A 144,179-nucleotide genomic window follows, 5' to 3' on the forward strand; every position below is an offset into this window, starting at 1 on the left:
ATATATATATAGCATAGAATTAAAATGGAAAGTTCTACGCTAAATAATTTTTAACTATTGAAGAATTATATTGTATAATATACTGTGTTCTATGGACATTTGAAACAGATCAGCTATGAACTATTAAATGAAAAGGGATTCAGGCAAAGTGAAATCCTGGTTTATGACTTAGTAATGAACAAGAACCACAATGCCAAATGGAAGATAGAGTTTTAAATATTTTTAGAAAACGAAATTATATTAGGAGGGCTGTGGCTCTGTTACTTATATTTCTAGATTTGATGCTTAAGTCATTGTTATCCCTCAGTGAAAAATAAACTTTACAAGAATCTCTGGATCTGAACTGAACTGAGGAAGAGTAATATAGTAGCTTTAATCTTAGTTATATTTTAAGCCATTTGCAACAAAAATTCTTTTTTATAATTCTTTAACTCCATGTGATGAGGTTATTAGCTGAGTTGCTGGCTAGTTGGAACGTTATATTGACCTCAGCACTTAATGTCCAAAAAGTAAAATAATTCATCCATTATACTAAAAGAAATTTTCTTCACAGTCAAGTTGTAAACAGGACTAGCATTAGTCCTGTTATTCTGAGGGAAATCAGAAACAGAGGTTATAGCAGCATTATACAGCATTGGTATATCACATATTTAAATATTCTTATGTAAAATTACCATGGCAGTTCGAGTTCAAAAGACCCATTTATACCACAATTAAGTGTGGGATATGTATTGGTCATCTGTCACTGCTGTTTTGATTACAAACACAGGCAAGAATAATGGGTCTCTTCAAAATTTTCCTCTGCACTGACTGGTAGTTTATTAACTGGCTGCACTGGGGAAATACTTGGAACAAAGTACCTATTCTTAATTAATTGGCCATCAGCAACTCAGCGGCTTTTGGCTTCTCCAAAGCCAGGATAAAGGTAACCAAAAACTGCTTGGGAAAGAGAATAGCACTGAAGCCTTTCTGCACCATAAATCAGTCATTTAAATTTTTCTACCTGTTGTGGTATAAATGGCCTTTAAAATATTTTTATATGGCCAAAAAAAGCAAAACTGCTTAATATTTTACTTTGGGTTATGAAGATCTGTATCATCCTTAAGAGTTTTTTAAAGAAGTTTTTGTATGTTTCATGCTGTACAAAACATGAATGTATCTTTCAGACATAATGACTTATAGACTTATATGTGATTGGTGTTATGACTGTTGGATTTTATGAATAATTATTTTCATACCATTTGATTAGGAAAAATGTTGGGTGGGTGTGGGAAAAGAGTATGTTTGTAACACTTCCATGATACAAATCCAGTTTAAGAAGAAAAAAATGTAGTTTTCTTTGTAAATAAGAGCAATATTATGACAATTTTGTGCCAATGTAAAATGTTAAGATTTTTGGTTTTACTTTTAGGTTCAGATTGAAAACTACCACTACCATCTCTTGTTTAAAATGGATTTGAAGGGGGTTTTTTTAGTAGAAAGACATGGGGCTCTAGTGGGAGGCTTTGAGTGTTTTTGGGAGCATTTTTTATTTTTGCTAAATATGAAATAAGATACAAGTATTGTTTAACAAACCACCTACAGATTGTCAACCAGTCCACTTTAAGAAATACTGCATTAGATATCCCAGATAACTGAGAGCTGAAAAATTAATTTATCATGAGTTTAGAAGTATTAGTATGAATTAGTATTTTCAATCACTTGTAAGTCTTAAACAGTATAATACTGTTTTTAAGCATTTTTTTTTAATCTATTCTCTCCCAGTTATGAAAAAGACAATGCTTGGGGTTTTTCTCACTAGGTTTAATGCTAGCTGACATTTCTTCTATGCTTCTCTGTTAAATCTCAGAAGCTTATATGCCATATAGATAAAGCAATAACACTTCTAGAATATCTGATTACAGTCTGGCACACCATGTACTAAAGAAAGGGTGAGAAAGCAGTTGGGACATTAAGAAACATGAGGAGTTTGTTATGGAACTTGTGTGGCTGGCAACTTTCCATGGAGACCTTCCAAAAAGCTTCATGGTACCCGTGGAAGGGCCAAAATGCAGGAGACGTGCTGCAGTTGCGCTACCCAGGGAAACAGGAAGAAGGGAAGGTCTGGCATAGAGATGCTGGGGCTCCAGGTATACTGTGGAGCTGAATTATGTGATATTTTTATGCTTATGCAGTGTGTGTGCAGGTGTGTGGGCGATGTTTGATGGCTCAGGGAATTAGCATGAGCATGAAAAGCTCTACAGATCCACCAATTTCTAAGCAAAAGAAGGTTGTTCAGTACATATGCTGTAGTTTTGACTGTAGAGCCACTATGCAGGCAGTCAACAAGCCTCTCAGCCCTGAGGATAGAAGGAGTGATTTGGTTATGGTCCACATGACAAATTTTGCATATCTGGACTTCCACCAAGCAGAGGAATAGTGTCATCTAATATCAGTTGCAGTCTTTTTGTAGCTCACATCTCAGGTCCCCAGTTGGCTGGGTTTGGGTATATTTGCCAATTTTAGTACCCATCTTTTGACCTGAGACTGAGAAAGGTCTTTCCCATTGCTTCATCTAGTGCTAGGATCCAGTATTAAGATCTGGTAAAAACATATTTGTTGACTGACTGTGGATCTTGCATGAATATGCAGGGATTTATAATTCATGGTGATTGGGAAGCTGTTAGAAGGAGGAAATGGTTGGTTTGTTTCAGTGTAACTGTTCCATTCAGCCTGTTATCCCACTGCACTTAGTCACTTGTTTGTTTCCAAGTCTGCAAAGAAGGCTAGTTCCCTATCACTGGATTTTACCTCTGTGCTTGTTACTCCCACATGTGTCTATCTTTTCATAGGGCTTCTCCTGCTACAAGTTTTGATCTGGTGCATAAGGTGTAAGTTCTGGCTATTGGCTTTGGCATGTTTTGCTCATTGAGATCTCAGTGGTGAAAAGGAGAGATAAACCACTTTCTTTAAAAAAATGCTGAACTACTCAATTTAAAAAATTTAGACATTTTGATTAATAGCCTCATTTTAAAAAGTTACTAAAATATCTGATTCTAGTCTGCTGTAGCAAGAACGGAGTTCATGGACTGGCTGGCAGCTCTTTGGTTGTGGTATTTCATATTTAGCAAGCTTACACATTTTAAAGGATAATTTTTTTCAAAGTGTTTTGATGTTTGAATAGTAGCACTTTATCTCATGCTTACTACTGACTGAACTATTGGACAAAATAAATTGGGTTTGGAGAGAGATGCTTAATGGGTTTCTGTACAGAGATGATTCAGATTACACCCTGGTTGAATGCTTTCTGTTGTTCCAACCATTTCTTGTTGATTGTTCATGTGTTTGAGGGATTTTCAGAAAATAGATATTAATAAGATAATTCTATCATCTCAATTTTCCTGTCTTAATATGAATATGAAGCCTGCATTTGGGAAAAAAATAAAAAAGGAAACAAAAAAAGGTGCAAATAGAAACTTACAGGGTACTTGTAAATTGATCTCTGTGATCTCTCTCAGCTAGCTGCAAATTAGCTGTTTACTGTAAATGTTTCTGCTAAGCATTATTTTTAACATTAGATTGATTACCTGGAAATCAGTATTCCTTTTTTTTTTTTTTTTTTTTTACTTAACTTATTTGAATTTTGATAACTAAAGATAATGCACAGCAACCTAGGCCAGGGGCCTGAGACATGAGTGAAAGGGTTAAAACAGTTTATGTTAAGTTGTTTTGTTCTTTAACTAGAATATATCCACAAGGACTAGGCTATAAATGATCCAGTGCAATTATCTCAGTACATTTGGGCACCACAGTAACAACCCATAATAATGTTACAGGAAAATTAAGGTGAGAGAGTGAAGGTTTTATCCAGTGTATCCAGATTTGTTTTCCATTTGGTTTGCTTCATTTACCAGTGATCCCATTTTAACCAGTCAGTTTGGCCAGGCTCTTTGTATAAGGCTTGGGGTTTTTCTGTAGCAGGTGCTATTCTATGTGTAAATACAAAGGGAGGAGTATTATTTAGATCATTATTAACAATCAGATGGTGGCAATATTTTTGCCAGTTATTTCTGGTAATTAGTTTGCATTTCCAGCTGTGGCTTTCAGTTGTCAAATTTCATCTCAGTTTCGTAATGCTGAATGATGGACTGCAAATGTGGAGTAAATCATCTCAGAGTTGAACAGCTCTTCATTTCTTTAGACTAACTCTTGTGTATCTTTATTAATATTGGGGGGATGCAAAGGCTCTTCCCATTCAGCAGACTTCTGCCTATAAATTTGTTTAAAAGCACATGAGGGGGAGGGAAAAAACAAACCAACAACCTAAATGCTCCATCTTGGCTGAGCAGCCAGGGCGGTTGATGAAAAATGATGGAAACTTGAAATTGGTCAACACTGGACAATGTGAAAATAAATTCAGTTTTTGTCACTGCAGCTACTGTATGCTTTAAAGGGCCTTATGTATTTGTCCTCATTTTGATAAAATGAAATTTCTTGCCATTAAAATTATACACTAACTTCTACCGAAAACCAGCAGTTCCCAGGATAAATATGCTAATTAACATTTAACAAGTCTTGTTTTAGTCTTAAGTAAAATTTCATTCTATTATGTGAAAAAATGCTGTTATGCATATTTTGTGGATATATTTAATTTCAGTTGACAAATAGTTGTCTAGGTACAGACTTGAAAATATATATATAGTTTACTTGTGGATCTTAATTGTTTAATTGCAAAATAAAGATGTGCTTTAGTAATTTAAAGTTAAATTTTTTGGCGATTTTCTTGCTACAGTACACACAGTTTTGCTATGCCACATTTATATGTGTCAGATGCCAGATAATGTTCACCTTGTATTTTCCTTCTTGACATTGTATGACATAAATATACCCCCATGGATTTTACATTAAAAGAGGATGCAAATTATCAGGAATTAAGTTGCTTAGTTAAAGCATCACCCCAAGTTTTTGCCTGAAAATATATGAATACTTCAGTATTTGCTCTAATGGAATAAGAACTTTTAAATTACTTTTTATACAGTGAGTGTATTGGAGATGGTGTTCAGTAGAGATGATAATCTGATCTAAAAGCTAAGGGTATGATGAACACTGATGTGAAGAAGAAAAATTCCAGATGGAAGCTTGTGATTAAATATTTGCTGCCAAAAAGTGAGGGGATGTTCAAAACAAAAGCAGGTAAAGATGATGAAAGGTCTTAGGAAGCAAGACAGAGGTCTCAGGAGGGATGGGTGTCCGAGACCCCTGTATGTTCTTAGTCCCACTGATAAATACAGGACTTTAAAGTGAGAACAGAATGTTTGGATTTGAAGTACAAAAACATAATCTAGTGGGAAAGCACTTTAAGGGGGAAAAACAGATGTAAGAAGAGGCATTCTTATGATGAGGAGATGTTTAAACTGGAATGGGAAGACTGCGTATAAGACCAGTGACAAATAACACAGTTGAATGTGTACTGTACATACTTGGACCGTATCTGAGTAGCAAACAGTGAGGAAGGAGTAGACTGTAATTACAGGAAGAGTAGCAAGAGGGTGGTGTGAAGTAAAAATTGCAAAAATGAAGAACTAAGTTTTTGTGTCACTGAAGCTACAGGAAGGAAATAATCTTGGTGCCAGCATGGGAGCTTGTCAATAACTGAGTGAAAATAAGCTAAATTTGAGGATAGTTTGAAGATGGTTAGAAAATTTAGGGACAAATCAGGGAATTCCCCAGAATTCTTTGCCATATAGGAGAATGTGTAGACTTAATAGCCAAGAGACTCCCATTTACCTGACAGATCTCCACTACAAACTAAGCATCTTGGATATGCAAACCATTGGTTAGTTGATCTGCGCTGAAAATTCATCAGATATCTGCAAATATTCGAGATAAATTATTTTTCCATGTTAAATATAGTAAGATATTGTATGGTTTCTTCGTGAACTTTATTGCTCCCATAGGTATTTCATGACAGGTTACTGAGAGCAAGCATAGTCCCTTCTTCTCTGATAAAAAGTAGTTATCTAAACTGCCCCGCCCCACAAAGGTGTGATTCACCTTTGTGAATAAACAGGCGCATGAACGGGAATCTCACCTTTCCTCGCCCTGCTCCTCCCAGCGGCAGGAGAGTGAGCTGTTGTCAACAGACATTTAGTAAAATCACCCTGTTGCTTCGTCAGCAAATGGTGGGCAATTAGCTGGCAGCTTTTTCAATTTCCCCCCCTATTTCAGTAAGTGACATCAAGGGAACTCGATGTATATTCAGGCTGAGGTATTAATGTGAGTTTCGTTATGCCAACTCCTCTGCGTGGCACGGACTGACCGAGTGTCTCAGCCCGCGCTTCAGAGCTGAGCATAAGAAAAAATGTAGTGTTATCTTTAGCCCAAATATCTGCTTCCCCAGTCTAGTAGGTATACTGGATTCCCTGTTATCCTGCGATTTTGAGGGTGGCTGGAGCTCCTTTGCTCCGAGCTTTGTTACTCTTAGCTGGCATTACGCACGGAGAGTTTATATTGCCTTTCCTGAGGTTTTCCACAAACAGTGGCTTGGACACAAATATTTATGTAATAATAATAATAATGAAAAAAAGACCAACACACACAGTAAAATGCAGCCCTTTGCACTTGCTGCTGAGGAGCGGGGCTTGTCCCCCGGGGCTGGAGCAACACGTAAGGAAAGCGATGGAAGCGCGGAGCACCGGCACAGCCTGTGCGTCTGGCTTTGAAGGACTTCAAACTGCAGTTTGTAGTCCCAGCCTTATTTCAGTGTATAAATACTAACAGTGTTCGTTTGTAGACGGCTCTGCTTTATTTGATACACTGCTACCGCTGCCCTTTCAGGCACTGTTTAAAGATACGATTTTCTTACACATTTTATGGTTTAAGCGCGCGTTTGTCTAAAGGTTCCAGCTCCCACTGGGCAGCCGAGGGCTGGTCACCGTCCTGGCCAAACCACTGAGGGGAAACCTCCACACCGCATTAGCAAAAACTCCAGAACTTTTGGGACACAATCTGAAACGCGTCCCGAAGGCTCAATCCCCAGGGGTGCCACATCCCCGGCAGTGCCCCATCGCCCCCGCTCCCCGCCGCGGCCCCTCGGGCCGCTCCAGGCACGGCAGTGCCGCCCCCCCCCCCGTTGCGGCCCCTCCGCCGGGCGAAACCACCTGGCACGGGAGGGGGGGCGCCCCTTCTCCACCGGGCCCCGCCCCGTTAAAGGGGCAATGGGCTCCCCGCGCGGCGGGAAGCAGAGCATTCCTTTTCCCGTCCGGCTGCCGCCCTCCCTTCCCGCCGCCCTCCATCTCCATCTCCGCGCCGCAACCGAGGAGGAGAGTGGGGCCAGGTGAGTGAGCGCGGGGGGGAGGAAACGGCCGGCGCGTCGCTGCCCGTTTAAGGGCCTCCCACGTCGCTCCGCCATGTCCGGCGGCCCGGCCCTTCCCGGGGCTCCCTCACCGCCCCCCGCCCGCCCCCGGGGCCTGGAGGAGCCGCCGCGGGGAGGCTCCCGCAGCCCCGCAGGTGAGGCCGGCAGGTGAGGCCGCCGCGGCCCCCGAGCGGGGCCGGGGCGTTATGTAAGGGCAGGGGCGCCGCGGGCGGGGGTCGGAGCGGGCGGGGAAGGCGGCGGGCGGGGCCGGGTCTCGTCTGGAGTCGACCCTCGGGCTCGGGGCTGAATCCCCGCGCAGCTCCGGGTGTGGGCCGGCAGCGCGACGGGAAGCGCCGTGCCCGAGGGGCGCTCGCCGGTCCTACCAGAGCCGTTCCTGCACGGAAAGCCGTGAGCGCGGCTCTGGGGCGGGAAGGGTCGCTTATCGCTTGTTTTCGATGGGAGAGGTGGAGTGTGCGAGCCAGGAAAGGAGCCGGTGGTATGTAGCGCTTAGTTGCTTCCCAGCTGTGGAAGATCTCTGTCTCGGAGAAGCGCGCGGTGGCGTTTGTGTTAGTGAAAGACTGCAGAGAAACAGTAGCTGATCTGCACGATCGTTGGTTTTTCCCTTAAGTGTACTTTCGTGTAGTCCCGAAAAGTCACCCAACCGTCGTCAAAGTTGTGAGCTGGTTTTTTTTTCAAAGATTTTCACATCCAAAGACTGTGAGTGTTTAAATCAAAGTGAAAATCTGTTTGACTCTTGGACGTTTCTTTTTCAAAGTCTAGGATTTTCTAAGAACTTTATTGCAGGCTTTTTTTTTTTTTTTTGCTTTTTTTCTTTTTTTTTTTTCTGGTTGTGTTTGAGATTTTTTGATTGGTTGGTTTGTTTTGTTTTTGGAGGTTTTCTTCTGTAAAAAACTTAACCCTGTTCATTTTCTCTGCTGGATTTTGTAGCAAAGATGCTGAGCTTTTTCCGCCGCACGCTGGGACGCCGGTCCATGCGTAAGCATGCAGAGAAGGAAAGGCTGAGAGAGGCCCAAAGGGCTGCAACCCACATCCCTGCAGCTGGGGACGCCAAATCCATCATTACCTGCCGAGTGGCGCTGCTGGACGGGACAGATGTCAGTGTGGATTTACCGGTATGAGTGATCCAAGTCTGTTTTTTAAATACACTTGGCTTGTGTTACCCTGATGTGGATTGCTGTTTGCAAGTTAGGTAAAGGCATTTCTCTTTGCTGTTGGCAGTTGACCCTGGGTTGTGACTTGATGTCCACTAAGTTACTGCCCTTAGAAGATTCTGAAAGAATAGTTAACTTTGGCGTTTACTGAAGTTTGAGAGTGTTTTGCTAGATGTCATCTGACTTACACACTGAAGGCTTTCTAATGTTGCAGTGTAATTATTGTGCCAAGGCTTAACATAGAGAGGATAGCCTGTAGGGTGAATTGGGTTTTCTTTTTGGTGAGCTATCTGTCTTGACAAAGAAGGTGAATCTCTTGGTGTTTAAGAGGAGGCATGAGCAGGAGTATTAGCAGGAATTTCTGTGTGGGTTTGGTTTGGTCTGGTTTTGTGTCAGAGATGGATGCAGTTTTCAACGCTAACTTGGGAGGGGAGGGGAATAGGAAAAATTGCTTCCTTCCCCTCCTCAGGGCAGGTTATGTAGTAGAGATTGTCTCATGGCATGGTGCTTTATTTGGAGAGAGGTGTTACCCACTGTTTTACATTTCTAAAGCTTCCTTAATATGCACGTGCCTGTTCTGCTTGCCTAATTATATACCTGTTTTTGGCCAACAGGATGAGCAGTAGCACCAGAAGTGATGTGCTCTGTTTTTCCATTTCCTTGTGTTGTAGTTGTTAGTGACTTGTTTTAAGCTTACAGAGCTGAGCATTAGGAAGTTAGGAAGGTGTTGATCTTCAAGACCTGGCTAGTTCCAGTGGACTTTTACTGCAATCACAGTTGTGCTGGTATTGGAACTGCTGTCTAGAAAGAAAAGCCATTTCAAGACTGGCTGCTCCACACAGCTCTTTCTTTCCTTTCTTTTTTAATCATGGAGTGTTTAGGTAGTGCAAGGAAGTCAGCTTAACTGAGCACTGCTGTTGGTGTAGTGGGCAGAAACTAGATATAATCTAGAGTTAGAGAAACCCCTTGGCATCTTTATTTGCAAAATGACTGTACAGACAGGCATTTATAGAGGGTAAAATTAATTTGTAAATTTCTGAAGCAATGCAATGAGTATATCCAGTGCTGCTTAGTGCCTAGGATGTTTGATTTGGGGCCAGGAATGCCCACAAACACTTTATAGCAAGAGTTAACACTTCAGAAGTACTCAAGTTTAAATTGGTGTCTCTGCATAACCAGAGCAGTAATCTTTGGAGGCAAATTCCTGGCGGCTGTAACAATATTTCCAAGGCTTTGAGGAGCATAAATTGAACCTGAAGAGGTGTCATGACCTGCCACCTGGTCTATAAATCTTAGACCAGGGTGCAGTAGTAACTATTAACTTCTACAATAAACTCTTTCTACTCCAAACTATTTTCTTTAAAAGCCAGTATAGATCCTTGTCTGTGGACATCTATGGGCACCTAAGTTGGGAGTAAGAGTGACCAAATATGCTAAATCAACATAGCCAGGTGTGGTAATTACAGTGCCTCATCAGTGGCTGACATGTACCAGTTTCTGCAGTGATTAAAATATAATAAATTAAAAGTAAATTCAGTGTTTCATTTCAAACTTCCTAGAGTGTTTATTCTTGTATCTCCACTTGTAACATTCATATTTTGGGGTTGACTCTTAAAAACTAAAGAAAAAAGGGTAGAGGATACAGGGGATGAAGAGGAGGGGTACAAAATCCTGGCAAAACAACACCACTTTCTAAAATGTAAAGCTTAAACTAAAATACACGTGTATTTTTTTCTTTTACAAAACCTTTCTTTGAGAATCGTTGTGCTCTTTGAGCGAAGATCTTTTCCAAGACTGGCCCTGTTACTTTGTTGGCAGTAAATTTGCTTTAAAATGAACCCTTTCTCTCAAAGAGGTGCCCCCATGTCTTCCAGTTCATTTGTGCACAATCACGTTGTCTACCTAAGCACTGTGAAATTGTTTTAATAAAAAAATAAATAACAAAGCTTTTTTTAAGAATGAATCATTTAGCAAACAGGTTAGTTCACAGCCAGAGAAAGGGTTGTCTTGGCAGCAATGAATGCCATACCTTTTTAAATCCATGGCTACAGAAATAATTTACAGTGGCATAAGTTGTTGCTGCCACAGGAAGAAAAGATGTTGCTTTCGTTATTGCGTTTGTCCTTGTTTTCTCATACCCCTTGGCAGAAGAAACAGTTTTTTAGCAGCCAGGCAATAAGCTAAGTCAAGAAAATGCTGTGGCTGAAAATAATCAGTATAATTTTGTTATGTAGTTTCCAGCTGGAGCGATTCTCCAATCTGGTTCCCCATGTGCCTCCCCAAATGTGGTGAAGAAGCATTTAGAGGTGATACCAGGCTTAAGTGTGCTTAAAATGCTGTTGGGCTGTATTCTTACAGTGAATTTTTACTGAGAAGAATATTCTTGATTTACAATCGTTAATATAATTAAACCTGAGATTGCTGAATTTCTCCTCAAAAAAAAAAAAAAAAAAAAGGAAAACCAGAAACAACAAGAAGCAACCACAAGGGACATTGCCGTGTAAGCCAAATAGATTTCAGAGTCATTAAGTAGCAAAGACTGATATGCTACGAATATTGACAGTGAGACAGAAGGGACAGGTTGTAAATGATGCAGTTGAGATTTGACTTATTAGACAGAGAATTTGAGCAGAAGCTCTGCTTTTTGTCCACTGATCTTATCTTTGGTGTCTGTCAATCCACTTAATCTTTCTTCTTTTCTGTGTCTTCTGTTGTTTTTAATTAGAAAAATGCCTGGCTTGAACTTTTCACCAAAGCTGCAGTCATACACAGTACATAGACTGGATTCTTTGCAAGAATCTACTGCTTTTGTAGCTATGTCAATGACTGAAGAATGTCAGTGTCATGTATACTATTTACTGACACCTTGGTATGTTCAAAATGGGAGGCATGAACTTAATGCAAGTTATCAGTGTTCTTTTGGGGCAGATCGAAAGGTGTCAAGGTTTTTTCCCCTCAGCTTCATCTCAGATTTCAAGATGTGTATTGACCTGGTAGTTTTCATTCTCTCTTGCCACTCTTTTGAAGCTTTATGTTTCTCCAAATGCATTGAGCCATTTTTACAGACTTATGTGCTTAGTGAAACACTAAGAAGCTTGTTACTTTGTTTATCTTTTAAAAGCTTTTATAAAATTGATGTTATCTGTAAATGCTGCTGTTGATGTTGCTGATTATACATTCTGCTTTTCTGTTAACTTGAGTTCAATCTGGACAAAAGTTGAGTTATGCTTTTTATTCAAGTTGTTTAAGAGCCGTGGGTGGAATGTTTGCTGAGTAGTATGAGTGGTGAGTTATGCTCTGTCTGTTATGCTGACATCCCTTTATCTTACTTTTCATCCTGTTCCCATGCAAAACTAAACTACATCTTCCCCCACTGCACCTCTGGAATTCCCAGAGCTCAAAAGCCATGAACAGCCCTGGTTTATTACCTGAAGATTCCATTAGCTCAGTCATACCAGTCCGGTCTGTCAAGGGAACCCCTAACAGCTGGAGGGAGTACTGGCTCTCCTGGTGCTCGTGCTTTGTGAGGAAAGAGGTTGGTTGGGGGGGAACTTGAAAACTGTTTTTATCTGGGGTCACCAAAAATGTTGGTCAAGAATTTGAAATAAAGTGCTGTTTTGAGTAACAGAGAGCTCCAGAGGATTTTAGAATATTTTAAAGTTGAGTACTCGTTTTGTAAGTCCTATGCTATCCATAGTACTAATTGGGAGAGGGAAAAGATGATGTAGATAGGGGGAGAAATGGTAACATAAGTAATGTAAATACACGCACTTGGAATATTGGTCAGCCTTACAAGAGAGACAGAGGAAGTATAGGGTCTTCTGGAAGCAGAACTGTACTTTGTGGAAGCCAGTGGTGTTTCAGGAAAAAAACTTGACCCTACCTAACCCACAATTTACATAATCTTCTCATGGATAATGGAGTGTTAATTGTATTCCAGTTTCTGTACGTGCGGAGTTTTAGGTAAAAGCTTCCTGGTGGTATAAGATGAAAGACAGAAATTATGAGAATGGATACTCTCTGAGTAGTTTATCTTGGAATATTCTTTACTTAATCATGCATGAAATTTGATATGGAGGTTGCAAAATGAGATGATTTTGTCCTTACTATAATGAAGTATCATTTAAATAAGGTCTTGTATAAACTAGTCCAAGGGCTGTGTGTAATAGTGGGATTGAACTAAGCTGTGTAGATTTTTATAGTGATTATTTTAAATAAAATTAAGAAATCTTTCTGGAATGTGAAAATCATTAAAGTGCCAATGACTTTTTGTTTGGAGAGAGGTGATTTGTGTTCATCCTACTACAAGATCAGAGATGCATTGTGATAGTTGAGTTTACTCAGTAATCCACTCTGGTTTATTAAAAAACCTGTACAATATTTATGGCCACTTGCTGAATATTTGTGGATGTAAATATGAAATACATAATGCTGTTCCTGGCATGGATGCTGATTAACAAGAAAATCTAATACTGCTAAAAATGTTGGAAAATCAGTCGTCAAATAAAATGAGTGCTCTGGGTGTTCAAGGCTGACCTCTAAAGTTTCAAAATAAAGCTCAGCTGACAGAAGTAGTAATAACAAACATTTGAGCATGCTCCTTTCTGTGTGTGTTAAGGCTATAAAGGTTTGGATTAAAACTCTTTTTCCCATGTGGTCTTTTGTCTGAAAGTATTGACATGCTTTTGAGTGTTTGCTTAAATTTCTGAAAGGCCTTTATGGGGGCTGAAACTGGACAAAATCAGTCTTGAGCTGTGCGTTCCAAAGCAGAGGTGCTGTGTGTGGTGTGAGGGGGCCTGGGCACAGTGCAGGGTGAGCCAGACTGAAATTCATGGGGAGATGGAACCTAAGCCAGGGGATGCTGAGTGGCTCTACCTGTGTGAGCAGCCCTGACTGCCTGTACTGGGTCCTGCTCAATGCCCAGACACTTCGGGGCCATGGCAGGGAGAGCATTTCAGTCTTGCCATGCTCCATGCCCTGGCACTGTTGGAAAGGAGGGAGGAAGGGAGCAGCTGGCAGCAATCTGTGCTGCTTGCAGAATAAATTGTTTGGCCTGCAGTGTGCTGCCAGAGTGTTTCTGGGGCTGGTGGTGCAGGCTGGTTTAGTTGCCTGAAAGTTTAGCATTCTTAACTCAAAGCAAATTTTATCTGAAGTCTCGCTTTCCTGCTGAACTGCCTCTGCAAAGAGCTCAAGGGCTTGGGACTCTCTGCTGCTCTTAATCAGAGTGCTTGTGAGAAACCTGCAGGTGGAACACCAAATAAAACGGAAATGTTTACAATATAGTGGGGTAGGCATTTAATCTGTAAACCTTAATGCTGAACAAGCAATTTGGATATATTCTGTATCAGAAAGAATTTAAAAATTGGTTAAATCAAATTGGTAGTTAGAAGATAAAAACTTCAGAAAGTCAAAACAGACTTCCATAAAACAAAGTGACAGGTGTGAATGTTATGAGTCTTTGTCTGCTTATGTTATATGGTCAATAAGCCTGAGCAGAGTACATTAAAATCCTTCTACATAGCACTCTAATGTATATACAGTTAGGCTGGGTATTGAAATGATTTCTGTGTTGTGAAGATTTTTGGGAAATGCCTTCTTTCTCCAGAGAATAAAAGAACAAAATATTTAATCCTAAATGCTTACCTTCCTATATTTATGAGGCACTGAGTAAATAGAATTGATAAGCTGTGCCTCTGGAGGTAGAAATTCTCCTTTATATTCACAGGTGTGTATGGCAGTGTTGTCAAAAACTGGGCATAAACCAGAGAGAGAAGCAGAACTAGTGTTTTGCTGCCAGTGACATCTTTAGATGAACAAGAAAATTGACTGGAGAGTTTGGAAAAGTTATTTGTATGAGTGATGCTTGGTGTTTGAGGAAAGGAGCAGCTCCATTTGTAGGTCAGTACTTAAAGCCATAAGAAGATCAGGGTGATACAAATAATGTGTACTTCTAACACTGCCTTTGTAAAGATAAGGGGTTTTAACCCTCCAATTCTCCAGCAAACTTTAATGGTGTTAACTATAGACACCGTTTGCATGATATTGAGATGAAATCTTCTTTCTTTAAAGCCCACTAGTGGAGCTTTCTCATGGCTTAGTGATTTGAAACCTGTGGTTTGGGGAGAAGAGGATTTACTTCATTAAAAGAATGGACAGGCTCATCTGCTGCTTCCCTGCTGCTGTGGTCTGCAAACATGCATAGGTGACACCCTAGCAACTGGGTAGCTGTAAATCTTGAATGGGGATCTATCCATACCTTGTGTGTGTGTGTGTAAATGGTATATTTCTAAGAACGCTCCTATGCATATGAGTGGTAACCCTCCTGATGAGTTGACAAAAACCAGGAAGTGAAGTTTTTGCTTGGTAGCTATTGAAGACGATAGTTAATAGTTATGTTAGTTAATAGTAATCTTAGTTATAAAAATGTTAACATGATCATTTGAAGAAATCTGAATAAAAGGTACAGCTGCAGAAACACAAAGTATAGTAAGTCCCATGAAGGTATTGCTTATTCATCTATTTTTTTTTTTCAAAGTTCATCTTGCATAGGGCCCTCCATTTCTTCAAAAATAAATTAACAGGAGATATTATTTTCTGGTATTTTAATTAGTAAATTTATTAGGTGGATATTTTGGTCTTGAGGGTTTTTTTCAAGTTTTGGAAAAAAATAACTACTCGGCTGTGATTAAAAACTTTAGGTGAGCCATTCAGCTGGTGCTCACCCAGCACAAGCTCTTCTCCAGATACTGTGAGCTTGTGTTTCTTCTCCAGCGCCAGTCTGTACTGCCTGCTCTAGTACTGAAGGTGCCTTTGACATCAGGAAGGTTTGGAGCACCTGGCTGACTTATCCTCATGGATGCGTGTCCATGAAATAGGCGATACTCTGAGACCATGAGAAGAGGGTATAAATGCTGCCTTTCAGGTTTTAGGCAGTGACTGAGATGCCTGAGCCAAGGAGAATGTCTCAGGATCACCTTACCCCGGCAGTGAAGGGACAAGCCAGCACACCGAGGTGAACACCCAGTCTTGTTGCTGAGCTACCGGGGCTAAGCCCAGCCTTCGTAACACCTACTCAGCCAGCAATTGCAGTTATTAAGAGCAGCAGGAGATGTCATTAGTTGGGAGCATCCCTTTCATTGGGGAAAGGGGGGGAGGGGGGCAGGGGCCATGTGATTCATGCCGAAGTGATCAGAAGATTCTTTTGTCCACTGTGGCAAAACCAGGAGAGGTCCTGCCCTATATATATGGTATATTTTATTCACGTTTTCCTGTTGTTGATTCTCCTGCTGTGAGATGTTTGCTGTTGTTTCCTGGAGAGAATAGAAAACTCTGTAAATCAAATAGTCAGGTTTTACTGAACTGCAAACCCATAAGAAGTTTAATCTGTGCCCTGAAGGGAAGACCAGCCACTGACTGGACTGCTTGTGAGTGGAGTTGTTAATAGTTCATCAGTAACCATTAAACAGTTTGAAAATATTTGTCTTTTGAGTGTAACCTGAGCTCTGCTGTAAGGGAAAGAAAGGAAAGGGGAGAAAAAAGCATGGGACAACATCAGGATAAAAATGTCGCTTTGACAGAACCCCAGAATATTCTGCATTGGAAGGAACCCACAAGGATTATTAAGAGTCTAACTCTTCATGTCCCATACAGGGATTGAACCCACAACCGTGACGTTATTAGCACCAATGTTGCCGTTAGAAAGTTAGGGCAGTTTTTCACAAGAAAATGTAACGAAAGTGTATCTTTGCTCTCTGAAAACTCTTGAGATCGCAGTTTTATTGAATGCAAAGAAATTAATTTTGATTCATTACAGTTGTCTGGTTACAAAGCGTTAATATTTTTGCTGTTTGTTTAAGGAGGAAGGACTTTAGTAAGTAAAGCATGTGTGACACTTCTGCTGACTTGCACCAAATACAGCTGCTGAGGATTTAAATCATATGCAAAGTAGTAGATAATTAATTCCATGTTGACAGCCCTGGTGATTTAAGTCAGAAAACAACCAGAAGTCCTGCAGATCTTTCAGCAGACATTCCACTGCTTCTTCAGGGACTTTAGCCCACATTAGTCATTCTGGGTCCAATTAATCTTCGAGTCCTCTGCTGAGATTTCCAAAATGGCAAACACACTGTGAAACTAATTTGACACTGCAGAAGTTGAAGTTTTTGCTAGTGGGTAGTCTGAGATAGTATGTGTAGTATGCCAGGCTGGAGTAAAAATGCTTCTGTCACCGGTAGGGAATTTGGCTGAGATAACTGGTTAATTGCACTTTTTAAAGATGATGCACAGAGGAATTGAGAAGGATCTCAAATGTTCTGCTCAATAAGGGGAGATTTTCCACTAGTTTTAGACAAGCTACCAAAAGCTTCATGCAACATAGGGTGATTTTCTGGTTTTGCTGTTGCAGGTGCTGAATTGATTTCACATGTATTATTGTATTAATGTTTAAGTAGAAGAAATCCTGTGTTGAGAAAAAATACCAGGAGTTCAATGCCCTTCATCATTTGAGACTGAGGCTACAGACTCAATTAATGAAAGTGTTTATATGTATGGATGGTTTGCCTTAAGTTTCTCTTTGAGCTAGTGTTTAATAAATCTGTTATTGTCTGGGAAATAATTTTTTCCTGAGACCAACAGAAAACACTTTGTCTGAATGAAGTTGATGAGGTTGATGTTTAGTATTTGCTTTATACAATGTTTTGTTGATGCTGTGTGTTTGTGAAGTTGCCTGCTGGTCCAGATGCCTTCCATTCCTGCTGTTCTCCCCAGTACCTGGAAAGAAATAACTCTGTGAGAATTTGCTTAGACAGGCTCAGTTTACAAACTTTTTTTGAGATTTTGCTTTGAGCTGTAATATGTTTTGTTGGATTTAACTGATACATCAAGTAAACCAGTGATGGTGGTTGAAAAGTAGAATATGAAATATTTGAAGATCAGGGTAGAGGAAGGTGGCAAAAACTATGGCATGCTACTTTACTTACTTAGATATTACTGATTAAACCAGATTATTTCTGAGAATAAAAAATTTGGCTGGCCCAGAATTTTGAGAGGTGTACTAAATCTGCTAATTACCAGCTTACTAAACATATACTTTGATAGATTCACAACATGAGAAATGGGAAAACTTTCTATGTCAGGGTAAAAGATTGTAAGATGGTGGCTTTACAGAAATAGAGAAACCCTTAAGCTGCTGGTAGAGTAAGCATAAGTAATGTCTGCATTTCTTTGCATTTAATTTTTTTTAACACTATGACCTTTAATCTAATAATTTATTAATGTATTTTATTACATTTAAGTATTTTAGGTATAATAACTCTTAAGCTATTATTTCCATTTATTGTTATAAGGGAGCTCATAGCATGAAAAATATATGTTGTCTAGAAACTGCTCAGTGCTATTTATGTGCCTTCTCTTAAAAAACAACTGTTTAATTTTTTAGAGCATAACTGTAAAAGGGATGTTTCCTTGGGGCCAGAGCTGTTTTTTTCATAAATTATGTATGAGCATATGAGCTGGCTTTTTGCACCTAGAAGTTAGTTTTATGAACTTAGTTTTGTAAATCTGGTATCTTAAGTGCTATTTATTCAAGTTGCTTGCCCCAGACTATTTCCTAGTAGTTGTTAAAAGCACTTGCTAATGGAATGCTATCTCCTAATTCAATAGGCTTTGCTACCTGCTTCTAAACTGGTGAAACGCCTAGATACCAAACAGTATTAAATTCATAAGCAGTTTGCTGTACTTGGCTCCTAAAGTTTTCCAGTACATTGATTATTGCAGTTGTACTGGCTGTGTTTTCAGTTCTATTGAATGTCACTGAGTGAGGAAAGCCTAAAAGGAAAAATGATAAAATGACATTTTAACACTCTGTTGGGCAAGTCAGTGTTGACATTTTCCAAAAAAGGAGATTATGCATATTCTTTATGGATATACTATGTGTTTCTTGTGGTGTGAACATTTACCTCTGAGAAAAACAGCCATCAAAAAATACAAGGGGGGGAAAAGGTGTCCACATTATATTTTCAGAATCTAAATTTGTGGAATTAGACTATAACGTGTGCAGAGAAAAAAATGGATGCTACAACAAATCTACTTGCTGTGTACTAAATCCTGTTATCTTTTCAGAAAAAAGCCAAAGGCCAGCTCCTGTTTGAACAAATCATGTATCATCTGGACCTTATAGAAAGTGACTACTTTGGATTAAGGTTCATGGATTCAGCACAAGTGGCAGTGAGTAGCTATGCTCCTTTTATGCAACAGTCTTAAAGTTAAATCCCAGTATTGACAAAAATGCTGTAATAAAACTTCCTTTTGTGAATTAAGTTTTGTGCAGAAGTTCTGTGGCGTGTGATTTTCCATGTCCCCAAGTTTAATTCCACCTCCAGCACTCTAACATATGACCATGCTGTTGTCTCTTCCTTTCTTGTTTTCATGTCACACCTCCTCTTGTCACTAGGCAGGCTGTTCCAGTCAGACCCCAGAGCCTGGTGTGTCATGTAGAAACTCTTGCTGCTGATGATACAGAGAGGAAGGAGCAAAACCAGACTGTGTGCTTGGCCCTTTTGTTGTATGCTATACAGAGAGGAGGTTTTCCTTTGCACATGCCCTCTGCTTTCTTGTCAGTAAAAGTCACCTTGTTAATGTCTGCTTGCAAGAAGGGTATACCTTTCATTTGTTCAAACCAGTTGTGACTCAGATGTGCAACTGTAAGTTTTTAGGAGGCTATGTGTGTGTTTGTATTAGTTAGAGTAAATGGTTCTTCCAAGTCCAAGTTTGTTGGTGTTTTTTTGTGTGTTTCTAAAAATGTAACAGGTTTTGAAATCAGAAACAGCACTGTCAGAAGCAACCACAGGTCTTTCACTTGTGGACTATGCACATATAGGCAAGTATTTAATCCTTTCACCAAGGGTAGCTGCAGGTTAAGTGAACCTTTAGGCAAGGAATGATTTTTTTCTTTGTCGTGCATCCCTGTAACTTAAAGTTGTATTTACTTAACCCAGCATCCCCAGGTAGAATGAGATCTCCATTTTCCTGCTGCATATGTCAGTCTCATTTGCTAGATGTATTAACCTAATTGCTTTTGTGTTTCAAGGCCACTTCAGAATTTTTTCATGCTTAGGATGGTACAGGGGAAGCACAGACAATTGAGCTAAATATCTGAATTGTTCAAAGTCAGCATACAAAAATGGAGGCAGTGACTTTATTTCTGTGAAGGTCTGTGTCCAGAACAGTTTGAAGGTGATCTCCTAATTGTTGAAGCTTTGTACAAAGGCAAAAAAAATTCCACAAACTTGCACCTTTGAAAGAAGCTGACAGCTTTGGACACAGTGCTCCACCCCAAAACACTTATAACTTGATGGCTTCTTTCCAAAATTATTGTGATTGAATTTTATGCTTATCATGTAATTGTAGAGAATTGTAGAGAACACTCCTCAGAGAAAATCATTGGTGCTCAGCATCTGAAGCAAACTTTATGGCCAGTGGGATTAGCTGCTGCTGCTCTGTAGGTCCCAGTAATGAAAGTGGTCTTTAAACCCCTTGCAGAGCAAAGACATTTAACACCAGGAGAAAAGGACGATTACACTAACAGATTGATAGCATTCAGAACCATGCATTTCAACAGAAATGAGAAAACAGCCTATTGCACACCATTTTATATTTCTCAAAATCATGTTAGCTGTGCTCAGCATGTGCAGTCCAGGATGCTGAGTACTGATAGTGAAGGATTCTATTGCATTTATCTTTTTGCTTCAGGAAAACAGTAGTCTGTATGGTTATGGTATCCTACCTCAGTTTGTGCCATGTGGCTTCTGATGTATTTCTGATGTATTGTCTCTAGAATCTCGTAACAGTTCACAGTGGATTAGTTTTTAACTAGTAGAATTATCTGTATGATATTTCTTTTTTCTCTTCCTGATCTGCTAGCAGATAAAGCCATTTCATCTTGAAATGTGTTAATAAGAGTTAATATTTCCTGCCACAGAAGTGGCTCATGCCTTGCTTTTGTCTAGCAAATTATTACTGCCCGTCCAGAGAGTACATGATTGAATATTTGATACTGCACAATATACCAGGTACAGGGAATTTCAAACTTCGTTTGCTTCCTTTTCTTAACTATGTGTGACTGAAAAGCAGCAGAGTAGAGATAACAATCTGTTTAAACTGGACCTTAATGATGAAATGCATATAATGAAACAGAAAAGATCTCATTTTGCCAGAAGAGCTGAATGCAGCAGCCAGAGATAATTAATTGCTTTAAGAAATGAAGAACTGTTGCGATAGCAGCCATTCCTGCTAAAGGAGTTGGCAAGTTCTAGCAGAAACCCAATCTGCAGCTGCAAACAAAGAACAGAGACTAATCAAGTGACTTGTCCAAGATTATTCAGGAGGCCTGTTAAATAAACAGTGTAAGAATCCAGTCCCTTGCTGTACACGGCATTGCCCACTGGCTCCGGAGGAGAGCATCTTTCTGCTACCCCATTTAAATCTAAGAATGTTGCCATACTTCCTAGTTACTTTTACTGATACAAACTAGCAACACAGTTTCGCAAAAAAGTTTTGGAAATCCCACACTTTTGATTTAAGTACAAGTAGGTTTTCAGTAGATTTATTATGAACAGCTGAAGGATTGGGGGTTTTTTTCATTGTTTTCTGCTGCTTAAGTGATCACTAGTTGGGTGTTAAAGATTTCCTGGGGAGTGGAGGAAACCCAGATAATGGAAACTTTTCTTGACATTTTGGATTTTTGTACTGAAGTAATAGCTTCTTTAAAGACGTTCTTAAAACAATTAGTGAAGTGAAAGAATTGTTGTTTTCATGGGATTTCTGTGTTGACTCTAGTCTGCTGTTCAGAAAGAGACCAGTTTGAGCCTCAACATCTTATTTAATTAACCTCATTTTCCCAAACTTCTTGAAATGTTGCCAGGTCAGGATTTCAGGGGTTTTTGTATGTGTTTTGTTTTTAATTTCTGCAGCAGCAAACTCTTTTAATAAGGTCTTCCAGTACTCTGCACAGTCTGTTGTTTGTATTGTCTTCTGTTTAGCAAACTTTATCTCTGATTTTCAGCAATAGACTGTGCTGTGCAAACCCTCATCAAAAGTAAACTTCTTTTCCAGGTCCACTTGAATTCCATTTTAATCACTTGGAATAAATCTCAAGTTTCTTGACGTCTGTGTCTGTCCATTCATGTGGTGGTTTTGGGGCTGGTTATTTTTTTTCATTTCCACCCCCACTTAAAAGCAGTTCTGTTTCCCTTCTCCCTTACACACGCTCACCACTGAGCAGGACTCCTGTCGGCAGCAGCAGTCAGAGCCCAGCAGAGTGAAACACTATCGGTGCCTGTCGTGGGTCTGCTTCTCTGTTGCCTTCCCATGGAATGTGGAGGAGATGAGAAAAAACAGGAGGAAGATGAAAAAGGGGGCACGGTCAGCCCTGGAGCCTAGAAAGGGCTCTCCCTGCCATTCCTGTATCTAAATCACCTGCAAGCCTCCAGCTGCATAGTTTCTATATTTTTTTTGGTAGAGGAAGGAGTAAGTAAAGGCTCTTTTATAGCAAGTGAATTTATGGAATAGGAAAAAAGATTATATGATTTCCCTGAAGAAAGAATAATTGCTCAACTCCCATTTCACTGGTAGGGTAAGCAAAATTTATGTAAATATTTGCTTCATTCCTCCTTAAGCTTCTTCTTTATTTAAAATATATATTAGATTTATTTCAGATAGCTCTCTGCAGCTTAGTTGGAATAGACAATGAGAGCATTCTCAGCTGTGTGAACAGCAGCAGCAGATGGTTTAAGCATTCTCATCTGCAGCTAATACAGCAATCAGTCACAGCCAGGCTGTGTTACAGGCTGATTTCAGCTCTCTGCAGAAGGCAGGGCTGTTGTGGAGGCAGGAATGTGTTTGCACTTGGCAGTGCAACCTGAAAATACTGGTTCTTTTTCATACCTTTGTTGCTTTTCTGTCATCCCTGGGGCTCACTGTGAAGTTCATGTCACACAGTTTGACAAAAGGAGTGTTGCTAAGTATATAATTCATCTGTATTAGTTGCAAGGTGACATTTGGGATTGATCTGATGAGGTGGTGTTCCCTGGGCATGGTGAACCATGCAGGACATGGTGTGTCAGGTAGTTGGCTCTGGCTGTTGAGTCAGTGCAATTACGTTGGTCAGGGTGCCATATTTCCTGTTTAGGTGAGTCACCTCCTTTGGAGGAGGGAGCTGTTGGCCATACATGGCACTGTGAAGGAGATCTGTCCCGCTAGATGTGTGTTGGATTTCCAGCTTTAACCTCTGCTATAAACTCTTCAGCAGTGTCATTATGTGCAGTTATTTTGGGAAGCATAGTGTACACGTGTAGGTGTTTCAATCTGCCAAGTACAGGTTTTTTCACATGCTGTTGTACACAGTGTAAGTCAAGCCATTGTTTTGGCTTCTTGTCCAGTATATAGCTTATAATTAGCATTAGTAGGTGAGGCAGTAACTTGTCCTGCCATGTGACAGTTGTTAAAATGTTACTTGTGAATAGATTTTTGAGAATTAGGTAGAGCTGTCTCTGATGTTGGGACACAAGCAGTTGTGCTGTTACTGCACTTGAGTCATCTAAAGAAAATGCCTGAAAGCCAACAATATTTATTTTGTCTCTCCTCATTCTGCCCCAAGTAAACATCATACACAGCTGAGTGCCAGAGTCTTCAGCTATGATTTATGCTTCTCTGGCGCATTGTCACTGGCTGACCTACTAATGTGTGAATTAAGTGTTTGTCTGGGCAGGATGAAAATCTAGTGAATGGTTTGTTAGTATGTTTATTTTTCCTTTCAAGTAGACATTGCTGTCTTGAAGATTTGGTTTAAATAAGGTACTACAGGGTGTTTCTGTTGTTCAAAACTGACTTTTTGCATTACAAACTTTGAGCAAAAGTATCTTCAACGAGCACAGAAAGCTATGAATTGTGAAAGACTTGAATTACATTGTTTTATCAATCTACTTGTTATTCCAAGATGGTCTTCACTAACACTTCCTCTTTTGTTCTTTCTGAGAGAGTTCTTTATTGATAATTCATTGAAATTAATTTATTTTTCAGCACTGGCTGGACAACACAAAAAGTATTAAAAAGCAAGTCAAAAGTAAGTGTACTTTCTGTTTTCTCTTGAGATATTGTATTTAACATACAGGAAGCACAGCCAGTTGAAATGAGTGGTGGGGGGCAGTGTCCTGTGAGAGTGTGAAGGTGGCAAGTGACAAAAGCTCTGTGTCGTGTTACTGACTGTTAAATAGCATCTTCCTTCTGTAGCTCATACTACTTTACTCTCATGTTCTTAATTAAACATGTTATGGGCTCATTAATTATAGTTGAAGTAGAGTCAAGGCAGCTGAAGATGTTCTAGTATTATAGAGCATTATCCTGGCTATAGGAAAACTCGTCTTGGAGCCTCATGCATGGTGCAGTCCTGCATGCTTGAATCTGTGTGCACTCCACCAAGTCCTCACCTGCTGCACAAGGGTTCAGTGTGGCCTGGTTGTTGCAGTGATGTGTGCTTGGATAAGATGTTTAGCAGCTTCCTTGCTCTGCACTGTGGGAAGTCTTCAGGGATTTGTGGTGTTGTTTTAATCCATGCGAGGTTTTGGAAGCAGTGAGAGGGAGAAAATTCCTCCTGTCAAATGCAAGAATCAGCAGAGCGATGCACATTTTTAAAGAACTGTTGATCCAGTCTTCGGCTGAATTAACACTTTGGTTTCCAGAAGAGATGATTCTTCCATAGAAGAGTCTCTTAAATACCCATAAAGTATGTCTAAACTTCTGTGGAATAGAAGGACTTGAGTTGTCAGCAGTATTTCCCAGAGCCCTGGGAAGGTGTTGCAGAGACCAGCAGCATGCCTGAAGATTTACTCAACTGTAGAGCCAAGATGCACAGCTTTCTTGGTGGTGGATAGAACCCTTAAATATAGAGATTAGCCTAGATTCATGTGCTCTTGGCAGGAGTTATTGTTAAGTTAATGTGATATGACCGTTGGGTTGACTTGTGACACGTAAAACTGTTTTGTGTGTATATTTAAATGTCCTTTCACCCCGATGTTTTTCACAGATTTCCCTGGCATAAGGGAATTCCTGCCTTAAGACCTTGTGCAGAACATAGCCAACCAATATCAGTCAAATTTTGTGATGTGATTCTGTGTAATAAATAACCTGTCTCATCCACTGTTATTGCTGTCTTGAATGAATTCTGTGTTGCAGTTGGCCCCCCATATTGTCTGCATTTTCGTGTAAAGTTTTACTCATCAGAGCCCAACAATCTACGTGAAGAGCTAACAAGGTAAGAGGGATTTTGTGTGTGATAGTGGGACCCAGATAAGACTAGGGAAATGTTTTCTGTGGTATCTATTTAAACAATTCTGTTATTTTGGAGAATTCTTTAGCAACTGCTTGCTGTTGCTTACTTGGCTTTTTGTAAATGTAGTTTTCTTTTTGTAAAGTAGCTCTTTTGTGTGTGGAAATAAATGTGACACAGATCTAAATATTTATATATTACTTAATGCACCATTTTTCGTTAGGCAATTTTAGCAACTGATCTGAGTAGCTTATACATGATGGACAGAGGTTTTCACTGAAGAGAACAGACTTCATTCCTCTGTCTTTATTTTTCTTAAAATATTAGTTTCAACTGCATACAATCATCCTATCTCCAGGCAGAAAAGCATTGAATTGCATGTTAGAAGTTCTCTTTGGAAAGAGGAGGTTCAGTTAGCATTCCATTGCATGTGTGGTCTCCAAAGAACTTATGGGAAGGGAAAATAGTATTTTACTACCATGGAGAGCTAAGTTGACACTGCTAGAGGTGTAGGTTCATAGTATCAGGTGAGCAGTGGTTCCTCTTGATTAAAGCATTTCACAAATCCATTCATAGAACTGCATTTCCGGTTGGGCTGATACTACTAGGGGTGCTTTGAAAAAGAACACAGCCTACCATCTGTCATGAGTATAAATCTGTTGTAAAAGGCAACGTTTCCTTGTGTTGTTACTGCTGCTGCTGATCCCTTTTGGAGAGTAAACTAAGTTACATTTTCATAATAGCTGTAGACATTTCATACCTCAGCCATTTGTAAGGGTGTGAAGTGCATTTGTTTGTTGTTCAGGTTTATGTCTGTGTGGATCTTCAATCTGCACTTTAGCCAAATCCCTTGGAATGCTACCAGGAAGATTATAGTAGCATTACCCCTTCCAGCCATATGTACCCTGTGCAGCTTCATATTTACATGTGGTAACATAACTGCTTTTTAATGCTTTCCTACTGATCTGGGAAGAATGTTTCATGTCCCTGTTCATGTTCCTGAAGAAATATTTAACTATCTTTAAAACCAGCAACTATAGGCAAAATTCAGACCTATAGCTGTATCAATTTACACTATGGAACATTTTCATCTGTTTTGGCTTGAGTTCTGCCAGTCAGACCTTGCTGGGCAGGTTTTAGCAGGGCAGATTTGAAACCTGAGGGCTTTTAAACACTGTCTGCCTGCTTAGTTAATCCCCCAACAGAAGACTAGCAAGTGGTCCTTCTGTCTTTAGACAGTGTGGCACCTTAAAGTCGCAGAAGTGGCAGGAAGCCTGCTTTGCTGCCAGTTGTAGGTGTCACTGGCAAGGACTTTCCCAAGGATTCCATCCTTAAACAGCAGGACACCCAACTGGAGCTACTTTTCAGCTCCCACAGGTGCAGCCTGCTCATATTGTCACCCAGTGTTCGTGTGACACAGCAGGGGAAGTACTTGAATTGCTCCGAAGTGTTACGTGGCTGATAAGCACAGACTGGTCATACACACTGTGCACTGGAGGCCTGTGTTCATTTTCATACCTGGATTTCAGTACCTACCAAATTTATTCTCCATGCAGAGCAGTAAAGGAGTGTTCAAAAGGTTTTGGATAATAAATGGTTGGGCAAAGTATTTGTGGACTTCTGTGGAACCTGTAGGAAAAACACCTGCACGTGTTTGTGTCTGTATGAAAGTTTGAGGAGATACAGGCACATGTTGAAGCAAAAGTTGTGTGTAAGGCTTCTAGGAATCTGTGCTAGAATTCAGACTGGATATCTTGGTGGTTGCTGGTGTTTTGTACTTGATGAGACCCCTTCTGTTAAAGGAAAGCAGTGTACCATAATGAAACAAGGGGACTGCTCTTCAGGGGTATTGATCAGAAGAATTGGTATTGCACACCAAAGGGATTTATATTTAATATTTGCCCCATTTTTAAGCAAAAAGAGTAGAGAATATGCAAGGCAGTGAAGGAAAGCTGGCTCTGAAGAGTAAACAAGTTGAAAAGGCTGCAGCCTGCTGTTTAGTTTTAGTCACTTAGCAGTCAGCGTTCCAGGTTAGATTTTAACTAAGCAATCCATAGTAGAAACTTTTTCTTATTTGCAGGACTTAAAAATAACCATTCTTTTATGAGATTGGTATGAGTATGAATAATGAAGGAAACGTGGAAAATGCAAGTTGTTCTTTGCTCAAGTAGAATCAGAAGAGAATAAAAAATATATTTAGTTGGGTATCCTGTTTATTTTTCCATGCAACACTGTAGTTCAGCTTTTGACAACTCTTACTTTTGGGTTTGCTTCATTTGAAATGCCTGCAAAACACACAAACCCAACTGATAAAACCTTGAAAGGTCACAGTGCTGTTTCTTTGGTCTTGAAAACCCACGTTAAGAGTAGAAAACATTTTTATTTGTCAGGCTGTGACTCCTGTTGACTGAATGACACATTAGCACTACTACTCAATGACTTATTTCTTATTTTATCCTACAGGTATTTATTTGTTCTGCAGCTGAAACTGGATATTCTTAGTGGAAAGTAAGCAGGCTTTTAAACTATTACAGTAGCATAGAGTTTATTAGATTTGTATTTGCATAATAATTAACTTTTGCTTAATAATGTAATGTTATTTTTTTTCTCTGAAATACTATTTTCTCTGCATGAATTTCAGGAGAGGAATGCTTAACTAAAGTAGGGTTTATCTCCTGGTAATCCTGTTAATTTTCAGCAAACCTACCAATATTTTTTCATTTTCTTATCCTAGACATTTACAGTTTCTTACTGTCAGTTACATAAGCTGTCTGCTAATGGTGTCAGTTCAGGTTTTAACAATGCATTTCTCTTTTGGCAGATTGGAATGTCCTTTTGACACCGCCGTCCAGTTGGCAGCTTATAACATGCAAGGTGAGTATGTGGAGGAAGGGAAGGGTGAAGCTGCACGAACAGTTTTGTGTAGATTCTTATTAACTGTTTAAAAAAGTGTCCTTTTTATGTCCATAAAATGGAGTCTGCCCAGACATTAGTGATCCCGTGTGAAATGCAGATATTTTTGATTGTACTTGTGCTGAAAGTATGTACAGAAAATTACTGAATTCCTCAGGAAACAGAACAAGGAGGTTCTGAACACAAACACCTTTGCCCTGAAGTTTTTTTCTCAGGTGCTTATGTGCAAATCTGTCCACTTTGACAGAAGATACAAGGTCTGTAGCCTTCCTGAATCACCTTGATGTAGTAACACAGCTCACATCTTTTCATAATTTTTCATCATTTCATCACTTATAGTTTCTGTCAAGTGTTGTCTTTGTTGTCCAGATCAGGTACAAAATTGGTTTTGTTTGCACTGTGTATAAAATACCAGCTTTTGACTTCATCTTATTTGTAGGAACATCTTAATGCCCCATGTCTCATGCTTGTACTTGGACATTCCTGGTTGAACTGCACTTGTAGGTATTTCAGATCCTTCTTCAGCCACAAGATGTGACATTCTCTTTTTTTCTCAGCTATACAGCACTGTGCTTGAATCATTTCAGATTTTATTACTCAGTTGTCTTTAGCTTTTTATTCCAGATGAGAATGTGTTGTTTGGATGAGGCTGTGATGTTAACAAATGCAAAGTTCCCTATGGTGTCAAGCAAAGGAGCTCACAAGAGGAGGGCCTTGAAGTTTTAAAACTGCTTGCTGGATTAGGCTTTTGGGGTCCTTATTGGGGGATATAGATATATGGATATATGGCATTATTCAACCCAGTTGATGTGCCATGTGTTTGAACCACACAAATTCTCCACACAACATTGATTGTAACAATCTTGTTACTCTTACTCTGTACTTACTCTTTGTGAGGTAGGACTAAGTCACTGAAATTTGTTCTCTTACAAGTATTTCTGAAAACACTTCCTTCTTTTCATGCAGGAAGTGCTAATGGCCCTAAATTGTGTGTAGGTGTAAAGATTGGGATTAAACTCTGAAGACACCTGCCTTTTTAACATGTTCTTTTCTGTGGAAGGAAAGCAGTTAGAATACATTCCACAGTTCAAAATATTAGCATTGTTAGAGCCTTAAGATACAGGTTCAGTAAATAAGATTTTGGAAGAACAAAGTGATCTAATTAGGCCATATATCCACTGCTTTTTGTGGTGGTCTTTTCTTTCCTCTCTCCACAATGAGGCCTGTAGCAGAGCTCTAATCTTTGTCTGACAGCTGTGTACTTTTATTTAAATCAGCTGGAACCTAAGCTGGCTTTGACAGCATTCCTTTCAACAGAGGCAGGCATTTTAGTGGGAGTAAATTATTATAGAACTACAGACTTCCTCAGTCAGCATTTAAAAAAAAAAGAAAAAGAGGGAGGGTGAAAAGATTGTTATTATGCTTGCAGCATTCAGAATCCAAGAAATGGAGTTTTATATCATGTGGCATTTCTATACCTGTGGAATACTGGCATTTATTTGACTTCTCCAGGTCTTCCCAGTGATGTCTCTATTTTTCTCTACATAAACATCTGTAGTTTCAGTTTTCAGATAGCAATTATTGGCCTGCATCAGACTTCCAAAATCCAAGTTAGAGAATTATTCATATTTTTTTGAGTGTGAGCTGAACATTAAGAAGCAACTTGAAATTAGTAGGAGGAGCCCATGCTTTGTGACTCTGAAAATCAGTACATTTTTGTAAAGGTTTCTAATTGTCAGCTTCAGAATATTAGATATTTATCTGTCTTTAAAACTGGACTTGTTAGCATCTGTGGGACATAGAGTTGTGTTTTTGGTGTGGCACATCCCTTGACTGGTATATTCCAGTATGTTTTCTACATAGCATCTCTTACTGCCCCTCTGAGCACGCAGCAGTGGACTCAATGAGCCACTTGACCTACCCAGGAAGGTATTTATTATGTCCTCAGATGAAAAGGAGAGCAACAAATAACAGCTGCATGATTGTGCCCTGACACGGAGTAATTTTAGCAGGACAGGGCCATATAGAATCATAAAATTGGAAACTGAGTTGCAGACTGGACAAATAGTTTCATGAAAAGTGTTAGAACTGGTTTTGCTTTTTATAAAAAATGTCAAGAGACATTGCTTTAATATTTTAAGGCAAAATTCCATTGTAACTTTAGTCATCTGTCATCTTGGTAGATACTTCTGTGATAAAAATGTTGAAAATTATCTGCAAGAAAGAAAAAAACATGAGTTTCAAGGATGGTGATAAATACCCTTTATAGGAAGCTTTTTAAGGAATATGTCAATAATACTGCATAAACAATAATGCAAAGCTTTTGTGCAGAGAACACAATTATTTGTTCAGTGTCCATAATTTCCCTGTCAAAAAAGGTGAAAGGAGAACTGGAGGACAAGGAACACAAAAAGAAATTTAGTATTATAGACTAAGTAGAAAAGTGTGCAGAAATTCCTCTGTATGCAAAAATATCCACTGTGTACTGAGAACATTGACTAACAGTGTTGTTCTTTGTAGCTGAGCTTGGAGACTATGATCCTGCTGAACATGTCCCTGAGCTGGTGTCTGAGTTCAGGTTTGTTCCCACTCAGACTGAAGAGATGGAACTAGCTGTTTTTGAGAAGTGGAAGGAATGCAGGTACTAGATCTTCCAGTGAATGCTGCTCAGCTGTTTGCACTGATTTTTCTGTGAAGAAAATCTATTAAAGAGATACTGCTGATGCTTCTTCTGTGACCTTATTCAGAAACAGAATTTTAATATGGTTCTGTCCTATTTTGTAGAAGAAAATAATGTGAAAAATAATGCTTTTCAAAGGCTTGAATAAAATGATGAGGTACAAAATCTTGAAACACAATAATTTTTTCAGCAGTGTTTTCAGATTAAAACTTTAAAAAGTGGCCTTGGTCTTCATTAAAGTAAATGGTTGTCAACAGTGTTTATGTTCTTCACAAACTTGCAGGAACATTTTTTCCGCTTTCCTTATATACCGGTTTTTCCTTTCTGTGTTTTTTGTTTCAGGGGGCAAACGCCAGCACAGGCTGAAACTAACTACTTAAACAAAGCTAAATGGCTGGAAATGTATGGTGTAGACATGCACATAGTCAAGGTATGTTTAACCACAACATGGTGTCCTTTGGAAATGATAATGTTAGTTTTGTGTTGCATTTCAACAAGAGTTCTGCTTTGAGGGGGGAAAGAAAAGGAATATTATTCTCATGCAATCTGTGTAATAAGTGATCTGGCTTTGTGTCAACATTTCACTCTTTGGTATATATTTCTAGAAGGTATAACTTGAGTCCAAGTGTATCTACTGTATGTTAAATGTGTGATTGATGTGGAAGTATGTACTACAGTTTGTATTTAGACTTAGGAGTTTTGTGAAAAATCATAGTTACTCAAATTTGCTGGGGTGTAGTCAGCTGCCAGCTGAAGAACTACAAATTAGTTCTTCTACAAATTGACAAAAAGAACTACAAATTGATCTCCTGCAGAGATGCAAGTGCAGCAAATGCATAAGGATAGCTGTATTACACAGACAAATCAAGAAACTTGAATTTTTGTCTTTAGTCAGCCTTATTGAAGGGATGCAAACAAGAAAAATCCATTGCATAAGATCATCAAAACACAATAATTTTGTTGTATAAGATAGCAGATATGTGTGTAATTATAATACCGGGCAAGCAAACTACATCAATCACTCTAATAAATTGGATAGAGGGTCAAACACCAAAATGAATATAATTTTTATTTTGTGGCAATTAGGCAAGAGATGGCAATGATTACAGCCTGGGACTAACACCTACAGGAGTTCTTGTCTTTGAAGGAGACACAAAGATTGGTTTGTTTTTCTGGTAAGCTCTCTGTATACTGAAATTTGGTTTTGATCTTGGTTCTTTTGTTTCCTTTATGATAGCAAAAAAAAAAATTTGTTTGGGTTGTGAGACCGACATGAATATGAGGTACTTTCTCGGTAAGATACTGAATGTTAAATGTTACTGCACTTTCTGTTCATCTCACAGGCCAAAGATCACAAGGCTTGACTTCAAGAAGAATAAACTCACTCTGGTTGTTGTTGAAGATGATGAACAGGTAGATAAATATTGTTTAGTTACAATCAGTCTTGATTACACAGTACTAGTTTGCATACTCCTAATCTTTCTTTATGTTTAAGTTTTGAGAATTAATGTGGATGTGTGAAAGATTTTTTGATTGTGACTTGTGGGGGAAGGAGGGAAATGAAGGGACTTAAGTAAAAGATAAACTTTTCTGTCATCCATTTTTAAAAAAGAGAATGCCATGGTAAAACTAGACCAGATACTTTGGAAACAGTGTGCATTGCACAAGAAAGTTTAAAAAAACCAAAAAACTCACATACCACATTTAGTAGAATGAATTACTTATGCAGGTGTCAGAATTATTCTTATGTGGAAGAAGTTGCATACGCCTGAGACGGTTAAAAAGTGAGCATTAGTAATTTGAGAAGATTAGATTTGGAAATGAAATGCTGTTAGCCTCATCAACAAGTATCTTCCTGTTGAAATAGTATCTTCAATTTGTAGTTATTCAGAGGGGACTCCAGCCCTTTCCAACTTCAGAAAATACAGCAGTTGTTCATTACAGCTTCTAAAAAGGTTGATTTTTTTTGTCTAAATGATTTTTTAAAATATATATATTTGGAATCATAAAAATCAAATTTTATTTGCCTTGCATGCAATTTTAGCTTTGACTTATTCAAGCCCCTTGTAAGTCATCAGTGTGCTTTGTATGCTTTAAGGGAAAGGAGCAGGAGCACACTTTTGTGTTCAGACTGGATCATCCCAAAGCTTGCAAACACCTGTGGAAATGTGCAGTGGAACACCACGCCTTCTTCCGGCTCCGAGGGCCTGTCCAGAAAAGCTCCAGTCGGTCTGGCTTCATTCGCTTGGGATCTCGCTTCCGATACAGGTCAGTGTCATCTGTCATTTGGCACATACCTCCTGTCATTCCTTGCTTTTCCTGAATGCTGGGTTTTAGTTCTATTATCAACTTTTGGCAAAATTACTTAAGCTTTAGTTTCTTCTAGAATTTTCAGCTTCTCCCAAAACTTATGCACAGGGACCACAGAAATATGCAAAGGGCAAGCATGCTTTTATCAGCAACTTAACGTTTAAAAGGTTGTTGCTTCTGCCATTTGTCTTGGGGAAATGGGGTGAAGAAGAGAATATCTCTAAAACTCTTACCCTTTTTTATGGAAGGTCTTTTGAAGTGTGAAGTTTGGGATGTTTTATTAGAACTGACATGAGATAGTAAACTATGAATTTAAAATAGAAATGTGCTGTTTTTATGAATGTTATCTCTATTATCTCTATTCTATCATCACATTCATCCAAATGATGTATTTTACTACTTTGCACTTCTACATGGCATTTTTAGTGGGAAAACAGAATATCAAACCACAAAGACCAACAAAGCCAGGAGATCAGCATCCTTTGAAAGAAGGCCCAGCAAGAGATACTCAAGACGAACACTGCAAATGAAAGGTAAAAGAATTTCCATTCTGAGGAGTATAATCCAATGTGAGAATCAGGTAATCATCTTTAAAAATTCCGAGTAGGAATTCTCCTGTAGTTGTTTGCCCTTCTCTTGACTTCAAAATTAGGTTTTTTTTGACTTATTTAAGAGAACTCAGATATTTTATAGAAAAAACTTGTGTCCAAAGCTTGCCTGGCAAGTAAAATACCCATGAAAATTACACAGTAGGTCTTGGTATGAAGATGTAAAACTTGGGCCCAGGAAACAGTGATATATTAATGATAGAATTTTGAATTTATGAATTGAGTTAAAAATTCTTGTCATTGAGATTTTTTTCATTGTTGTTTGGAGCTGCACTTCCTTGTCATGATCTGACAGCACGTGATACCTTGTTTCTGACTCCCACTCTTGCATGGGTCAAGTGTGACAGCCATGTCTGCCTTCAGATACTTGCTTAAATCTGGCTTTGATTTGCTCTTCAGATTCTTTATTTTCTGATTTAGATTTTGTTTTTCACACATTATACATGAGATGTCTGCAACTTTTGCCCTTTTGATTCAACTTTTCCTCTTTTCTAGGCAGTGCTAGGCTATTTTTATTAATCATGCAATTAATATTTAACTGGTAACCAGATTATAAATTAAATTTTAATTAATGCTTTATATTCTTGCAGCATACACTGCTAAACTGGAAGAAACAAGGTAAGATGCATTCCAGTATTTGAATTTCTGTCTTTGATGTTTGGCACCTGTTCTTCAGCAAGTGTCTGCAGAAGGAGGATATAGTGTTGGCCTCTTAACTGTGGTTTTGCCATGGGTCTTGTGTTTGTTTGCTTTATGTAAAAATTAGTGTTCAAAGCAAAGCTTCTGTGTTGTTGTCACACAGACAATTTTTCCAGACTCGCTTACTACCTAGCAAAGAAGTTTGTTGATTACTAGCTATGATTCTTGCTGGATATGAGCTGTAGTTCATGTGCTGCCATGTAAAGAGATCAGGTAAAAGTGTGTGAGGTCTTCTACCTGAAGTCTGCCTGCTCCAGCTGTGTGACTGAAGTACCTCATTCAGTGAAGGTCATAGACAGGAAAAAGACAGTAAAATGAATATTTTTTAAATAAGTTGATGGTTTTATATTCTGTATTACACTTGCATTTATTTTTATGCATGAATAACATTGAAAAGAAAGTCTGTCAGTTCTTTATTTCTCTACTAAAAGTCTTCCTGGATGTGTAGGTTCACACTTGCTGTTGCAATGTAAATTACTCATATGTATCTGAATCATATAATTTTCATTCCCTTCCTTAAGGGAAGAGTAGAAACCAGGTTAAAAGGAACTGCCTGGTAGTGAAGAAACTTAAGTCACTCAGGTCTGTCCTTTGCCCTAATAATTTGTGAACACTGCAATGCTCAGTTGCAACCAAATTATTTTTTAAAAAGTAGATATTCAGATATTAAGTACCATGGTGAGGTGGGTAAGAAATACCAAAATAACATTTCAAAACAAGCTTAATACAGCCCAACATTTGCTGTCTGTAGTAGCAGGGGTGATTCTTTCATGAGAGTGGGAAAAGTGTAGAAGTATGGAGACAAGGCTGCAGTGTGATTTCCTGTATTGTTTTTTTCTTTCTATACAATGGGAAAGTACTCCTCAAAACTGGGTGTCATTAAGATCCTCTGCATGCAAAATGTGACTGTTCGATTAATTAGTGCTCTTGTCATGCTGTGTTGTCGTGCCCTTGTCCGAGTTTCAGGTTGCTTAGGTCATTCTGAGAGTGGGAAGAGAAACTTCATGTGCAGTTTCTCCTCCTGATAAGACTGCAGTCTCCTGATCTGCACTTAGGTGTGGCACTGTTGTGTCTCCGCAGCAAGCTATGCCCTTTCTGAAACTCTACCCTCCAGTATTGCTAATTGAAATGCATCATGAAAGATGTATGTTGTTCCCTTCTTTTGTGTTAACCCAGCACAGGGGAATGTGCTAGTCAGAAGGCATTCCTTAATATTTCTGTTAGATACAGAAAGGATGAAGGGGGAAATGGGCAAGGAACAGCTTGTTCAGTGTTGATGTCATGGTGTTTTAAATAAAATAATTCTAAAGAGTCATTGAAGTAAATAGAGAAATCTATTTGAATTGTCAGCTTGCCAGGTTGGATAGCTGTTGTCCAGACCATAAATCAGAAAATTAACAGGTCTTAGGAGGTGGGAACCTTTTAAAAAAGGTTTAGAAGTCTGGAGAAGAAGCTTGCTTCGCATGAAATCTATAATGCATAATTACTGCTTTTAACTCTCTCAAAAATGTGAAATGTCTCTTGCAGGTTCAGAGATAATCAAGAATAGGGATATGGGTCTTATTTAATTCATCAAATACAGTAAATATTTAATAACATAAAATTATTAATGCTGTGCTGAGTTGCTCTGCATGTAAATTTGAATAGCTGCTTTTAAGTCCATTAGTGGTTGTATGCAAAAGAAATGCTTCAATTTTTTTGATAAACTTTTGTGACGTGAAATGTCAGATCAGGAGGGTTCTAGTTATGGAACAAACATAATATCTACAGCGTGTATGTGGGCTTTTGACAGTGTCACATTTTGCTGGGTGTTTTAATTAAAATGATAAAATTTTTGCTTTAGAAATGCCACATCTCTGCTGCTGAATCAGGAAGACGTTTTAAACCCAGCTGGTTTAGGAAAGGAAGAGTTAAAAACAGATGAGTTTACAGAAAAAAACTACAGCTTGAACAAGGGAAAAATAATTTGATACCCTTAACTAAAGATCTCTAGGATGAGACAGCTGTCCTAAAGCAGAAGTTTTTAAGGATTTTGTGAATAGAGATTAATACTTTGGAAATATCTTGCCTCTGTTTCTTTCTGAAAGTCCTTACAATTTCACCAGCCTGCAGAAACTGTTTGTTGATCTGATTAAATTGAATAATTGAATCTGTTTCAAATTCTTCTTGTCTTTCAGTGCTGCAAACAATGCTGTTATCAGCCAAACTAATGGATCACAGGTAAGGACTCTCTTTAATTTTTTCTAAAGGCAATTTTTGTGTGTCTCAACAGATTTGAAGATTTTGTTATTTTCTCCTGAAATCCGGTGATTGACCAATTGAATGTTACTGTTAACTGTATACAGTGCTGGAAAAGACTGGTTGTAGATACCCAGTGCTGGGGAAGTAAGGGAAGAAAATGACCTTGCTTTAGCTTTGTGCTTAAGAAGTGTTGATGTTTTGTTCACTTTAATGTGTCATCACTTCATTAATGTGTGTATAATAACTTGTTTATATTCTGTCTCCAAAGAGCTGGAATGCAAAGCCAAACCTACCTGTCCTAACAGCAGTTCCTTCTACACCAGTCTTAGTAGAAATTGAAAACCTCCCAAGAAGCCCAGGAGCCAGCCAGCAAGATAAGAAGTGGTATGTTCAGCTTTGCTGGGAAATGAATTCTGCTTACTTACGCATGATTCAAGTAGCTTTTCCTTTATCTGTACTTAAATAAGCTGCTATCCTTGTATCTCTGATGCAAGTTCACAATCAAGTTAGGGATGATGCAGCTGATTTTTTCCTATGAATTGTGTGTGTAGAGGTGAGGATAACAGGCTTAGTCACTGCCAACCAAAGGAAAATTTCTTCAGGGGCTAAAGGAATTAAGGATGAGTAGTATTTTCAAGTCTTGGAGAGAGTTGGGTCCTTCTCATTTGCCATAAGCTTGTAACCCTTTGCTTGGTATCGTGGGGCCCAACTTGATATTAGGATAATACATACCCTTGTAAACTGGTATTTTGAATTGTCTTTTGAACCTTCTGAAATAGGCTAGCTGACTTTTCTCATAAGCTTGGGTAGAATGGGAGCTTGAGGAAAATGACACAAGCTTAAGATAAGAGCTTTGATTTCATGTAATCAGAGTATTTATTTTATGTATTAGATGCATCTCAAAATGAAGGGGATTTATTTGAAGATTGATAAATGTACATGTCATTTAACTTTTCTTAAACTACTTCTATATTGCAAAGCTATTTTCAAACCAAAACTGGCATCAACCCAATACTTGTGCACAGATCATCTTGGCTTCTTTGGCTTCTTGTGCCTATAGCTTATCTTAGAAGGGGAGCTCTGGCTTCTGCCAGACTCATCAGGAGCAGCCATGGTGGAATGGAGTGACACCAAAGCTCTTATCCTAAGCAGTTTGAGCCCTCAAGAGAAAGACCCTTTCTCCCATTGTCAGGCATATAAATCTGCTTTGCTTCAGTATCTCTTACAGGTAGATGATACCTATTTCTAACAATGCTGTGACAAATGTACTATAATTATGTAAATTGCATTCATTTAAAGACTATCAATTTTGAATGATAAAGGGGATGGTAATTCTGCTTTGAGTTGCATTTTTTGACATTTCAATCAGAACATATGATCAATGCTGTTTTTCTTTCTTTTGCCCTTGATTTATCTAGTATCTGAAATCTGTGCTTGTCTATGGTGGGATCCTGTTGATCGCTCGATTCCTTCCGTGGTGGTGGGTGAAAGGTGGTGGCATCTTTATTCTTCAGCATTCTCAACATGGTTTTATTTTTATTCTTTTTGGCCTAATTGCAAGATGAATGCTAGACGCCTGTATTTCCTTTGGTGGAAATGTTTGACTTGGCTCCAGACCAGCTCTTCTTGGGTACCTGATTTTTGCTAATGTTTCTGCTCATGTTTGCAAGGCTGCTGTTGCTTACTGAAATCCCACTGCTTCGGTTCTGAAGCAGAGAGGGCTCTATACCCACTCACTTTTGGGTTTGTTATGCGTGTTTTTAGGATTGAGAGCTTGAGCCTGTCTGTCTTAACATTGTCCAGGAATCTCAGCTTACATGTCAGCTGCTGCAGGATGTAGTGTTTGTATAGAAGAGTAGGAGTGAATGCAAAATACAAATGCATGTAACCCAAAACAGTGTGTCCTAAAGAAAACAAGCTTGTTGTCAACTGATGCATTTTAATTGAGAGTGCAGTGCTTCTACTGTGTCTGTGTTACATTTCTTTGAGCCATTGTTACTGAAAGTTGTTGTCTTCTGGTTTTACTGTGTTCACTGGAGACAGTATTGCCTGTAATAAAGGGCAAATCCATCTCTAGGAAAAAGACAGCAGTTTGAAGCTGAGTCAGGACTCTAGCTACATTCTGGTTTCCTACATGGGAAGTGGGGTTAGGTTAATGTAATTGCAAGAACATACATATTTATTGCTGGGGGCTCTGACTTGGCTATTGTGCCTGCAAGGGTGTCTCGGTGCTGCTAACAAGATCTCCTTTCAACTGCTACTGTCTTTAATTGGCCTGTTTCTGCATGAATTATCTTTGCTTTCTGTCAGAAAAATAGTCTTCTTTTAGAGAGAGCTTGCCAAAGGTTGTTGAGAACACCAAAATCTTCTGGACTGTGGATTTTGTAGATAGTTGGATTGAAGGGGTTTAGAAGTAAGGTCCCGACCTCCTGGGTTTCTGTACTCTGCTTGGCAGATGCCTGTATTGGCTACCTTGCAACTTAAATCCCTTCCTAATGCCAGTGTTTCCTTTAATTTAAAATGTTAATGCTGCAGCTGCCAACAGCAGTTTTGCCACATTGTAGAAAGTAGTTTGCCAGATACAAAGCCAGTATTTCTGGCTCTGTTTTTTGTTTTTTGGTTTTTTTTTTAACTTTCATTCCTGTAAAATTATCAGTACAGGAAAGCTGTAAATGGCCTGGAATATTAGTTGCAAGTCTGGAAAACCTAAAACATGATCAGTGTCTTTCTAAGTTTAGTCTTTCACCAAGAAGCTCTTTATTTGCTAAGTTAGGACAGCAGACAAAGATTTAATATTTACTTCCTTACTGTGTGATAAGTAAGGATTTTATTTTTTTTTTTTGCTAGTGGTTGTAGCTTTCCCTTAACCACATACATGAGAGAAATGGTAAAATAAAGGAATGAACTGTTGGGGATTGGAGCCCTTGGTGTTCACAGGTCACTTCCTCAGTGTGTTTCACAGAAACCAAAATTGTGAATTTACACATGAGCAACCTTTGTATAAATCCTGTCTCTTCTAAAGGAGGACTATCCTCAAATGTTAATCATTTACCACTCTTGTGAATCCCGCATGCTTTTCTGCTTGCCTGCCTTAACACGTGTGATCTTCCAACTCAGCTGTCTGCTTGGCTGTTCTGGAACATGAGAAGGTGGAATTTGAGCTGAAGGCCATCTGACCCCTCTGTGTGAACAGCAACAATCCTTCCACTTTGTTTAGATTTGGCTCATTACATTGAATCTTTTACATGAAACTGAAGGAATACCTTTGTTTTAGGAATTTCCTTACTTTAGTGGTTTATGAAGTGCTTTTTTCCAAGCACTCTTTTGATATGTGACTGTACCTTTTATCAGCTTCTACTAAAACATACAGGTGAAGGATCCTAGTGCTATACAAACAATAGCTAACAGATCAATGTCCATTTTAAAAGTATTTTAAAATTTGGCTGTTTTCAGTAAATTGCTTGTCCTTACTGCTTTCGGGAGATGTTTGTGCCTAAGGCCTTCCAGTTTCCTAATTAGGGGCTCCTGCCTAATAATATTTTTCAAAATACTCTTTTAAAGTGATGATTGTTCTCCCTTGCTCCTCTTTCTAGCTTTTGGAGGACTTTATACCAGCTGTGGCAAAGACTGGCCATAACTGTGCATAGTATTTCTGTGGGTTTGATTTTAGAAATTCTAAATTTAAAACTGACAAACCATTATGCTTTCATATACAAAACTGGAAAATGAGGTCTTAGTTTGTGTTGTGACCTTTGTCAAATGGGTCTTCTCCAGATAAATTTTTATGTTAATACAAGTTATAGCTGCAGGCAACTTCTTCAGTAGTATTAATCCCTTAGTCACCTAAATTGTGGATAATTCATTTACTCCACTGTTTGCTCCTGCACAGTAATGGTCATTTTTTCTGAGTTTCTTTTTTCTTCTTTTTTTTTTTTTTTTTTTTTTTAATTTGCTTTAGAATCTTCACTTTTCAGTCACTTTGAAAACTGTTATTGCTTATAGATGTTTGTTTCAGGTGTACATTTAGAGCTGCCACTTAAACTTGTTTTCCGCAAATAAATTATGCGGTATACTTGAGGTCTGTTCCTCCATCACATTCTTTTTTCCCATCTGTAAAATGCACACAATTCTTGCTTAGTTCTGTGAAGTGTTTTGAAATATGAAGTGCTTTACATTTGGGAAGTATAAGCAACATATACATGAGAGAGAAAGCTTAACTTGACAACTTGGACTTGTACAAAATTGTGCACGATGTTGTGCAGAAAGGGGTTTATTTGGCAGTTTCATTATTTGCATGTGTACTTGCATGCTAATTCCCCTCAATATTCACCTTCTAAGAATGCCCCTTTGCCTTGTCTTTTCACATCAGTCTTCTTGTCCTCACCTTTGCTTTACTTTTCCACCCTCCTCCTCCTCCTCCATGCTCGTTGACTAATTCTCCCCCTCCCGCTCCCCACCGCTCCAGGCCCCCCGAAGCCGCCGGCCGCTGTCACCGTGGTGGAGCCGCGTGGGAGGCGTGGGCCCCGCCGAGGAGCCGCGCCACGGACGGACAGTGGCCCACGGACGGACAGTGGCCCACGGACGGACAGTGGCCCTTGGACAGACAGTGCCCCGCGGACGGACAGTGCCCCGCGTTCGTCCACGAGCGCAACGCCAGGAACGCGGGGCTGCACGGCGCTGCCTGCGCAGTGCGAGCCACCATGACCAGTCTCTGACTGGGTCCTGCTGGAGCTCAGGACTGCTGCCCGGCAGAGGCTGGGAAGTGACCTCCTGAGCTCCCTCTGGGATAAGGACAACGGACCTGAGGCTGACTATAGAGGGGCAAAAGCTTTTGTTAGAAAGGCTCTGCAGATTGTGCTGTTGGTATTGAGTCTTTAAAGAAAAACTACTTACAGACCAGAAGCCACACATCACGCTTACTTTAAAAACAGTATATCTATGTGTGCATACAGATAGATATATATACAGTTGTGTTAAAGTTTTTCGTAATGACCAAAAGATTAATTTTTTTTGGCTGGGTTTGAGAGCCATGCAGGAAGTCACATTTGTTATGAAACTACATATGTAACTAGAGGGTAATTAAATTGTTCCAAAAATCTAAGATAAATAGAGGATGTAACTGCCCCTCCTTTTGAACCATGACCATGTAAAAGTATCTAAGATACATGGTCGATCTGAAAACTAACCTTTTTTATTCTTTGTCAATAAGACCTCTTCTGAGAAATATTGTTTGGAAATGGAGTAGAATTATTTTCAATTTTTTAAGAATAAATTTATCAGAACTGTCAAAAAGGAAAAGAGTAATTTTTATTTTTTTTTTGCTTTTTATAAACTTTTCTTTCTTTTTTGCTTTTCTGGTCCAGTTGAAGAGAAACAAAGATTTTCTGACAAACACCAGTCCTACCATATGATTCACGAGGTTAATTGTTAAGTCAGAGGTTAAGACTACAGCTTCATGGCTCATTGGTATTCTTAGGGGCCTTTAACAATATGAAGAACCAACCAACCTTTACCCTTGAACACACTGTGTTTTCTTGCATTTTTTGAAGTTTGTTGCTTTTAAATTGCAATGTTCTTTCCTATTAAAAAAAAGAAGGAAAAATTGTAACAGAGGGCTTTTAAAGTTAATTTATGTTTAGCTTTTAAGATAAAGGAGTTGTTTGCATGGTTTTAAAGTTATTTCACTATGTTTCGAATTGCCACAGAGCCCAGAAGTAAAACAAACATTGTTTTCAGATATCCAGACCTGAAGAACCAAGAAGTGTCAGCCAGGACATAGCTTAGTGTAGCCCAAGATATTTTGGCCTCCTTACCCCTGCATGTGATGGGGGGAAAGAGTTTGCTAATAAAATATGAGTCTCTGTTTTACAACTCTGCCTAAAAGAATGTATGAGCAAGCTGAAAACTAAAGATCTGTGACACCTACCAAGCTGATTGGAGCAATCTCTTGTGCTCATTTTAGTTTTGGGTTTTGAATGGCGGATGTTGTGAACTTTTGGAGTGAAGCAAACCCATTTGTTTCTTTCTTAGTTATAAAGTTGCATGAGAATATGCAAATGACAATAAATTGTTTAACTTTACAATATCATATAGTGTGTAGTTGAGGGAGAAAAAGCCACTAATTTGGAGGAATTTGGGATAGTTTTGTATTTAAAATGCAAGAACGCTGCTGCAATAACAAATCAGTGTTTTGTTGCAAAGTTTTAAGTTCAGATGTGCTTTTGTCAAGGTCAGGCCACTGTAAGTAGTGGCTGAGTCCTCAGGTGTCAGAGAAGTTTTATGCAGCTATCGCAGAGTTAAGGAATAGTTGAGGCTGGATCAGGCAGTCCCACTCCCATGGTAAGAGCAGGATTGAGTATAGCAGGTTGTCTGGGACCATGCCAGCCAGGTTTTGAGTATCTCCAAGGATGGAGACTTCACACCCTCCAGAGAACTGTATCACCAATCTCACAGGAACAGAAGTCAGGTTTTTTCTTGTGGTTAGGGTAACAGTTTAGCATAGAATTTTCTGTATTTCAGTTTGTGCCCATTGTCTTTCTCTGGGCTCCCTTGAGAAGAGTTTGACTGTTGTCTTTACTCCCTCCATCAGGTTTTATACACATTGGTGAGGTCCTCCCGAGCTTTGTCTTCTCCAGGCTGAACAGTCCCAGCCCTCAGGCTTGCCTCCTAGCTCAGGTGCTCCAGACCCTTTTTTGTCTTTGTGGCCCTTTGCTGCACTTCTTCCAGTATATCCATGTGTCTCTTGTCCTGGGAAGCCCAGAGCTGGGCACAGCACTCCAGAGTGTCTGACCAGTGCTGAGCAGAGGGCTGGCAACCCTGCTGATCATGATCATGGTCATGGACTGCCCTGGAATTCACAGCAAGTTTGGTAATCAAAGCTGTGGCTCAGGTTTTTGTAGAAAATCAAGATTTTTTTCAATGACAGATTCAGGATGAGGAAGCAGCCTGAAACCCATCTGCCTTTAGAACAAAATGGATAATTTAGAACTGGTTTGTTTCAATATGTTGTATGTGGCATGCTTTTGCCTCGGGGCTTTGATTCTTGTATACATCCTGAGGGTCCATTTTCCTCTGTGCTGGGGTTATTTTGGTAAGACTTCATGACTTAGGGAGAACTATTATCCTAGTCTCTATTAGGGTGGGTGACAGCTCTCAGTAACAGACAAAGGAAATTGTATCACACTGCTACCAGCACCAACAAGCTGCATTTTTACAGGGACAGGTCATGTCCTCTATGAATTGCAATGAGGAAGCACATGGATGTTTTTCTGTGGTGACAGATCTTTGCTTAATATGCCTAAAAGTTCTGCAGTCAGCACATTTTCCTAAGCATGTTTTCTTTCCTGTAGTTGTTGACTTGTATATATTGTGCTATGTCAGTATTTGGAATTATCTTCAAACAAATGGTAGACAGCAGAATTCTTGGAATATGGGACTGACTTGATTAGAAACTGAATGTGTGTGAGCTGTCTCCATTTGTAGGCTCTTACATCCCCAGGACTTTTGCTTTCCTCACTTGGAAAAAGGAGCTTTTTTCCTTCTTTCTTTCTTTTTTTTTTTTTTTTTTTTAATATTGTGCATTTTTGTTTAGGCAAAAACAATTTGAAAAGGCTCAAATTTACTACTCTTCTTACCTTAAGGTACAACATCAGTTGGCCCAAAGCTAAGAAAATTAACAAAGAATGTCATACTATTGTCCTACCTTGCAGAGTCCACATGAGAGACTATTCTGTGTCACTACCAGTCTGAAAAAAATAAATGAGTGTGCAGGGTACTTCATGCTGTTGGAAATTAGATATTTCCAGGAGAGCAACCTCTTTTGTAGGACTTGGTTACTGAATTTTGAAGATTGTATTTCACTAACTATCATGAAGTATTGCTTTGCTTTTCAACTAGGAAATTAAAACCCCCATCACTTTTAACTGAGAGCTTTCTCAGTCATATTATATGTTGAATGCTGTGTGGTTCATATTTGTACCAATATATGGGCCAGGCAAAAAGCAGGAATAATGGAGTAGCTACTTCTTTAACTGTGTGAGCTCCCTGAGCATGTAATGACTTACTAATGGGCTGACAAATCTTTACATGCACTACAATCCTTGATTATTCCTATATTCATAATTATTCATATGACTTGAACTCTTGGTATCTTTTATCAGCATTTCCCAGAGAGTATATCTTAAAATATGATGGTAGAAGTTGAAGACAAAGCCCAGCAAATTTATTATTATGCAAAGTTCAAAATATCTCTGTATGTGGGTAAATGTAGGTGTGTGGAAGGCTAATAATGCCTGTTCAGTTCCTAAGACAGTGGTAGAAGACCTGATTTTCCTGGGAAGCCTTGGACAGTTTCCCTTATGGCTGGTGTGCCAGTTCATCAGTATTTTGTAAGAGATGTCAGAAATTCTGTGCAGTGATTGAAGTTTTTTGTGCTTTTTGCTTCCATAGTTTGGCTATTTATGAAGCACCTGCTGGTGCTTTGAAGAGGGTGAAGAGTTTGGGAGGCTTCAAAGGTTTTGATGCTCTTTGGAGTACTCTTGCCTGCAAATTCCAGTAGCTGAGGGTCTCCCAAGTATGACTCTTCTTATTGACTGCCTATGTCAGGTGGCTCTGGAGGTGTTTCAGTGGATCTGAAGGCAAGATGGGGTCAATTCCTACTTGAATCTTGACTTAGGAGGTTTCCTTGAGTTTATCTAAAATTCATTTTATTTCTCTGAGGTTCTGTCCTGTTATGGGGTGAAGCTGCAGGGACTCAGCCTGTTTGTCTGTGCTGCCTTAGCCAGGTCTCCATCCCAGGGCACAAATGGTAGTGAGGTGTTTTTACATACTTTGACCATCTCAGTATAAGTAGTACACAGCTTTTGGATGCTGTACAGCTTTTGGAGAACACTAGACACTGAGTTTGATTATGTTGCTAGATATCAAGACTGCCCTTATCTGTAGTAGGCAAGTTTTTGAATCAACTCTTTTGTCTGTCTAGTAAATGTTACCATAGTGGTCATGAGAAGGAGAAGTCTAGTGTAATTATCCTAGCAATTAAGGAAGAAAATCTTCATTTTTCACGTGTTTTCTCTGTACTACAATGCTACGAAAAGCATTAGGAGATTGAGGGGCAAGAAATGTTGCTGGTGCTCAACATCAGCTCTGATGTGGAGTTCATAGCAGCTTATCCTTCAAAATGTCATGGTCTCTGCAACTCCATACTGTAGGTTAAATCTGAACTTCTTAAAATGGGGTTGTATTAAAGATTGGAGACTACAGAAAACTGACAGAAAATAGGAAGAAAATCGTTGCCTACATGTGAAGATTATAAAACATTTTGACTCATGTATCAGCAAAGTAGTGTATGGGATTCAGTCTCACTTTCCTTGTTGCCTTAATTGGAAGAGTATTTCTTCCTGTCTGTTAGTTCTAACAATTAAATCTCTATCCATCATTCCCTCTCTGCAAGACTGTGTGCTGTTTGCCTTTTCCCATTAGTGGTGCAGAGAGAGGCTGCACAGGAGGTTGAAAAATTTTCCTATTAATTGCTTTGCTAGTAGCTTCTTATTCCACTGCTTTAAGAGAATCAAGCCAGTGGCCTCAATTTGCCTCACAGCAATTAATTGACTTACAATGATTCGTACATTATTAGCACTAGAACAGTGATATCCTGTAATCTGTTTCAGGGGTATATTTTTAACATTGAAAGGATTCATTGTGTGTTTGAGCTGGAGGGGAAGGAGCTTTTCCCTGGAGACTGTATAGTGACAACAGGCCATTGCTTCCAGGTTCCAGGGGCTGGAGAGAGGCATGAGGCACTAGCCTGGTAGTGGTAAGGGAGAAGCTGGTCTAAACTGTCAAGTAGAAAACTTCACTTGTCTGTGCTTAAGGGTAGGTTTTGTTGTGGTGGGTATGGGCTTGATATCATTGTTCTCATATTTGGGACAGGACTTGCAAAGGAATTGATAGATTTTTCTTCTTAAGTCAATATTGCAGTCAAATTGTGAGTGTCTTTTTTGATTGAACTGGGCAGCAGTAAAGCTGCAGTTGTGTGCACAGGCTGTCTGATTAACCATTGCACTGTGCAGCAGTGGTTTCTGTGTTTGTTAGTTTGCTGTTAGGGTAGCTTTAGCTGTTCCCAAGCTTTAGAGAAATTTATTAGATTCCTGACTGCTTGCACAACATAAGCATCATAATATCATTTTTGTTTTTATAATTGTTTTTCCTTGTTCATTGAAAATACAGCTCATAGGGCAAAATTAAAAGGAGACATTTCCATCAGAAACCAAAGGAGGTGAAACAAATGATCCTGACAGGGTACAGAGAACATGCTGTGGTTCATTTAAAACGCTGTGACTGCTAAGATTTCATTCATGGCTCTGCTGAAGTTAACAAAACTGAAACTGGTTCTAGGTATGCCTGACCATAAGTGTCATTTCAGTTCTCTGCAGTGCACTCTTCTGCCCTCTGTTCTGCTTACCAGTGTTGGGTAAAGTGCTGCACAAACAGCTTTTTGTGATACCAATTTCTCTCACCCTAACTCTTCTTTTTCTCTTGTAAAAATCCTAAAGGGTACCTTGAGTTTGTTGGAAAAACTTCAAATGTTTGTTCCAAAAACTGTATTTCATGGATAAAAACCTCCCTCCTTCTCTTCACTTTTTCCACTGCTATGTGATGACACAGCAGGCAACATGGACCTGTTCTGCTATGTGACTCTGAAGTCACTTAGACAGACATGAAATGTTCCCTTTTTCATGTCTCTTAAGCTCACAAAAGCCAACGTCTGTTAGTTACCTGAAACAGTTTTTCTAGATTGTGGCTGGTCAGCAGAAGACAGCTTGAAAAAAGTGATTGCATATGTTAAAGCTTTTTCTTGTTACAGGAAGAGTGGTAACATGATTGTGCGTCTCTCTGCCCATCTTTCTGCCTTTGCAGCATACCTCTTGTTGATTTGCTAGACAGCACAGAGTTGCCAGAAACGTGTGTGGATGATGCTGTGGTCCGTCCAGTTGTTGGCTTGGCAACAGGAGATTCAGAAGAGGCTGTTAGTTGTCCTCCTCCTGGCACGAAGGAAACTGCTGCAGAAAAAGCAGACTCTGATCGTAAGCATACTGACAGATTTTTCCCTATTATGATTTATGAGATCAAGATTAAATACTTAGATTGATATGAGATTGTTTCCGTACGAAAAATGCAGAACTGTTTTAGGAAGCTCCCTCAGATTATATACATAAGGACAATTTTACCCATTACTGGAAAACAAGGATGAAGATACAAGGGAAAAAGTCAGTTCTTTAATGCATGTGACTGTCCACAAATACAGTAAAGTGCAACCATCTAAGCAATTAACTGTGTTTGCTCACTCACTATGAGGATGGCTGGGTAAATGAGTTCCAGGAGTATTGTTGTGATTTGGTGCACACAGTTTGCAGCCTTGAAATTTGCACCGAAGCTTGAGCAAATAGATTCCCCCATCCCTGTGCTTTTTTACATGTCAAAACTATGTAATTAGTATTCAGGAATAATGCAAGTTACAAGTCAAATAACTCCAGGGTAACATTAGGAAGATGACATCTTTATTATCATTTCCAGCATTCGAAGACACATTCCTAAAACTGAAACAGCTGGAGACAGAGCGCAGCAGCCCCGTGCCAACTGAGCGTCCCAACATAAACATAAACATACAGGTAACTGGCTTTTGTTCTCCCTGCTACTGTCCTGAATTTGGTTAAGATCATTCTGAAAACTCTTCCACTTGCCTGATCTGTTTTCAAGACTTCTAAGACTTAGGAGTGAATAATACTGGGGGATAGTAAAGGAAATACAAATGCTTTATGATATATAAACCTGTGTGTGTGACAGGGCAGTGAGATAAAAATGGGGCCAAAGCTACATGTGTGCAGACTGCAGCCTGGTGAGATTTTCTAAAATCAGTGGGAGTAAAGGGCATAAATGCTTGAAATGTTTCTCAGTTGTCCTTATCTGTAGATTACTACCTGCATGTTGTTGGGTAGTTCACCTCTTTTTGGAAGGGCTGAGCTGCTTTCCTGGTATTTTTCAGTTCTGAGAAGGTTGTTCTGACGTTTTGAGTCAAGTTTGCTGATGATCCGTCCCTCCTGTAAAGTAATCAGTTTGTACCTGCTCTCTGATGTTGTTGTTACCGCTCCATGTTTACACAAAGAGGAGTGATGTGGTTTGATTACTGCTCTCAAATCCCTCTGAGCAAGGCAGGCTGCACTTCATGGGCAGCTGAGCCAAAGTACAAGCCTGAGTGCCCTGAGCAGGGTGAGGGCTCTCTTCTCCCTCCTTCCTCTTCACTCTTTCTTCTCCACCTTCCCTCTCTCCCCTCTCGCCTCCAGAAGTCATTGCAAGTTTTAGTTAAAAATGCATCTACAAACTGGCGAACACTTTTTTTTCCTGCCTTTGTTTTGAACTTTTTGTTGAGGTGCTGGGTTTCTTTAGGTTTTTAATTTGCTCTTTAAGGTGGTAAATAGTGAGTTAAATAGGTTCAGAGAAGGGGTCAAGGAAATGCAAGACCATAGTGAAAATAAGTAGTGTTGCTAGAAGGGATGGAGAGGCCAGGATCCTCCCTTACAACAGCAGTGAGTTTTGATAGATTCACTGGTTATCAGACAATTGCCCCCAGACAGGATATTCTTCTGGGTTTTTTAATGAGCTTTAAAAAATGAAATCTAGTTTTCCATTACTCTGTTTTCTCTGATGCAGAAGCTTTGGGAGATTTTTGTGTTTTGGGCGAGCAGAGAGAGTGAAACATCTGACAGTGTTATCTCTGTTCAGGCTACCCTCCCATGCAGGGAGGCCCGAGGATTTATCTAACTTTGAGTGAAGCAGCAATGATTTTTCTTGCTCCCTCAATATAACAGGAAACAGGTGCCAGGAGAGGTGTTTAGCAGTGTGTGTTTGAGCTAAGCCCACTCCTAAGCATTTGTTTTCCACCTCCGTGTGAGAGAAGGCTGCTGCTGTGGGTGGTGCTGCAGGCTGCTTGGCTCATGTCCCCTTTAAGGGCTGCTGTCAGGGCTGCCTGGTGCACCTCTCTGCTTGGTGAGTGCATTACAAAGATTACCAGGTCTCTAAGAAGATTAGTCAGTAGACTGTAGGTCCTGTTAGCTGAAACACTGCTTCTACATAAACTAAAGCAAATGAATACAATTTATTTCAGAATATTTTGCCCTGTTGAGCTCCACTTTGGTTCAGACAGAGAGGGGAAAAACATTAATTAGTTCATTGAAGAGAATGGACTGAGACAGTTTCAGTGGTTCTTAAATCGTGGCTGATGTATAATAAGCAAGCTAAGATTCCTGTAATGAGCTAATCTAACAAACAGGTCCCAATACAGAGCAGTCACAGTCATCCAGCTGCTGTCACATGAGGTGCCGAGTAACTTTAAAGGTTGTAGATACTGGGGAGAGAGTAACCTGATTAGAGAGCAAGAACATTTGCATAACAGAGAATTATGGATCAACAGCATGCCAGTAGGTGAGTAAAACACAGTTCAGCTTTCAAGAAAGAAGTGCAAATTATATTAGGAAAATGGACAGTTAGATCATTGGAGGATTTTTAAGGTTGAAGAGATAGAATAAACTTTTCTGCCTATGATGTAACTTACCAAGAAGTCACTTGGGAGTGTTTGTTTAAAAAAGATAGACAAAGATTAGAGACTCTGCATACTGGAAATTCCCAATGCTTCAGATTGCAAAGACATGTAGGTTACAGTAGCGCCAAATGGGCACACCCTTCAGAGAGGAAGGTTAATGGTTTGGAAACCAGTCCTGAAAAGAGTGGCCTAAAAGTCACTATTAAAAATATTTTGTTTCCTGCCTTTAAAGGCTGCTTTAGAAAACATAGAAGCTTTCATTTTTGGTGTTTGTTATAAAAGGTACCTATGGGCTCTTCTCCTGTACTTACTTTTCTTCTTAATCTATTAGTAAAGTAAATGTATGTGGTGTCCTCTTCTGGCAGAATTGCATGGGACTGCAATATATCCACTAAAACCTAGCAATAAGTTTAAATCCTGGAGCTTGCTATTATTTCAGAGGGAATGCAATATTGCAGCATTCTCTCTGAGTGTGTGTGATTACAAATTTCAGCACATGTAGAAACTGTTACAGTACATAAGAGGCTTGCTAAAATGCATTGGGGAAAAGTGTTATCTTTCTACTTACAAAGGCAGAGCTGCGTCCTAAACTTCATTACACTTAAATGCCAACTCACTTCAGCTTTGTTAATTAAAAATCTTTAACTGTTTTCCATCAGGGGACAGAGATGGCCTGACAATTCTATACTTGCAATCAATCAGTCCTGATTGATTTCTTTGATAGGGAAATATTTATCTAGCTACCCCTGCTCTTCTAGAGAAAAAGAGGAAGCACGGGAATGAATGCCTTCATTCTTCTCTGCTGTTCACTGCCAAAATCTGTTGGGATGGAAGAATGCCACTTTGTCCTTTCCCAGCTTTCACTAGTGCAGTGACCAGATCTGACAAAGAGAGCAAATAGCTTTAAATACACCAACGCTCTTCTTTCATCAGCTTCTGAAGGGAAATGAACAATAAAGGTTCACCCTGTTTGCCCGTGTTCAAAGTCTGCTCCCAAGTCAGAAATGCAAGAGCATGAGGGTTTACTTTTTCTGAATTTGTTGTGGTCTGTAAATACATGGAAGTTGCTCCAAAATGTGCCTGTATTAGGCTCCAGCCCTCTGCACAAAGTCATTTTTAGTGGCACCAGGAGCACAACTCAGAAGCACAAAGGATTGGGATCATATGCCTGATTGCTGCCTTTAATCTTTCCTTGCCTTTTTGCATCGCTGCCTAGCTCCATGTTTGATTGAAGAACACAGTACAAGTGTAGTTTGTCTAGTCCATGGAAACGACAAACATTCCTAATGAGCTAGAATAATGACAAACCCTGGCAGCTTTACCGTTTTGTGTGAACAATGAAATGTCTTGTAAATTAGACATCTTGAGGCATTAGCAGGTGCCGGATGCTTTTCCCTCTAGCTACATGCTTTTTTTCATTAAAAAAGCCTGTAATACACCTATGCTTTTTTCAAGTGCAAAATAGGGTTGAAAAAAAATGGGTCATTAATATTGAGGGAGATATTTCCTTGGTGGTATGAAATTTATGCTGTGTTAAAATATTCTGTAATAGTACTAAGCCTTTCAAAAGTAGGGAGTCTAATCGTTACTAGACTAGAGTGACCTAATTAAATTGATTGTTCAGGTGGAGGAAGCTGAGAGGAACTTAAACAATAAAATGGTACTTCAAGCACCAATGTAATGATGTGCTCAGTTAAAATGATCAGATTTATTGTATTAGTGGAATAATGCATTCAAAATGCTTTGCAGGTACACCTGGCATCTGATTCAGTGAGGTCCAGCATAAAGACTTAAAGATTATCACAGATGGGTGCTGCAGCTGTACAAATAATAATAATTCAGTTGTAATTATTCCTTCTGGCAATTTCAGCAGCTTCTCTAAAATAAAAGTACTTAAATGTTTATTAATTGTTAATATTCATGAATTATGTGAAGGTGCAGCTCTTAATATCTGCTGGCAATAGTCATTAGCAACACTTGATTGTTGGTCCTCATGGCTTTTTATGTTGACATGACCCTTGCATATTTTGTGAAGTTCATTGCTGACTGCGTCAAAATTTGAAAACAGATTCTCCTTTAGAAAGTCTCCTAAGAACCTATTTGGATATCCCAAAAGGTGACTTAGAGGGAGACAAAAAAAGGAAATGTTTTTCCCCACTCTAAAGACCAAATAACTACAAGTTCTCACTGGTGTCTCCAGGGAATGTAGAAAGCTGAAGGTGGATGGAGAGCTGTGGGGGGACTGGTGTTCACCTCTTTTTATCTCCTCTGCTCTGCTCTCTCTCTGCAATGGGCTTCATTCCTCCTGGGCACACTGCAGCTGGTGCAGGTAGGAGTGCAGCAGGTTTGTTCCTGCTCCAGGCAGTCCTGCAGCACTTGCCTCCTGGGAAGAGTCTGCCCTAGACCATGGCATATGGTGAGGAAAGCAGGACTCTGTCTCCCCCTGCTGAGTCATAGCCTCAGAAGGAAGGTCAACAGGGTTTAGTTTTCACTCAGCTAATTAACTTCTGCCACTAATCAAATAGTAATTAGTAGATTGAATGCTTAATTAACATTTTATAATTAAGAAATGCTGTTCTCATAATGAAATATACTGTAGTGAAAGGTATCTCGTTCTTACTTCTCTTCATTATGTATCTGGCTGCCAGTTTGCTCTGATATCATCAGTGGTGGGAGAGGTAGTTAGTAGCACATTAATTAAACTTTTGGTCTAACTCATAAGTGGATTTTAAATTAAAAATCTTCCCAACTTGCATTTGAGAGTAAATTAACAACTTTTACTTAGGCTACACTGGCCTGATATAATGGCTGTTACAATGATCTCCTATCAGTAAACTAGGCTGCAGTTTTAGGATGCACTTCATTTCTTGCATACCGTATTTTTTGCACAGCAGTTTGCATATCCACATTTAAGCATTGTGCTTTTTTTGCTTTATGTGTTGCTCTGACATTACAACTGAGTTCCAAAATAAAGGAAAATTGCTTTTTCATTTCAGTATAAATCTGCTGACTTTCCTCTGGCTTCAGAGCCTTGTTATTTAGAGATGTTGATAAACTTCAGCCCACACTTGTCCACGTGGAAATTGCTTCTGATAAAGATGTTTTCATGTCTAGGATGAAGTGGTGAAGTTGACAGATAAATGTCTTAATAATGCAATCGAGAGCCCAATCGTAGCAGCAAAGTGGCTTCCAGCAGATCTCAAAAGCAATATCCTGAAGGCCCAGGCAGAAGCAGGGCACAAGGTAAATACTCAACTGAAAGAGCTGTGACGCTTTCGAATGTTTTATTTCTCTTCAATTGCCTGATATTGCCTTGCAGATAAGGGTGTTCCAAGAGTCTTGTCCAAGGCAGAGTCAGAAGGCTTTTCAGCCTTTCTCCACAGTGATAGTGGTTCCCCAGGGAGGAATTTCTGTCTTTGATGATACTCAACAGGTAACAGGACAAGACCCTGTGCAAGCTCTTGTTTGAGAGGTCATTGAGACAGTAACCTCCAAAGGTTGCCTTCTAATAAAGCAATTATTCTGTCACTAAGCCTGGGCTTCTTGCATATTGTAGTAAATTCCTTAGCAAATAATGATGTTTTATTTGGCTTTGTTGGTGAATTATTTTTATTTCTGCACTGAAGTTGTCACATGGAATTGATGTTCTAAGTCCCCAAGCTGTAGATGAACAGCATGTTTTTGTGCTGGGATGGAGACACTCAGCTCTGTGAATCTCAGAAGTGACACAAGATGGAAACAGGTATCAGAAATCTATGTCTCTGTTCATTTCTTCCTCTCAGGTTGGAAAAGATGACAGCATGACAGGTGTCAAGAATTCCAACATTCAGGAGGCTGCTGCCAGGTAGTGAATAGATTTGTAAGAAATATGTGGTATAGTTACCCTACTACAGAATTGAGAACCTGCAGTTTAGTGTGGTCTGCTGGTGGCTCAGTCATCATTGCATTTTATCTTGCAGAGGCTACCTTAACCTCCTGAGTGTTAAGTGGTTTTGAGATGAAAACCAGGGTTATAACTGCTAAATTTTATTATATACATGATAATACAGATCCTTTTTATTCTCCTATATGTGTCGACTATTTTACAATGGCATTTTCAATCTCTAATTACTTCTGAAATGTGAACAGCTTCAGTGTGGGGAGATGGGATGGGTCTGTTCACAGTAGGTGTTTACTAGTGGAGAAAAAAAATTGTATACAAATCCCTGACAGTGACAATTTCCTGAGAATTACTAAATATGAAATGATTGCAGGCTCCAGTGGGATTGCAGGCATTGAAAAAGTTTAAAAGGTTGCAACATCTAACTTCTTGACCATTTGTGAAGATACACACATGGCAGACCTCAAAGAGGAGAGGGTGATACTGTAAATAAAATGTACAAATAAAATGTATGTTAGCAGTCCCCAAACTTTATTGTAACAAGTGATTCATAAAGAGCTTTCCGTGGAAGGTTTTACCTGTTTTCTGTTTTGTTTGTTTTTTGTTGGTTTCTGCCAGGAACATTATGCTGTCAGGCAAATCACAGAGCGGTCCCTCAGCAACCAGTCTGGTATTTCAAGATCCAAGAGAGCAGCTGAGAACAATCCCTGCTTCAAATACCTTTGTTCCGTAAGTGATTCTGGAGAAACATGTTTCTGGGGTAAGAGGACCACGTGGAGATTATGATGAAAAGGTCTGAAAAGATGAGTAACAGTTGCTGAGCATTTAGGCTACATCTAACTATGCAGGTTTAGGGATGCATTTTTAATTAATGCTGCAGCAGTTAATCAGTGTAGGTCAGGCCTCGGGGTAAGTATCCTTGCAAGCAGTAAAGTGAATCTCTCTCATCTTCTGAAAGGACTGAGATTCCTGACATCCTGCTGCCCCTGGCTCTAAAGAGAAAGATAAGAGGATGACAGGAAAGGCTTCAGGCAAATTAGACACAAGAGCTGAAGAAACGCTTTTGAGATAGAAGACTTGGATACTGTTGGGTCTATACACAGCTGTAACTGGAACTGTGAGACAGAGCAGTAATCTCTGGAGGTAGTTGGAAGGCATTTACATTAACATAGGAACATCACTCTTTTGCCTGCCACCGTGGAACTGGTGTCAAGGTTTTGAGCTATCTGGGAAGCAGTTCTGTTTGATGCTATCCAGGCAGGGTGCTAATGAGAATGTTTTCCCCTTTCAGTAAGACGTTGAATGAGGACAATGCTGACTCTAACCACGAGGACCTGCTAATTCCAGCTAATCTAGCTCCAGCTGAGGAGGCTGCTGTTTCAAAGGTATCGCCACCTGCCAGCCTGGAAGGTTTCTATGTCACATTCTGAGCTCCCGATGCCTTCAGGCAAGCCCAGCAGACCTTGCTGCATGCCTCTCATAACTCTGTGAATGCCAGGCACTGGGGAATGCCAGAGAGTGCTTTCTGAAGCAGGCAGGGACACTGCACGGATGTTTCCAAAGGCCATTTCTGTGTGTCCCTTCCGGTTCTTGGCATAGCTCTTATTTTTCTAAACTGGTTGTTTTTCTCACACTGGCAGAGAACCCCATGCATCCCAATGATTTTATGCTCCAGTGAGGAGACTGTAGGGATGAAATTCTGACATAGGCAGTTCCCATCAAAAGAACCACAGAAGGAAAAATATAAATTTAGATGTTCATTTGTTATATTCTAGTTTCCTTAAGGTAAGTTTTAACTGGACTCCATGAAGAGCACAAATTGGGGGATTAACTTTCTTTTGTCCCTCGCCAAAGAAAAGCAGAGTCCAAGAGCGTTGGACCTGTGCTGCCTTTACTTGAGCCAACTGACAGGTTGTTCTGGATGACCAAAACACCCTGCCCTGTAGCTCTTGGGCCTCTAAACCAGTATGACATAGTTGATCCCACTGAATAATCATAAATTTCACCGTGTTCAAACACCCCACTCCAGACCTTGCTGACCTTTCAAATGGTGCAGTACCCCACTTTCACAGAGGGGAAGGGACAATTTCACTGCTTGCTTACAGGGCAATGATACTGTTTCCAGTACATTAATGAGAATAAGGGAAATTTCAAGGCTATTAAAAAAGTTCAAATAGAAAGACTTGAAAAAACAGGTCTGGTAAAAAGTGGTGTTCATTAAAGATAATGGTCTATAACTCAGGGAGCCACTACAGTATTCAGTAGACCTATGTGGTTACTACTGGGAATTCAATTAAAAACTGATTTATTCCATAGAGCACTCCAGATGACCAGGACGTTTCCTTAACATCACTGACAGAGAATCTAATTGACTTTACAGAAGCCACACCTCGGGTAAATGTATTTCAAACCCAAATTTCTTCCTTTGCACACAACCGTGATTTTTACTCATGAACTCTTCTCTGGCTTTAGTGTCTGTCTGCCACACTTGGATCTGCAGCAGTGGGAAGAAGTGATGCACAGGGATCACTGCTCACATGGTCCCCACCTGCAGGGCGGCTGGTGTAGGGGTGTAGATTTTACAGCTTTGCAGGGGAAATGAAGGAACCTGAAGAGTGAACCTGTATGTGTGCCACAGGAGCCTCTAGTACTGTTTTGCTGCAAGTGCCAACCTGCTTCTCACACTTATGGGGATTCCTAAGGGTTCAGTAATACATAATTCAAAAATTATATGGGAAGATGTCTGTACATATATGTATGTCTGTATATATATAAATATATGCACAAATACTTGAAAAGTAAACTTGTTATACTAATCAAGCCTTTCATATAGATAAAAGAAATCTCTTATAAACTATGCTGGCAAAATGGAGTTACACTGTATGCACCAAGAGAAACAGGGAAGGAGGAGGACATTTACACTCTTCACAGTAGTATGCTCTGGATTAAGGTTGTCCCCAAAGCACTAAAAGAAGATGGATTCTTTCCTTTGGAAGAAAGCACTGAGTTGAAACTGCTCCCAGTGAGTGTCTGGCTCTGTGCTCAGTGGGTGCCACAACTCCACTACTGTAATTCAAAGGCTAACGAGGGGCAAATATCTGAGATTGTTTTGGGGGAGGTTTTGAGAGGCAATGCTATTTTGATAACGTTCTCAGCTACTTTCAACCTTTTAATTGAGCTTTTGTTTGCTTTCTGTAGGTGTCTGCTCAGCCCATTGTAACACCGAGGTGGCTAGTGCCAGTGAGTTACTTGACTATTTCTTAACAAAGAAAAAAACGAAAGCTTTTATCATGATTAAGAAACGGGAGTTCCAAGTTAAATAATAAAATGCAATAATTTTGAATAGTTTGAAGGTCTGTGAAGTAATGTACCAGACCAAAAACAAAGCAAACTAATTCAGCTGGAGTAAATTAGACAACATACACTGTTAACAGTTAAACTTCATTTTTGCTATATTGTACTGCAGATAAATGCCATCAGATTTTTTCAAGAATTTGTATTTAGTAAAGCCCAGGCTGGAGTTTAATGAATCCTATTTTTGCCATTTATAAGTAAATCATATTGAAAAATTAGCTTCTCTTGTCCTGGCTGGTGTTTGAGTTTCTTATTTCATTCTTCCCCATTCAGACAGGACTGATTTCCAACGGGCCTTTGGGAAATAATGTTGCCTTATCTTTGAAGGCAGTGAAGGGCAGCACAGAGACCCTGATGTCCTCAGCTGGATTGATGCCATCTCAGCAGACACCTGAAGCCCTTGTGAGGTGAGCACATCCCACAAGTCTGTGTGGGCACTCATTGCTTCCACTGACATAGTTACAGTGCCCATTTAGACACACTGCCTTGTTTTGCTGTGCTAATATACTGAAGTTCTGTCTCAGTTTATAGCAATTGAAATATTACAGATAAACTGATGTCTGTATATTATAATTTCACTTCAGTTTCTTATCTGCTCTTATCAGTTCTAATGCCAGACTAAAGTTATGGTAGAGAAAAAGTTCCTGAGAAATCTCTTCACAGTGTTTCAGTACCTGCCAGAGGATTGGTGGGGGTGGAGAGGGATGGCCCCCAGTTACTTCCAAGTTGTAAGGGTGTCAGAAAACCAAATTGGTAGAAGCCTTTTCCCTTACTATTCAATGCTGCCATGCTGATGAGGCTGAATGATGGCAGTGACAATCAGGCCTTGCTGTGACTATCTGTAAAGAATGGCAGTGGTGCTACTGCTGCATTGTTTAAATTGTTTAAATTTCATTCACTCGGTTTGCTTTTCCAGAGCTGTCCATTAGAAAGGTTTGTCTGTTGGTCTCATTAAGTTTCAAGGGCAGCAGCCAAGAATGCTCTTTGAAGCAATACTCCTCTCATGTAATCCATCATGGCAGACCTTTTTGGAGGAGTGTATTTACAGAGCCTTATTTTTTTTCCCCCTTTTAGCCCAGTTACTGAGGATGCTACAATAAGAACAAAATGTTTACTCACCACTGAACTCTAGAAGAAGGAGTCTCTGAAACTCTCACCTTGTGAAAACTCAAATCTTCTAACGTATCTCCAAGGGATCCTTCCAAAAGACTTGCTTGGGATCAAACTCGTGCTGAACAGGAGTCAGACAGCTGGCTGGTTTGTCCGGATCCAGGAAGAGACTTCTACATTTATCACAATCTAACTGGAATTGCAGCATGAACCGGCATGTAAAACCAATGCACATTTGATCTTTTCCCTCGGAAGAAGTGAAATGTCAACTGGAGCTAGTTCTGAACTGAGGAAAAGAAAACAGTTGTGTTCTGCTCGTGCTGAGTTAATTGTTCCTTATACTGAGCTGGCTCTGGTGCTGCTGGAAGGTGTCACAGAGCTGTGGGATGTGAGCACGAGGCGCTGATGGCTGTGGAATAATGAACATCACAGGGATGAGGAAAGCTCGCAGGGCCACCTCGTGGCCGTGCCCTGCACAGGGCTCTCCATGGTGGTCATTGTCCCGTACAGCCAAGGACATTTTCTTCTGTGTGATTATTCCCTCTGATTTTCCTTCATTTTACCATCACATATTCTCATTTTTTGGCCTTAACCCCCTTAATAATCCTTGCACACCCTGTTACAGTACCTGGAAAGCGTGAAAATCTAGTCCATCAGTGACCAGCTATGTAGACTGGATTTGAGCTGCTGCTCATTGCAACCAGGAAAATGCAAATTACTTGCCAAACAGCTTGTAGCATTAGAAGAATACAGCAGAGTTCCCACATTTGACACTGATCATTTAATTTCCTACGTGATTCAAATACATGCATTTTAGACTAGATATCTGTATGTTTTAAAAGCCAAAGCAGTGAAGGTGTGAGTGCAGCTTACTTCAGGAACTGTTTATTGATCAGCATTGTTGTCTTCTAGGACTAGAAAGGAAAAGAATATTCTTGTTTCTCTTCATGCTGTTTGTGGGTGTTTTTTCCAGATGCTGTGCTTCAGGAATACTTACCAGGTATTTTTACAGCATGAGGGTACAACTAGATCAGCTCTTAACACCACTTTGAATCCTGTTCCAAGAGTCATCTAATAGTAGCATATGGAACAAATAGTAGAATGACTAGGGTGAAAATAGCAAAAAAGGATTAAATATTCCTGTAAGCAATTCACTTCTCTGTAGAAGGAAGGTAAGAGCACACCCTCCACAGAGCAGGTGAAGGTCTTTGGGTGCTCAGGTGAAGTTTGGGTTACGGTGCATACATTTCAGAGATCATTTCAGCTCTGGGCAGCAGTATCATGACATGGACCCTGGGAATATAGCCTATGAAAAAACACAGAGTCAGAGGGAGGAGAAACAAAGATGATGAATCCCACATCTAGCAGGGAAGCACAGATGAAACAACGGTGATCTTTCTTTCTGAGGAAGAGGTTTGTACATATGACTGGGGTTGGAGGGTGTTTTCTGCATAGTGCTGCTCTTTGTAGATACTTACATGCATGTGGTTCTTACAAACAAATGTAAAAATTGGTTCTGGAACCTGTATGCACAACTTCATTTCGGCCCACTGCCTGCGTGCACGTGTCTCAGTGTAAACAAAGGTTTGGACCAAACCACTATGGGTTCTGCAAGTGAGCTGGGCCCAGCAAGGCTGCAGCATTCAGACCACGGTGTTCATGCTGCTGTCACTCTCATGCTCTTTTTTGCAAGGTGCTGAATGTGAGTTAAGGGAGAAGCCACATGGATTTTGCATGCCCCACTGCCATTTCTCAAAACCCCTGAGGCCTTAATGGAGGAATGTAGAGACCAGAGAATGCTCCTAGGACTAACACAGCAGAGTGACTCTGCAGGCAGTGAGTTGCAGCCATTGCCTCAAGAACCAGGAATTCAGGATTGGTGGCAGGTGCTGCGGGTGCCCCTCCAGACAGCACCCAGGGCACATCCTGCTCCAGCACTGCCAGATGAGCAGAGCTGCTGCCCCAGACCAGGCACAGGGCCCAGGCTCCCAGCCCTTCAGCTCTCTCATTGCTACTTCCAGTAGCTCTCTCCGTTGCTACTTACAGTTGAGTACTGGGGTTTTTTTAAACTTTCAAGTCTGAGCCTTACTGGTTATTAAAACATAGAAGATTCCCGATTCAAATATCAAATATCTAAGTCTGGATTAATAATGCAGTTGCCAGCAAAGTTCCTGCAGGAAAAGGGAAGCAATGGCTGCAACAGTCTGCTTCCTGCACAAAGCCAGGACTGTGTGTGGAAACTTGGCGCTTGCTATTCATCTGTTTGCTCAGCAGCTGAGCTGGCATTCGCCAGCTACATGTGTTGGGTTTGTAAATAGACAGAATGCAGTAGCATTTTCTTAGGCATGTTTGATATTTGGCTCTTCCCGTTGGGTTCAGGAGCTCTGCGAACTGTCAGCTTGAATCCCTCCCAAAACTGGAATAACAGAAGTTTGCAGTTTTCCAGCACTGCTTGTTGAATACCATCCTTAGATTCCTCCCAAGCCATCACAGCAAATAACAAGTAAATAGCTTGTGGTGAGTGTGTCCTCTAAAAATCTAAATGGTTCCAAATAACCAACTGTTATTTCAGCATGGTCAGGATAGCAGTGGCTGGAGGGGAATGTTGTAATTACACACATGCACACACAGAGAAATGTCACAGGGGAGAGGCTTTCCTCAATTTTCAGAAGACTTGAAACAATGCAAACATTTCAACTGGTAAATTGGGAACTTGCAATATTTAACAGATTTGGGGCTACAAACCCAACTCTGCCCAGCAATATCTGATACTTGGAGCAAATATTCACTCAATTTATTTTGATGTAGCTTGCTTGGCTAACCAAATTATTGTTTATATAGGGGGCCCGGTGAGACTAAGGTGACACAGGTTTGTGACCTGATGTTAGGCATCACTGTTCTGCTTTGCAGCTAGAGGTATTGTGTTACAACATGACTAACAGGTAACATAGCATTGCTCATCACCTGCCTTTTATCAGACACAAATAGGGATAATAGTTCCTACAGTTACTGTTACAAAGTATTAGTTAATGCCTGTTTGCTACTGAGGAAAAAAGGATTTTCCTACCATTGCTATACTATTGATTGATTTGCTGTAGGGTCCAAGCATTTCCTTAAAGTCTATTTTTTGTATTATTTAAAGAGATTTATAAATAAAACTTTTGTGTGAATCTGGTGTCAGGATGTTGGCAGGTCTGATAACCACTTAAAAGCTGTAAGAGTTGACAGGAATGAATGAATGAATGCTAAGTGATAGGATCTAAAAGTAAAAGTGATTTTACTCCAGTCACATTCTTTGATTAGTGTAAAAGGTTTTATAGAAATCTTGGTGTTTATAATAGCAGCATCCCAGCCTTTATCTCAAACTGATTAACCAGAGAGAAATGCATTTCAGTCTCACCCATTTAAGACCATCAGAGTCTGCATGTGCTGCGTGCATTAGGCTTAGGAAATGGGCATTAAAATGTGGGAGCTGAGGCTTTCTTATACCAGAATTAAGGGAATATCTTCTTTAGTTCAGTGGTAATAGAGTTTAATATTAGGTAAGTTATATGACATAAATTACCTACTTACGTGTTAATCGGTCCTGATAAATGATTTGGCTTGATAGTATTTGATACTAAATTTAAATTTTACTCATACTTTGTCAAAGAAAGACAGCTCTATAAGACAGTTTTGGACACAACTTTGGCAAGAAAATTTGTGGCCCTGTTAGAGCAGTTCAGGTGAACAGTGCAGCTGTGTGTGGGTCTGTACAAACTGCTTGCGGTCCTTGCCTGCTCTCCCTTTGTCTGCACCCTGCTCCTTCCTTCTTGTTTCATGAAGCAAAGATATGCTGTTGGATTGAGTGTGTCCTTCACAAACAGCACTGGATGTGTTTTTCACGTTGTGAACATACTCTGGTACAATCCAAATCTACTGGTGAAGTGATAGCAGCTCTGTTCCACAGCCAGCTAGCATTTAAAACTCTGTCTGGGCACATAGTGTTTCTGAGTTTAGAAAGTTGTAGTATCTATATACATATATATATATACATATACATGTAGCTGTTAGACACTGTATTGTCACAGCTTTCAAATACAGCTGGACAATCATAGCTTTTCAACCAAAAAACAGAACAGTATCTGCTAATGGCCTTTCAGTGATTCACACAGGTGTAAGCCGGGTGTGTTTGCTCCAGGTGCTGGCAGCACAGACAGGAGGGCAGGGCCCTGCTCACTGTCACTGCTGGCCTGAGGAGCAGGCACAGCCGGCAGCGCTGCCACACCCACAGAGCCAGGAGCCACAGCATTCTCCTGCAGAATTCACCTCCTTTTGACTGTTTGGCTTGAGCACTCTGCTCCATAAACACACACACAACCCCCCCACCTATATAACTGGACAAACTTATTTTTAAAGTATGTAAGAATATTTTTTTAGCTAGATCTGTTTTGTTAAAGCCGCACTAACTACTGTATTTTTACTTTTTATATGTAAAGCTTGGCAATAGCTCTCAATGTATAATTTATTTGTTGGTTTTTTTTATAAAACAAAATGCACCCTCTTGCTTCTGTTTCACAGCACTGGTGACGTATGAACTGTGTTAGGCACTGCACTGAAATCTGTATTGAAACTGTACATGGGAACAAGTAGATCTGTAGTCCACTCAACCCAGTCTTGGAATGTTTATACTATAGTTTTGTCTTAAATACACCATGTCAGTGCAAAAGTCCTGCAGAGTCATCTTTAAGCCCCCCTGCATTACACTGGCACAGCACTGAGAGCTGGGGCTTGGGACACTGGGTTGCTGCTCTAAACTTAGCCTGTTGTCAGTTGAAGCATAGCTTAAAACAGCACCTAAGTTGCAGGTAGATGCTAAAGAATTAAATGCCTTTTTTCCAACAGTGCTGAGATTGGCCTGGAGGACTGTCAGGTGTCCAGTGCCTTTGAAAACCAGTCCTGAGGTGTGTGCCCAGAAGGAGAGCCCGAGCTGCCTGGGGTGGTTCCAGTGCAGGCCAGTTAACTGAGCACCCTCACTCTTGTCTCCAGCAAGGGGCTGGGCTGTGTTTTCAAGTACAGCAGCACTAATGATTGTTTAAAGAAAACTGTTTGCTCCCAAGCCCTGAATTTGGCTAAATGCTAAAGAAGGCAGGAAAGGGCAACTAAACCCTTTGATCATCTTTGTTTCCCAAAAACTATTTGGAAAGTATCAAAAGGAAGAGAAATTACTCCATCCTAATGACTAAGGTCAAAGGAAATAATTACTCTTGTGGCATAATTTGTTGTGTAGGTCAAATTGTGATCCCACTGATAAATCACTGAGTTGTTCATCAAATCCACTTGCAACTTAAAACAATGAAACCTTTAGGTTTTTCTACTATTAACTGAAAAAACCTCCTTTGAAGAATTTAGAAGAAAATATTTCTGCCATTCACACATTTTAATGCTCAGAAACTAAATGTCAGTTAAAGACAATGAGTTTGTTGAGGTGTTTAGCAATGATCAATTTGTTCCCTTATATACAATTTATGATACAACAGCGCATCTTGTGTCTCAGATGAGGTTGCCAAGAATGCTGCATCCTTTTGTTTTTGTTCTGTGGATTGAATTTCAGTGAGCATATCAGATATGTGCAAGGTTCCCTGCTTTTCAGAGATATTCAGAACAGCCAGCATCAGTGGCAGCCTCTTCAGTCCCAGCTAAAAATGGTGTGTTTTGTTTTGTTTCTAAATATTGGTCTCTAGCTGGAGTAATTCCATTCATTATTTCATGCAGGCCACCACCGAGCTTTCAGATTGGCAGGACCTTTTAGTCACGTGCTTGGGCCTGGGATAAATTCTCATTAACTACTACAGTTATGGAGAAGTATCATAAACACATCCACAAAGGCTCTTTTCTTCCTCTCTGAAAAGGTGACTGCAGTGGGAAAAGAGGAGTGAGGTGCTCTGTGGACCCTTTTGGTGTAGCTGATTGCACTGGCTGAGGTCTGAAAGGGGATATGACCCAGGAAGTGTCACAGTGGCATGAGCAAGGATTGTGTCCCTAGGTCTGGACACTGGAGGGTACCTGAAATATGGGTTGTGCTTGCCCAGAGTGGACTGAGGTGCCAGACACTGCTCTGGGCATTTTTGGGATGCAGTCACTTCAAATCCCAAACCCCCTTTCCTTCTACCTTGAGCTCACCCTTGTTTTTTCAAGACCTGGGAATGGGCCCCAAGGGTTGACAGAGCCTCCGGTGGCTTCAGCAAAGCACAGAGCTTTGTGCTGTAGCACAGAGCCACACATGAGGATCAGGGCTGTCTCCCCTTGCACAGCACTGCTGGGGCCAACTGTGCTCAGCCTCCCAGGAGCCAGCCCTGAGCCCCCATCCCTCCAGCCAGGCCTTTCCCGAGCCCCTGCTCTGCTCCTGTCGTGTGCAGGGGCAGGAACAGCGGGGCCTGTAGGGTGGCTGGAGAGGTTTGGCATCTTTCAGGGGACGGAGTGGGTGCGGTGCTGCCGGTGCCCCCACCTGACCTGGCAGAGCCCAGGGGAGATGGGCACGCTCCAAGCTGCTTTTTCCTGCCCGTGCCAAGCCATTGCCTTTGGGCTGGCTCGTGTCCCGTCTGCGTTGGCTCCGAGTAAATGTTAAACCCTTCGTGGGGCTGCCAAAGGGAAGAGAGTTTGAGGGGGCAGGAAGAAAGGAATGGCAGAGGCTGGATGGCATTTTCCTGGGGCTCTCGCACATCCCCAGGATACTGCTACCTGCCAGGAGGCCCTCATGTGACTTGGAAAAATCACTGGTTTATTGTTGCCCTTTCCAGTTAAATTTCCTTCCCTTGTCAATCCTAGATAAAAGGCTGTATGTTACGGCAGCTCTCAGGATAATGCCAGAACAGACATGTCAGTCAGCACAAGGAAAACAAGCTGCTGATCTAAGATTGCAGTGCTGAATACATGCTCAGCTCAGTCACTGTATTGATGTCCCAAACAAACCTCCTCAAACTGGGAAATTCTTGCTCTAGGAGGAGAAAGTCAAAGCCTGGGCAGCCCTTGAAGCCATCTGAAGTGCAAGGAAATGACTGGGACTTGCAGAATCTCGTTCCTTGGTCAGAAAGGTAAGTTTTTTTGTTCAGTTTGAAAATGCAAACACATATTTTAGACTGATAAAGGTGAAAATGAGCACGCAGTGATAGGAAACAGAGCAGGCTTTATTCACATGGCAGCGTACAATCATCTCTGTTTCCAGGTAAGGGTCATGGATGGTCCAAATAACTCCTAGGTAGCTTTTTGCAAATCCATCTATAATTTTCCTATTGGATTCATGTGACAGTTACTTATGAAGAGATGATAAAAGTATCTGTAAATATTATTGAAATCTGTAAATGGTTTGAAAGGCATTGTTCCCATGAAACTTGAAAAGTGAACTTTTCAAATATTTGGCAACTTACACTTTCAGGTAATTTCAGATACCAGCAGCTCTTACAGACAGTAAGCTGATGTTCTGTCAGAAGGCCAGTATTTAGTAACTTCTATGTAAATAAATGCTTTGAATGCTGGACAATATTACCTTGCAAAACAAGCAATTTTTCTTTTCAGCAAAGAAAAAACATACATGAACTCAGAATTTACTAGTACAGAGGGGACGTGTAACAAGTACTACACAGGGTGATAAAAGAGATGGAGTTGGAAAAGCAGAAATCCCTTTGTGGCTAAAATATGAGTTACCAGTCCAAACAGCCCATGCTTTGTGTCACTCCGTCAAGCCCTCCTCTTTCTGTTCCCTCCCCACCCCGCTGTGGGAAATCAAAATGTTTTGATTCATTCATTTAGTCATTAAAGCCAACTCATTTTGTACATTTTTTGTTCTTGCAGGTATAATGCCCTTTCTCTGGTCCTTGCTGATGGTTTTCAGGGAGCACTCATTGTTTCACTTCCTCAAGGTTATATACAATCCTTGAATATCTTCTAGAATTCAGTTGCTGATTTATCTGTTGGGTTCCTTTGTCACAGGCCATCTCATGTTGCAAGTATATTGTGCAAATAACACTCAAGAATATAAAATCTTAAAAATCTTAGAGAACATTCCTATTAAGACTAATTTAATCCCTCGAACGTGACTGTGTTTCTATCTTATGCCAGTGCAAGATGAGCAAGCTTTACCCCTGAAATGGCATCTTGTGGAACCAATATGGGCTACTGCAGTTCTGATTTTCAAGGCAGCATTGGCCATTGCAATTTGAAAGGGTATGAAGTGACCAGGAGAAAAGTAACAAAAAGAGCAGCATTCCAACAAGCTCCTCCCAGAAATCACAACTTACATGCAAGTTGTGACTTAAATATATGTCAGGTTTTGTTAACATTGTAAAAAATCTGTTCACAGCAAGTATGAGAAGGTTTAATTATTTTTTTTCCCAACATGCTGATAGGAAGCTGAAGACAGTTGCAAGCAGTTGGTTTTCCACCTACTGCCACAGTGGTGGAAATTTATTCCTTCACTTTGCAAGCAAAGCAATCACAAGCAATCAAACTCCATTTGCCTGAAGGAGATCTCAGAGAAGCTGGACAAAGGTTTGCCCCCGATGAGCAGCAGTGTGTTGGTACAGCTGCTCTCACCCCCCGTGGCCGCACAGCCACAGTTGGTTCTCTCCTCTTCACCCAGAGCCTGAGCAGCAGCTAAAGCCTCTCCCGAACAAGCCAACAGACAGAGAGATTTGTCCTTGGACAAACAGCTCCTGTCTCTGGTTGGGCCTAGTCCTGCCTCTGAGGTGGTCTGGAAGGCAGGGAATTCTGCTGGCTCCAGAGGCAGGCTGAAGGTTTTCATTTCAATGGCATTGCTCCGCTCTGTCGTCTGTGGGCAGAAGTAGCTGCAAAAGCCAAAGTGCCTCGGGATGGGCACTAGCTGGGGATGGTCGTTCTGCTCATTCTTGCAGTGGGTGGGGAACGTATCGATGAAATCTGAGGTAGTTTGGAAATCTGTACCAATTCCTAAGATGCAGTGATACATTTTGGGAGAAAAGTTTCCCTTTGTAGTACTACTGAGCTTCTTCCACGTCTGCGTATGGAAATGATACTTCCAGAGGTCATCATTAGGGCTGGAATTTGAAATCCCTCCGCCATAAATCAGCATAGAGTCTTTGCAGACTATTGAAGCATGACCTACCACGGGAGGAGGTCCTTGGCTGAAGGTAAGAGAAACCAGCAGTTAAGGGGAGACCAACAAGAAACTTAGTGCTGATTTTAGCTTCTGTTTTCCTGTTGACTCAGAAGGATGACTGCTGAACAGCTGCATTGGGACATCAAAATTACACTGCTGACAGCTGCATCAACGCCTTGCCAACAGCTCTCCCGGGCAAAGCCAACTGGAGCCCCAGGGAAGGCAGCAGCGCTGCATCCTGATCTGAACAATCCCCACAGTTACCAAGAGGGCATCGTCTCCCTCTCCTCCCACACACAGTATCAAAGAGTAAGATGAATTCTCTTGCTCTGCTCTTTTAGTGTAACAAATAGAATAGTTTACCTTGTTCTGATGCTGGACCAGCTGCTGCTTCCAAAGTCCCACCTCCACAAGTCCCTCTGTTCAGTGAGCCCCATCAGCCCCCCAAAGAGGTACATGGCTGTGTGATAAACCACTGCTGAGTGGCCGTGCCGAGCTCCGGGGCTGCTGCTGTGACAGGGGCTGGAAACACACAACCACTTCCTTGTATCTGAAACAAAAATACTGATTTATTGATGGATCAAATTTACCCTGACTATTTGAGAAAGGACTTCCTGGAGGAGGCAACTATTCAGTTGGAGAATAAGGGTTTCTGCTCTAAGCTTATTATGAGTCAACAGCTTAAATTCTGACACTGAACAAGTGCATTTAAAAAAATCAGTTTTGAAATAAACTTTTAATGAAAATGTCAGATGCTGTGTGACAGATGCCATGGAAATTTTATTTACAGAGCAGTTTTTCCTACAGCTTTGTCAGTTCATTGACTCTGACACAGAAAGATACTTTCCTGGCTGTTAGAGGGGAAAATCAGTCAACAAAAACATTAATTCATTAATGTCTATGCTTATTCTCCCTGTGAGGGAAGGAAGGATGAGATAAACCCATCATTTGTTTCAAAATAGTGACAGAATGGCCATCAGATAACAAGTTACGCATTTAGGAAATCTCTGGGAATCGTCTGGTTTGCAATAATCAGAGTGGTAATGAATATGCTAATAAACTATCTTCTGTCAGGTTTGGCTTCCCTGGGTCAGCTGGAGATTTCAGAACAAAAGTTGGCATTAACGGGCTGAAATCAGGTCTCTGCTGTATCTGAAAGTTTTTAGTAATCCTTGAAGAATTTTAGTGAATAGTAAACAAGCATTGTCCCTGATTTTCAGCTCTAAAATTGGCAAATACTGCAAAACTTATTCCAGTGTAATAGTCTAATTAATTTCAGCCAGCAATTAATTGAATTGACAGAATTTATCACTAAATGTTCTCAAAGAGAATCCAAAACTAACTTAGAGCATTCCTACTAATAAGAATTTTCTTAGCAGAGCAAGCCATGCTCTCCTGCTGCAGTTGTTTTACACTGGATCAAAACCTTAACCTGTCTTTTTAACTTACCAAAATGGAATTCCCAAAACTCCTGAGAAATGCCTTTGATGCCAAAGTATCCCCCATAGATGTACATGCTGGAATGGTACACGACTGCACTGTGACCTTTTCTGTTAGCTGGTGCAGAGCTCTAGAACAGTTCAAAATTAAGAAAAAAACCTATGAAGTCATATCAGCAGCAATGTCTGTCTCAGAAATACACCTATTTTCTTTTCCCCACAAATGACCCTGCAATCCCAAACTTTCTCTTGACTCTTCCATCAAGCACAGGCTACCAAAGTGGTAACTGTGTCACATCTTAAAATTTTTTTGGGTATAATTTCAAAGTGTAGAATGATGATGTTTCAGTACCAAAAAAAGAGTGATTCTTAATGTGTAGTGATACAAAACCAATCTCAAGAGACCAAGCCATAAATGCTTCCACTCGAGTTTCAATTAGAAGTGGCAGTAACTTGGTGAGTCCACGTGTTCACACTGAAGAAATGAAAAATGCTGCAGCACTTCACGTTCCAAAATGTATTAGCGTGGCTGCCAATCTGTTTTCACAACCCTACTTTTAAAAGCACAGGCTTCACGTATGGTTCCAATATTCCATTTAAAATTAGTTTTCTTGATAAGGATTTCAGAAAAACAGAAGCAGCAGCAGAGGAGAGGACTTAACTTCTTACACAGGACTTAAAATTTAAGAGCAGTATTTTTAAACACTGTTTTGAAAAAGGAAAAAGCCTTAAGTTATTGAAAGTGCAAAGAAATAAAGTATAGCCACATGTCTCTGAAGAGATGAGATTGGAACTGTTTGGGGGAACATATTTCAAAGCAATCTGTTTAATCAACAAAGCAACAGGCATTTGATTCACACATTCCCCACTTCCTGGCTCCTTACCTCCGTCTCTGCTGGTTCGTTGCAGCTCTCTGTCCATCTTGCAGAATCTGGGGGATTGAGTTAATAAAGCGCAGTTTAGATCCCGCACCACAAGAGGACACTCCTCCCACAGTAATTGTTCAAATTACACAGCTCATTTTCAAGGAACTCTCGTCCTGGTGTTTTCTACTGACAAGGCTGAAGAAATCCCGCTAAGACACCAGCACCAAGAGACTTGCAGGAGACACAGTTTGAACAGTTTTCCTCTCTCCTTATCTAATACCGAATTACACAGGTACCACACTGTATTCTTGTTTCCTAAAGCTATATTTCATAATGCAGAAGTAACCTGCGACTTCCATCATTTTCTGAACTTGTAGGAATCCCAGATTTCCCTAAGGATGTATGACTCCTGCTTACCACATATACCTTATTATGGCAGGCTAATTATTTCTTGTTCTTTTTCACAGGTCCCTTAAATAGCCCTCAAATAACAGCCAGCAATCACAGATCTGGGATCATTGTGAAGGAGAGGAAATATCAGATAACCCAGCACCAGAGGTACAATGAGAAATCACTGCAGGCTTGCATTACTTAAAGCTATTCTTGCCAAAAGATTTTAAATAATAACCATGAAACAGACACACAACCTATGTTGAACAGCTCATTTCCAATTTCCACAGGTAAGTACTGGGAGTAATAAGATGCTTTCTCCTTTAAAATATATTCTGAGGCTTTTCTTTCTTCCAGCAGGTTACCTCTAGTAACTGGTGGAAAACACAAAGGAAGGACTGAAAAAATACCATTGACTTAAGGTTACACAGGGAAGAAGCAAAACAAGCCAGGAAACTTAAATCTTGGTCTAGACACAAGATTTACTATCTTAAAAAGAACTGAGCCTCTCTCTCTCCCCTCCCGATGTGACATCAAAATGACAGCCATTACCGTACACAGGATTTCCAAAGGGAGAATCCATGGTGTATGACATTGCTATTAAATTCAAATGCTGCACTGATTTTTTAGAATACACACTTATGAGATCCTAGATGTTTGTTCTTAGGAGAAAAAAAATCCATGTTATAAACTGTTGATGTTAATTTCCCACCTTTTTGTTTAATTATATTTGATTTCTCTTGATCTAGCTTATGTGTTTCTTCAGTAAAAGCACAAAATGAGATACACTTTACTGATCTACATTCTTCTCTAAGAGCTTGGTTTTTAAAATATATGTGGCATAAAAAATAAAAATTAAATAATACATGAATTATCAGGTTTTATAATCATATAGTAAACTTAAGAGGGAGAGAGGGAGGAATGGAAATTCTGAAACCTTAAAATACATCAAATTTTCCCATAAAACACTCTCTAATTGAAGTAAGACCCGTGTCTCTGATAACAGCCTAATTTTGAGGGGAAAATGTGCACACAGTTTTACACACATTACTTGTTGTAAAGCTTAGGGAAGGCTCTGTTACAAGCAGCAGAAAACAGTTTGGATCTTACTATTTATTACTGCTTAGGGACTTGGAATGTCCCATGGAAATGACTGGCTATTGTGTATCATACCAATGTCATATATCCAGAGAGGAGTTTTTGCTTGTGTGAAAGCAGAATCCACCATCCCACCAAAAATATACAGGCTGCCCTGCAAAATGCACAAATATTTGTCACTTACAGGAAGGCACATAGCATAAAAATAATTTTAAAAACAATTCTTAAATGTAAAGGTTGCTATCAGCAAATTATAGTTAACAATATGATGATCTTTTAACAATTAGTCCCAAGAAGCCACCAACTTTTAATTATTCTCTCTTTATTCTCTCCCAGTGGGAAGCCCTGAAGAACATTCTGCTGTGTAACAGGGATGGCATTTCAGAACCGCTCGTTCCTCGTCAGCCTGGGGCAGCTTCAGAAATTTGGGAATCTGGGGCTCTCTTGAGGCGTTGCTCAGGTAATATTGGATTATGTGTGTTTATAGAAATATTTCATTGTGTTGTAGCTCCTGATATCCTAAATTCTGTCTTCCCCTCACAGGCAGGACTGTAATTCTTATTTTCCTTCACTCCCCCGTCCCTCTTCTACGCGAGTTCTGTAGTGAATGTTTTTATGCCGTAGCTGATCATGCAAATGAATTCAGAGCAACTGTTACAACTGCACAGATAAGTCAGAGAATGTGCTGCCAGGGTCTTTATCTGGTATTACTGCTACTTATTGAGCACTGAGTGAGGAAACCAGGGGGCTGCTGCAGAGCTGAATTACAGTCACTCTGTTCAGAAAGATTCCCAAACATTGGTACAGCTACATCCAGAACTGCACCAACACAAGAATGCTTTCTGGGCATAGTATTTCAGTACATAATAACCTATGGCATTTTATTGCACTGTATAGTAGAAAATAAAATGCCAGGATATGGACAATATAATTTTGGTCTACTACCTTATAAGCCACCATTGAATGTTCTTCCAGTTCTTCTGGACCATCTCTTGAGCAATCCAACATTTCCCATTCATTTTTCACTATAAACCAAAGCTGAAGTTAAGACAGTGGTGCAGTCAACACATAAACAGTAGGGAAAAGGTGAGCTTTGAATGTGGCTGTGCTGCTTAAAATGAAGTGTTTTGTCATCTTTCCTCTGTTCTCCCAAAAATTAAATATATGCATTTTTCTATTTAGCAAATTTAAATATAATAGTAATAGTTACATTTAAATATAATGTATTTATTTGAATATAATGTTACTGCTTGAATTTTAATTGTTACCTATGTGACAATTCCATGAGCATGAACCCCAGCAAAATAGTGGTTATTCCAGTAACAACTGAACAGGGAAAACCATACATCAAGTCAAAAAATACAAAGGTTTATATTTGATAGTGCATCGATGCTACAAACCTACAAAGTATTGTATTCACATGTTTCCCTTTGTGCACTTTTATATGCATGAACTATTGCAGTGTTAGAGAGACAGGAAAGCTCATTGATATCCCTTGCTAGAACCAGGATATTTTAAATGACTCAGTATTTCTGGTCGAGAAAAAAAAACAAAAAACAAAACAAAAGGAACAGAAATCAAAACTTTGTGGGACACCTGCAAAAGGAGAAAATCCCCCCCCATCTGCCCAATAATGAACAAAAAGAAGTTTATCCATCCCTGTGATGGAAAGACTTTAAATGAGGATAACCTGCTAAGTACAGAGCATCCTCAATTTCCTTGCTTGAGTCCTGACTCACAGGAGAAGGGGCCAGCTCACCTGTGTGGTACCTCCAGAAGTCCCTCAGCGTGGTGCTGCTGTGCCCTCCGTAGAGATAAACAAACCCTCTGCAGACAGCACAGGCGTGTTTGTAGCGGTCACGGGGACGCGGCTGCTGCGCGTCCGTGGCTTCCCACGCACCGCGGGCAGCTCTTCCTTTCATGCTGACAACCAGCATCTTATCCAAGGATCAACCTGCAAAGGGCAGCCGTGTTAGAGGAGGGCCCCAAAATACCAGGGACAGGGCCTAAACCCTGTTTGGTCTGCAAAAAGACAAAAAAGGGAAAAAAGAAAAGTCTCCACCTTATGATAAAATGTTACTGTGTTTTCTTTTCAATCCCATCAAAAGCAACATTGGATAACTTTGTCCATCTGTGATAATACAGTAACTTGCACAAAGCACCTGAAATTCTGACTGAGATTCTTGTATCAGTGAGGTTGGGGCAGGAACATTCCTGGAGCTGAAAGCTTTCCAGGGAGTATCAGTGAACTGAAATGAAGCTCCAACATATTACATTTACAATACTAGGGCCTGGTCTTTTTTCATAACTAAAGGAGTACTTTAGACAAACCTGTACTTAAAAAAAAAACCAAAAAAAAAATGCTTTGGAAGGAGTGAATATTACAGATGGAAATAATGAATTAGCAGTTGTCCAGAATTTGTTTTCTTTTATCTGTAAACCTGCTGAAATGAGAATGCATCTGGAAAAAAATTACACCAGCCTTTCCCGTGCCACAAGATGTCACTGTGTTCTGTGAAGACATTAGTACCAGGAAAATGTTCTTCTATTAATCCTTTTCAAAACAGTGGCTTATTTTAACACAGATTATTTTACAAAGCACACCCAAAAAACCCCTCCCAGCATTAGACCAAATTTTGGACCGTGTATTGGTAACGTGTCTGAGGTGACACGTCACCAAATGAGGTGACAAAGTCTCCCAATTCCAAGGCTTTTCCTGGAAGCCAGATTCCAGCTGTATTGAGAACCCAGGATGGAAATCAATAAAGAGTCATTTACCTGATTGGTAATGTGTAAGTCCAGGGCAAGTTGCACTTACCTGGAGGAAGAACATAGAGTAAAACAAGGTAGATACAAGAGCTAGTTATATTTCATATTAATATGAAATCATTGTATCTAATTTATCATCCAATTAATTTCTAAAATTTACCATTTTTAAGACTGGAATATATTCAGTGACAGAAAGATGCTAGAGAGTCTCTTGCAGCATATTCACACAAGATGAACTACTTCAAATTTGTGTTGTTTTTTTTTTTTTTTCTATACAAACCAGTATTGTAAGCTATTACTGTAGAAACTTCAGTATATTCTTTGTATGTTTTCTCTGAAGGAATACAAAGATGGGTGGCACTTACTAAGGGTGCATTTCTCATGTCCAGGGGAATTAGCAGGTATGAAGTAATGACACATTATAGGTGTGTAAACATAATGCTTTCTGGCATCCCACTGAAAAGGGAAAAGCAGCTGAAGGCATGAAACAGGGATTACCTCCCTAACTCTGCCAAGCTTCTGAGCAACCACAGCCAAATCATTCACTTCCACAGCTAAACGGGGACAGTCACTTCCTTAGTACAACACTTCAGATTTGCTGATGCAGTGCAGTGTAATAGTGCCAAGGTATTAGTGCTATTGATATCATTTACTCTGAAAAGGGTGATAGGTTACTAATACTTTACAAAGGTAAAACAGGCTTGTCCCCTTGTGGTTTGGAGTATTTTTCTCAGTTATAAAGCTGCTTATCCTTCTTCCTGCATTTATCTGTTTTTCTTCCTCCAAGCCTTGCCTCCTATTGTACAAACATTCAGAGACGATGACAGCCCTGATTTCATATAACAGATTAGCAACAAAGTCCTGTCCAGTTGTTTATCTACCCAGCTGAACTCTCGCAAGGCAGGGAGCAGGATGGAATGACAAAAGGCCAAGCTGGGATGAAGTGAATGGGTATCTCCTCCCAATCACACCTTTGAGCATTGGCTCACCCTTGTGAATCTCAGCCATTTACTCTCAGCTAAAGCATTCCTGGAAGCAGACCTACAATCCCTAACAATCAGTTAACTGCTCCACTTCAGAGTTGGGGGAAAAATCCCACCAAATTAATCATGAATCTTGCCTTTCATCATTAGTATTTTAAACTGCGAACTTGACTCCCGGATTGCCTCTCTATAGAACCCAACCCACCACAGTTCATCTACCGTCAACCTTAGCAGTCCCATTTCCAAAGAAAAGCTGCTCCTCTTCTGAGAACAAGGTCACCGAGCCTTGTCCTTTGTGTCGTGCACCACTGACCTCAGTTTCAACTTGATATAATATCAGTTATCCAATAGGAAGCTCTGACTTCAGGAAAAAAAAAAAAATCCAAAAAGACAACTCTGAACATTTTTATTCAACTTTTTTTTTTTTTCCCCAAAACAGCTGTAGCACACACAAAAATGTCTGCTGCTCTCCAAAGTCTTCTGCCATTCCATCCTAAAAATAGCTCCTGTGCAATCAATCCCAATTGTTAAAGGGCTGGATAGCTGAGTGGAGGGCCTGGAGAGCTGCAATTAGTGCAGTAACTATAGCACTGAGTGTGTATCAATTAATGGTGTCCCACTACTGTTTCATAATACAAATAATTCAGGAAATGTAGCAAGACAGGAATTACTTCAGGAAATGTAGTTTATATGTTCATTATATAATTATTTATATTTCTGATAGATGTGGTTTCTCAGACAAATGATTTATTTATTTAAAGTATTGCTTAAATAGATCTTCATTAAAGCTTTTTTCTATCTTGGCCCCTTGGTTCATTTCCATCTGTTTTCAATGCACTCAGAAAAGTTTCATTTTTAAAATGATCAAGCTTTTTGGAATGTAATGAGATGTGAAACCATTCATATGGGGAGGGGCCCAAGTAGGAAATCTTGTTCTGCTTTGGGGCTTTTTTGTAAATGACCCACTTTTCTGAACTCAAGCCTTGAACCTTTCCAGGCAGAACACTGCATTTTCTCACTAGGCAACTTGATGTTTTACTGCTCTTCAAAAATAATAACAGATCTTCCCATTTGTATTTATCCTAGAAACCTTGGCTCTAGAGGTGGTTTTATTCTGTCTTTTCTAATGGGACTCCCTGCATGAATGAGGAAACTCTGGAGACTTGCAAGGCCCTTACAAAGTTTTAGAAACAAACCCAACTTGTTTAGAATAGAGAAAAAGGTGCTTTTTTCCCAGTATATCATGTTTACTTGCAATGCTTCACTATGTGCAATAAATTTAGTATCCTCTGGTTTGGGATTTTATTTTTTCCTAAACAAAAGATAACCTGAACTGTTTCTCTGATGGGGTTTTTTTGCTTTGGTTTGATTTTTTTTTTTTTTTTCAAAATAGAGGAAGTAATTTTCAGATATGCTCAGCTCCAGAGTTTCAACCTGAAAGTATGAATGGCTCTAGGACTGTAGAGGGTCTGTGACAGTTCTGTATTATTAGCATTCTGAACTGAAATAAGGGCCTGGATTTGCCACGTGTTGTAAAACTTGCAATTACCACATGACTGAGCTTACAAGTGCAGGAGTCAAGAAAAAAGGAAGGGAACAGAAAGAGGTATTGCTTCTTACAGGGAGAAGCTGAAAGACAGAAAGAGGGTTTGTAAAATGACAAAGCAGAAGACACAGCTCCATCCTGATTTCGGGCTTCAGAAGAAAGGTACTTTCAAGTAAAACGGTAACCCCTGTTGTCTGAATAAAGCTTAGAGCAGACATACTAAAAACTGACAGAAAAACTGAGAGGCTTTTATTTGAGTAACTCTTAGTTGAATTTTAACAAGTTTAGGGCAGTATTCATAAACATTATCACTGGTAGATCTCAGTGCTTCAAAATGCTTTTTGACATGAACAGGTATTTTAAAGGGGGCAACTCTTCTGAACCAGCCACACATAATTACAGTTTCTGTACACTGTAAGGCTCTGTGTGTAACTGCTCCTTCTGGAGAGAGCAGTGCCACAGCACCGAGGGCATTGGCACCTTCACTGCACAGCAGAGAAGAGCCTCATCGATCTCTCCCAGAGAAAATCTCATTGCCTGTTTCTGGAGCTCTGCAGGCAAGATACTGCTTTTCTTTAATTCAGATCACATTAATATTAAAGCTTTAATTTTAGAAGTTCATAATAAATTTATCTTTGCGTATCATTCCAAAATTAAAATTTAGAAATTGACGTTATTAATATATTGTCTTTTGTTTCTTTCTAGAAGCTTTCACCCAGAAATTAAAATCCTTTAGTCATTAGTGTTTTGTAGCACTATTTAATCTGTGTTACAAAGTGAACTCTTAAGTAGTAATAAATTAACTTATTAAATAAATATATGTAGCTGTATTTTCTATATGCTAGATATATTTGTTATTTCTAAGTAAATAAATACAAAAATACAAACTTGGTTTAGAATCATTCAGTAAATATTTCATCTGTTTCCCAAATATGGTGGAGGAGGAAGTATCTGTAAAAAATAAATTCAGTATTTAAAATATTCCTGGGGTTGTTTCATTTTTATATACACTTCTAGCATATGAATCAGGTAATTGCCTTTCCCACTGTATTTAAATATGTTTTATGGTACAATGAAAATTAATACATTTTTACCACCTTAGTTTCCTTGGTAAATTAAAATTTCATTTGCTGGGGATTTTTAATTTGGTTTTGTTTGTTAGTTGTTTGATAGGTTTGGGGTTTTTTTTTAAGAATGAGACTTTTTTATCACCTAAAAATTAGAATATATAGTTTTGATTAGTAGATCTTTCCAGGTAATGTTAATTACAATTTACATTTGCAATTAATCATTTAATTGCAGCTCAATTTTGAATGAAGTTTCTGAGATAGAGCTTCCTTAAATACACATCCACGGGTGGCACAAGTAGAGCATGTCATGGATATATAAATCCAGGGCAGCAGCCATGTCTGATCAAAAATTTATGCTCAAAATTAATGGGGTTTATTATTTATTTATTAATAAATTATTATTGTTATTCTTAATGGGTTTTATTTATTAATGGTCCTTAATAGGATACTTACTTCAGAACCTAATCTGCTTTTCAAATTGCATTTAGGGTCTCGTTGGTGACTCCACCCATAGGCAGAACTCCATCTCTGCTGTGGTCTCAGCCCCTAAATGGAACAGATACCCTGACTGTGGAGTGTTGCTGCAGCAAGGCAGCTCTTCAGAAATTACCAGAGACAAACAGGTGATTTTGCATCTTCTAGATAGGACAGAGGGAGGAAATACAGTTCCTGGTCCTCAGACTTTATTATAAAAGAAATGAGAAATTCCCACCATGTTCGCAGGGCAGTCTGAAGATGTATTTGGCCTTTTACCCTTTCCTTGGAAGTCATTTGTGCTGTCACCCCTGGAGCAGGTCATTTCAATGCATGGGTCATCACCCTTCCCCCAGAAATAGCAGTTCTCAGTGTTCCTAGAAGGCATCATTTGGGGATTTCACAAAAACTAACTGGCTGGATTCTTTCAAGATGCAGGAGGCAGATGCCCTGGAGATTGAATGTAATAAATCTGTCCTTAGGTGTGACTGAATGCATCTTCTTGACAGCTTGAGACCCGCTGCTGAAGTAACTTCAAAATACTTTATTTCCTAAGGGAGACTCTATTCACACTAATTCACAAAATTTTCTAGGTTAGGAAGACAGACTCTGGTTGACAAAGGAGTCAGTGGCTGCTCAGCCTACTCTCCTAGACTACTCTCCTCAGGCATGAATTAAGGTAGTAGAGTATATACCTGACAGCTGAGAGTATATCAGAGAAAAGCTATTCCATTAAAAACAAAAAGGCTGCATTTTACTTGGTTGCTCTTTATATCCCCTGACTGAAGAAAAGAAGCCTCTAATAAAACACTATGTCACACTCAAAACTTAATGCCACACTTCATGGAAGATAGACATTGTGTTTTTCTTGTCCCCATGACATTTTGCCTTTAGACAAACATGCAGCAATGAGATAGAGAAGACGTACAAGGCTATGAGAATAGCAGAAGCTGTAGCTTGAAGAAATACAAAGGAGGAAAGAGAGGGCATTTGGCAATGAGTAATAAAAAGTTCCAGCTGGCAGATATTAAAACATCCAGATATCCTGTTAGAATCAGTGTGAATTTAGATGATTCTGTATGGGAGAAGTCATGAGAGACTTGTGTGAGAAAGACTCAGATGGCACAACTGGAATGACTGTCAGTCATGACTGGAAGAAAAGCTGAGTACAAAAAGATCTTTTATAGGGAAGATGAATTTACACCATCAGGTGAAAGATGGTTGCATAAAAACATGATATAATTGCATAGCTGGAATAGATTGCATAGAGAGGAATAGCTGCATTTCAGGCTGGCAAGGAAAACAAAGGTGTCAGCTGACAAACAGCAATAATAACTGTGGTGGTTCACTATAACCTTGATGCCAACAGTTACTGGGCTGCACCATCAAGTGGAAAAAAAACCAAACCCACATAATTTCAATATATAAAAGAGACAGAAAGCATATGAGTAACTTTACACATACACGTTGTCGCTCCAAATTCAAATAGAATTACTCATGTGAATAAAACCAGTGATATGCATGAGCCTGCACAATGTAGCCTAGATACCAGAGCAAAAGAAGGACCAACTCTTTTGTCAGAAGCCTGAAAAAAATGTTTTGCAAGCTGTTTTTATATTCAGACTCCAAATGACAGGGTCCATTCTGGACTGGAGTCCAGCCTTCTGAAAAATTCTCACTCCCAGCTGACACGGTCCAGTATTCATCCCAAGCCAGATGCACTTTGGCTTGCGTTTTGGATGGTTGCATTTCTTTGTTTGTCTTTTGCTCGATAGAAGGCATTTTGTGCTTTATGCTCTTTGACTGTGGAAGAGGGAATGAGCAAAAGGAGGGTGGTGAATCTCCTAAACTGGAAGCAGGCAGCAAGAGCTCTGGCAATTCCTACCACAGACCTCCTGCGCAGCATCGCGGAAGTGGCAGATCCCTGTCCCCACGGTCTCCTGGCTGCTGAGCGCTGACGGCGCTTCCTTCCTTTCATGCGCTTTGTTTCTTTTCGTACCTTTGAGTGGAAGCGACTTTGTGCACAGCTGCACACAGCTGTAGCGCAGCCCCGCTGTCCGGCGGTACCGCGGTGCGCACGGCCGGGCTGTGCCGGTGTTTCCCGGGCTGCTGGGTGTGCATGAGCGCTCTCAGTGCCCTCACCGCCTTCCCTCTGCTCCCTTCTGCCCCTGCAGCTCGGGCGCTGCTCCTCGGCGGGCTCTGGCAGGCCTCAGCGCCCTCTCCTCTGCTCCCCACCACGGCTGGGCCTGTCCCCTCAGAGACGGGGGCAAGGAAGAGAAAAGAAGGAAAAATAGTCCCGTGAGCCGGAATATGGCAGGGCTGCACCCAGCCTGGCCGCGCCCGCCGCCGCCCCTCGGGTCCGCCCCAGGCAATCAGCCCAGCGGGCAGGAGGGAGATCCCGGACCACAGCCGCGTCCCGCCCGGCCGGGAGCCCGCGGCAGCGACCCCCCCATCCCCGGGGCAGGACAGGCGCGCCGCCCCCGCCCCCGCCCCCCCCGCCCTCCCCCTCCCCGCCCCTGCCGCGGGCGGCGGGGCTGGAGGCGACCCCGGGGCGGGCGGAGGCGCGGCCGCTGCCCGGAGCCTGCGCGGCGCCGCCGGGGCCGCTCGGGGCCGCTCGCCCCGCCGTGGGGACGCGCTCGGGGCGGGGTCCGGGTCTTGTCCGTGTCCCTGCGGCCGGGGCACGACCGGAGCGGCGCGGCGGAGGGGAGGCTGAGCCGAGGATGCGCGGGGTGCTGCGGGCTGTGTTCCTTGCGGGAGGAACGTCTCCTACCCATGAACTGCCCTGTTAGCCATGGGGAAAGTGCAGAATCTGAACGCAGCTACAAACACTTATCTATAACTTTTGGGGTTTCTTTCTGTGGTAGCGGCGGTGGGAAGGGGGAGGACGGAGAGCGGTGTTTGTTGGTGCGCTCCGTTCCAATCCCTTTCAAGTCAGCTTTCAGCCCAAAGATCCCTTTGCAGGTTTTTCACTGTGCCGCAGCCCCAGCGCTTGCTTGGACTTGTGTCCTTGGCTTTCTGTTCAGCTGCCACCGGCTCGCTTTTTCTCCTGTTTCTCGTTTACAGCTACATAAGGCTTCAGAAAACAGGAATGAAACTCCCCCACCCACACGTGCATCTATTTTCCGTGCTGACATATTTCCCTGCTTTGAGGTGGAGGCTACTGCTTTCCCCTTAGTATTGTTCCTAAAAAAGAGAAAGAGCATAATTACTTTTTAGGTAGCTGCAAGTGAAGGCCAACAGATAGATCCAATCTGTAGTAATGCAAAGCATATGGTCTGGACTATATAAATGATACAAATACATTTGATTTTAATATATAATGTATAATATACCTGACTGTAGTAATGATGTGTGCTTCTGAATTTTTTCATTCTAGAACTCAGGTGTTATTGAGAGGCCAGTCCAGAGCTACAGTGCAGCACTTTCTCCAGCCTTAATTGTGTTCTCCTAGGTATTAAAAAAAACCCACCAACAACCCAACAACAAAACCCAAACCCCAAAACAAACCCACACACATTTCATAAAAAGAACTCTGAGATCATTAGCTAACATTTGGAAGTCCCTCAAATTAACATGCATGAAGGACTGTGGCCAAACTCCCACTGGCTCCCATAAAAGCAGTAATCAGTCCTTCAAGTAAGATTCTCCACAAAATAACACCCAGAAGCCCCTGCAGAAAGGATTGCCAATCTCACCATCTGACTAGATTAAAAACAGCAGTAACAATGTGATAATTGACAGAAGAAACTTCCCTGACAAGGAATGAATCAGTGTTTATTTTTAGCCTTTCCCCCAAAACGCTTTATTTAAATCAAAGATTAGCTAATTATTTCCGTCGTTGTATTGTCCGCACTAGAAACAGGAGGTGGCAGATCTGCACTTGTCTTTGGCTCTTCCTTTTAGGTCTGCACCCTGGAAGGATGAGATTTTGCCAGTTGTCTTTTCATCACTAGTCTGATCAAATATGAACAGTATGAAAGTTTCACTAAATTTAGACACCCCACAATCAATTATTTTTTTTTCCTGAGTAGAAAGCCCCAGCAAAGGTGTCAGAAAATGTAAATTGTGATTGTGCCTGTATCCCACCTTTGCTCCAAAGATTCTCTTGCCAGCAAGTTATTAATCCTGTTGCTGAAACTGCCCACTGCAGCCTTTTGCGCTGACAGAGCACTCGTATTCCAAGGAGATAATTTCTTTTCCCTCTGTACAGGAGCCATCAGTAAAATTTTATCTTGGAGAAAGCAGCTTGTCTAAGAAAAGACAGGCAAAATGTTTATTCCATTTTATTGGACAAATGTGAGGAAACTGTATTGATCCCACAGACACCAAGTAGTATCTGTGATTCTGATAATAAGCATTTGGGTTCTGCTTTTTTTTGAAGGGAGGACTTATTTTTACTGATTTTTTTTTTCTTCTTACATTTTTTTCTGACTTTTTAAAAATTTTTGAATGAATTGTGGATTGCAGCATGGGTTTCATAAGTAGAACATGAATCAAACTGCTCTGAAAATGTCTGAGGGTACTTTTTTCCTTGTTGTTGATTTACCTGCTATGGAACTAAGACACATAAATTACTGATTGTTTCATTCCACCACATATCTATAATATGACGACTGCTACAAAGCACACAAAGAGCTGATTTACCAGTCTCTCACTTTCCTCATCTCAAAGCACCACACTAAATTCATAAGCCAAATCACATTAATTTTAGTCCTGGAAAAGAAGCCTCATTTTCAGAATTTGAGTCTTTATTCTTCAATGCAAAATGTGTATATTTTCTTTTCCACACTTCTTAATATTTAATTCAATATTGAATATGATTACTTTGGCTAGACCAATTCTAGGTAAAACAGTTTATTTTTACTAATTTAGTGCATACTTTGCCATTCTTGAACAGAGTGAAATGTGATGTAGAAGTAAATGATCATAAAAATAATGTGAAATTTTCAGTTTTATGTGCTGTCCTTATATGATCTCTTTCAGAAGTTAGAGGGAGAAACTCCACCGTTGCTTTGCTCATAGGAGCAGCCTGAACCTTCAGCATCTCATTTCACATGTAACTATAAAAGATGTATCAAAATGGAATTTTATCTAGAAAGAAAAGTATTGTTTTTCCTGTTTCTGCATCTCCCAAAGAGACCTGGCAGAAACAGCTGCTCACTGAGATGAGCTCTGCTGTGCAAGTTTTAATGGCAATGGTGCCTCCACAACCCCAGATAACTTAATTCTTGTTTAGAAGTAAGATGCCTGTAATGCTAATGGGAACATTGTATGAAATTATTTAATCTGTGGGCAATCAGGCCAAACAAATTCATGAATCATTCATAATCATTCCCACACAACTGCATTGCAAAAGATACAGTTAAGTACAAAGAAAAACATTACAGATGGGGGTAAGGCGAAAGAGAGAACAAGGTAGATTGGTACAACTGGCATAAAATACATGGGGTTTTAACCAGAATTTATTTTATTGACTGCAGATCAAGTTGAAAAAATGGGTGTTTAGAGCAGAATTTGAGCTCCTAAGTCTAAACCAGATATGGTGGAAAAACCCCAGTGAGCTGTGTCTGACCTTGCATCACGCCTAGATTCCCAAACCACATTTCCTGTTTATACAGAAGCTATATTCTGCTGTGTAGAGCCTCTCTGTGTGCCTAGATCTGTACCAGTTCGACAGGGCTAAGCAGCTTGGCACTCTTTCATATCTCGGCTCAATCAGGAACTAAAAGCTTTGTGTTGCTTTATTCAGTTCCCCAGAGAGGCTCAGTTCAAGAGGTAATCCTCAAACCCCTCTAACAGATGCCAGTCAGGCCGAATACTCACAACTGCAGCTGTACCTGTTCCCTCTAAAAGATATTTCTGTGATCTACTAGAGGAGGTAAAGCATTTATCCAGGAAGTGGAAGGTCTGAGTTCAGGGCTTGTTCTTTGCAGATCAGAGATAGCAGTAGCCATATTGATGTCTGGGTGTTTTAAGTATTCAGGTGAAACCAGCCTCAAAGCTTGATCACTCACAGCTTCAGCCGCATCCCCTGCACTCCAGAGCAGGTGGTGAAGCTCTGTACGATGATTCTCAAATGAGCACTGATGTGTTCCTCTCAGATCTGACCAATACCATACCAGCAGAGCGGGCTGAAAAGTAGCTGAGATGCAGTGTTGGGATGGTGGTAATACCTCTGAATATAGCTGTGCTAGGGACCTCCCCCCTTCAGCATGTTCCCGCTTTAAGGAAGCAAAAATCTACATTCATTGTCTAAACTATTTCAGTATGGAAAGCTGATTCTTTTTTTTTTTAAGAGATAAGTTATCAATTTTTAACGGAAATGTTCCTCTCAGCCTAGCAATAGCTACTCAGGAGTTTGAATTTGTAGCTAACAGATTGGTAGGTATAAGCTGCACTGGCTGCTGGTCAAGTCTACGGTAATGCCTTCAGCGAATTCAGGTTTGGAACTTACCACTGGATGGCAATCTTGTGCCACAGAGGCTGTAACCACGTGTGATTTTATTTGGCTGCAAACACAGACATTTTTTAAAGACTGAGAACCAAGCCCACTTCTTCCAAGTACCATCATAAATTTAGAGTTACTCCATGTAAGGCATTTAGTTTAATTTAGAGTTGTACCAGCATAGCTGGGACATGAATATGAACCAGATGTTGAGAAATTATATTTTGACTATTAATTCAATTGATAAAATTTTGAGCAATTTATGAGATGTAAGTGCAAGAAGCCAGAATAAAGGCTCTGGCCATGAAAGACCAACAGCACCCAGTGTCAGTTCTTCTGTGTTGTTAAAATTTACATTAATTTTTAATCACTCCCCTTTTAGTGCCTTTTTACAAGCGGTTTCAGCCTTAACACTGCTGTATTATACACAGTATTCTTTAAAGAATAACATAGTACTTAGTTTATAGAATAACATAGTCGAAAGTTCTATTATGGCAGGCTTAAAACAAGAAGTTATCTTAGTTCTGAAAGTCAACATTTGAAGTCTTTGGTTTAAGGTTTCCAGTCTATGTATTTAAAATGTTTGGAGAGTGTTTCAATAATTTCTAATCACAAATATTATGCTTTTATTTTGAAATATTTGAATTATGGCTTTTTTTTTTTTTTTCACACCGAATAATTATTCTGTTAAATTCAATATTTTTTTCAGAAAGTATTTAGGTTTTTTGAAAAGGAATCAATTTTGGACTAAATCTCCATTGTTAGAGTGGTGATTTTTTCAGCTTTCTGGAGGAATAGAATCCTATTCACAATAACTCTTCAGTAAAGATAACCCATTTGGTTTCATGTTCTCTATACTTACTGTGTATCAATGGGGTGTATGGGAGAACACCAAGAAATTTCTGCAAGTACATTTGAACCTCTGGGAAATATCTTCCTTAAATTTGTACTTCTGCTCCTTTTCTTTTGGCACAGATGGTGACACCTCTCTCCCATTAAGAGCTTCAGTTCCCCAACCACAGGCTGCACAGTACTCTAAACATCAGGGATATCTGACAAGTTCAAGAACTCATTCAGTAAAGTCATCTTCTCTACCTGCACTTTCACCAAAACTATCACAAGAGCTGGTAACCAATTTAAGCTGAGGTGTTTTCTATTTTGGGGCTGGTAGCATATCTCTGGTTTCAGGCAGGGAAGGAAGTGCTCAGAGTGTTTTATCACAGCCAGCTCTTGTGATTTACTTGGCATAACTGGAAGAATGAAACTGTGTAAACATGGGCTAAAGCTTATTCTTGGGAAATGCACAGTTCCATGGACTTGGGATCTTTAATGTATATTTTTGGTTGTTCCTTGCTGTCACTTCAGTTCTCTATTTGTAGTATGAGAATAATAACCCACAAATTCCATGATGCTTGACAAAAAAGTTTCTTCCATAGGCTAAAGATACTCTGAGGCAAATCTTACAGGCTCAGGATAAGAATGTTTCAGGACACCTTTCCTTTCTTCTCTGGTTTTTAATTCTAACTTAAGAATTTATTGTAATGGCTGAATATCACAGCAACTTGAATCTATTCAGATAATGGGCTGGAAACTATTGTCTTCTCACATTTCTGCCCTTCCATCTTTACACTTGATGCTGGGACTCAGAGCATTCCTAGTTGACAGGATAGTCTGCAATTCCCTGATAAAGAACCTGTGTTCCCACCCACTTTGGTTTATGTACCCTTGCCATTCACTGAATAGCTGATAGTTAATTTAGTTTTTAAAATCTATTCTATGGCAATTCCCCAGGGCTATGTTCTTGTTTGTGGTTTCTATCTACTAGTTATTGTAGATATTGGTAGTTGAGAGAGATGCTCTCAAGGAAGAGTTACAAGCTCTAGGTAGCACAAGTGGAGAACTGAGATCCAGGGAAATCAAGTGATTTGCCCAAGGTCACGTGCAAGTTTTGTGGCAATGTGAAATCTACCTGATCTGATTATCTAAGGCATGTAGGCACCAATGCATATTTAACTGCATGTATCTGCCACAAGAATGCTAAACTGGAGAAGTTAGTTTGGGAAAATAAAGGAGGGGAAGAAAAAAGAATAAAAGGCATGCTTGGCACTACTTGAAGACTTTGCAAGAAATTTCTACTTTCCCATTCTTTGAATACTTTGGAAATACATAAACTCCTGAGATCTGCATTTTAAAATGTTGTTTCAAGCTGGAATAGCATCTGTTAAATGGAGTTAAGAAACATCTGTTTTTCCATTCCTGTAGCCTTGAGCTGAGACAGCCGTTTTCCTGTCAGCTCTGCTGTGGAGCAAAATTGGTTCAATAGGTCATTCTGTTCTCTCCATTTCTTAGTTCTCAGTTTCCTATTAAAAAGATGGCCAATAACATGAGTAAGCAGGAGGGGAAAGGAGACTCTGTGTAATGTGTGTATTGGCCTGTGAAAAAAAATCCGTTTAGCTTCAGACTAGGTTAGATAACTGGTGAGAGCAGAGCTATTAAGCATCGGAAACAACACCAGGGATTATGTGGAACTGTAAGATTTATTAGTCCCCAAACAGTTTATCTTTCATCAGTGGAAATAATAATCTGATACAAATCCCACTGAAAATAAAGCAACATTACTCTTTGATGGCCACTGGGCTCTGGATTTGACCCTCTCTGATATTGCTGATAGATGGCCTGGTGGAAACTGATCACCAGTACACAATATATTGGCTGCAAGTGTTGTTAGCTCTGATCTGAACAGCTCCAGACTGGGTGCAGCAATTGGAGGGCCAGCAATGGTTGTATATAACCATTTTTTCAACCATCCCTCACTCCAGTGGAGTCAATCTGAGAACTGCTGGGAGGGAGAATCAGAAGAAGAGTTCAAAGGCCTCCTGTAGAGAAGACCAAAAGCATATTGTGTAGGTTTAAGTTCTTACATTCCCAGCTCTCTGTGCTTTGACAATGCCTTGGACAAACAAATACATTGTTGAGAACTATGTATATTTTCCCCTTCTTTTAAGAATAGGATCAAGACTCATAAAAGCATTTAGCTACTCCTGAAATAACTATGCATTAAAAGCATGAATAACATTGAGATTGTGCACCATGTTCTGATATTTAATTAGCAATGGAAATCTGTATCATTCAGTTAGTGGCATTAAAATAAAATAGGTAACAAGTACAGTGAGTTGGCAAAACCCTCTATATCTGTCCTCACTGAAAAATGACAGCACCCCTGTTTTGAAAACAACTGGAAAAGGACATATTGTGACCTTCTGTCATGAACATTTTGGTGACATAAAAAATCCAACAGGCCATTGGAATCCTGTTGCTTATATGGATATAATTTGGCATCACACACATGACTTTAAAAGCAAAACTAATCCAGAGGAAGGGTTTCTTCTTTTATTCCTTAGATGCGACCTTTCCCTTCCACTTCATGAATTTAAAATACCGAGGAAGTGAGTCCTAATCTGAGGAAGAGTTTCCAAAACAGAATTAGAGATGCAGCACTTTCTGTGGCAGGGTCTTGCAAAGTGCTGATGGTATAAATTAACTGATGAGGGTCAGGAAACTTGCGAAAGGCAGATAGTGTGCAGGAAGGGAAAAGGGAGTTGTACAACTTGTGGGCAGTTGCAAGCAGCTTCCTGACACTATTTACTTGGTGAAACATTTTGTTTCCTCCAGAGCAGTGTTTGACTTTGCTTTCATCATTGCCAGTGTAAGTCAAATGCTGTTATTTGTGTCATGTTTGGCTTACCCAGCCATGTTTGAATTGCCCAGCATTCACAGTCTGATACTGACGTGACCATTCCCTGGCTAGACTGGAGTTATCTAAATCTATGTGGTGATATGGAACTTCCAAACCCCAACTAGACTACAGGCAAATGTGTGCTTTCATTAAATAAGATCTAGTCTGACTGCCAAGAAAGACTATGCCATTTTACTTCCTGAATGGCAAAAAAATAGTAATGTGTGCATATGGAAAATGCTGTTGTCAGTGTGTATTTTGGAATGAAATGATGCAGTTTACTCTGCGATGCCTGGGTTTCTAGTCTATTTTCCTCAATTCTATCTTCATATGCTTTCTTCAGTCTCATCTGATTTTTGTATTTGCCATATATGCACTTCCTTGTGCAAGGGGAGGCTCAGATGGAATATTAGGAATTTCTTTGCTGAATGAGTTGTTAAGTTGGAGCAGTCCATCCAGGGAAGTGATGGAGACACCATCCCTGGAAGTGTTCAAAAAATAGGTAGGTGCAGCACTTTTCAATGTGGTTGAGTGGGCATGGTCATACTTTTTTGAAGTCTGCACTTGATGATCTTGGAGGCCTTTTCCAACCTTGATGATTCTTGATTTTGTAATTTGTCTGAACACAGTTACTGTTGTTGTCTGTTTGGAATACCAATATCTGGAACTGCTGTGACTTACAGAATCACACTCAGTGGTGTGATTCAAAAGACCAACACCTGTTACAGAAAACTCCTTCATGATGTGAAGGAACACAAACGTGCTTCTGCGCTGCTTGAGCTCTCCTTAGACCCGCTTTTCCTCATGGATTGTCTCCTACCTGGAGCTTTACGTAGGAACGAGGGACATCTAGTGGCTCAGTAGAATGTAGCAAAAGAAGATGTTCTTCCCCAAAAGGTACATTGTTGTGTAGACAGTTTGGTGAAAATTAAGCTAAAGACTGTGTCAGTGGTTGAAACATAATTTTAATATATGTAACTGCTTTAGCTAAGAGTCAAATCATCTGTGATGAATTTTATTTTTGTGTTTATTCTTCTTTGAAAAGGTGGGCTGGCCTTGAAACTTATATGGGTTAAATGTGTTTGGTACCTAATTTCAAGATGACAGAACATCCTCTTGCATTAGGAGAAGATGAGATACAGGATATGTGGATAAGAAACAGAAGGATATCACACAACACAGCCTTATATATTTTTTGATCCCCCAAACGAACAAATTTATTTTATACATAGCAATTCAGGATGTGATTAATTAGACTAGGTGATACCTGATAGCTTTCAATGACAAGAAATAAATGTGAAGAGCAGTTAAATGGAACCTGTTCTTTCTCTGCAATGTGTTTCCTATTTTAATATTTAAATAATGAGTTTCTTTAACAAGTAACCCACTCTGAGTCATGTTTTCCTCTCTCCCTTTTGTTCTTATCCTAACCAGTAACTGCTTGTCATCCCAATAGCTTTTATTACAAGAGATGAAGTGCACTTAAGAGAAGCAAAATTATCTGCATTGAATTATACACTGGTTTTGTATTGTGAGCTCATTAGTTATAGGTTTGCCATTCTGTTTTTTTCTAGTCTGTACTAAAAATCTGGATGAAGTCTCTTATGATGCTTAGACCAGGGCAATGTTTGATCTCTCAACCCGCAACTAAAACTGAGAGACCAATGTCAGGCAGTTAAGGGTAATCTCTGAATGTGTCTTGTTCCCATCCTAACCCCACCAAAAAACCAAATTCAATTGATGCAGACAGAGCTGGAGTATCTTGGCTGGGGCATATGGCTAAAAAAGGCAGCCTACATATAAAGAGAGAGGCTTCTCTGAAAATGAGAGCAAATCATTGCCAAATATTAAGACAGATAATCTGCAGAGAGCAACAGGAGGCATTCTGTCTCACCTGAAATGCTGATAAAACCTGGAAGCCATGGGAGTGAGAGTAGACTGAGAAAAGACAAATGACTTGTTATTTTGCAAATATGTCTAACTTGGGAACTTTTTCTGAAGAGTGAGGACCAATGATAAGGAAAATCCTTTGCTAACCAAGAGGATTTTGTCTTCCCTTTTCCCTCTAAACAGACTAAACTAGAAGCTTGTAGGCCTTGGTAGTTCAGCTCAGGAAGTAATGAATAAGGAAGCAAAGGGCTCTCCCAGCCCAGCTCCATGTGGACCCCCTCTGAAGACCCTTTGTTAGGGGTCAAGGAGGGATTCTCAGTCTATGTGTGTGCCATTAAAACAATACAGGAACAGTTATTTTAAAGTTGCTTAGATTGCATTAGGAGCTTGGAACACAGAAACTAGGTCCAGTGGTTCGGGCTGGTGTTGCTGGGAGTTGTTTTTGGTTATTGTTTCATCAAGATACACTGGAAGCAGGAACTTTATTAATGTCCTACAATTAATGAGTAGTGAAAATAATATGGCAGCAGAAAGTTATGTTGTTGAGGTCCCATTTATCTCCAGATTTGTTTCCACAAATTTGTTCATCGTGGAGAGATGTTGCCATGAAGACAGCTTTGAAAGTTTCTGTTTGGATCTCTAGTGAAAGCTACATTTGAAGGATGTGAACATGGATGTACCATGTTGCTGGCGACATTCAAACCAGTATCAGGAAAATGTGAACTGGATTTAGTTTAACTGGCAAATAATTCTTTCTGTTTCAGAAACTTCTGGGAAAGAATGGCAAAGGCAAGGTACACCTGACTATATATATGAACTATCCTGATACAAGTGTGGTCAATGACCAGAACGAAGAAAAAGAATCAGACTGGCTTTTTAGCGAATGTTTATTAAATGACAACGTCTTCAATCTCTACTTATCTTTACCACTGTGAAATTCTGGTTACCACATTAGCACTTTACTTTTAGGGCAGTAAAAACTGAATCTAGGGTTACATGAGTTTTAGATTTTCCATGTGAAAAGAGCTAGAAAAAGTTAACATTCCTGTACTGACCCCAGATGAGGTGTAAAGAGCATGTTTTGGGGAAAGGTTGGAGTATGCCTTGGACATACTGTGAGCAGAAAGAGTAAGTAGGAGATCTGAGACTCAGCACCTGACATTTTTCACATGTTAGATCTGTTATAATGCTGGAAATCAGCCTAGGACTCCTCTGCTCTTACTTCTGTTGATGCTGGAGTGCCAACAGCAAAAAAGCTGTGACTCCTCCACTCAGGCTTCCACTCCCACTGCCCTGGTTCTTTGCCCCTGGCTAAGTGCGGGGATGGGTACATATTTACTGACTAATGCAGGCACACAGAAATTTCCATTGACTAATCTTCTTCTGGCAGGGTGAGTCATCATATGGGAAAGGTTAGTTCTGCTTGTTCTTTGTTTGGATTGAATCCAGTCAGAGCTCCAAAAAGGCCAGGCCAGGACCTTCAACACCTATGACCATCTCTGCTCTCCCACGGTAACGGAAGGAAGCTTTGAGAGATGTCTGTAGCTTCAAGATTTCTGAAGGGAAAGATCTTCCTTGGAAACTACTTTGAAAGGAGCTGGCAAAGCTCCTGGTAAGAACTTAGCCTTTTCTCCATCTGTCAAAACAAGGCATAATCCTTCCCTGCTTCACAACAGTCTTGGGAGGAATCATCAGTTAGCATGTTTACATCACTAAAAGTGATTTCCTATTATAAATCACCTAGGCTTCGGTTCTTATGAACACAAACTCATCTCACCCTTCTTAAAGGTCATCTCCCTCTTTTCACACATCTACATTCTTCTTTGCACTCTGCTATTGCAAAGTGAAATTGCTGCTAGCATTGCTTTTATACACCTGAGAGCAATTTTAACAATCACACTGTATTTTCCTGAACAATTGAATAATGAGCAAAAGAAAATAATTCTTCTTTAATTTCTGCTCTCCTTTTTATCAGTATTGGAAAGTGTTTTCTACCTCATACAGCTGATTACTGAAATTTCTCATCACTGCTCCAACTCCTTGGTGTTGTTATGAAGAAGAATATCTGCATATATTTATAAAGCATTTTTTAGTCCAGCGGTATTTAAGAGAATTAACCGTGATTCAAACTGGAGTTATCTATTAACAGTGGCCAGTATAAATATTTTGTGTTGCCTATGTTTGCATGATGCAAGACCTGTAGCTCCTTCTTCAAAAAGGCAACTTTCTCTGGAACAGAACAGCAGCAGACCAAAAGATCAGGACTGTTTTAAATGTGAAGTGTACTATCCAACTGGAATTGCACAGGGAGCCAAGAGAGCAAAATGCTCAGGAAGCTCCTGCAATCAACTTCATGCCAGAACTGGCAAGATATTTTTAGCTATGACACACTCTTGAAGATTTATTTAGGGTTGTAAGAGGTACCCAAATCTGGGGGTGGTGACCACTTCAGTTATGGTCCTGCCTTGTCATCATCCAAGTTCTCCTCCCACACACAACCTTGCCTGACCTGTGAAACAGCTCCCTCTCTGCCATGATTCCTTTTACTCCTGCTCATCACTGTCTTTCCTACTATAAATGTAAAATATTGGCTTTTCCTCATTTCCCCATTACATAAATCCCTTCTACCTCTTTCCCAAGCTCAAAACTACTTCTCTATCCAGGTTTTCTACCAGATGCTGTATGTTAGTGTAAGGAAAACTCCCAGCCTTATATATGGACAGAGGAACATGAGTTACACCTCATATGGACTTCACAGTGAGGGTATTCAAACCCTTAAACAGAATGCCCAGGGAGGCTGGAATGATCACCTTTGGATATACTCACACCTGACCAGTGCTAAGCAACCTGACCTAACTTTGAAGCTCTGTTTAGAGTGGGTAAAGGATGAGGTTATCTCCAGTGATTCCTTTTAATCAAAATAATTTCAAAATTCTAATTAAGTCTTGAAGAAAAAGAAGAAGAGCAAGAACACACAAGAAATTAAGAAAAATATGCTTTTCTGGCAAGAAGCAAAAGGAGTACAACAAAACAAAACAGAGCTGTGCAGTTATCTTGCTTCTCATGCTCACACTGAAGTAACTCAGGATGCAATCAGAGAGATGTTAAAATCTGCAGAGAACCAAGAAGAGAATGAACACCAACGTGTCTGTGGTTAACCAAGGCTTTCTTCATCTGTCTGACCTCAAAGCCTGGTTAGAAATGTGTGTATTGTCTTCAGAATATTCTCCTCTGGAATATTCCAAGGCACATCTGTTTTATTTGCTGCAGATTCAGAGTAGGAGCATGATACAGGCAGTACCCACCTCCTCAGAGCTTGGGCTGAGTAATCACCCAAGTGCTGCAGCCAGATGTTCACTGGAGATTAACCCTCTTGGGCCCACAGAGGAGTAGAAGCACACCAGAGATGCCCTTGCCCCCTTCATGGCAAGCAGCAGTTCTAGATCCCTCATCTTATGAACACATAAAAGGTATGGTTTTCAGTCCAGTGTGTGAATACATGAAATGTTCAAGTCAAATCCAGAGCTGTGAGAAGTCTTCACTCTTTTAGGAAATCTTCTCAAATCAAGGTGATAACCTATAAAAGTTTTATAGTACTATTAAAAATCAAGGTGAGAGCAGAGAAACAAAAATATACATATAAACTCTATCACAGTTTTTTAAAGAACGACTTCCCAAATTCTACAAAACTTAATGTATTAATGATCTTAAATCACAGTCCTCCAACTCATAAACAATTTGAGAAGTCATTGCCCTCAGATCCTTCATTCCAGAGTACAAGTAGTGGAAAAGACCCCAGAATCTTTATGAAGAAAATGGTTTTGTGCTCTGGTTTATTTTACTACTGCTGCTGGTTTATTTGGGAGATGCATCACCACCGGATAAATGAGCATTGATATTACCAGCATCTGTTTAATAAATAATGTATTATAAAGTATTGTTCTTCCCCTATCCTCTTAAATAGAACAAGTTCCTGAAATTGAAAATCCACTAACAAAAGGCACAAACAGAACAAGAAATCTGGCAGCAAAATATTATTTAACAATACAGCTGCAAGAGCAACACCCTGTTTTGCAGCTCAGTAGAAGGGTACTGACAGATACTGAAACATAAAATGCCTGATCCTTAAACTGATTTAATATGATAAGGGTCCTCCAAATCCAGCCATTAAACTAAAATCCAATACAGGAGCTCAAAAATTATGATAAATGATAATATATCACTCATGGGTGGCCTTGATGTTGAGTCTGGGATGAGTTGCATGAACAAAATCACTGGAAATTTTTAATACAAAAAGAAGAAACTTAAAAGGCTACTACAATAACTTCAATAACAGAGAATGCAGCAATTCCTAACACAGCATTAATGTTGCTTGCTTGAAATCTGGGTTAAATTTTCCTCTGAGTGTATTTTATGGGATTATAACAGAAATAAAATTATCCTGAAAACTTTAAAAAAAACAAGTGGCTTAGTAGGCGAATTCTTAAAGCTGAAAAGGACAGAGAGGCTTCCAGGCATGCAAATGCTGCTTTGGATCTTAAATAAAAAAAGAAAACTTCAAACTAAATCCAGGTAAAGAACTATTGTGCTGAGTTAGGACATCTGCTTGGCTTTAAATGTTTATTAATTTCTTTTTTAAAAGCTGTAGACAATGACATAGTAAATAAATCTATAGTAATATATCTCTGCAAATGCATTATTATTTCTGAAGCAGACTTGCAATTAGGAAAGGCTCTAAAGAGCAAAACTTAACCCTGCAAATCTGCACAAAATCAAATTGAGCTCGCATGCAATTTAAAAACCTCTTTGCTTACATTGCTTTAGAAAATATTAATTGGATTCCTGAATCACTTAGATGCTTTAGAAGATTTTACTTTTGCTGAGAAAAGCAATAAATAAGTCAGGATACTGCCAAGGAGTGGATACACGTGGGTTCCTGTTGCTGACACAGACCCAGCTGTGGCTGCAGACCCAGCTGTGTTGGGGCTGGCTACATTTGCCTGAGCAGAGCTGGTAACACGCTTGAAGCTTGAGCTCTGACACAGGCAGCAGCAAGCATTGCTCTGAGGTGGCTCAGTTGTAATAAGTCTCTTAGGCTAGTCCTCCTAATGATGCAAATTCTAAGTTTGTGATTTTTATTTATGGAAACTTTTCACTGGAAAGTGTAGAAAAGATTAATTAGAAAGTAATATTCTATTATTGGCTATTGAGGATTTTTAAGCTGTTACTTTTTAAATTATCTACAACAGTTTCCTTGTTTTTAGAATGAGTGCATGATATCATATCCTGAGCCCTTCCCTTTTCTTGTAACTTTCTGAGGTACTAGGAGGAGTCCAGCTACAGTCAACATGTGGATTGGCCTGTGAAACTGTAGTGGAGCTCTTTCTGCCATCTCCTGCCTGCCTAATTCATACTCCTTAAGAAGCTGCTGCTCTAGGACGAACTGCCCTTTAAGCACAGTGAGTATCAGCTGAAAAAGCAACCAATTATCTAGCTTGTAAAGTTGCATCAGAGATGATCACTGTTCTGTGTATTTACATTTATGTGTGGTTTGGGACACAAAAGTAAAAGGAAGTCGTGCTGTCAGTATTTGACACTGAAGTAAAGTAGAGAAGGCAGTTCCCTGGCCCAGCTGGGGTGAGAAAAGGAACAGCAGCAACATGGGAGGCTCAGGGTGCAGAGATCAGATTAAAGGTGTGGGCTAGGTGTAAAAAAGATACATGTATCATGCCAGGCAACATACCTATTTGCTGTAGATGGACAGACAGGAAAAAACCAGCTTCTAAAATGCATATACAAGCAGCTGTGCCCAAGCACATGGTACTGTATTAATGCTGGATGACAAGCACCTCTTGTTTATTCTTAATGTGGTTTCATATAAGGAATATGTAGTAGTACTAGCTAGTAATAAGAAAAATAAAAGGAGAATAAAAGAAATAGTTGTATTCAATAATCTTTAGTCATCCCTAAAGCATGCAGGCCAAGTAAACATTCACAGTGAGTCATTGACTCTTTTTAGTATAACTATAACCTGTGGTGCTGTTACTGCTTCATTTTTCCATCTTGGTCCATAGCTCTGAAATGCAGAGCTAAAGGCTCTGCTACCATTGGTGGAGGGCCTAAGATTTTGTCTAGATGTCTCTGACATGCTAATTTAGTGGAAACTAGGTAAATATATCAATAATATAGTTATTATTATGATTTATGATTATATTTAATATATGTATAAGGTAGTATGATCCATGTTTCACAGCATAAAAATGTTATAATGAAAGGAAATAAATGACATGCATTTATATCTACCAAATGAACTTGTAGAACTTATTAATGAATCTAGAAAATTGCTTTTAAAAGGACAGAATTTTCCTGTGTCTGTTGTCCTTGTAGAATACCAAATACGGGCTTCATTCCAAGGTTGTAAAGGACTTAGGACCATGCTTTACATAAAGACCTCTGTCTAGGATTAGATGGAACCAACAGAAAGGAGCCATGCTATTTTTGTGAATACTTAAGATAACCGTAACTGTCTTCAAAAATTCCTTGATGATGTGAGCAACTGTACAGGAAACACATAACCTTTGCTTATGTTGATCACATTACTTCGTGTTTTTAATTTGCCCACTGTGGTTTTGATCAGCTCCTTCATGGGGTCACAGCACAGTGTTAGTAAAAGGCATTGCTTTTTGTTGTCTGCTAAACTGCACTGTGAGGTTAAAAAATTGCTGATGTAGTTAGTCTTATGATAAAACAAAGCTGACATTTTCTATAACATGGCTATGATAAGAGTAGCAGGATGCTAAAGATGTGCTGTGTGCTGCTCAGCCTCAGCAGCATGGAGATTGCTGCACCAGAGGTGACCATTAGAATACCTCCTCCAGGGTTCTGCCTTCCTGTGACCTGTACCACGTGCTTCTGATCCAGCTGCAGTCCAGAGATATCAGCTGTCAAATAGGCTTCACAGGTAATGTTTTCACATGCCTGCCAATTAGTACTTTTACATCTCTACCAGTTAATTGGCTTGTACTGTGCAACGTGAGGGATTTGTAACTCTTTCATTTAATAGAACATCACAGCAGATGTTCAGGTTTCCATAGAAATGTTTGTTTCTTGAATTCACTGAGATCTTGATCCAACAAAGTTGTGTGGCCATGAGTTAAGTAAAAATTCTGGTTTAGAAAACCATTACTTCCTTTCTCTGGATTTAAATTGCTGCCATTTATTTCAATTAAATGTAAACTTGCTTATAAATCATGGGAAAAAGTCATCTTAGTATTTCAATTGTATGATCTACTGAAGAATAATGATATATTTTTATTCCTACTTATAGTTTGGTCTATCTACTTTGTGGCAATGATTTTTTTTCAACTTATAAACTTATTTCAAGGACTTCACTCACAGTTTTAGAATTCTAGAATACACGATGTAGTCAGGCCACTAGGTTGGCTACTTGGCCTAGATAAAGCCACACTGAATATCTCAAATCTCCTCCCTGTCCCACATGTCTTTTCCTGATTTATTACACCCTAGGTATTGAGAGCTCTTGTACTCTATGAAAAACGTCTAGGTCTGCCAGCTCTGTTCTGCTCCTTTTTCTCTGAGGGCAGTTTATTGGGGGGTCCTTTTGCTGCCTCCTTAAAGAACTGGAATTTTGCTTTACTAGAATTCAGGGGCCTGACTTTACTCTTCATTTAACCCATATCTCTGGGGACTGCAAACTCCACCAGTGTGTGACCACAGCAGCCCAGGCTGCTGCCAATATTGATGTCACCAATTAGCTCACTCATGTTGCTGACCAACAGGTCCTGTAGTTAATTATTTTGTTGTCATGCTTTAGAAATCCAAAGAAAAGAATGAATCAAATGAAAGAGATGTGTATTTTCCGTTATAGAAACAACCTGATTCTGCTTTTGTATCTTGTTTATATACGTCTTCAAAAATAAAATTTCCAGCACCTTACATTAAAGAAATGTTAGGTGCATTGCAAATGTTTAATTAAGCAATCCCACATAGCACTTGTGAGGCAGGCTCCCTCATTTTACAGGTGAGACAGAGAGTGAGGAAGTAAATTGACTTGCTTAATATCACACAGTGAGTCAGTGCTAATGCTCAAAATAGACTTTATGTCTTCTGGTTCTTTTCCCTGTATTTTAATCATAAAAGTAGACTTAACTCTAAAGTTGAATGAACTCCTTAGTATATTAAAATAATTGTTCTCAATTTCATGTTGGAGTATCATGTTTTAATCACCTAAGCAATACTGAAATATTTACAAAAGTTTTCCTTTGTTAGGACCTTTTTGTCTTCTTCAGATATTGCTTCAGGGTATCAGCTCAATTGGTTTTGTTTACAGTGATCCTGAACTTCAAAAATAGAATCTAGCAGATCTCCACAAAAAAAAAACAACCAACCAACCAAAACAACAACAACAACAGCACTTTAAAAATACCCTTAAAACTCAATTTTTTTTTTATACTCTCATGAGTATAGGGCCGTTCCACTTAATAATACCCATAGCTTTAATTAATAGAGCACACTAAAGTTATTGGCCCACAGAAAGTGAAAGATAGTCTGCTGGTTATGACTGCTGTCATGACTAAATGAAAATGCATCCTGAAGCACAAAAGAGCAACAGCATGTTAAGAAACATGTGCTTAGAAGTGCAGTACTGAACCACATGCTGGGTCATCTCTGAATAAACTGGTAGAGAAAGAGATCCAATCCTTGCACACCTGTTTAAATGAACAGTTCCCGTATTCAGGTTAATTAAATGCTCTAGCAGCTTTGGCGCTTTCCTGAGCACAGTCCACAGATTTGTTTTTGCTGATAGGAAATATATAATTTTTTCCAATCCTTGCCATGTTACCTGTTTAATAGTGTTCTTCAGCATAGGATAGAATAAATGGCCCACAGAATATGTATGTAGGCATAAGACTTAAAAGAGCCTCAGGAAAAAGGAATGAAGAAATAGTATTACCATGGCTTGCTCCTTTTTAAACCTGAGTACAGACACAGCTGTCTGTTACACAGCCTTATACAACACTTTGTATCATACAGTATTTTTAGTGTGGGTGAAACAAGCAGCAAAGGCTGTGGTCAGCTCCAAGATTTTTAGAAGACTTTTGCCACATGTAATGAATAGGGCATTGTGGTATAGGCAGCCTTACAACTTAATTGAACTTTAACAACAAAATACCTTAAAGATTCAACTGCTTCATTGCTGAATGCAAATAAAGCTCCTAGGTGGCAGAATCAGTCAGTAAGTATTAGCATGCTATATTTATAGAAACAACTCTAAAGTAATTTAAGGTGTTGTACTTGTAAAGAACATTGTCACATCTTGCCTACTGAATTACAGGCTAGACAGAATGTTTAAGTTAAGATGACAAGGAGAGATGTTCCAAGAAGGACATTTTGCTTCTTTGGGATCAATACTTCTAGTTTACCATGTAGTTTTTCTTTAGAGTTTATCTTTTTCTTAAAAGGTTTACTATGACCATATCTTGCACTTTGCCACTAGGGCTATGTCATCAGTGATGAGCTGTCGAAGACCCATCAGAATACCACTCCAACTTTGCTTTCTGTTTTTGCTAGAGACTAAGAGGTTTTTCTCAGAGACCTCAGAAAATATCCTGATGCCAAGTGATGTGCAGTTTTTAAGACAGCACTATCTGTGTACCACTATCAGGGACAAAGATGTTTCCTTTCAAAGGGTTTTTGAAAAGCAGGCAGGAGTTGTCTGGTACAAATTGGGCAAAGATGACAATTTTGTGACTTTTATAGATTTTGAAACCAAACCCAAGAAAGCAAGGCAAATAACTGATAATTTTTTAAATTTTTTTTTTCTTTCTTTTTTGTAGCTCTTCATTTATGTTTCCTTTTATCTGTAGCTCCTATTATTAACCTGTTAAGTGTAATGGTAATAGTGTTTGAGAAGTTGAAAGTTTTAATCAAACGTTAGACTATATTTGTGATAAACAGGGTTCAAAATTAGATGCCCAAGTGTTCTCTTCCAGATCGGGAATATGAAAAAATCTGTGGTCTGTGTGTCTGATAAAAACTAGCCAAATAGTAATTTAGTAGTAGATGATGTAGAAATTAAATACATGAACATTCAATTACTGGGTAGAGATTCCTTTTCATTAACAATTCCTCTAATATGTATGAAGAATGAGTCATCTTGAGGAAAGCAGAAATTCCTTGTGAATAATTTGAATGAGAATGGGGGATGCATAGTACACAATCACATTTGAGAAGAGTTCTGACAAAATAGAGGCCTTGACTTTTGGATGCAGAGAGTTACACTTGCTTCATCTATTATTAAAGAAAATAGACACAAGCCAGATTCTATGATTAAGTAGATATTGTGTTTTTTTACAAAATTAACATTATTTAAGATTCTACTTCCTAAGGAGACCTCAGTGTGTCCTACCTACCTTAAGTAATCGGATTATTGGTCACTGCCCTCTGGCAGGTCTATTGCAGCCTTGTTCTGTTGATTCATCACAGAAGGAAAACATTTTAAGAATGTCAGTTCTTCAAATAATGGGGATTATAGGCATGGTAACAGTACGTGTTTGTGAAAGGTATGTCCTGCCAGACTTCATTCCCTGGGACAGCAAGAGGGAAACTGAGGTACAGCCATAGTGCTACTCTGAAGAGTTCATATAATTAATGTGTTATTCTTTAGATTTGATTCACAGAATTGAGAAAGCATTTGTGGTAATATGGTGCTTATACATAAGAGCTAGAAAATGAAAAGGAACAGAAAGTGAAAAGAAGTGTATAATGAGGGAGTTGGCCAGTTTATTTCCCTAGCTATTTCACTAAGCTAGCTATTTGCCTAAGCACAGTGAAAGGGGCAAAGCTAAGCATAAAAGTAAAAAAAAAAAAAATAAAAAAATCCAATGAGTTACCTTAAACTCTGTTAATTATAAAATATGGTGTTTGTTAGCAATGCAGACAAAGTAGATTTTTTTCTAACAATCCTTATTATGTGTTAACATGGCACCATAAAGGTCCAAGAACCTTGAATCACACAACTTGCAAAATACCCCTAGAATATTTCTTGTTGGAACTAGGTACAGCAAGACAAGTACAAGCTGAATCTATAAATATGGGGAAGACCTTTTCTGTTCAATAAAACAAGTGGTTTCTGCTGAAACTAGTTTTGCTTGAGGATTAATTTGAAGTTACAAGTATCTTTCAGTGCTGACAGCTGAAGGTAGCTCAGGGCCAGACTGTAATAACGTTCACTCCTTGATCTGATGGGCGGATGTGTTTAATTAACCTTTGTTTCTGCAGAAGCAGACATTCTGGCAAGCTGTAGGAATGCTAAAGAAGAGAAATCTAAACTGCATTGAACCTAGTCATATTCTATATGTCTAGTACTAGATATAGAATGTTAATGTAGATAAACACTGTTTCCTAGGAGATAGATAGGTATATGCAATTTCCGTAAAAGAAATTTAACATGGATTCCCCTGTAGGAGTACCTGTCATTAATTTCACAAGATCCAGCTTGTCCTATGTCCCTGGGACACTTGTGTCTGACACAGTTCTTCAATAGGTGGTCACAAAAAAATATATTTAAAGTGGAAATATTCTGCTTAGTATCTTTTGGATGGAGTTAGACCTGACAGCCTCATTGCTTGTTCCATGTCCTCCAGTGACTTCTCCAGATACCAGAGCTTGGATTGACCCTTCCCAGAGCTTCCTGTAAAGTGCAGATCTTAAGGTTTATAGCTAATTCTTCAGAAGGCTTATGGAAAGTCTAATGCAAAGCAGATATCAGAAGAATTTCAGCAGAAATTGCTGAAGGCACTGTTTTTTGCTTGAAAAACTAAAGCACTATAGATTACAATCATACAAGCACAGCAAACTCCCTGGCCACAATGACCCTAATCTTTCACTAAAAATCATATTTGTATCATGTTTTGTAAGAATGCAAATCAGAGCTTATTGTCTCTGACCTTCATCAGCTCTGCTGCCACAATAGCATCATTTCCTCTTTCCTCCCCCTAATAACCAACACCCTCCATTCCTCTCACTTCCTTTCCATCCCAAACCTTTCCATCTGAGAGGCTTTTTAAAGCTCTGATTTGTCATCTGGTTTTGCTACTACTGTGATTTAAATGCCAGACTTCTTCAGTCGTGGTCATCTTAATCTCAGTCAACCAAGTCTCTGTTTTCACTTAAAAGGCATCTTATGAGGTTGAATGTTGGAAATTCCTTCTAATCCTGTAGTATAACAAACAAAGTTTATTCCCATCTGAACTAAACATTTATGTTCAGCATTATTCTTACTAAAACTCTGCTGCAGCAACACAATATCAATCACAATCATAAACAGTACTTTTCTCACCTCAGCACTGTGACACAACCCTTTCCTTCATAATACTATGCAAAAATCTCCACATTTTCCCAGTACATAAGCGCTAGTGCTAAGGGTGCAGTTGGATTACTAATTTACTAATCCCATGCTTTGTGCACTGGGTTTCTGTTCCAGAATGAAGTGTTGTGACAACAAATGAGGTAACCAAGGAAAAATCAAACTGGCTACGACTATCAGGATTATGAATTCAATATAATTCTTCAACCTGTTCATACTGGTCTCTGTTTGTTTCTAGTAAGGATTGATGACTCCAAAAGCCACAAACTGCATATGAAGTTCTTGGGTGATGACAATTTCCTTTGTAATATTGCCCAGTGTCTGAGACTATCCTGATAGGGTTGTGTAGCCCTGTTGTGAGCAGCATCCAATTGCAAAGAGGTTTGCACAAAGACTGAGGATGGAATAAGAGTCTTTATGTCCAGAGATAAACAGTGATCTCCAAAAGCTCTTAACACTGACCTAACTCAGAACACAGTCAGTGGATGCAGCCAGATGAATTTTGGAGATTCTTGACCAGCATGGTGCAAAATGCAGCCCTCTGGTCCAATCTGGTCTGCAGGATTATCTGTCTTTTCTGAAACACCTCTTCTATGGAAATTCCAATTAGCAAACTGCTGCTTCCTCCCAAAGAGAGGGAAAGGAGTATTATTCTCAGGATGAGCTGCTGCCTCATGCCAAAGAGAAGGAAATGTGGGCAGGGATACACCCTGATACAGAGCAGTTTTTGCTGTGTTTCTGTCTGAATGATTTTGAGTGCTTGGACTTATGAAAGAAACACTCCTGGGGATAGCCTGGTACCTTAACTTTTTGCTGAACAGGTAAGAACGGCAGCACCTCTCCACCACTGCTGTTCTCATTTGCTACTTGTTGGGGGGTGGGGAGGAGGGGTGGGACACAGAGTAGGGAGCAAGGGACAGTAATTTTCCCCTGCAGCCTGTTGCACCACCCAGACTTCCCCTCAAGCCTGATTCGCTGCTGAAGTATGACAGTGTGAATGGCAGGAGGTATGAACTGCTATTGATTGTCATCTCAGTCAAGCTAGCAGGGTACCTCTCCAGATTTTGATCAATTAGATTTTTCCTCTTTGGAAGTAGTATAAATTTATTTCTTTTGTTAGCATGTCTGCTAATAGCAGGGGATTTTTCTGAAGGTAATCTTGGAACACACCGGCAGCTCCAGGCACTCTGTAAGAAGCCAAATACAAGGGAAGGGTGGAGTGAAGTTGCTTTTTGATAATAAGAATAGTCTACAAGAAAGTTTCCTTATCTCTCTTAAATGCTTGTTTTTCAGAAAGTAACTGTGATGAAAAGGCAGCATCTATTCTTCTCTGAATGTAAAATCTTTTCTGATAAGATTTCTGGAAGAGCTATGTTCATTCAAATACTTCCTAAAATGCATTTCTTCCATAACGTGTTTCTATGCTAATCCACTAGGCGTTGCTATTTACATCTTTAAAAGAAACAGAGTACTTAATCTGGACAGATTGTAGATTAAGAATGACTAAATGCATGCAGGTCCCATGGGAAAGCATAGTCTCTGGAAAGAATCTATTGCCTCCTGGCAGTAGTTCTTTATATTGTGGTTTTATTACTTATTGTTGATTATAATCTCCACAAGGAAGGGGCATTTGTCTTTAAGCATCATTTATACCTTTTAAGGCATCATTTATGTCTGTAATTTTCTGAAATCACAGAATATTCTGAGTTGGAAGGGACCCATAAGGATCACTGAGTCCAACTTTTAAGTGAATGGCCCATATGGCATTCATACCAACAACCTTGTTGTTATTAGCACCATACTCTGACCAGCTGAGTTAATAGTGAAAGTCAAGAAGGAAGCAAGAAGTAATTTTAAAAAACAAATCAGCTCCATGTTGAATAGCTGTCAAATTCTACTCTGCCATCTCAATGTATATCCAGATTGGTGTTGAAGTAACTGGAATGGAATATGGTCATAGCTCTTGAATCAGAGAGGACTGAAGGGGAGAGGAAGCCAGTAATACTGCAGCTAATACATTAATTCCCAGTATCTTAGACTATGCAAACATTAAATAAGGCTTAGTCTGCAGGACAAGCTGAGTCTGTGCTATCTTATGTTATAGGCTGCTAATACATAGCAGAAGTGCACATCTGCTATGTAACAGTGTAAGAAGGTTCCCAAGCCAGGCAGTATTCTAGTGAAGTCACAACTGCATGGAATTACATTTGGTCATGTATTTAGGCTAGTATTTATTTGGACTTGCATTAAATTCTAGCTCTAGCATTTTTTTCAGTGAAAACTTTGGGAAACCTCTGTGATTTACTCTGTGAAAAATTGGATGGAGAGACTATTTCCTCTGAGTCATCACTAGGAAAAATGCATTATTACAGAGGTGAAACATGTGACAGCTAGAATTGAAAGAAAATAACTACAACAGTAGGTATTTTGAACATACTCATTTTTTTCTAGGTATATTGAACATACCCAAATCTGCTGATACAGCATATTTCAAACACAAAGGTGTCAAAGCTATTGCTTTCCAAAATTGCAATTAATCTATATATCCAAAATTTTACATTTCTATAATAATTATCATAACAAAGTTAATTACAGATTTGTCCTTCACAACCAAAATACTCACTACTAGATAAAACATGATGGTTATTTATACAACAGAGGAGAAGAAAGAAATAAGATTACTGCATCCACCAGAAATGTCTGAACCCTCTATTTTTTAGCATTGTGTGGATATCTGTCTGCTCTGTATTCTGGCAAGGAGGCCCTGCCAGAAAAGGCATAGGATGTTGTAGAGGTAGCAAGCTTGGAGCCAGGAAGGAAGGCAATACTTCCTGACACTCGTTAGCAATCACAGAGGAAGGAGAGCATCCTGCCTAGTCATGCTAAATCAGCTAAAGAGTCCCTACCAACACAGCAAATCCCTTACCCATCCTTGTTGAAGCCGAAGGATATTCAGATTTGGTTAGGAAAAAGAAGCCATGATTTTGGATGTGACTGTGCAAAGTGACATTAAATTTTACTCTTCTACACTTTCTAATTTGCTCAAGGGAGCTATGAAATGAAGAACCTGAGGGCTTACCTGTCTTTGTCTCCCTTTATCAAGCACACTAGGTCAGTTTTCACCTTTTTGTGCTATGCCTTGGCTTAAATATTTATGCCACATCCCAATTAAATTCTCAGCTGAGAACTTGCATTCTTTCAGCAGCACAACTACTGCACACCATTTTGTAAGATTCAAATATATTTAGTGTGACTGCGTAGCAGAGTTTGAATAACAATGGTTTGTCTTTATACACAGAATTTCCATATCCATTAAGCCAAGGTGAGTCCTCAGAGTTCAGCCTCTTGTGCCCTAAAAGTCCTTCACTTCTTTTCTAGCAATTGCCAGTTCCACAGGCAGTTTTTGTTATATTGATGTTTCAAGAACTCACCACAGTTAATTACACAGTTTAACTGTTTAGAAGTGGATTTGGTTCTCTTTTTAGACAATTGGTCAGAAATGACAGATTTCTTTTAAATGGCAGAAATATTTTAAATGGCAGATTTAAAGCTGTCAAGCTCATGAGGTGATTCCACAAAAAAATTATTATTAGCTACATTAAATTCCAAAAATTCTTGTAAAACATTTGTTAAATAATATAAATTTAAATTGGTATGTGCTCAAACCAGTGTAAATAGCAATTTATATAGACTAGAATACACTTTAAAAAAACCAACTAACACATTAAAAAAAAAACCCAAAAAATCCACAACAGAAACCTTAGAAAAAACACACACAGAAGAAAGGTGATAGTAGGCTAAATTCTCAGACTATGTTTCATAACTATTACTGTTACCTATTTTCAAGGACTTTCAAGCCAGTTCTGATATTTTGTCCCTTTGAGTTTGTAACTTGGACCATTACATTCTCAACTGTCATGTTCTTGTCTAAACTATCCCTCTTAAAAGTTTCTATCTCCGCATTATTTCTGATCAGATTTGAATCAGCAAAGCAGAACATTTCCTGTCCTTGGTGGAATGAATCCACACTGGATATGAGGAGACAGTGTCAGCACTAACAGGATGCAGACCAGGAAGCACAGCGTTTTATTAACAGGAACTAGAACAAGAGTGGCAAAGTTTTGGCAGAATTAGAATGAAATGGCTGTACATGGAACAGAATAAGAGCTGGAACTAAAACATTTTTTATATAATTAAAACAAGGCTGCCAGCAGACTGATTTGGTAGATTTGGAAAACATCAGGAGCATATGACAGAAAGGTTCAGCTCAAAACCTAGGGTTTGAATGAGAGCTCTGGCTGCCCAAATAACTGGAGCTGTGTCTCCGGCAGGCTGGAAAAGTCTGCTTTAGTGAGTTGAGAATACAAATGAGTTATATCCTGGAGCAACAGGCCATAGACACTTTCTTGAAAATGAATAGTCAAAAGTTTGGAATTAATATTGGCCAATAAGAATAAAAACTGATTCAAAATCTGCTGGAACACAAAGCATGCTTCTCAGAGAGCTAAAAGTGCTCTTTTGACATGGACCAAAATATAAATAGGAAATAGCTCTGTGGTATGGATCTAAAATGAGATCAGGAGTAGCCACAAGTGTTGTGCCTTCTAATGTATCATAGCTCTGCTGCTCAGCACTTTCTAATCTGGACTAGCAAATTTTCACACCTCTTCTAGCAGCATGTTTAGAGTCTCTCTATGATCCAAACCTCTGACACATTTTTGAAATTTTCTAGATGGAGAAGGAATGTATGTCTTAAAAAGATGACAGATGTTTTATTGGTCAGCTTTAAAGTCGTGTCTTCCTGTTAATTATGCCTATGTACTGAAAGAAGTCTCTAAAGGGATAGGTGAGCATGCTCCTGCATTAGCTGTCTGGAAAAGCACAAAAAGTCTTGTCTTTTGTAGCCAAAAGAAACTTATTTTAGCTTGAGGGAGATGGAAACCATCTTTTTAGAGAAGTAAATTTTACAGCCTTTTTTCATGGTTGATTGTGACCTTGAGATCTGTAAAAACAGGCAGTATCCTCCTTTATGACAGCTGCATTCATAACAACTAACGTGGTAAGAGGGCAGCCCTTTTTAATAAAAGCCTTTAGAAGGAAGAAAGTGAAAGTTGCTGATGAAATTGATGCTGTAGATGTGGCCACCAAGGACCAATCATGGCAGTCACATCTTGTTTTTACATTTATGGCTTTTGGGAACTGACAGGAAAGATTATTTTTTATTTATATCCATTTCTCAGAAGTAGACCTGATAATTATCAGGTAATTCACCTGTGTCATGCAACAGCCATGTCAAAAGCCAACAGTTAAACTACATGTCATAAGGATCTTGTGTGTGGAGTCATCTCATGAGGACAGCTTTAAACCAAGAAAATTCTGGGGATGGGACAGAGTATTTCCCACACTGTCATCAAGCTGTTGAAAAAAAATCTCATTCGCTTTTAACTAGAATAGGCTCCTGTATCTGAGGTCTCCTAAGGCCCTCTGGAAACATATGACGATGATTTCTAACTTTTAATGCTGATAATCAATTCTTCTAACACAGGTAAACATCCTAAGTGAATATTTTACTTCTGTTTGCAAAATAGTTCCCCATCAGAAGTTTTGATTTTTTTTCATGCTGCAATCTTTAACTGCTTCTACTTTTTAATTGCCTTGTTTGCATGACAAGAACTAAGAAATGAAATTTCCATCAGAGATGTAGAACGTTAATGGCAGAAAATCTAGTATGGCTTAGTGAAAAGGAAAACTTTAGTAAAATCACAGCAGTCTCTAGGCAAGAAATTATAAGAATTGTAAAGATGAGCTCAATTTAATAAAGTATTAAAAATGAGTCCTGAAGTTCAAGAAAATTTTAAGTGCAAGCAGAATAGTTCTGCAACTCTTTCTGCCATGATTCAGACTGTATTTAGAAATGGTAGCTTAGACCTATCTCCATTAATATACAACAAAGCAAGAAAGTGCAAATCTAAGCTAAGTGGAAAAGGAATTGGGTTTTATCATGTTTTCCTGAATTGAAAGTTTCCCAAGTTATCCCAAGAAAACCCTTGGAGAGGTATAAGAAAAGCCACAAGGAAACTGTTTCTGAGCTGAGAAGTCAAAGAAGCCCAGCTGATCTGAACAAAGGATTCTTTACATGCTAAAGAGAAGGATTCAGCAGGTGGTCACATTGCTTAGGCTCTATGAAAGGAAGCTGAAGAGGCAGAACTACATCAAGCTCAATCTAGCATGGACGTGACATGACTGTTGCATTTTGCATGACATGATAGATATCTGCAGCCACAATGGCCAAATCCATGGCACTTTCCAAAGAGCATGAAGGACTGCTTTTTTTTGGAAAGAACTGAAGGAAGATTACACATTAATTTTGTTGCATTGTGCACTGCTTCCAGAGAATGGAAATACAAGATTATGGGCCACCTCTCCACATTATGTGACCATTTCTCTAGTGATTAAATCTGTATCAATTGATATTAAGCATTTTGCAGATATTTTCACAGACAGAAATTTGTACAGAAGAAAAAAGGCAGGGGAAAAGCAGGCCTTGTACATCTTATGACCTGGTTACTATTCCATTTAAAATATTAGTGAACTATTGTATAGAAAATGGAAAGCCTAAAAAAATGACAAGAGTTATGAAGGGAATAAGTGTAGTTATGTGAGTCAGATCAAACCAATTCATTTTCTGCTACTGAAAATCTGATCAGGAAATATAGGCTAAAGGTCTATTGTTGCCCTTCAGGAAATCCCACTTTAAGATGAAATTCATGCCTGAGTGCAGCAAAGCAATTTTGAAAAGTCAAAGTTTGATTTATTGTTCTCTGAAAGGTTGTGTAAAGCTTCTTACTAAAGATCTCAAAGTTACACAAAGGTGTTTTGTATGATTAAAGGCAATCATAGTTCTCAAGGACTTTTGGAAGATGCAGACATGGGTTTATTTTTTACTGTAAATTTTAGGTTTTCATTCTGAATAGATGGAACTTCTTGCATTAATTTGTTCAGCATTTGCATTACAAACACACTGATTCAGCAGTAGTACAGGTGCAGATTTGCAGTAAATGCACATACATAATACACAGATTCTGGTCTCATCTATTAAAATGTTAAAACAAGAAAATAAAATTTGAGACAGCCAAAATATGGCACTATTCAATAAATGGTATTTTATCAAAAAATGTCCGAAGAAGCCATTCTTTGGCCATTCTGTTCTAGGCAGATCTCTAACACAACTTGCAAGGTCTTAAAACACAGTCCTGCAAAGGAAGGGAAAAGCCAGACTAAATTAAAGGAAATATTCACTGTTTCCCAGTAAACAGCTTCTTTTAGGGTGCAAAATGAGATAAATTTGGGATTTCAACTATTTATTTTGAGATTAGCCAAGGTAGAAGTGTGGCTGTATTTGCTTGTGACTACATAATGCAATTCTCTTGTGCTACAAATCCAGTGTAGCTTCAATGAATTTTGGGCACATGTAGTATTTCTGGCCTTTAAACACTATTTTAGTTGGGCACAATCACAAGTTTTAAATTATAAATGTATATATACCCACATAGATATGCATCTCTCTCTCCCCTCACATATTCCTTGGTATTTCCCCTTTACTTGCTCACATTACCCACAGTACCAGAAGTCTCCACTCAGAACTTCCTGGCTCTTGGCAATATTTTAGTCTTCATTTTACTGCAGTGCTCTTGTTTTATTTTTTATAATATTCCAGGAATACCTCATAATGAAATAACAAAACTTGAGGAATGAAGCTTATGCCATGGTTGTGAACTGAGAGAGTCCTGTACTTATATTTTGGCCAAGGTACATTACTTTTGTAGACTGAGGACCCCACAAACCAGCACAGCTCCTCCCAAGCTTTTCCAAAGGAATAGGAGATTTACTGTAAATTGTATCAGAAGACAGAATGTAGTGGGTTCTTCTTCTTATTATCATTATTTACAATGTATTTATTAATGAGTTAGATTGAATATTGATTAAATCTATTAATATATCAAATCACAATTTGCTACGAGTGACATAACTAGCTCTAGCAGATAGGCTTTTCTAAAAAGTTAATCTCTAATTTTTCTGACAGATCCTAAGTATTACTGCTCACTGAAAAGATAAAAAGCAATTCAAAAGCCCAAATGTTACAAGATACAATGCACACTTATGTTGAAATTGCTTTCCTTAATCCTCTAATGTAAAGCATATTGTACTCTTATTGATTTAACACTGAAAAAAAGGAGGAACTCTTTGTAGACTATATTAGTAGACTTTGGAGACTGTAGACTTATCAACCACAAGCAACCTGTCTTTTCTAGACAAGAATGCTGTGTAAACTAACACATGAACACGCAGCTCAGTAGTGAAAATCTCTCAAATGCAGCAATATTACCATATGACTGTATTATGTGCTTAAAAAGCTCTCTAATTGAGGACAATGTAATGCCATAACAATATAATTAAATTAATGTATTCATAGGCACACAAACTTCCTCATAAACTTCACTGGTGGAATAAGTTCCTACAGGTTTACTACACACTTTACCCACTTCTTTAAGGCTTTCACCTCCATATTTAAATACAAGAACTAAAAAACAGTGAAGTGTTATATGGTGTAAATTTAAGGATTAGTATCTGTAGCCAAGTGCAGCTGAAGAGGAATTTTTGTAGACAAAATTTGTAGCCACTCATTTCACCATCCAAAACACTTCATACAGAACTTCCAGAAGAGATTTTCCATTCAGTTCCCATTTAGGCCTTCTTTAATTAGATATTTCCTAGCACAATAGTGCAAAGTTACGTTGTGGGTGCAAAGAAAGTCTGGCATTTTTTAGCTGAGTCATGTCAGAGTTTATTCTAGAAGATGCACCATTCTTGAATAGGTAAAATAGTCATAACAAAAACTGTGTTACAAAATTCAGTTGCCAAGATCTCTCTGCTTAGTGGTGAGGTGCTTTAGAAAAAAACAAAAAATCTACTGTCATTTAAAAGGTGAAGGGGCATCAGAGCTTCCAAACATTTGCAAAAGATGTTGTGCATAAACATGGAAAAGGGAAAACTGCATTTATGGTAATGAAGATAGTAGACTAAAAATTAAGGGCTTTCATGGTCAGAATATATTTACATAAAAAAATTATCTGGTTTAATTTTCAGAAGGACATTTTAACTTCATTCTAAGTTACATCAACTTAATTAGAGATTGCAGATAGAAGTAAGTACTTGAAAATAATATCATTTTAATTGAAGAATCCTTTTCTTTCTGAAATATTGCTCCCACACTGCTAGAATGCTGGCTGCTATAAAAGCCAATAATTTTCATTATTAATATAATATAGTTGTCAATAATTTAATCTGGAAATTTTGATTTAAAAATAAGGGGGAGAAGACCTGTTAGCATGATTTTTTTTCAAGTATGCTCACATCACCTTCCAATAGCAGCTGTTCAACAAGGTATCACTGTTAAACTCAGGGAGGTAAATCCTCAACTGTGTTAGCTGCTTATTATTCTGAAAAAAATCTCCTGCCTTATCTCTTTTTGTAATAATTCATGTTTTTACCAAATTGGCTTCAATGTAAGACACTAAGGCACACTTTCTACCCTACATTTAACAGGTAAAGCTTTACTTAATGTATCTGCTTCAGCAGTACACATCAGGAAACATGGGCCAGCTGGAGGGAGTGCAAAGGGGAAGGAAAGTGACTGGCAATTAGGAAACATGACCTACAAAAAAACAACTGCAAAATCAGGTGTTATTTGAAAGATGAAAAGAACTGTCAAGAGTGAAAAAGTAATTATTTTTGAATATTTATCATTCAGGTGCAAAAAAAGGGAAAAAAAGATTCATGGCTATGTTCAGTATGCAACTAATTAATATGTTTAATCTGCAGAAAGTGCCAGTTAAGGTAAATGTTGTTGGGTCTTTTCTTATGATAAGGTAGTCCAGTACTTCAAACAAACTGCTATGATAATACCACAATCTTAATTACATTTTAAAAATCGGCATGCCAAAAATTATATATGTGTAACTGATCTTGGCTTTGGGCCATGGAATGACCTCTTCTAACTCTTAGTAAACCCTTTATTTTCTTTTGATTCTTGGCTATCAAGTTATTTAAAATAAACTTAGCTCCTTCTGTAAAAGTTCCAAGATCAGGCCCTAAATCTGTCATGGTGTTGATAATCATGACGATCAGAAGTGTAACACTTGTAAAACTGGAATGTGAAATCCCTTACCTCACAAAATGTCAGTGAGAATCTCCTTAAAAATGACCTTGTGATATGATCCTGACAAATCCCAGCTGTATCTGAAATGGAAAGGTTATTTGACAGTGAACTTTATTTTAGTGTGGTGACTTCCGGCTGTTTGTAACAAAAATAAAGTGAATGGTACAGTCAAAATACCATAATCTCCTACAAGACCAAAACCAGAGTCATATTTAATTTACTATTGCTTGTTTCAGATATTTTTTAGTTTATTGCTTTATGGTTTTAGAATGCTGAAGTTCATAAATCATGGTGAGGTCAGCTGCATTCTCTTAAGTATACAAATAATAAAATGTAAATGTAAAATGTACTTCTTGTTAGGCTGTCCATGCCCAAATAGAAAATCATCTTTGACTACATTCTTTTTAATTTGGAACAAACTCTGTTTGAGGGCACATTATGTACATCCACCTCTTCTTACAAGTTATCTGAGCCTAGACTAACTCTGGCAGCTCAACTCTGCATATATAAAAAACTGTATTTTGGGAACAAAGGGACACCACAGCATTCTAGATAATACAGTGTGGGGGTGATGTTTCTGTTCCCCAAGCATTCCTCTGTTTCCCCTATGAATACTATCAAAGAATAACCAGGTGTGCAAATGGTGTAGGAAAAGAGCTAAATATTTTGGATTTACATTTTTCCCATCACCAGTTCCTGGGACAAACTTCAGCTAATTTCTATTTATAACTGCTCAGAAGGGAAGCATGAGTCCTAATCTTTGCAAAGAAAAAATATTTACTGTTCAGTCATCCCACCACACTTACTGTTGTTTATGACTCTGGCAGTGACACAGAGTGCCCTGTTACATTCTTAGTGGATTAGAAACTAAATATATGCATAAAAATACTGTCCCCATAGCTAGGAATTTGCAGTTTAAAAGACATTATGGCAGGATAAAACAACAGCTGGAGAAAATTTTTTCCATCTCTACTGGAATTTTACTTGTTTAGAAAGTGAAAGCACATAGAATAAAATAAATGAAATAGAAATGACAATGAAAAGAAATTTTCTCCCCTAAATTGTTCTATAGAATTCTTTTCCTAAAGTACTGAAGCAAAAAATATATCTGTAACCATGGAGATTATACCAGGCAACATGCATAATAATTCAAAATGTGGCATCACACAAATGTTCTTTGTCATGAGTGGATTACTACAAAGAGGTAGGTTTCCCCTAAGCAATTTTCAGAAGCAAGGTAGATGGGGTTCATTTCTTGACCCTCTTTTTTTTTTGCAAGGGGAAGGGGGAAGTGTCAGCACTGTGGTATGTGCAGGAGAGAACTGTATTGCATTCAGTTTGAAAAGATTCAGCTTCCCAGGTTCTTGGCAGTTTTTAATTGTAGATACAATTTGGTGGAAATGTTTAGCTTCTGTGAATCCTCACATCAGAGAATGAATCCACCACAATGCCTGCGTGGCATGAAGGATGGCCACGGAGACCCAGTTACAGGATAAATAGTAAACAGTGCTAATTAATTTTTGCTTGGGTCTTCTATGGTTTGTTCATTCATTTTTAGGACCATATACAAATGTACAAAATCTATATTAGAAACCATTCCTGTTTAATACTAGAAATACCACAAATTTGCTAATTTAAGTGTTAGCGGAAAACAGGATCCCTTCACATTTGGCAATATTTTTTTCTCTGCTTATTCTTTCTCTGCGTGGATGGCATCAAACAGCAAATAGCTCTCAATCTGCCAGCTTCTAGCACAGGATGAATATTGATGCAGTTCTGATACAATATATAAGGCAGAAGGAAAGAATTTCTGTAATCAGGACCTTTCATATTACCTTAATTTAATAATTTCACTTTTCTTCAGAAGGAGTTAACTAAAATCAGGTGGTTTGCAGTTTGAGTTAGGAAGAGAAATTGATGATGATGTAAGGACGATGTAAATCCTGTTTACTTACAAACAGTTCAGAAAATGTTGTTTCCTTGAAAAGAGGAAAAATTCAGAAGATACTTCCTTTTTATGCAGTCCTGAAGTACTCAGCTGTTTCTCAGAGCCACACAACCACTTTTTTTTTTTTTTTTTTCTGCTACAACTTCTTTTTTCCAATTCCTGGCATTTTTTCCCAACTCTGAAATTACAGATTTTAGTAAATCTCTTTCAAATTCCTCCTCCATGTTTTTTAGCTTTGGCAATAGGCCATTGTTTCACCTATCACTTTTTCAAGGATGAAATTTTTTTTTGCATTTATTTTAAGTGACAGGCCTTTTTTATGCTCTCCAACTTGAAAATGCAATTTCATCCACCCATCAGTGGATAGAGCTAGAATGTAATTAATTCTTTCCCTTCCTCTTCTGCAGGAGGCCACATAGAAGGCCAGTGTGAAAGCAGGAGTTAACACAGTTCCTTAAGGTATTACTTCTGTCCCAGAGGAGCTGAACCCCCAGAGATCAGTGGTAATCATAATTTCCATTGTTTCCCAAAGTGGGTGTTGTCATACAAAGCATGTTTTTCCAGAAGGAATAATTTTACCCAACATATTCACTCTTAGATTTAGTGAGTGGAATTCAAATAGGTCAACCTTGAAGCCTAGAAAAATTAAGCAAATTAAAGCAATGAGAAAAGGTATGTTTTCTTTTGTAACTGGCAAGATAGCTGTGCCTGACCGTGTGATTAGTAACATTAGAGATGGCCAGAGAGAATTTGGATTTGGGAACTGATAAAGACTTGAAGAAATAATCGCAGTAAATACAGTAACAGCCATAATTTTCTTCTGAGCAGTGAAAACTGCTCCGTGCTGCACTCACGTGACAGTATTGCAGCTCAGTGACTTAATAAATCTCTCAGCACTCCCAGCCCTTATGAGTCAAATCAGGGACATCTCCATTCCTTTGCATTCTGACTTAATTTCTGCACCCATTGGTAGAATTTGCACTAAAATACGTGATGTAGCTAAGACAGAGCCCTTCCTAACTCCTTCTCTTTCCCCTGCACTCAGCGCTGATGAGGCCACACCTCAAATGCTGTGTCCCGCTCTGTCCCTCAGTGCAGGAAGGACACCGAGGTGCTGGAGTGAATCCACAGAAAGGCAACGAAGCTCGTGAAAGGTCTGGAGTACAGGCACTATGAGGAGCGGCTGAGGCAGCTGGGGATGTTTAGCCTGGAGAAAAGGAGGCTCGGGAGAGACCTTCTCGCTCTCTACAACTCCCTGACAGGAGGCTGTAGGCAAGTGGGGATCGGGCTCTTCTCCCAGGCAGCCAGGGAAAGGATGAAAGGACACAACTTCAAGTGCGCCAGGTGAGGTTTGGGTGGGACATCAAGAGGAAATTCTTTACAGAAAGGGTGATTAGACAGTGGAATGGGCTCCCTAGGGAGGTGGTGAACTCACCATCTCTGGACGTGTTTAAGGAAAGACTGAATGTGGTACTCAGTGCCATGGTCCAATTGACATAGTGGTGTTTAGTCATAGATTGGACTCGATAATCCCAGAGGTCTTTTGCAACTTAAATGATTCTGTGATTCTTTTGGGTCACACCGAGCCGGCGGGACTCGAGGGCACGGACAGAGGCCCCCGTGGGCTGGGGCGAGCAGTCCCTTCCCACTGCTCTCGGTTGCTGCGTTGGCGGGACCGGCCCCTCACGGCCCTCCCGCCGGCCCCGCCCCGCCCGAAAGCTGATTGGTTCGTGAGCGCCACGTGACCAGCGGGCGGGCGGGAGCGCGCTCGTGGGGAGCCGGGCCCGGCGGGAGCGGCGAGGGCGGAAGTGCGCGGCGGGGGCGCGCGGGCGGCGGCGCTGCCCCCTCAATGAGAGCCGGGGCGCGGCGGCAGCGGGAGCAGCGGGGCCGGGGGGCACAGCTGAGACGGGAGCCGGGCTGGAGCCGCCGTGCGGAGCCGCGCCTTAGACCCCAGGTAGAGTGAGCAGCGACCTCGGGATCCCCCAACCCCGGGCTTGTGGCGGCCTCAGCCGTCCCGGCCCCGTGCCCTCGGTAAACCAGGCATGAGTGGCCGAGTTCTGGCCGCAGCCTGGGGGTGTGGCTGAGCCCCCCGGTCTCTGCGTCCTGCGGAGAGGGAGGGACGGACGGAAGGTGCGGGTGTGCCCGATGGTCACTTGCGGTACGGGGCAGCCCCTCTCTCCGGGGTGCGTGGGGCGAGAAGAGCCCCACAGCTTCTACCTGGGGGTTCCTCGGCTGTGGGAGAGCACCGGGGTAGGCGAGGGGAGAGCGGGGGCAGCCGGTGACCGTCGGGCCTGCGCGGGAGCCGCAGTGGGAGGTGAGAGGCCGCGCTCATGGATTCGGCCGCTCCTGCGGCTCCCGGTGGCGCTGGGCTGAAGTGGAGCCGGGGACCGCTGTGACTCCTGTCTACAAGTGGGACGTGGGGGAGGGAGAGGGCGAGGAGGAGCTGGCCTTGAGCGTTAGTGCAGGCTGCCCTGCCTTCCCTTGTGCCCTCGGATAAGTGATAACGTTTCGTCTGTGGGAGATAAGCAGAGGGTTTGGGATGCTGTTGGTCTCAGCTGAGCAAGAAGTTCCTGGGGGATCTTGTTTTGTCTGGGTAGGTTCTCTCTGTGCCCGTCTTTATCCTTCCTGAGCCTTACCGGTGTAGATCTTGTAGGAAGAGAAGGGTGGTGCCTGAGCGTGACCTTACCTGGAGAAGGGCAGGGAGTGAGGTGAGACAAAGCAGCCCAGTCATGTCTCCTGAACTGCTGGTGGAGGCCTAACTCGGTCTTTCTGCTGGAGCCCTGTTGAATCGATTCTATTCTGAGAACAGGAGACTTAGCCTTGACTATGACTGGGTATTTTCATGGTGGAAGGGAACAAGGAGACTACACCTGGAGTCTGGAGCAGCCAAGCAAGGAGCAGCCTTGCCATTTTCAAAGCTGAAGTGTGCAGTCTGAGTAGTTTTGGGTTTTGCTTTTTTTTTTTTTTTTTTTAGTTTAAACTGTTCTAATGTTACTTCTCTGTTTCTAAGATCCTTGTTTCTCTTCTGAGGGACAGGGAGGTGCCTTGTCTGTTCTCATCCTCAGGTACATGATTTTCAGGAAAAGCTGTCTATTTTTTTTAATGTTTTAAACACTCCCTGCCCTTTGCCTCCATTAAAGTTGTCAAAGTGAGTGTAAGAACTAACAGCTGGGAACCAGACTTGTGGTTCTTGGAAGTGATTTGCTTGAAGTCTGAAAATTATTTTATTACAGAGAATTTAATAGCAACAGCTCAATCTTACTTGACAATAGCATCTTTGCACTTATTCGCATATAGCAGACTTGGTAGAATAATTTTAACTACTTGTTGGATTTTTGCTTATGATCAGATGATACCAGTTTACCATGGTGAAATATTTCCTTTATTAAATACTTCATTTAGGAACAGAATAGCCTTCACACTAGTCCTGTAAACAAGTTTCCTATATTAGCCTTTTAGTAGCAAATTGTTTATTTTCACTTCTTTTGGAGTAAGCCAGCTTGATTCTGTTTTGCATGCCTTAGAAGAAAGTGAAGCTGACCTGTTTTTGCTAGTGTTATGTATATACTGCAGAGGAATTTCTATTCTAAAGATTTAACTGGAATGCTTTACAAAAGCTCTTAACTGAAAGCTTAATTTGATCAGACAATATCCTTTCTTGGCCATCCTTTAAAACTCTCAAACTTGTCTCTAATTGTCAGTGCAGTGGTCCTGGAAATCTGGGTAGAAGAGCAGTTCAGGCATTTTGATCAAATCAAGTTAGTAAAGATGGAACACTGCCTGCACAACTTGGATGTGTACACTGGAATCCTGGATGGTTTATAGTTTCTGTGATCTAGTACCTCATTTAGGCTCTAAGATTTTTTTCAGCTGCTTAATTGATTTTGCACCTATTGTTTTTTGGCCAAATGCTGGATAAGATTATCTTCTTCTCTAGGAAGTGTTGGGGCCCAAGCTGCACATGGAAAAAAATTGTCCTGTGAACAGAGCAAAAAGGCCACATGAAACAGCAGAACAAGCTCTAGCATCATGATTTGGGAATCTGGTTCATCGTTTGTTCTTGTAAACCTGTTCACTTCCCAGGCAGTGAATAATTGCACGTTAAATCATTTCTTACTAACTAGAATCAAGCTCCATGTGACTGATTAAATGAGTTGCTTTCTATTACACAACGAATTCATGTGAATTAATAGCCTCCCTTAGCAGGGGTACTGAAGGAGCCTGTTTCTCATGACAGCTGTGCAGGCACTAAGCACCCATGGGAGCGCAAGTGCGCAGTGGTATCAAGACAAACAGTGCCTGAGGTCAGTAGATGTCTTGTGCCTGTTGCTGTAGCAAGCAACTTGGGATGGCAGTAGTGGTGTCCAGGGGTTTGAGTGAAAGACAGTGTCTGGGGCAGCCACAGAAGCAGATAAATGTCGGTGCTTGCTGCTTTTCACTCCCTGTGTGCCTAACTTCAAGTAACTTTGCATGACTGACTTAGGAGAACTGCTGATCCCAGTTATCAGCTAGGTTATATACCAATTTATATTCTTAAATTCATTCAGTCTTGAGTTGGAAATACTATCCTGCTGATAAAAACCTGCAGTTTTTAGGTTTTCTCTCTTCACCTTTGAGCCCCATGTCTCTGCTAACTGTTCTTTGTCACTGTCAAGCAGTGGTGATAAGGTTCTATTGCTTGTTGCCTGCTATTGCTTGGAGCAGCAAGGTCAGCAAACAGTCTTGGCTGTTTCACTCTCCTAGTTGTCAATTTTATGGCTTTTGTTGTATGATACAGTTGATACTTGCTTTTTAATAAGAGGCTAAAGAACATGTATTTAAAAAGTACTTGTTAACAGCTGCTGAGGAGCAATCATTTTGTTGGTTGCTCTTTTAGCCCATTAAACAGAACTAACCAACCTTCCTCCCTGCCTGCCCCAGAAATATCAAGTTGTCTTGTCATATAAGCAAGATAAGTCTTTATAACTCATGCTTTATCTCTTCATGTTCTTCCAAATACTGCTTTAATAGTAAAATTAGAGGATCTGTTTTGTTTCTTGTGCTTGAGATGTGGAAATGTGTTTTTCAAGACCTGTCAAAATGAAAGTCACAAAGTCGTGTAATGTGAGAATGTTACTTAGGCTCATGTGGAAGTAGCTACTTTATTCTTTATAGTAACAAAGTGCTTGCTTAGAACTTCAACTGTTTTCTGTGGAACCTTGAGCCCATAACCTTCCTTGCTGAAGCTGTTGACAAAGGAATAATAGTTGATTACACGAATATGAGACTTAATGGAAATGCAATCCTGACTAGGAATCTTTGCTGGATCACAAGTCGAGGACCAAAAAAGTCAGTTCTGGGATTTTAAGCATTTGTTAAACTCTTAATCCTGTCAGCTGTTACTTTGTGAATTAGTGTTGCTGTCAGTTGAAGTGATTAGTGTTAAATATTTTAGGCTACTATTAATGCAGCAAAACTGGAGTTTTTAATACGTTCTTAAATTTGGAATGTGTCAAAACTAATCTGAAGCATAGAACTGGAAAGCTGAGAACATGCTGAGTTAATCAGATGCTGTGATTTCTCTGGGGTCTAGCTTTTTCTATATATATTTTCAACTATAGTGAAAGATTAATTTTCAGAAGAGTATTGGAGACCTAAACTTAGTCCCTATTTTGGGCATAGTTTAAGGAATGTTTCCAACTTGGATTTAATACCAATTTTTTTCCCCCAAGCTGGTGGTTTGAATTGCAGGTTTAACAGAAAAAAGAATCCCACTTTATAGACAAGATTGTTATAGAGTACTGGATTACAGGGTTATACTTAACATGACAAAGCACTTAAAAAGATTATTTGTAGGAACTACCTGAACCCTGGACTTCATCCTGCAGAATACACTCTAAAGCGGCTTTTTTTATTTTTTTTAAAGTAGATGTTTTATAAGGTTAGTGCTACCCTGCTCCAGAGGACGCTGTCTTGGGCACCAGTCTAAAGCAGACATTTAACAAGGGGAGTAGTTTTAGATCAAGTTGCATGCCAGTTGCCTCAGCTTTCCAGAAAAGAGGTGGTTTTGTTAATTAGGGAAGCTGCTCCCTGATTAAAATGAATTAATTGTAAAGTACGTAGCGATCTGTGATACAGCCTTTCCACTAAACTGCTGCTGCAGTAGGAAACTCCTCTCCATGATGATACTCTTCTGCTATTTAGTGTTCTTGGCTTACTGTGAGATCTCATTCTGGGTAGGTAAGGAATTCTCATTAGTGTACTCACCAAGAAGTCTCACTGACTGACTTTTATGGCAGCTTTCTGCTTTTATCTACCATGTCATAAAATAGACAAGCCAAGAAGTTTAATGAAATGGTGTTTCAAAAGACAGCACAAGTTTCAAGCACACATTCCTATGTCTCTTTGCACTCTATCATGTTTCAAAATACAGTTTAGGGATCAATTTAATTTTTTAAACAATTCTGCAGGCGTTGGAAATTTACTTTTAAGTTTGTCTTATAAGGCAAACTAAATTCACAGTAGGCTTTATTGGTTGAATCTGTTCTGAAGTTTTAATGGAAGGAAACTAATTAAAATAATTATTAGGCAGACCATTTGTTGGCGATACTGTGCATCTTTATCTTCATTTGGCTTGTAAAACAGCGATCAAGCCGTGTTCTTGTCCAAATTCTTTCCTTAAGTATTTGCAACAGTCTTCTAATATCATCTAGTATAACACGGGCCATAGCAGAACATGAACCTGTTATACTTTGGTAAATAAGTATTAGATCAGGTTTCTAGTTAAGTGTTTGTCATGATGGATTGTCTTGTAAGTTTTCCCGCTCTGCTATACTACTTGTGCAAGTTGAAAAATGGGCCTTCCCACAGATAAGATTTGTAGCAACTGCATTGCTGGGCACAAACTTGACTTAAAGCTGCTGAGGCTGGAAGGCACTTGTGGAGACTGCCTAGTCCAGTCTTCCTGCTGACTGTGCTACTCCTAACCCATAAACTGGCTCATTATCATCTCTAGGCAGAGCTTTGTGCACTCCAGTGTTTCTTATGGGAAAGACATCATCTCTGTGATCCCAGTGAAGTTCTAACCCCTGCAGCTACATGCAGACCCCCAGCATCTCCAGTTCATTCCCTGTACTGCATGCATTAGTGTATGGAAGCACCCTGTTGTGCTGATTTCCCAGGAAAGGCATGAGCTGTGAGATGAGCTGGCTGTGTATCAGAATAGTGGGTTTTTTATTCTGGTTAAGTGCTCTGCAGAGATAGGAAATGTCTCCAGGAGCACGCAAGAATAAATGCACAGTTTATGTTGTGCACTTGTTCTGTATGTTCATGTGACCCATCATTTGCTAGCTCATAAAGGGAAGTGTCCTGAACTAAATGTGTCCTAATTCTCTGTGTTGAAGTCAAGTGGTTCTGAGTTAATGGTCTGCCACCCAATCCCAGAGCTGCCAAACATGTTATATTGTGCCACTCTTCATTTTACAGGTGGCTGTGTTGGAGAGCACACATTTGACAGTAAATGTTTTTATAGTGCTAGGCACAGCACTCCATGAGGGACACCAAAGATAGCATTTCTCCCATAAGTAAAGCTCTCCACAGCTTTTTAGTCTTCTTAACTGTAGGGATACTAAAATTGTGTAAGACCCCTGTACTGGTGTAATAATCCAGTTCCCATTTGAAGATAGAAATACTGCTTTTGGCTTTGGTATGAAGTATATGAATATAGCAGTCTGGAAAACTGTCTGTTATTGAAAACATCTGCTCCTAGGCCAGTAGAAAGGCAGCTTCTTGCATGTGCAGAGTACCTTGGTATGGTATTCACTCTACCTGATTGGGGAAACTGGAGTAAAAGTCTATTTAAAGGTGACTTAACACAGCAGCTGAATTATGGGTACTAAATGTCACTATTCTTGCTTTGAGTGGTGTAAATGCATTGATTGAAAGATGGAGAGAAAGGTTCAGTGCTTGGCACTTGTGTGATGTTGCCTGATTGAGGGAGCTTAGTGACTCACTGTATACATCTGTGAACCCTACAGTGAGGTGCTTAAAATAGTGGAAATACTTTCATAGACTATAGGAAGATGATCCCTGAATGCTTCTAGGGAGCTGGGATTCTATGGTTAAGAGTGAGTTCAGGATGAGGGATTATTACTTGCCTATATGTATCAAATGTGATCTCAGTAGTGGCTTACATTCCCCAAATGGAGGTGTGAGCATGAGACATTAACTTCAGTTTGTGAGCAAGGAATGCAATTCTGTGGGCAGAGACAGTTGATTCTGCTGGTATTACCTAAATAGTGTTTAGACTTGGGATTTATCCCAGACATCCAGTTCACTAGGGAAGCATGATCTAATGAGATACATCCTTTGGGGGAGCAGCAGTGGCAGCTTGTGGCCTGTCTGCAGTGTTTGGTGCCATGTGTGGGACCAATGGGCTGGGTGTGACAGCCCCAGGGCTGGGCAACAGTAATGAGAATCCTACAACTGTAGCACACTTCTTGGTTGAACTGGCATTTGTGGGCGTTTGTGAAATCAGTGGTAGTGATAACTTCCTTGTGGATTATATAGTTTCAGGTTTTTCACTGAAGTAACTGAAACCATGTTGTAACCTGGTGCTGAGGTAATATTTTGGTGATTTTGAGCTGTAGTGTGCCACTTGAGACACTGATTGTGCTATCTGAGATGTTTGACTTGGCCATTGTATTTGTTTGGCTCCTGGAGATCCAGTTAAAAGTTGGTATGACATTAGCTATCTGAAGCATGTGACCACTGTCTCTTAGTGGTTTGGTGGATTTTGTGTATGCTGTGTATCAAAGATGGTTATGTTTCTGTATGGGTGAGCTTTCAAAGGAAGTATAGTTGAAATACACTTTCCAAGTCTGTGGGAGGGAGGCTGTTGAACAAGTCTGTTGCCCAAGTGTCACTTTCCTGGTATGAGCCAAATTAAACTAGTGTGAACAGTGGTGTCATAATTCACCCTAAGTAATTAGGTAACTAGACTGTTTTCACTACAGTGACAACTCTTAGCATAGTAAATACTGATTAATGGTATTAACTCAGTCTTTGTGCTTGTAGAGGATTTCTGTCATGTTTTCTAGCGAGATCTTGCAGGGCAAGAGCAATGTGGTAGATTCCTCTCTGCCATTGTCTGCAATATATCTTCTGGGTGTTAATATTAGACTTGGAGGCTTTCTGAAAGTTCTTGGAGAGGTCTGGCTAGATATCTCCCGATAGAAGTGGTTTTATCTGTAATGGCACTACTGTCTTATGACTTTCACTCCAGGTAACACTATCTTGCTGAAATAGCATATTCTGTCTGGTGCTACATTGCTGGTTTAAGCATTAACTGCTGTGACACAGCGAACTTGCTAGTCCTGGTCTTGCTTCATGTGTCTGTTAGTTAGCAGTGTATATGTAGCTCCTGCCAGAGCATATTTGTGACAGCCAGTGTCTGTAAGTGTACACACAATTCTGCAGGGTTTAGATGAGATTAATAACTAGTAATAATTGACTGAAGCTGGTGTAATGTAACCTTCAGTGTATCAAGTAAATGTATTTATTGTGTTTTTCCCTGTGACATTTAGGAACATGATGCCACTTTGATCAAGAATCTAGCCTGAAGAGATTAGATCCCTTCATGTGTATAGAGTAAAGTGGTTCCTTGCCTTAAATTCTTACTTTTCATCCTGATACTATAAAGTACTAAGTTTTCAAAATCTGTTTTGAGCTTCCTGGCCAGTGCCCTTATCATGGCAACTGCAGGTCTACTAGTAGATCTTACAGAGAGAAAATGCCTGATTACAAAAAGCAAATCTGAGGCTTGGGTTTCACTCCAGTGCTCAGCCTAGCCACTGCAGCAGGCTCGTGGCTGCCCCTTGTCTAAGGAGTGAATCGTGAACAGGGTCAGGAACTGCCCTGTTTCTGCAGCAATAAAACAAACTGCTTGGCTGCTGTAGTTTCACCTTCTTTGGCCTTAGTTGTACAAACTGTTTTTCTCCCTTCACATCAGCACTGAGGCATGTGTGGCCTTGCAGATGTGACTGGCAGGCCCAGCGGGCTGTGCTGAATAGCTCAGCTGCAGGAGGAGATGGGCTGGAACAACCAGGGGCAAGGAGGAGGGGACTGAGGGACAGGGGATGGTGATGGCAGCATTGGGTGATATAAATGGGGATTGTAAAACTGCCCCAATGTGCTCCATGAGGCATCTCAAGCTGAATGAATTCCTTGATCCAATTAAACATGGCCCAGGAAAATCTATAAGCACAATTGGGAAGGTAGAAACGTCCAGCATTATATGGGGAAGGATATGAGGCTTCCAAGCAGGAATTTCTACAAAACACATCATGATCTCTGTTTAGCTTGGAAACCATTAATAGGATATATGCCAAGAGGTAAGATACTAGCACAGCAAATAGGACAGAGTAGCATTTGTAATTTTTCAGCCTGCATATCCTAAAATTTTCAGTGGCATTAAATATGCCACTTATTCTCAAATGGGTTTTTTTTTAGTTGAATTGCCAGTTGGAGCATTTACAGTCTGTTGAAAGCTAATGGGATTTCAGTACTTAAATATTTTCTGGGTAACCTCGGAATGGCTGAGGAACTCTGACAATTCATAGCTCAGTGAGATTGTTAATTAGTTTTGTGATTCAGGGAATTTCTCTGACTGCATTCTTGTGGGCATATCACAGAACCAAACACTTCAAAGCCTCTAATTTATATTGTGATAAATGGGGATCACTAAAATACTGTTGCAAAACTTCGTTCTTTCTGTGCTTGCTCTTGATGACATCATATTTAAGTCTTTATAATAGGTTGAATACCCAGATTTTCCTTTAAAAGTAGATATCTGAAGGTCTAACAAAGCTCCTCTGTCAAGCTCTTGGGCTAAGGGTTTCTAGAATCCTGTTTTAAAATCCAAAGAATGGCTGCTTTCAGTGGCAGGATAGCAATGAAAAGAAATGTCCAAAGATATCAGCTGCACAGCAAGAGAGAAGGGCTGATCTCAGCAATTTGAGTTTAGAGCTTTATTTCAGTTTAAATCTCAAACTGAATGGAAGAACTAGCAGCAATTCCAATTAAAGCCTTTGGAGGGTCTCAGATTCTTTTATTACAGCAGGAGAATATTTACTGAAAAACAGGTAGACTTAGTAAAGCTTCTCTTTTTTTTTTTTTTTTTTTTTTTTTTCTGCTCTGCTTGGATGAACTGTAGCAAAGTGTCTTTCCTGTGAAGTTACAGGAGCTTTTTCCTTTAAGTGTTCTGCAGCTGTAGTATCTTAATGCATATGAAAAAAAAAGTGAAAGTGCGGATGTAGTTATTCAGTAATAGTCTTTGACTCTTGGTATTAGGTAAACCAGTTCTTTTTGTAAACTGCATTCTGAGCAGTTCTACTCTTTAGGTTGAGGAGAGGGTGGAGAAAAAGCAGTTTACTAAGCCATTTATAAACAATTGCCTTGAAGTGCTCAGTTTCAAGGGACCAGCCAAGAAAGACATAATATTGTGCAGGGGGCTTTAGTTAACCTGTAGAAATCGTAATCTAAACAGATAAAAGAAGGGAAGGCTGAAATAGCTGGTGAATTTAGTGTTAGATATCCTACCTTGAAGGTGGTATGGTTTGATTAGTCTTGTGGCCAAGTAGACTTCAGAAGTGTAAATCAAAACAGCTGATTAGTAACTCCTATGGTTTAAATTGTAGATTTTGTGCTTCATGTGGGCAGCCTGTGGCTGGTGTAACCTTCCTCTCTTCATCTGAAGAGCATTTTTCACCAGGATCACAAAGCTCCTGTTGTGCTATTATAGAATAAATGCAGTGTTATCAAGTCAGTGGCTTAATCCTTATCTTTCAAAACAGATGAAACAGGTAATTACTTCTATTTTCTTAAAGAAGAAAGATGGCTAGAAAAAGTTTATTCTCTGACATGGGGTCTGTCTAGCGGTTTATTTCAAAGCAGGATGAATGGTAACCAGAAGAAACAATCTCCCCTACCTCACTCCCCCAAATAAACTTTCAGAAGGTTTGGGGTGTGGTTTTTGTTTGTTTTCTTGGGTTTTTTCTACAGCTTATGACACTTAGTGTAAGAAGTTCAACATGGTGTCATTAAACCTGAGGGTAAAATGACAGATGGAAATTAAATAGATTGACTGACTGCCCAGTGGATTGCTTCTTGTTCTGTCAGAGGAGGGTGAATCTTGCTGGAAAGTAAACTGTGCCCAAACAACAAGTAATGAGCAATAGGGGAGAGGAGGCATCTTAACACAGTGTCTTGTCTGGACACTACTCGGAGAACTCTTCAGCAGATGCAGTAAGACCCTTTGCCTTAAATCTATGCCCTTAAACTGAAGGAAGTAACAGTAATGAGTATGGAGTAATGTTTTAAAGCAACTGCAGTTGTCACAGGTTCTTCTAGACACTGCTCCGTTGTTGAGAAGTGGTTGGATTTCCCAAGACTTGTTTTATGTGAACAGATGAGTTAATGTACAGTGTCTTGACTGCCTCAAGGATGCTTAATGTACAGAATAGGAAGAAAATTCATCTTCACATACTAGGAGATAACAGAGGACAGAGCTTCCACTTGTTTTAATAGATTTTTTAAAATTTGTTTTTTATACTTTTTTTAACCTCAATGAGCTGTTAAATGTGAGCTTTGAACCATGTTGTGTAAACTGTTTCTTGGGCTGCAGAGGTGGAGATAAAAATAAACAGTTGGCTCCAATGCCTCTTCTTGTTGTTTTATTAGAATATTCCTATTATAATCTCACCATGCCCCTTTCTGAACCAGTGATGTGCTGTTAGCTTGTTGTTCTGTAAACACTGGTACTTCTGCACTGATACTGACTGTGTTAATCCTATGTCACACTGGTTCAGCCTTGCCTTGTCCTCTATTCTTGCCTCTGCACTGCCTGGCTATTCTGGGCTGGAGGGGGCCATGCTCCCTCTGGTGCCACCAAAGAAGAGCTGCTTTGTGTGAAGCCTCTGGGACCTCACTGAGCGCACACTGCACAGGGTCTGTGTTGTGAGCATACTGCTGTATTCACAGGGTTCATGTAGTCCTGATCCTCTGAAATATTCAAGTGGCACTTGGAACGGCTCTGCAGGGAGGATCAAGTACCTTGGCCATGAAGAGCTTTAGATACAATCAAACTGTAAATTTTTATGCTATTAGGTGGGTTTTACTTATTATTATACTTTGATTATGAATCAGGTAGTACTGTAAGGCTGACCTTGCAGTTTCTACAGGCCTTTGTTTGGGTGGAATAGAGAAGGAAGGATTTAAATACTCTCTCCACTTATCTCTATGATGAACTGAATCAAGCTTGTCAGTGTTTTTCCTAAAACGCAGTAATTAATTTACCACGACCATGTAAAGACATGGTATCTGTATTGACAGGACAGAAGTTTTCTCTTGGCTATTAATAAATGATGCCTTTTTTGCTGTTCCCTATTACATATTCCTAAGTTTGTAATGCCAAAATAATGTCTAATTTTAAAACTTTAGACTGTTGTGTTAGAGAACACAACAGTTACAACAATGTTAAGATATCTAATAAAAGAATATTCACAGGTTAAAACCAGTCACAATTATAGTGAAAAGTAGCTAAGGGTCACACTCCAGAAAGCAGCTTATCTACTACTGTGAAAGCCAGATACTCTTGAACAAGGACAAAACAGCATTCTCTACAATTTAAGAGCAAGCTGTGTAATTTCTAGAACACTTAAAGTCCCTGAACTATCTCATTGTGTTGCCAGTCTGTAGCTTTTGTTTCTTGGGTGTTTATGCCCAAGTAAGCTGGATTCTAGTTTACTATCTGTAGATAATGTGGCAAATAGGCAAAGCAACAACTTCTGGAGTTCAGATGCTACCTGTTGTTTTTTCACATTCCCTTGGCAGGGAAATATTCTCTTCCTCTCTTGCCTCTCTGGTTGACTGGTGACTAAGAGTTAAAAATCAGTGTATGTGGCAAAGGCTGAATTCACTGCCCCCAACAAATGTGTGTTTGTGCTGTACAGGGAGAACCTATGGAGAGGCAGGAATTGTCACGCCCCATTTCTGTACTAAGGTGTGTCCTGGATGAGGGAGCTGATGTATAACATAATAGAGAAGATTACCAGAGGAAAATATCTGTCTTCACTTACCAGTATTTATTCCAGGATGAGCACTTAAAGATGATTAATTTGCATTACTGTACTAAATGTATGTAGCAAACAGGTGTGAGTAAAAGACTCTATGGAAAAATACTGCTGCTCAGATGTTTGAAATTGCTGTCCTGAGGGCACTTCTTGATTGCTGGCATGTTTGTTCTTGTATGTGTGAGTCAATGAGAACTTAGCTTGATTTGTTTCTTTTCAGAACATCAGGTCGTGACAAAGGGAAAAAAATAGTCACTGTCAGTGTACTTCAAGGGCAGATGTCCAGGCTGGTCATGGAATTGTCAGTCTCAGAATGCAGGGCGTGTAAACTGGATTGCCTGGAGCAAACTGCTTTCAGGGAGAGGTTTGGACAGGACTGCATCCAAAGGTCCCTTTCCAAGCTAAATAATCCTATGGCTTGTTTGTAGGCTGATGATCCCTTAGTCTCTTGTTAATTTTGTTTAGGGCAACTGGTTGTGCTGAAGCTTTTTCCAATATACTACTCAGTGACTTCACTGTCAGTCTTTTGTTTCCATACAGCAGCATGATGATGTGGCAGTTGCAGTGTTTTACTAGAGTAATTGTGTCCAGGTAAATTTGAGACTCCTTGGAAGATCCATTGCTTCTGGAGTGAAGTGTGCTGCTATAAATCAATGCAGCCACTTCCTGTAGTAGTGTTTTCCAAATGGTCTGCTGGTCTCCTTACAGCTCTATGCCAGGATATGAAAGCTGGGGTCCTTTGTGGTGCTCTGAGGACACAAGAGTCTCTATCCTACCATCTCCCATATACACGTCATGTGTCTGAAATATTCATATTTGGGGTTTTTTCTGTGTGGGAATCCTGACTGCTGACACATCTTTGTTTCACTTATTTCTGCTTTTATCTTCAGTGTGTTGTCCTTAGAGATGCTTCTCTGTGCTAATCAGTGTAGCAGCTGCTGCTTGTGCTTCTGGTACAACTACTGTGTCCGGCTACTCATAAAAAAACCCAACCAACCAAAAGAGAGGCAGTATTATTTTTAAGAAGCCTCCAGCATTTAATTACTAGGCTTGCATAACACACAAACAGAGGCTTGTTAGCTAGGGCTTGTTTATTGAAGCTTACTCCTTCATGGCTTAGCAACATCAGGAGAAGAATAGGAACTGAGATTTTTTTGCAGTAAAGTGGGATTTTTTTTTTTTCCTAAGCAAATTAGATTTGCAACATCAAAAGGCAGGAAGAGTGTAAAATAAATGCTAATGCCATGTCATAAGACTTTGTGCTAGAAGCTTTTGCAACTTGTTTCTGCCAATTTACTGTGTATCTCTGCTGTTCTCTTAGCCTACGTAGGGAGAAGATCAAAAGCCAGATTTCTGCCTGTGAGCAGATCTAAGGTATAGCTGTATCAACATTAAAGAAATATTTTAGAAAGGTGTAATGTTTTACAACAAGAACAATAAAAACCACTTAATTTCATGTCATTTGAGAAAGAGTGGGTTGTTCTTTAGAAACTGTTCTAGACAGCAGTCTTGTAGGCTGGGTTTACAAATAAGAGTAACTTGTTAGAAGCCTTTGGCACTTGAATTATTAATATTAATATATTATTTATACTGTTATCACAAATAGAAGGTATTTGTTTTAATACCATGTCCCATTCTGATTTTAGGCATGGTTTGCACGCCAGTGCATTGGAATGGCCCATTCTTTAGGCTTGCAGGGCAGGATTAAAACCTGGTCTTTTGGCACTTGTGAGACACAAATCTCATGTTACCCTGATGTCACCAATGTCATGGCTGGGTGACTGTACTGCTTCTCTCTACAGATTTGATTGGTTGCCTGGCACTTCGTCTGTGACAAGCAGGACAATGGCTGCCAGCAAGAGCAAGAACCAGAGTTCCTTGGCCCTCCATAAAGTTATTATGGTTGGCAGTGGAGGTGTGGGGAAATCTGCACTCACACTTCAGTTTATGTATGATGAGGTAAGTAACTTCGGCTCAGCTTCTCTAAAGCATCAATTCATGTGGTTTGCTAAGTTGTTTTTTACACAGGGGACAAGGGAACTAAATGTGGTGAGCAAAAGACCTGATAACCCAATGTGGGCAGGAGGAGGATGTAGAAAGCTGGATGATATGCCCTCTGGGAACATCTCTGGCTAAAGGTGACAAAATTGATGCTTATTTGTGAAAGAAGCGTCTTCAGAAATCATGCATAATATGGTGCTTGTGTACAGAAGCTTTTACTACTTGGAGCTGAACTTTAATTTTGTGATTTAGGTCAGTTAAGGCTGAAGTCAAAAGTAAACATTAAAGTTCATTCTGTGCCAGGTGATGAAGTGGGCATGTTCATAGCATGAATTCTTCCATACTGATATACAGAAAACTAGATTAGGCAGCCAACACTAGTATGTGAAGGAATGGAATACATGATCCTGTAATTCAAACATTAACTTCTACCTATAGGGTGTCCACACATACTATAGTAGTGTAAGTATCTGAACAGGTGATGTAGTCATTAATGAAAGCCAGCCAGCTTAATTTGGCTTAATTGTTGTGTTCTGAGGCTGAGAGGCTCTTTACCTCTCTACTTCTCTGCTGGGTGTGTGCTGCTGAACTAAATTGAAGTGACAGTGGCTTTGTGGATCTGATTAGTACTGAATGGACTGAAGTATGTGCGTGTGTAATTATTGCTTTCATGTTCAGCAGCTGGATGCTCTAATCTACACCTGTTAAAATCTCAGATACCTGTTCCTGAAGTATATTCAGATGCATTTTCTTAAAGTGGGAGATCTAGATAATGCCAGCAGATTGCTGGTAACTTATACTGCAACTCTGTTCTTAAATTGTACTGAAGTTCCTGAACAGTGTTTTATGTAGCAAAACTTGCCTAGGCAAATTGGCTCTTTGATGTATTAAGGTTTTAAAGAATTTGCTTTTAATAGTAAAACTGAAAAAAATGGTGGTGGAACTTAGTAGCTGACCTGAAGTATGAGAAGGTTTTGGGGAATTTAAATGTCACTGTAGTGAAAGAAGGAAGATGGACAAATACTGAAACTGTTTGACAGTAATTCTAAGCACTAATCTCTTTCTTGTCAGTTTGTAGAAGACTATGAGCCTACCAAGGCTGACAGCTACAGAAAGAAAGTAGTTCTGGATGGTGAAGAAGTTCAGATAGATATTCTGGACACAGCAGGACAGGAGGATTATGCAGCTATCAGAGATAACTATTTCCGCAGTGGGGAAGGATTTCTTCTTGTCTTTTCAATAACAGAACATGAATCCTTCACAGCAACAGCAGAGTTTCGGTGAGTAGTTTCTCTCCTGGGCAGGGAAAGTTGTCCAGTTCCTGTGTTGCTCTGACAACTCTGCCTAAAAGCTACACCTTTTTATTCTTTGTCTGTTAAATTAACCATGGTTAATTTATTAACCATTTGGTTAATAAAAGTGACACCTGACCATTTTGCTCTCAGTAACCGATAACCTAAACCACAGTATTCAGCCTCTGTCTTTAGTTGTCTTCATGCCTGCAACTTAGGAGTACATCGTGCCAGCAGCAACTTCAGGCAAGTAACGGATTCTTGGACTCTTAAAACAGGCATATTCCAGCCAATTTTCAGTCTTCATGGATGTGAAGTTTAATTATCTTAGAGCAGTACTTCTGGAATTAAGTCTGTCTTTTGGCCAGGTTTCAGACACAGTACTGCTTACTGCTAGAAGCAGGTGCTCTAAGGAAGGGAAGGATTAGCCTCCACTCTCAGGTATGGATTGATGCCAAGCAAGGGTTGGCAGCCAAGTGTTGCTATTGTGTTCCTAGAAAGATACACGGTAGTAGTAAGCACTTCCATTTTTCTTCTTGGGATTAGCAGTTCCGATGTAAAAATTGGCACCAGAATGACCACAGAAAATGCTTGTGTGGTGTGGGGAGTAAATAGAAAAACCACTGTTCTGGTTTTAGAACCCATGTAGCCACATTCTTCAGGGCAAGTGTTCTAACTCTTTCTGATAATACCTGTTGCCTCAGTAGAAGGTAAACTGCAGATTGCCTGGAACAGCTGTATAACTTGAAGGAAAACTTCCCAAAGCATAGGGAAAGTTTAGGAGTTCCTTATGCTTGTCAGAATAAAAGCTCTTTATCAGTCTGCCTTATGTTCCCTTTGCTTCAGTGGTACAAGGTTAAACAAATACTAACTGGTAATGGATGCCTGTGAGGACACTTATTTTTAGGTTTTTCTTAAAGCTAAGGCAAATTCCCCTTGTATTGTGTAATTGGTCCAGGTTCTTAACATACTGTTCTTAACATACTGTTTCAACAGTAGTAGAAGACCACAAAGTCTTTTACGAGGTATAAAAATACCATTCCTTCATCACATAATACTTACGTGACTTTGTTCTGCTTCAGAAGGCTGGCAGTCATGGGACACACAAGCAGAGCTCAGTTTTTTGCTCTAACTAGAGCTCTGAAAGGAGCCAACAGTTCGACTGTTCCAGGGCTGCAAATCTGAGTACTAGGACTCTTCCTAATGTAAGATGGAGGAAAAGGTCAGGTAACACTCAGAGAATACAAAGATGAGAAAAGTGCAAGCACTTGGTTTTGGCTTATGTGCCTAAGTGAAATATAATGTTAAACCCAAGGTTTAAGGCTTTGAATGAAAAAGAGTAGGAGTATTTATCTTGGCAGTTTGGTTTTTTTGTCAGACTTCTCTAACTAGGTTAGTGGTGTGTTGGTTCAAGATTCCAGCACAGCAAAACAATGAAAAAGCAGTACTAGCCCTGCAGATTGGTATATTGGTACTATTGATCTTTTATGTTCCAGAATTCTAACACTATGAAAAAGTTGTATACTGAACAAGCTATAGGCTTGTCTTTAAACCCTAGCTCTTCTGCTGATGCTATGCATTCAGTGTTTGCTTTCAGTGCCTCTGTAATCTGAAAATGTGTGAAAGTGCAGTTAAATGCAACAGCAGATTGTCTGCTTCAGTGTTAATGCTATTTTAGAGTCTCATGTACTCTCCATACATTGTTATTTTGTAGATGGAAAATGCAAGCATCTGAAGTCGTGTGGTAATTCAGTGAGATGAGAGGGTGTAGCACTGTGCTCATGCCTTGTTTAGCTCTTCTTCATTACAAAATGAAGCAATCTAAAAATAGCTTAGAGTGGTAGAATTCTTCCAGCATTCTAGATGGACAGCAGACTGTGTCAGTCTGGTTTCAACTTGTGTTTTACCCCAGTAACAGCACAGACTGAGTCTGGTGTGCAGCATCACTCCATCTCCTTTCCTGGATGCCTCTTAGCATTACAGGTTAATGCTGACAGTTCGAATATGTTCCTGGAGTCTTTGAAAGAGGAAGGTTGCTAGCATTTTAGTTCAGAATCATGTAATAACTCTCTTCTTTGGGTAAAGTTTAGGTAGCCATTAGGAATGATATCTGCCAGCTACTCAGGCTGTTTGCAACCTACTTTCTTGGCAAAGACTTGATGCTGCCCAGACCTATATTGAGATGTGATGCAGACTGTGAATTAAAGATGGTGACTGAATGCCAAGGTAGAACTTGGCAAACATGGCACTTGTACTGTTTTTCTCATTCAAATGTGAACTCCTGCTGCCAGTTGCTCTTCTGCCATACTCTTTTTCTTTCCTAGAGCTTGATTACTCACTAACTAAATGATAAAATGCCTTCCTGGAAGTGTGAGGCTTTCAGTAGTGTAAAGCCTATAGTATTACTGTGCTAATCTTGTAATAATTTTCAAGTGTGTGTCCAACTGTTGGGAAATACCCAGTTGTAATAATATAATATACTAATAATGTGCAGACACTTGATCCACTCCACATAAGTGTGGGAGTTTTGTTGCTACTACTAACACAGATATTTTTTATTTTGAATACCTACTGCATTAGGGAACAGATCCTGCGTGTGAAGGCTGAAGAGGATAAAATCCCTTTACTGGTAGTGGGAAACAAATCTGACCTGGAGGAGCGCAGACAAGTGCCTGTAGAAGAGGCTCGAAGTAAGGCAGAAGAATGGGGGGTGCAGTATGTAGAAACCTCTGCCAAAACTAGAGCAAATGTAGATAAGGTAAGGTAAGATAAATGACATCTGCTCAATTAGATCATTGCTACTTGTTTAGTAGCTGAGTCTTGCTGGGACAGAAGTCCACAGTTTGGCTTCTGAAAGCCTAGTTTATTAAAAAAAATCCAAAAAACAACTTACTGGAAGGTGTACACTTGAGCACACACCTAATTTAGGGGAACCTGAGGTCTGGAACAAGTTAATGCTATTATCTTGTTTTAACTATTTGTTAAAACAATTGTTAAACTGTTTGTTAAAACTATTGTTAAACCAATAGTTTTGTAATAGTGCTTTAGGTAAATGGTTCTAAGGATTCCCTAAGTATGTTATTCTGTTTGTAGGGTGCGCCATTCTTGTAACACCAATAAATAACAAGCTATGGACCCTTAGAAATTGTTCCCCCTTCCCTATAAAGCTACATGTAGTGTGGTTAATCTGAAAAATTTTATTATTTTCTGCCAAGACTACTTTGAATTGTGAGAAGAACTTTTTGCTGTGTCACTGTCCTGTTTTGACTTGTCCTTGGTGGTATAGGACAGTTATTCTCATGTTATTCTGCTGCTGGTTTCTTGCATAAACAGTGGTTGTGGGATATTCTAGAGGAGAAACGAATTATGAGTGTTTGTCCTGTATAAAGAACACTTGCAGATAGCTGAGCTCTTAAGTTCTTCTAGACAGCTTCCTGTTCTTTAATATTAGTTCACTAGTGGAAATTCTGTTGGTACACAAGTTACCGTCAGGAACTCCTTCTCTCATTAAAACTACACTATATGAAACTTCTGAATTGAGACCTTTTGGTTTAAAGGACGTGGCATAATTTCAGTTTGGTAAAGAACCATTCTGACTTGCAGAATGTTACTAGCAAATCACCATCAGTTGCATAAACTGGGTGATGTAGTGAAACATGAATATTTAGACTTGCTTTATCCTATAATCATCTGATATTGCTAATGAATGGCTAGCCTGTTTTATATTTAGACTAGTTTTCTGATCAGTTTGGATTAACAGCAGTGGAGCTGTGCATCTACTGTACTAACATGGTGATCTAGATTTGCTGTTACAGGTATCACTGGCTAGCTCATGTGGCATGCTGGCTATCCTCTGTATAAGCACTGTTTGGTGTATTGTATGACAGGATATTTCTTTGTGGTGACTGTGTGCTACTACTGTGGCAGAATAAAAAGAAAATTTAAGAGGGTTTTGAATTATAAACTGATCTACTTTTGATCAGTAGCATGGTCGTCTTTCCAAGTATCAAAGGCTTCAGAGTTTCCCATTTGGAAAAAAACACATTCTAGTTCTACAGATGCTGAAGTCTTGTACTGTAATCTTAAAAATAAATTTAAATAATAAAATAAAATTATTTAAAAAAAATCCTAAAAATAAATACCCAATAACTGTACAGCAAAACAGCTCTTGCATCTTAAGTGGTATGTACCTAGACATCAGGAATACAGGGGTGAAATTGCTTAAATTTTGAACAAAAGAAAGAGAGATATGAAAGGAAGCATGACTTCCTCTGAAGTTTTCTTATAACATAGTTTAGGGAATTTTTTGTGCTGTGTCACTTGAATGCTGCACCTTTTTTAATTATAGACCAAGCAGAGTAGTAACTACGTGGAAAGGACTGGACTGTTTTCCATAGTTAACAGCATTGGAAATGTTTGCTAGGCACAGACAAATATTCTCATGAGCTCTGAATGCTGCTTTTGTGCAAGAATGGTAAAAAAGCTCTTGAAACAGGGCTGTTGAATTATTTTGATAGCCAGGTAAGATTGTGCAGCTTTTTGTCACTGCTTGACACACTACATAATTCTGAAGTTGTCACAGGAGTCTTTATCTAGACTTACTTCTGCTGTGTTGAGTACAGTGTGGTTCTACGTCTTTATTTGTTGCTGAATACAGTAGTTTTTATCTGCTTTCTGGTGGCTGATTTTGTTTAATCTTTCTTTATTTTCTCTCCTAGGTATTCTTTGATTTAATGAGAGAAATAAGAGCAAAGAAAATGTCAGAAAACAAAGACAAGAATGGCAAGAAAAGCAGCAAGAACAAGAAAAGCTTTAAAGAAAGATGTTGCTTACTGTGATGCTTTGGAACTGTAAATATCTACCTACAGGTGGCGTGGATAAAATACCACTAAGGATATAGGGCTGGATTCATGAAAGGAAGTCTGTATTGACTCCCTTATCTTTTGCTTTGCATATCACACCTTCAAAATGTGAAAACAACTTTGCAACCATTTCCGGTATCCAACAAAATCTTTGCCTCCTTAAACTGAAATGGGCTCCATCTTCCAACTTTCAGAACTAGAAATAGTTTCAGAACTACAATCCTTCTGCTTGGTTACACAATGTACTTTTGTATTAACTTCCTTCTAATGTTTCTCTGTTTCTCTTGAACCTCTATTGGCCTTAACAAGCACAGCTGTTCAGGTTCAAACACTTTTCCTGCTGTTGCTGCCCTCCTCGATGGTGCAAACTGCAGAAAGGCTAGATGACACCTAGTAAAGGGTTTGAGTCTCCATCTTCTCTTAGTTGTCACTGATATTTCTTACACTGAAATCTACTGACTTCCTCCCCACACTCCATGTAAGAAATAGCAACTGACAGTTGAGAGTCAACTCAAAGCAAACTTCCTTCTGTGTTCTGTTTAGTCAATACAGCATTCATGAATCAAGCCTATGGACTCAATTCAAACTTATTTAGGCAATGCAAAAATTGATATTTAAGTACGGGCTAGATGCATTCCTTGCTGGGGTCTGTCTTCTCATCCTTAAATTAGTGATATGGGGTGAGAAATTGACTGTAAGCCTCTCTTCAAAAGGAATAGTATTATCACCATCTCCCTGAAATGCTGTCCTGGGTTTCTTCCATGTATTGTGTCTCGACTCAGTTACACTCTACATCTCTCATCCTTCCCTTCCCTTGTACTGGAATAGTGGAAATAGGTGTTGATTTAATCAGTTATGTTTATATTGGAACACTTGTGATGATAATGTTGGAATGTGAGAACATCTGCATCTGTCTCCTGTCTTGCTGAAGATGAAAACGTTCAGTAAGCGTGGGTCCCATCACACAATCATGACCTGGAATAGGTGAGGCATATATGCTACCTCTCGATGATTAGCTGGCTAGTGAGCTGTATGGTGTCAAAAAGCAAATGAAGTTAAGCAGTTGCCACATCTGTTATTCAGTGTTCATTTTATATGTACTGTTTCTGATGCACAGCAACCTAGCATGTGATGAATTTTGCTGTCAGTTATGCAGTGGTGGTCATGTCTGTTCTTTCAAGAAAAGTCAGTATTTTGCAGGTTCTGTTGTTCAGCTGAATGAAATGAACTTTCTGATGCAGTTTAAATTAAGTGCAGTTGCCAAAAATCACTTCTGTCACTGTGCAAAAGAACTCTATTCTGGTTGTGAAGTTTGTCAATGAATTACGGCTATCTTCTGCCTCCAAGGAGTAGCAAAACTTGAAGAGTAACTATCTTGCTGGTAACTGGATGCTTAAAACATAGTTGCTTGGTGAAAGCAATCTAAATGGTTGTTCAATGAAGTTCACTGCAGCACTAAATTAACTGATGGTGTTTCTTCCTGAAATGGAGTAGTGAATACTGTTCAGTACTTAGTGTTGTAATTTGAGGTTGAAAAATATTTTTTCACATGTACTAGATTGCTTTTGTGCATTCCATCTCTGAACATTGAAAATAGTAAGTTGTGAGCTATATCAGAACCTCTGTTGACCTGAGGTTTCACAGGGACTTATAACAAACTCATTGTCTTCCATAACTAGTTCATCTTGTCAGGCAACTCATTGGATTGGGGAAACTGTACTAAATAAAAGGTGCTGTAATCTTCATTCTTGTTAAATTAAATTTCTTCTTCGTTACTCTTATCTTGTATGGGCAGAAAGAATGGTTAACCAGCTATGGAAATGCTTCTCTGTGAACAGTGTAATTAATTGTGACATTGGCTTTGTAATACCCAGTAGTGTTTTGAAGCAGAAGCTGGAAGCCTGCTGGCTTACAGAACTTGTCATTTGAGCTGTGTCACCTGTGTCTAAAGCCTAAGCACCCAATAGGACACTCGGAGCAGTAATACATCTAAAAAAGTTTCTTCTTGAACTTCTATGGATAAAAGTTCATTTCTGGCTGTATATTGTGCATACAGCACATGAATGTCCTCTTTTGGAGGAAGGCAACTCATTTAAGTTTGGTTTTAGTTGAGACTTAAAGGTCAAGTCCTTAATTAACCTAAGGGATAAACAACAGTTGAGCTCACGTTACAAGCTTATCTAGGTCAAGCCCATCTGAGGCGGGTTGTAAAATATGTTGAACAAAACTGAACAAACTGTCCTTGCTGTATGAATAATGAATTCAGCAAAGTTCACAGTGAGCAGCTCAGCTGTATTCGCTCAAGAGACCTGCATGACTTGACTTCTGATTTCTAGTCTTAAAGTACCTGACAGTATTTGATAGGACAGATTAATTTCTTCTCAGAACAGTGAGTCTGACTGGTGTTCTTACAGTCCATGTGCTGTTTTCACTCAGGTTATTTTTTTTTTCTCCAACTGATAAAGCACGCCACTGAGGTGGACTTAACTCGGAAGAAGGTGCTTGCTGCTTCATGGCTTGATGCTGCATCTCTTCAGTGTTCTGTTCTTGTCACCTGTTCCAGAAAGACTAGGCCTGGAGACTAAATAAAGCAGCTTTTCAGTGTTCCCAACAAATTCAGTTTAACTTGCCACTTACAGCTGAAAACACAATAAACAAAGCAGCTACCTTGCCTACTTTGGAACAGTGGGCAGCAAGCTTTCTGACTTGTACCAGGAAGGCAATAAAACTGGTCCCCTGGACTGGAATCCTGTTGCCTCCACCTCATGGTGGAAGTGCCTGAATGTATGCCCTTCTGAATAGAGGCAGTATGATTTGGGGATCCTTGAATGGCTTCCAGGTGTGCTTCACTGGTCATCAATGGACATCAGCATCAGGTGGGTTGAGTGGATATAACATGGCACAGCATCCTGTGAGCAGTGTGACTGGAGCTTTGAGTAACTGGGGATCAGGTCCATTAAATAAGGGATGATTTTGGCAGCAGGGGGTGTGTGGCTGCCTGCTGCCCCTGCTGTGTAGCTGAGGAGACTGAAGGCTGAATTGAAGCTGACGTATTTTATCGGCCTTTGCATGTTTGGTAATTAAAAATCAAGACTTCTCTTTGTTGGTATAATGTGCTCTTAAATCATTCTGGAGCATGGCTGTAGGCAGGTAACTGAATATTTGCAGCTGGAGGTCATGCAAGACTTGACTATGCACTTGCACTTAAGCATTCAAGTATTACTGCGCAGTGGCTTAACATGAAGTCAGGGAACTGTTTACTGCTATGTGCAATCCTCCATATGTGGCTTAGCTTCAAGTGCTGCAGTTTTCCTTCTGGTTTGAGCAGAGCAAACAAGCCCCTGTTATAACAAGGGTTAAGTCATTATGTGAAAAAAAAGCAGCTTAAACTCCAGGACTGCGAAGGCAGACTTGACTCTTGTGGAGGAGCATCTCTCCAGGTGGGAGTACAGATGCAGCATGAAGTGTGTTTTCAATGACTTGTGCCATATGTGTTCTTATACAGACTGATACACCTCTACTGCAATTTCTAGGGGAACATTTGGCTTGATGAGGAGAAGGATGTATGCTTACATTGACTGGGCATTAAACTTCAGTAAGATGTTAATAACCATCTGAAGTTCCAGTTGAGTCCTATCTGGCTTAAGTATAATGCTCAAGAATGTTTCAGGTCTAAGGTACAGAATTTCAATCTGGAATGTAGTAAGAGGTATGTAGGGGGGAAATGCATCTAATTAAATGCTCACCCAGTGCTTTTTTAAAAGCTTTCCAAAGCATTAACCCAGTTGTTAGGCCTCTCTGGTCTATCAATTCTTGCTCAAAAAAGAGGATACTTTTATCAGTTCAGCTCAGAGCTTATGTAGACAGAAGCTTTCCTTAATTGCTATAAGCATATGTTGCAGTGTTCACCTCCTGTTGACTTTATAGTTGGGAGAAGGAGGGAAGAGGAACAAAAAAAAAAAAAAAAGCTATGACTTTCACCGTAATCTCCACACTTCATAGTGTGCTATAGAAATGGCAGGTGTTCCTCTTGGGAGGGGAAGGTGTTATCTCTAACACCAAGTGAGAGGTTTAGTGTAGAGGAAGTGATTGTGATTGCAAGACTTAATGAAACTGCCTCTAAACTATGTATGCTATACTATACAATGTAAATTCTTATTTTTTTTCCTTACTTAGCTTCAGAGCTTTGTCTCTAACTTGCACAAACATTTTTAATGTCTGTAAAACTGGTCACTTTTCATTATCATGCTAATACAACTGATTTGTATTACTATTGATAATAAAAAGAAAAAAATGATCTTCATATTTGTTTGTTATTGATTTTTACAGCATTCTAAAAGCATGCCTAATCCCCAGATTCTTGAATGAGCCAGCCACTGATTTTCAGTGTCTGGAGCTAACCTTTATATCAAATATGTAACAAGATTATATTGCAGACTAAGGGAGGGGAGGAAGAGGAGACACTCATCATTGGCTTTCTGGAAATGTTGTACGTGTTTTTCAGTACATAGTAGTTTGGTTCATTCAGTTAATTTTCCAGAATTCAGTTGGATCAGACAGCTTGTATCAACTATATAAATGACAGAGTTGCTTTGTCTTTTCTTCAGACAGTCTTCTGCCTTTGAATAACAGAATAAGCAACACTGTGTGGGAAAACTAGTCCTTAGTCTTTTGAGTGTGCCAGACTCCATTCTGTGTAGGTTGGTGGTGAATGAACTGCAGGAGAGAAGTTGAGATGCTTCTGAGGCAGGATGGCTCAGGTCAGATTCACTGCTCTCTAACACCACTTAATTTGGCATGGCAGAGCAATGTGGGATTCACAGTAAACTTCCAAGCAGTTTCCGCCACTGCTGCTGTACAAGTTGGAAGTGGAACATTCTCTAGCTGATGACTTCTGGCCAAGGACTACAGCAATTTACATAATCTTGTTTACATGGTGTTTGCCCTGTGTTTCTGATTGCCACGGTGGTTTATGTTGCTTTCCTTCCAAGTGAAGTAACTTTTAAAACATTCTGTGTCACAGAAAGGGTAGCATGGAAAGTGTTGTGTAGGATGCTGGAGAGGGTTCTGAGCACAGCTGTGTTCCACAGCTGTATCCAAAGCCCAGATTGGCATCTTTTCCTTCCCACAGTCTGCAGATGCTTATGAGGAACAGGCTTGCCTTTGGTTGCAGCAGGATGAAACGGGAGGATGATGACTCGTACATAGCTTGGCTTCTGTCTTTGTGTTTGCCTGTATTCTGCCCCAGCCAGAACATTTTAGTGTGGTTCTGTGAGCTAAGTGCTGACAATTCCTGGGATGGTACAGGCACCTCTTCCTGAGAACTGCTGGCTCCATCTTGTGGATTTAGGAGTTAGAAGCTCTGCCATGAAGAGGGGCTGTGCTCAGACGAGCAGACAAGTTGCTATTTATCTGCCACCTGAATTACATGTAGAAATCCACACGAGCTAGATTCTTCTGGTTTTGTTGCTTGGCTGTATTATTCTCTCATGCGGTATGAGACTTTGTTCTAAAATTAAATTTTCCTTTTGCATGCAAATGCTGATGTTAAATCTTGCCTAAACATTCTTCTGTGCAGCAGAACAACCAATTTCTCATGAGGATGGTGGATTTACGTTTTCTCTGGCATTAAACCAGTTTGCCTTGCAAGTGTAAGTTTGTTCTGCTTGCTGAGCACTGATTTGCATGCATGAAAGAATACTTATTGTTCCCTGAGACTGTGCAGTACTTCACTAAACGTTTTGTTTCCAAGGGTGACTAAAGATGCTGGGCTTTCTTTGAAATATAAAGCCTTAATTTGGGGGTGGGGCAGAGAATATCCTATTTTTTTTTTTTTTCCTGGCCCTTCCTCCCCCAAACTATTCAGTGTCTGTTATGAGAATACGATCTACCAGGGTTATAGCAGCAAATGGCCCCTTAGGCATTGTTACTCCAAAGGGGGTTGGAACTAAAAAGTTGAGGTGAGACTGGGATCACATGCTCTGCACTTTCGTTCCTGATAGACTTGATTAATCTCCAGAGTTTACAGTAAGTTCCCTTCAGTGAGCTTTGTTACTTGGCTTTGAGGCAGAATCATGTTTTTGATATAATCAGAGTTTATAGAGTTTGTTTTTAAAGCCTAGCATTTGGAGTATCAGAGGCTTTATGCATGTTGGCTTCATAGGCCAAATACCAGAATTCAAGGACAAACTTGTGCACACATGTAGCATTGAGAGACAAGGAAAGTTACTCCCTACTGTTTAATAGTGCTCTGTTTTTATTTTAAAAAGGAAAACACATACAACAAACTGAACCTGCTGTTTGGATGAGTATTTCAACCTGTGGTCTGTAAGAGTGCTCTGTAACATGATTACTCTCCCCACAAAATGATGGCATTACAATTCTATACCTGTAAACACGGAAAACAACTGTGGACTGTGGGAAGGAGTAATTATCTGAAAAAATAGCCAAATTCTTCCTTGCTTCTAAATGAAAACCATCATGGCAACACTGCCCAATATACCCTGCAGTCTTACTCCTAGAAATTTGGCTCTTCAGTTTAAAAAAGACTGATGAGAACTGGTGAGAGATGGACCTGGGCAGACATAGACTTCCCTGACAGAAGTGTCCTCTCCCAGAATGACAGACTTCAGAAATCAGAAATTAAAACTGTTTCTTGCTTGGCAGCTGGTGCTATGAAAACCCAAATGTATTAGGTTGCTGAAAATATGCCTGCAGGATGGACCAGGTGTTTGATTTTGATTTTCTAGTTTGTGCCCTGGTCATGGGAGTGGAGGGACCTCTTTCACTCAGGGGTCTCGGTTTTCATTTCTCTGTAGCCTGCTTGAGGTGTTCAGAGGGTTTCCTAGGTCTGCTTCAGTTCAGATAGCTTAATAAAACGTGAGCCCTTCTTTTCCTTTCACTCCTGGTGACTGCACCCCAATTAGGTGCTGAGTAGTGCCACTCTGTGACAGGTACTTGCATCCCCACCTATGGTTGGCTGCCTCATTCCAGCTCTGAAGACTGCAGGACAAAAGAATTAATCACACTATGGGAAGAATAACTACTCACAGAAGGATTATGAGCACTAGGAGAGCTGGACGCTTCAGACTTTGCAAATGAAAGCTGCTTCCAAGCTGTTTCCTACCTGAAGAACAGCAGCAGAATGTGATTCACCTACTTCAGCAACCAGACTAGAGCTTTCTAATGTGGTGGTACCTTGAGTAAATCTGCTTGAATGATGACAGTAGTACACTAAACACTTGTGGAGTAGAGGGTAACACTGTGCCTGATAGAGTTGTTTTGATTTGCCTTTTTTCCCCCCTTTCCCTCCCTGAACAGTACAG

At 39.8% G+C, this 144,179-nt stretch overlaps 4 protein-coding genes across 13 annotated transcripts in view; 3 read left to right on the forward strand and 1 right to left on the reverse strand.

Annotated features, from left to right (window-relative positions):
* The window catches only part of PTPN4 (protein tyrosine phosphatase non-receptor type 4), a 114,802-nt gene extending 110,056 nt beyond the window's left edge, over positions 1 to 4,746 (forward strand). For all 3 annotated transcript variants that reach the window (XR_001522772.3, XM_015634624.3, XM_015634625.2), the window contains one exon: positions 1 to 4,746. This exon is cut by the window's left edge and continues 1,803 nt beyond it. The gene's annotated coding sequence lies outside the window, so the exon portion shown is untranslated.
* A 2,439-nt stretch (positions 4,747 to 7,185) lies between these two features.
* Positions 7,186 to 62,926, forward strand: EPB41L5 (erythrocyte membrane protein band 4.1 like 5). 8 transcript variants are annotated; one of them, XM_015634283.3, is made up of 26 exons: positions 7,186 to 7,315; positions 8,282 to 8,466; positions 18,625 to 18,729; positions 23,581 to 23,623; positions 24,733 to 24,811; positions 27,290 to 27,334; positions 27,648 to 27,700; positions 30,260 to 30,380; positions 30,762 to 30,849; positions 31,506 to 31,594; positions 31,763 to 31,832; positions 32,518 to 32,687; positions 33,156 to 33,262; positions 33,928 to 33,955; positions 36,214 to 36,256; positions 36,546 to 36,661; positions 47,195 to 47,361; positions 47,852 to 47,946; positions 52,989 to 53,117; positions 53,657 to 53,718; positions 54,373 to 54,483; positions 55,046 to 55,139; positions 56,071 to 56,148; positions 56,953 to 56,994; positions 57,382 to 57,515; positions 58,183 to 62,926. In XM_015634283.3, exons 2-26 carry the CDS (start codon positions 8,287 to 8,289, stop codon positions 58,238 to 58,240), a joined length of 2,307 nt encoding a protein of 768 aa, XP_015489769.1. In that variant the 5' UTR covers positions 7,186 to 7,315; positions 8,282 to 8,286; the 3' UTR covers positions 58,241 to 62,926. The 8 variants fall into 8 exon arrangements, 7 of the variants coding, with proteins under 7 accessions (XP_015489769.1, XP_015489767.1, XP_015489768.1 ...); XM_015634281.3 differs by lacking the exon at positions 7,186 to 7,315 and adding an exon at positions 7,404 to 7,488; XM_015634284.1 differs by lacking the exon at positions 7,186 to 7,315 and adding an exon at positions 7,438 to 7,501.
* Positions 62,927 to 65,363: 2,437 nt separating this feature from the next.
* Positions 65,364 to 80,416, reverse strand: LOC107207360 (leucine-zipper-like transcriptional regulator 1 homolog). The gene is made up of 9 exons (XM_033516212.1): positions 80,108 to 80,416; positions 79,858 to 79,964; positions 72,883 to 72,950; positions 72,069 to 72,148; positions 71,199 to 71,277; positions 69,654 to 69,700; positions 68,780 to 68,900; positions 67,694 to 67,880; positions 65,364 to 67,355 (listed from the first exon to the last, which is right to left on the reverse strand). The coding sequence occupies exons 2-9, from the start codon at positions 79,941 to 79,943 to the stop codon at positions 66,689 to 66,691; spliced, it is 1,335 nt and encodes a 444-aa protein (XP_033372103.1). The 5' UTR covers positions 79,944 to 79,964; positions 80,108 to 80,416; the 3' UTR covers positions 65,364 to 66,688.
* Positions 80,417 to 116,430: 36,014 nt separating this feature from the next.
* RALB (RAS like proto-oncogene B) lies at positions 116,431 to 141,157 on the forward strand. Its single transcript, XM_015634300.3, has 5 exons — positions 116,431 to 116,545; positions 130,502 to 130,658; positions 131,772 to 131,980; positions 134,573 to 134,750; positions 136,711 to 141,157. The coding sequence occupies exons 2-5, from the start codon at positions 130,545 to 130,547 to the stop codon at positions 136,828 to 136,830; spliced, it is 621 nt and encodes a 206-aa protein (XP_015489786.1). The 5' UTR covers positions 116,431 to 116,545; positions 130,502 to 130,544; the 3' UTR covers positions 136,831 to 141,157.
* The last annotated feature ends 3,022 nt before the right edge of the window (positions 141,158 to 144,179 follow it).

This window comes from Parus major, chromosome 7 (assembly GCF_001522545.3).
Source record: "Parus major isolate Abel chromosome 7, Parus_major1.1, whole genome shotgun sequence".
NCBI classification, from domain to species: Eukaryota; Metazoa; Chordata; class Aves; order Passeriformes; family Paridae; genus Parus; species Parus major.

Coding starts and splice junctions, on each gene's coding strand:
- EPB41L5 (XM_015634283.3), top strand. CDS start 8,287: ATGCTGAGCTTTTTCCGCCGCACGCTGGGACGCCGGTCCATGCGTAAG. Junction 36,257..36,545: donor GCCAAACTAATGGATCACAG/GTAAGGACTCTC, acceptor CTGTCTCCAAAG/AGCTGGAATGCAAAGCCAAA. Junction 54,484..55,045: donor GCTTCAAATACCTTTGTTCC/GTAAGTGATTCT, acceptor TTCCCCTTTCAG/TAAGACGTTGAATGAGGACA.
- LOC107207360 (XM_033516212.1), bottom strand. CDS start 79,943: ATGAAAGGAAGGAAGCGCCGTCAGCGCTCAGCAGCCAGGAGACCGTGG. Junction 72,149..72,882: donor CTTCTGGAGGTACCACACAG/GTGAGCTGGCCC, acceptor TTTGGTTTATAG/TGAAAAATGAATGGGAAATG. Junction 71,278..72,068: donor ATTCAATGGTGGCTTATAAG/GTAGTAGACCAA, acceptor TGCATTTTGCAG/GGCAGCCTGTATATTTTTGG.
- RALB (XM_015634300.3), top strand. CDS start 130,545: ATGGCTGCCAGCAAGAGCAAGAACCAGAGTTCCTTGGCCCTCCATAAA. Junction 130,659..131,771: donor TTCAGTTTATGTATGATGAG/GTAAGTAACTTC, acceptor CTTTCTTGTCAG/TTTGTAGAAGACTATGAGCC. Junction 131,981..134,572: donor ACAGCAACAGCAGAGTTTCG/GTGAGTAGTTTC, acceptor CTACTGCATTAG/GGAACAGATCCTGCGTGTGA.